General features: G+C 42.2%; 2 protein-coding genes across 3 annotated transcripts in view; both read right to left on the bottom strand.

Annotated features, from left to right (window-relative positions):
- The window catches only part of SLC39A14 (solute carrier family 39 member 14), a 47,078-nt gene extending 4,819 nt beyond the window's left edge, over positions 1-42,259 (bottom strand). The window contains exons 1-8 of one of the 2 annotated variants that reach the window (XM_080796793.1): positions 42,091-42,259; positions 10,669-10,946; positions 8,278-8,464; positions 7,407-7,576; positions 3,152-3,274; positions 2,361-2,549; positions 2,034-2,241; positions 436-620 (exon numbers count right to left, since the gene is read on the bottom strand). In XM_080796793.1, coding sequence (XP_080652919.1) covers positions 436-620; positions 2,034-2,241; positions 2,361-2,549; positions 3,152-3,274; positions 7,407-7,576; positions 8,278-8,464; positions 10,669-10,932 — 1,326 coding nt within the window. In that variant the 5' untranslated portion in view covers positions 10,933-10,946; positions 42,091-42,259. Of the gene's footprint in view, positions 1-435; positions 621-2,033; positions 2,242-2,360; positions 2,550-3,151; positions 3,275-5,247; positions 5,418-7,406; positions 7,577-8,277; positions 8,465-10,668; positions 10,947-42,090 lie in introns of both variants that reach the window. The other variant, XM_080796794.1, reaches the window with a different exon arrangement.
- Positions 42,260-53,835: 11,576 nt separating this feature from the next.
- PIWIL2 (piwi like RNA-mediated gene silencing 2) lies at positions 53,836-126,487 on the bottom strand (the record flags this gene model as incomplete). The annotated part of the gene is made up of 22 exons (XM_080796513.1): positions 53,836-53,992; positions 54,943-55,050; positions 55,655-55,908; positions 94,765-94,870; positions 95,749-95,837; positions 96,421-96,537; positions 97,103-97,204; positions 100,003-100,191; positions 101,174-101,287; positions 104,604-104,744; positions 106,877-106,966; positions 107,658-107,742; positions 108,559-108,747; positions 117,494-117,607; positions 117,910-117,990; positions 118,832-118,956; positions 119,831-119,948; positions 122,840-122,950; positions 123,557-123,763; positions 124,264-124,398; positions 124,553-124,644; positions 126,299-126,487. The coding sequence occupies 22 exons, from the start codon at positions 126,485-126,487 to the stop codon at positions 53,836-53,838; spliced, it is 2,913 nt and encodes a 970-aa protein (XP_080652639.1).
- Between the last annotated feature and the right edge of the window lie 17,692 nt (positions 126,488-144,179).

Below are 144,179 nucleotides of genomic sequence, written 5' to 3'. Positions count from 1 at the left end.
CTCAAGTCGGGGGCGGGGGGTAGGAATCTTAAAAAAAAAAAAAAAAGCACTGAACTGTACACCTTAAACAGGTGAAGCATGTGGTATGTGAGTGATTCCTCAATAAAGCTGTTATTAAAAACAAACTAACTTGAGTGCCTGGGTGGCTCAGTCATTAAGCGTCTGCCTTCGGCTCAGGTCATGATCCCAGGGTCCTGGGATCGAGCCCTGCATCAGGCTCCCTGCTCGGCGGGAAGCCTACTTCTCCCTCTCCCACTCCCTCTTGCTTGTGTTCCTTCTCTCACTGTGTCTGTCTCCATCAAATACATAAATAAAATCTTAAGAAAATAAAAAACAAAATAAAACAAAAACCTCTCATGTCCTCTCAGCTGCCACCCGTCCAGTGAATGACCCAGTCCCATTTTGCCTACACGGCATGAACTATGGAAGACTTACCATATCAGCCAGAGCAATATACAAGAACATCCCTCCAGCCAGTGCAAAGATCCAGTTGGCAGAGAAGTGGCTGCCAGCCAGGATGCCAAAGGCCAGACCCACGTAACAGCAGCAGGCAGAAAGGAAGTTGAAGAAGAGAGCCTGCTGGATACTCATCCCGGCATTGAGCAGGATGACAAAGTCTCCTAAGGCGGGACGACAAGAGGGAAGGGGTACAAGAGTTAGGCACGTTCATGGACGGAGAACACAACACATTGCTTCCACTATGCATAATGTCTGGGTGAACAAGCAGGACGGCCTCAAACCTGAGGTCACAAGACAAGTCTAAGGCACCCTTCCTCTTCACGTCTGGGAGCTGTCTCCATTTACAAAACTAACCAGGTATTTCTAGCCTAGAGGCTGAAAATGACGCACAAGATTTTCAACAGAGATAAGCCACCAGCAATAGCCTCGCTGTTCTTTTGATGGATGATGAAACAGGAGCTTCTTTCCTCACAACTACACTGAATGGTATTTTCAGGAAACAGAAGTGAGACTGAGAAAAGTTAAATAATTTGCCCAAAGTCACAAGCCAGTGAACTGGCGAAGCCAGTACTTGACCTTGAGTCTCTGAGCCTCCGAAGTCTGGGCCTTTCACACTCTTGCTCTGATAAAACTAGGTACCTTCTAATTCCTGGCTCATCTACTTCTTCCACCCACCTGACCTTTAACAGACATCTCAACCTTTGAAAGATTAATAGGATTGAGACATAATCTTAAAAAAAAAAAAAAAGAGGGAGAGAGATTGATAATCTATAGTGAATAGTTAGAATAGTGTATGGCACAAAGCAAGTCCTTTTCAATGTTTTTCCTCCCCCTCTTTTTTTTAAAAGATTTTATTTATTTATTTGACAGACCAAGATCATAAATAGGCAGAGAGGCAGGCAGAGAGAGAGAGAGGAGGAAGCAGGCTCCCTGCTGAGCAGAGAGCCCGATGCGGGGCTCGATCCCAGGACCCTGGGATCATGACCTGAGCCAAAGGCAGAGGCTTTAACCCACTAAGCCACACAGGCGCCCCTGTTTTTGCTCCTTTAATCCCATGAAAAATCTATGAAGCAGTATTATTAACCCCATTTTAGAGGTAAGGAAACTGAGACTCAGGATATGGGGCTACAGGGAAACAAACACCCCTATAAAAACTCTCCATCATTTTCATCATGCCTGGGTGGCTCAGTTTGTTAAGTGTCCAACTCTTGATTTTGACTCAGATCATGATCTTGGGGTCCTGGGATGCAGCCCTGGGTTGGGCTCTGAACTCAGCAGGGAGTCTGCTTAAGATTCTTTCTTCCTCCCCCTCTGCCCTGCCCTCCCCGCTTACACTCTCTCTTTCTAAAATAAATAAAATTTCAAAATCTCCATCATTGTCAATGATCAATTTCAATTATTAATTCGACTGTTAAGAATCAGTGGTTAGATTTCACAGAGCACACAGAATGTATTAATGACAATAAGCATCCTGAAGTCTGGGATGGGGAGGGGGTCGGACACAGGAAGGGTCCTGTGCCGACAACCAAGGCAGCTCAGGTGGACCGGGAATGGCGCAGTGCTAGCACACTTACCTAGCTCATGTGGGAACTCCTCACAGAGGATGGCCACTGAGGTACTGATACCTTGGAAAACAGACACAGTGAAGGAGGCGCCAATAGCCAGGCCATCAATGAAATTGTGGAGGCCGTCGCTCAGGGTGATCATCCAGGCCAGAGTGCCGATATCAGAGTAGCGGACGCCTTTCAGCCAGTAACAGGCACTCTGGGAAGCCTGCAGGTCCTACAAGAGAGCCCATCCCCATGGCCTCCAGGTCAAAGGATGGACCTTCAAGGTAAGGCTCAGGCATCAAGGCCATTACTAGTTAAAGGCTCCCACCCAACAGCAAATGGCCCACTGACCTGGACAGAGAGTGAGCCCACAATGACCTTCTCATCCATCCCAGGGGCCTTCCCATCCAGCTCACTGCTACAGTGCTGAGGAATCATGTGGTCCAGATCCCCATTCTGCAGCTTCTCAGTCACCCCCTCCTCCTGGTCCTTCTTGGAAGGAAGCGTCTCCGAGGCATAATGGCTATGTCCGTGATGATGCTGGAGGGACCACCGGAAGGGATCAGCATGACACTCACCCAAACCACAAAGCTTCCTGAGCACTCACTCAGGGTAGGTGCTCCCAGCACTGGGAAGACCTCCTCATTCCCAGTATCACAGAAAACATAAGCAGGCAATACACACAGAAACCTAGGGAAAGTTGTTATAGAAAGCTGAACCAAGGACTTGGTATAGGACAAAAATCAAAGCAATGACCTCAGGGCCAACACTCGTTCCAGCGGGGCGGTCCTGCTCCTAAGGCTTGGAGCTCCTCCTTCACAACGGCTACTCTGATTCCATTCACCAACTACATGGAGGATAACTGCATGCCAGGCACCAAAGATACCTTTCCGGAGCTGTACTGCAGTAAGCATTCAGTTTCCTTGTGGCGGCACTTCCGACCCAATGACTGTATGTATCAAGGCCCTCTGTCACTTCTTAAAGGTATAAAAGGTATACCTCCTCGTGAGGTGAGATGGGAGATCTACTGAAGTCTGTCCACAGCATCAGTACTCACATAACCCCACTACCAAAACACACAAACGATTCTAGGATGGAGGCTTTCCCTAGAAGCACTGCCTTTCCCAACAATTAAGCCTCACCTCATTTTTCTGCTTAAGAAGCATCTTCAAGATCTTCTCTGTGAAAAAGAAAAGATAAAAGCCCCCAAACACCACTGCAGACTTGGAGACATAATAATCTTCCAGAGGGTTGAAGCCAAAAGCCTGTGGACCCAGGAAAACAAAATGAGTTTAATTTAAAAAGATCTTCACGGGTCCCTGATTGTTTCTTAACCACTTCCTTGATTCTAGGAAAGGAAAGAGACGTACTCACTGGGATAGCTCTGCCACCTACCACTTCCTTCCCTTTCCAGCAAAATTGAACCCCTGACTTGCCTTCATGCCACATCACCAGGCCCGTTAGGTTCTCTCTAGCTTACTTTCTGATGCAAAAGATAGAGTCTCTTTAGAATTTTACTCTCAGGAAGAACAGCCTTGGATATGATTTTCCACTTTATTAAAGACTCTGCCTTTATTTTTCCTGGTGCTTTGCTGCAAGGGCAAAATCTGTCCTCAAATTCCATACTTAGGAAGACGCTTGTGTTTATTTTGTTATCTAATGTCCCTGGCTGATTTGCCTATAAACACAAAGAGAGATGGTCTAATTACACCTTCTAAAATGGGAAATCCATTCCCCAGTTAAATAATAAGAATTGCGGCATCTTCCTGACCACAGACCTCCCAGTGACCACAAAGCCAAGAAAGCAGACTATGTTACTGCACATGTCAATTTGGGGGTGGGGGTTTGTTTTGGGCTATTTCTGGAAACCTCACTGATCATGGGGAGAAAATCATCTACTGGGAGGAGGACTGGAGCAGGAATCAGGAGAATTCCATACTCCGTGATGCTCCTAACTTATGGTGAGGCCTTGGGAAACTGGCGAGTGACCTGCTCCCTCCATCCTCTGACAGGAAACAAGCCTCTTGAATAAACCAGCCTTCTTGTGAAAAGGTCAGAGATGAAAGTGATCCTAGTACCAGGAACTCTGGCCTGCTTAAAAGGTAAGTGTTTTTTCCCTTTCTGTTTTAAAGGGGCAAACTGTTATCTCTACTTGCTTGTATAGTTTCCTCAGACACAAAGGTCCAGCTCTAGGGTAGAAATGACACATATAGGCCGGTTTTCCAGGAGAGACAAATCATCTTAAGAAGAGTGGAGTGAAAACCATCAACTAACAGTTCTCCACAAGAAGCCACGAAGGATGGCAGAGTACAAAAGCATGGCTTTCATGAAACCCAGACTCTAGGATATGTGGTCTTGTTCTGTATCTGTTAAACGGGTCAAACATGTTCTCTAGACATCAGTGGATTTAAGAATCAACTAAGAAGACACAAAACCACAACTCAGAAAACCTAAGGTGCTCTGAGAAGAAGCATGTGGCATCATCTCGTGCTTCAACTCTGGGTATGCTCAGGCCTGTCAGACCACCTACAAGGAGATGCCACCTGCTTCCTGTCATTAGGGGGACTACCACAGAAATTACACCAAATCAGATGAAGCTTCTCCAAGGCTGCTTGCCAGACTTGACAAACACTAAGCTACTCCTGTTCTGTGGAGATTTTCTCATTAACCCAGGGGCAAAGGTGTGGTCCATGTATGTGAAAATAGGCTCTTTAAATTATTTAGATTACCTTTGCCCCAAGACAGCCTACCGTAGAGAACAGATCTTTTTATTGAGACCAATGGATTCTGCTGGTTTTTCTGTGTGGGCCACAAGCTCCCAATCAGGAGCCATCAAGTGCTACCACTACACTAGGTCTTTTCACCCAGCAGTCAGAGAGCACGTACAAGGCCCCCGGTGCTTTACAAGTACTAACATGTAGCCCACACAACACCGTCATGAGGTCAGTGCTATCATCTCCCCTGTTTTGCATGAGGAAACAGAAGCACAAGAGAGGTTCAGTGATCTGCCCAAGGTCATTGAACTGGTTGATGGTGGAGCTGGGATTCTAACCCAGCTCCCAAACCTATGCTATGCAGCCTCGCCTAACTCGTGACTCAATCTCAGCTTCATTTTCCAAAAGGAAAAGGACCTCCCTCCTCTGCCTCGCATTGAAGTGGAGGGTCCTCCCGCTGTGCCCCGCAGGCCCCCCCCAGAGACTGGCATGCTCCTGTGTGAGAAAGCCCTGGCTTGCCATACCTCGGGGATGAGCTGGAAGAGGGCGTTGGAGTAGAGGGTTCCAATCGCCAGAGCTATGAAGTAGAGCAGCAGCCTCTTGTAAAAAGTCTTCTTCATGAAGGGCACCACGCTGGCCCCCATGAGGGAGCAGAGGGAGATGACGGTCACACAGAGGAGACCATATCCCCACACTGCCGTTGGGGGAGAGCCAGCCCCACCCAGGACAGGGAGTAGGGCAAATGCCCCATTTCACAGCAACCACCAATTAGGGGAAACATGGGGTGGAAAGGATGGGGAGGCAGTGAAGGAGGTTTGGGTGGAAATTAACAAGGAAACAAAAAAGAAAAATCAGAGAGACAAGTAGGGAGGGAGAGAGAAACAGAAAATTTGTTAGTGATTCAAGTCTGATGAAATTTCCTTTAATCCGTTCAGAAGAAATGAGGAGGAATTCAAGGTGGCCTTGGAACCCCATGGCTCCTGCCCCAGCTGTTGCCTTTGGTGGCCAAACCGACACCTGGAGGCGCACCTGCCAGCTGGCGTGGCCACAGGGCAGGGCACTGCCTCGTCACACAGCGGAGGTGTGCTCAGGCCTATCCCCAGGCAGCCCGTGGCAGACTTTGGACTCGAGGACTTACCCTTTAACAGGACCTCCCTTTAACAAGATTAAGGGACAAAGGGAGCTCATTGTGCTGCCGTGTTTGCTTTTCACATCCGGGCCACACTGTCTAGGCACATCAGTACCACCTGGACTCAGTCTGGTTGGTGTAAGATACAACAAAGTCAGATGTTCAGGGCAGCGGGATGGAGAATAGGCGAAACTGAGGCCCATACAATTCAGTTTCTTAACTTCTCAAGGTTTTGTTTTCTCCCGAGTCTGTTTCAATGTGCTCTGAGAGCGCTCCAGCATGGAGGACAGAGTCCAAGATCACCTTGTCACAAAAAATATTTCCTCTGTCATTTCCCAGTGTCCCACACTCCAGGTAGAATGAAATGGAGCGGGGACGAGGTGTGCCCCTATGAGGCACAGGGGCGGAGCATGTACAATTATATTTCCATTCAACAGGCAATACGGCATTTTATTTCAAATCTTTAAAGAATTAATAAATTCAATTTCTGGAGCTAAAGAAAAAAAAAAGCCCAAGATGAGGCCTCCTGTGAGAGGTGCTCGTTAGACTCAGGTGGGATTTTGAGATAACACTGAGATGGTTCCTCTTAAACCAGATTTCTTCTCTCATTTAGAAGGAACAGGCAAGGCCTGGGCATCCCATAGATATCTCTTCTGGGTAAGTCTTTTGATTGGGAAAGGCTGGGCAGTCACCGACAGTCTCTTCTTATGAAAGGCAGCTGCCTCTGTTGCCAAAGGAGGTCCACACAGTCACCTGTACTGCATGGCCACAGCCCTGCCTGAGCTGACAAAGTGGGCAGGCCATCAACTTGGGTCCTTTTTCTTTTTTTTTAGCTCCTCGGTGGTCACAATTAAAAAGCAAAATTAACAAATATTTCCAAACAGTCAAGTAAAGGCACCAGGAAGTCAGTCCTATCCCAGGAAAAAGTCAAGATGCAAGGTATGGAGGACTGAGTGCTCTTTCCTTTGTCTTGGAATTTTCATTTCATTTGTTTCTGTTAAAAAGGTTTTGTTCTGTTTGGCTCTCTATGGTATGAATTATGGCCTACTTGGAAAAAGAAGGATCCCTTGCTTTTGAGCCAAATTCTATCAATCAGCTGGTAGCCTCTTTTCCTTCTACCTCCTTCCAGGTGGGTGATCTCGTGGTGGCCACACCTGGGTAGGGCCTCTGCTTAGAACAGAGCAGGTATGGAGTACCAGGACTTGGACAGCGACCGCCAACCACAGCGTTCCTTCTGAGCCCCGTGACCCGGGCTTCAGAGAGGCAGGGACTAGGGAAGGGAGGCTGAGAGATCTCTGACAGAGAGGGCAAAGGGGGAGAGCCTTGCATCTGACATCACCTGAAGAGGCCACAGGCCAACCTGGGTGCCCCAGGAGCAAGAGAAGGCCCTAGAGATCCGGAGTTAGAAGTCATATTTGTGTCCCCTGATATGAGGGAGAAGTGAATTTTCCAGGTGGCAGCAGTCAGGTGCCTCGGGACACAGGGTGGGGGCGGGGCCGGCACAGCGGCCGGCCAGCAGGGGAAAGAGGACGCATGAGTTCTGTTCTACTGCACCTCTGGGATGAGCTGGAAGAGCGCGTTAGAGAGCAGCGTTCCAATGGACAGGGCGATGAAGTATGTGAGCACACGGCTGAAAAATGCTTTCTCCGTGCACGGCAGGACGAGGACTCCCAGCAGAGAGGCCAGGTTAATCAGTGAAACACTGAGGAAGCCAAAGCCCCACACTGTGGAGGAACAAGAACAGACGAGGGCCTCCATTACTGAGGGCGGAGGTGTTCTTGCTGCCCGGGGCGGCCCGGTCGGAATTCAGCTATGCTGAACACCAACATGTCAGTACAGACTGGAGTCCATCTCTGGCTGGGTGCTGTGGGGCAGCCTACAGACAACATAGCAAAGTCACTCTCAAAAGAAGCTACCTTTCCGATGGAGAGGCAGGTGAAAATGACAGGAGAGTTTAAAAACCAGGAGTGAAATGATGACAGCAGGGAACAATGAGCATAACGCAGGCGGCACGTGCTAGGTACCAAGGGCACTGCAGGCCCTCGGGAGGCACAGACACTCAGCCGTGGGGAGTCTGCGGTGGCTGGAGCACAGGTACCGGGCAGGGCGGGGGACGAGGGAAAGGTGCCAAACTGAAACACTGAGGCTTTAGTCCCTTGTAGTTTAATAAGAACAAAAATGAAAAAGTAGCAAAAAAGAAAAAGAGAAAAAAAAAAAAAAAAGAAATCCACAGGCAGGTCCAAAAGCCCCGCACTGAGCTCACCAGCCATGCCACCGGGTCAGACAATATGCCGAAGCAGTCATGTGAGTCAGAAGACACCAGTTATCATCGTCCCTCTAATCTACTCCCCTGGTGTTGATGAGCTGCTCACCGGTCAGATCTCCCGTGAGCAGCCCCAGCCCCAGCTTCCCTGTCCCCACTCACCTTCGATGGAGCTTGGCTTCCCCTCTTCTGTCTGCTCATCCTCCTCGTTCTCCTGGTTCTCAGAGGCACAGGCCCGGGAATCCAGCTGCTGGAGGATGGTAGGGCAGAACTCCTGGAACTCAATCCTTCCAATCCGGGACTGGTTGTTCAAGTTGTGGGCAGCAAAAAGGTCTCCAGAACTAAAGCACTGAGACGAAGGGGGAGAGGCAGGAAGCTTCTCAGAACCCAGAATCACATCTCAGCCCTGGCAGCAACCGACTCAGCCTTCCACGAGGAGAACCTGTCCAGATTCCAGGGATCTGGACATCTGACATCACCTGAAGAGGCTGAAGATCACCTGAAGATGATCTAGAGGCTCATCTCTAGGGATGAGAGCAAGGTGGTCCCTAAACTTGAAAAACTGAGACACAATCTCAGAGACCAGTCACCTGTGCACACACCTGACACACACCCACGAATTCCTGGCTGCCCACAAGGTCTGGGAACAACTGGATCCCAGTCTTTGTGACCGCGGTGTACTTTCTGGAAAAGATTGTATTTGCATACCTGAAGCTACAGCTTCATCCAGATACCAAACCTACCCGCACATCACAACAGCCTGAAGAGTTATTCTATTAAAATGCATGTTCCAGATACTTGTCCAGAGCTATTGAGCTCTGGCACCTAAAGAGGAACATCAGTCCCCAGGACCCTATACGTAGTGCTGACCCCCCCCCCCTCGAAGAATGTGTTGATAGAGATCAGGGGAGGAAGAAGGAAAATCTAAAGGTTCGGTCTACCGTGGAGCACGTAAGGGCTGGCAGAGGTCACGAACGCTCAGTCCCCTCGGGAAGCATTAGGTAGGTGGTTCTCACATACCGTTCCTATGAAACACTGCAGGTTTACTTCTAATTATACTTTATACACTTACACATCAGGCTTTATCTGGCTTGATTTAACACGGGTCAGTCTCTAACAGCCCTTCGGGTGTGCTGACAAGTGAGAGCTTCTGGGCCTACAAAGTAGAGAGCTGGACTCTGGTGACCCCAAGATAATTGCCGCTGTGCCAGGAGGCCCTCCGGGGTTAGTGAGCATGAGCCCGTGAAGGCAGCCTTCTCCCCAGCTCCCACATTAACCGCACGCCTGCGGTTCTGCATCCAGGCTGCCTGGTCCCTTGGCCACGTGACCTCTCCAGGAAGTTCTCCTTCAAGATGAAGGCCCTGGACACCTAACCCACAAACCTTCCTTGATCACTCTAGCATACACTCCCTTCCCCCTCTGGTCTCTGAACCCTATGAAGACTGTCCAACTCAGAGCATTTAACACTTCATTTTTTTAAAAAAAGATTTTATTTATTTATTTGACAGATAGATAGATAGACACAGCGAGAAAGGGAACACGGTCAGGGGAAGAGGGAGAGGGAGAAGCAGGTTTCCCGCTGAGCAGAGAGCCTGATGCAGGGCTTGATCCCCGGACCATGACCTGAGACGAAGGCAGACACCTAACTGAGCCACCCAGGTGCCCCAACACTTCATTTTAACAAAGGTTAATTTATTCATTTTAGGGAGAGAGAACGAGAGAGTGAGTGAGCAGGGGGGAGGGGCAGAGAGGGGGAGAATCTTGAGTAGACAGCCTGAGAGCATGAAGCCCAAAGCAGGGCTCAATCCCATGACCTCAAGATCATGACCTAAGCAGAAATCAAGCATTGGAAGCTCAACTGACTGGGCCACCAGGCATCCCTAACATTTCGTTTTATGATCAGATAACTCAGTCCTCCATTGGGTAAGCTCTCCATCTTGAGAGGAGACTCTGTAACATGACTCATTTTTCTCTGTTTCTCCCAGCACTCAGCACAGGGAACAAAGCAGATATATAAAGACATTGCTGGCTGACTTACATTTGGCTGCCACAAATAGCCTCGGACTATGATTAGCCAAGATGACATGGAAGAACAAAGAACCTGAAGCCAAAGGACTTGGGTCTCAGACCTGCACTGTCCAGGAACTCAGTGCAGGACCCTTGGCATTCCCTTCTAAATAATGAAGACTTTCCACCTGCACCCGGAGGGAGTGTGAGGCTCCCCTGCGACTTCAAGCAAAGGGCCTTGTAACCTGTAAACCTCATGGGACATGCCGGCTGTCCTGGGCACCCTGGCTTGCCTGCAGGTGATCCCAGTGCAGCTGTGAGGAACACGGAGGGCTGAGAACTCCTGCTGACCGCTCCCTCCAGCCAGAGCTTCAGAACAGCCACATGGGAGGACAGGAGGCGCTGCTGGGGACCCAAACAACGGGCGAAGAGCCCCTCTGCTCTGCCATCACGGCTTGCCTGCTCCAAGTGTCTTGGGCTCCCCATGCCCAACTAGACTGTGACCCCCTCGAGGCAGACAGTGCTCAGCAGAGCTGAGAGCCTTACCGTCGAGAGGTTCCTCTGTCCGTGCACCAGCTGGGTGACATTGTCCCGGCCCACGCCCACATCCAGGTGGTTGAGCAGGGCCTTGAGCTGCTGCAGGGTGAGGGTGTCACCCTCTCCATAGCGATGCAGGAGGTCCTGCAGGAAAAAGGCCGCACTGATGCCTGGCGTCCCCGTGGACACAGCGTGAGCTTTAGGAACAGAACTCCATAAGCTGACCCAGGTCAGCAGGAAGCAGCTGAGGAAGGCTGGGTGGAGCAGCTTCATGGTGACAAACAAGCCTGCAAGAAGGAAAGGCAGGTGAGCGAGAGGCTCCAGAAACCCACTCTCTCCTCCCACTTCCCTGCCAGGTACACGGGACCCAGCGGCCTCGCTCTGGACAGCCTCCTCTCCCCTCTGGCTCTTCACCCTTCTCTAATGCTTCCGCCAAGTGTTTGAGAAAAATCTTTCTCTTCAAGCATTGAATAAAAAAATAATGAAAGGACAAATTCAACAGATTTGACTAAATTTAAAAATTACAAAGTAAAACAACTGTGATGTGGTTCAAAAGTGTCTATCTTTTAGAGACACTGAAATAATCACACATTAAACAATATCTCATCTGGAATTTGCTTCAAAATAAGAAAGGAGGGGGTATTTGCATGGGGAGCATAGAGGAGACAAGACCAGGCATGAGTTAATAACTCATGAAACTGCTTGATGAGTGAATGGGAATTTATTATACTATTCTATTTTTTTTTTTTTTAAGTAAGCTCTACACCCAGCACTGACTGACCAGCCAAGTGCCCCTATACTATTACACTTTAATATGTTGGAAATACTCCAAAATAAAAAGTTGCCTTAAAAACAAACAAACAAAAAACAACAGGGGCGCCTGGGTGGCTCAGTGGGTTAAGCATCTGCCTTTGGCTCAGGTCAGGATCCTGGGATCCTGGTGGAGCCCAGCATCCAGCTCCCTGCTCAGCCAGGCGTCTGCTTCTCCCTCTGCCCCTCCCACCGCTCATGCTTGTGCTTGCTAAAATGCTCTCTTTTTGAAATAAATAAAATCTTTAAAAACAAAACAAAACACACACACACAAAAAGGCAAAAAAAAAAAAAAAAAAAAACCTACAATTAGGGGCTCCTGGGTGGCTCAGTGGGTTAAGCCTCTACCTTTGGCTCAGGTCATGATCTCGGGATCCTGAGATGGAGCCCCGCATCGAGCCCCACATTGGGCTCTCTGCTCAGCACAGAGCCTGCTTCCCCCCCTCTGCCTGCCTCTCTGCCTACTTGTGATCTCTCTGTGTCAAATAAATAAATAAAATCTTAAAAAAAAAAAAAACTACAACTAAAAGAGAGGGAAAAATAGAGTGGGAAAAAGTCCACCATCAAACATGACAAAGGTTGAGGCGCCTGGGTGGCTCAGTGGGTTAAAGCCTCTGCCTTCGGCTCGGGTCATGATCCCGGGGTCCTGGGATCAAGCCCCACATCTGGCTCTCTGCTCAGCGGGGAGCCTGCTTCCTCCTCTCCCTGCCTGCTTCTCTGCCTACTTGTGATCTCTGTCTATCAAATAAATAAATAAAATCTTTAAAAAAAAAAACAAAACAAAACATGACAAAGGTTTATTTCTATATACCTTTTTTTTTTAAGATTTTTTTAAAATTTATTTATTTAACACAGAGAGATCACAAGTAGGCAGAGAGGCAGGCAGAGAGAGAGAGGAGAAAGCAGGCTCCCCGCCGAGCAGAGAGCCCGATGCGGGGCTCGATCCCAGGACCCTGGGATCACGACCTGAGCCGAAGGCAGAGGCTTTAACCCACTGAGCCACCCAGGCGCCCCTATTTCTATATACCTTGGTTAGAGAACAAAAATGAATACACTTAAGGGGGTCAGGTGGATGGGCGAAATGGGTCAAGGGGACTGAGAGGTACAGACCTCCAGCTATAAAATAAGTAAGACACAGGGATGAAAAGTGCAGCACGGGAAACATGGTGAACACCACTGTTAATAAGCTGGCATGGCAACAGGTGGTGAGTACGCTTATAGTGGCAAGGGTGTAACGTATATATACGTAAGGTCGAATCACTATGTTCTACACCCGAAACTACTATATTGTTTGCCAACTATACTTCAGTAAAAAAAGAATATAAACTTAAAAGATGGATGGTGCTATACTGCTGCTTATTAAAAGAGCAAAACAGATTTTTTTTTCAAAGATTTTATTTATTTATTTGACAGACAGAGATCACAAGTAGGCAGACAGGCAGGCAGAGAGAGAGAGAGGAGGTAGCAGGCTCCCCGCAGAGCAGAGAGACCGATGCGGGGCTTGATCCAAGGACCCTGGGACCATGACCTGAGCTGAAGGCAGAGGCTTTAAACCACTGAGCCACCCAGGCGCCCCAGCAAAACAGATTTTTAAAAAATACAAAACCAGATTTAGTGAGGTTTAACACCAGAGTAAGATGGTGCTATAGAAGATATTACATTATCTTTAAATAATGCAGATAAAATTACGTATTTATGTAATGGCATTAAATAACCACATTCTTGAAAAGTTATGATAATAAGTGTCTCAATCTTTTCAATTGTTACATCTACAATCTGCACTAACAGAAGCAACCCCAAAATAAAAAAGTCTATATAGGCAGAAAGTTATGGTCAGGCGAATTATAGCAATTTCATCAACTACTATGCAGCTATAAAAATGGAGTTTAATGTTCAGCAAAAAAGCAGAAAGATTCTGTAACAAAGTTATGAGGTGAGAAGGAACAGGGAAAAATAGGTCTCAGAGAAAGCAGGGCTTTTGTTAATTATTTCCCTCTGTATAGTTATAATTTAATTAGGGAAATAAGCAAACACCAGGCAGGGAGAGGGGGGATGAGCCTATTTAATCTAGACCTAGAAACCCAATCACTGCAGGTGTTTCCATGCCTCCCAGGCTCCCAGGGCTCCCGCTCGCCCCACAGTGGGTCACTCCACCTCTGGGCCTTTGCTTATGACAGAGGAGTTAGAGCAGAGTGCTTAAAAGCAGGCCGGTTTGCATCCTGGTTCTGCCACTTACAAGTGGTGCAATCTTGGGCAAGATATTTAACCAGAGTCAACATTCTAGAGTCAGAGTAGTGATGCAGGGGCACCCAGCTGACTCAGTCAGTGGAGCCTACAACTCTGGATCTTGGGGTTGTGAGCTCAACCCCCACGATGGGTAGAGAGATTACTTAAAAAAAAAAAAAAATCTTAAAAAAAAAAGAATAGTGATGCAGCTCACCCTGGCCTTTAGTGTCAGAAAGACCAGACTTGAATTTCTGTGCCACTGCCGGACAGATAGGAATAAACTTGGGGAAGTTACCTGGGCTCTCTACCTCAGTTTTCTCATCTACAAAATGGGTATTCACCCCACTGGATTACTGTGCAAATTCAAATGACATGAACTATGTCAAGTCTCCCAGTGCCTGACCTATAGAAAGCACTCAACCAGATGTTATAATTTGATTATAATCAGCAGGGTTCCTCCACTTTGACTCGCTCCCAGCCCAGATACTGAACTGCTACTGGCACTATGAGGAATACCCCTGTGGCTAACTTTGCTCCAGGCCAATAGCACACACATCACACAAGTCCCTCACCACAAACATACCAGCGGACATTTCAGGCTTTAGCCTCCACACACAGAATGCACAGAATCTGGAGACAGAAAATCTCAGTCTTCAGCAGAATGCACTCTGAGTCACACAAAGGGTAGATTAGCCATCAGCACAAACAGTGGTCTGTAAAGTGTTACTCTGAGACGACCAACTCTCAAATCTATACTGAGAACTAGAAGTTAATACAGTGGGCAGGTGGGTCCCAGGGTCCTTGGATCAAGCCCCGCATCGCATCGGTCTCTCTGCTCTGCGGGGAGCCATTTAGACCCAAATGGCTAAAATCCATTGTACAAAAAGAACAGTCCTCTCTACCTGACCACCCCATCATCTGTCTGGGGCATGTGTTTGTGTTGTACTGTCAGAGCAAAGGAGAGGAGGGCTGTGTGGATTTAGCAAAGGAGGGCAAAGAGATGAGGACAGCCACCGGCAATTCCCAGTGCCAAGCCTGCGAAGCACCTGGCAGTCATGGATTCCTGGAGAAGTTGGGATGCTTATCCTCACTGAAGAGAGAAGGAAATTTTCAGAGATTAGGAAACATGATCCACAGCCAACAAGCTGAGTAGTGAAGCTAGAAATTAAATTTTCCATGAACTGAAGCCAAGTCTGAATGAAAGTCAGCGCACTCTGAACCACTTCCCCGCTGTGTGGAGACACAGGCTCCACACAGAGGTCTGTAAAACCCTGCAGGTCTCTAGGCAGGTCTTCCCAATTTGATTTAAAGATTTTTTTTTTAAAGTAATCTCGGGGCAGCTGGATGGCTCAGTGGGTTAAGCCTCTGCCTTTGGCTCAGGTCATGATCCCAGGGTCCTAGGATCGAGCCTGGCATAGGGCTCTCTGCTCAGCAGGGAGCCTGCTTCCCCCACTCTCTCTGCCTGCCTCTTTGCCTACTTGTGATCTCTCTCTGGGTCAAATAAATAAAAATCTTATAAAAAAATAAATAAGTAATCTCTACATCCAATGTGGGGTTCAACTGTACAACCCAAGATCAAGAGTCACACGTGCTACCACCTGGTCCAACTAAGTGCCCCAGTTCCTCCCAATTTCTATCAGCCCCAAGAAGCACCCCAAATCCAGGTATGGAAGACCTCTGCAGGGGACCACCCTGGGTACACGTTAGAGGGCAGGCTGCATTACAGTGTGCCTTCTTAATAAAAAAAAAAACAGTGGTTCCCACTTCAGCCATATTTCTCAGATTTATCTGCAGCAACCTCAAAACATTCAGAAGAAACACAGAATCACTCCACGTGTGAGACACCCCACAGAACTTTAGTGGCTTTACCTGGATGGGCATTCAGGTCAAAGTTAGCATTTACAAAACATCTGCTCTTTGTTGACCCAGTGGCCCCTCGGCCCCTCCGAGTGGCTGGTCCAGCCTCCTGGAGTGCGTGAGTACACTCAGCTGAGCGGAACCTTCTCCCTGTCCCACCACTTATGACATGAGCCACCCCCCCAGAGTACCTAAAAACAACTGCAGGGCAGGAAGAAGTCCTGGTCCAGGGATCTTAGAGCTGCTAAAAGACACTTCAAATCCAAGTGACCCTAGCCTTCAGGCAGACACAAAAGGGGAGCTTTCTGCTCCAATGGAGATTTTTTTCTTTAGCTACCAGTTAATTCTTAGGGGGAAAAAAAAAGTTTACAATAGAGTCTTTGGATGAAAGAAAGGAGAGAGGAAGAGAACACATACAGCTCTTGATGAAGCTGGATGGTGAAGCTGAGTGGGGGTCCTCCCGGTGTGGGCTCGGCTACAGGATGAAGCCCCATCTATTAGAATTCTGTGGAAATGGGTGGGGCCTGGGCAGGCCCCTCCAGGCCTTCCAGGGAGCCAAGCCAGCTGCCCTCAAGGACACCTTCCAGAAGTAGTAAGAGAAGCACACAGGGCAGGACATGAAAACAAGCTGGAAAGAGACAAAGGTCCGAATGTGCTCTTGGCTCAGAGGACCAGTCTCTCCCACTCAAGAGAAGTTGGAGTCTCTCCACTCCTTTGTTCACTTGGCCTGGGTTCAAAGAAGTAAATTATTTTAGTGCCTTTAGGTCTGCCTCCAAGGCGCCAGACCCAGTCCTCCTAGGGGAAGTAAAAAACCCAAGAGAAAGTCAGTGAGAGATGCTTGCTTTCAGACCCTGAGACTTTAGGTCTCCTTACCATTTCGGGGGGCTCCTAAATCAATCTCACCTGCCTGCCATGCCTTCACTTGGTTCGGAAGTATCTTATCCTACAAACGGCACTTCTGTGCTGGGGACATAGTCCCACTGTTGTATCTACCACACTGCCTGTTTTCTAGGCCCACCTCCCCTGTCAGAGAGGAGCGAAAATGGACTTCTCCCCAGGGTAACGAAGCGGCAACTCTTCATGATGCTTACTAATCCAGAAGCTGGAGCTCAGGACCCGATCAATGAGCCTGGGAGCTACCAGGTCTCCAAACATCCACTCCCTTCCCTGACCACCAGCTGTCTGGGTCACCCACCCCACTCACTCACAGGTCTTCTGAGCTGAGGAATGAAACAGTCCAAGTGCTCCAGAGACAACTCTTTCCAAGGCCACTGGTAAGCCACAGGAAATGGGTGAAAGATGTCTGTAAGCACACCTCCCTGGGCCTGTTCTGTGCCCCTTCAAAGGATGGGTTTTGTGGGAGCACAATGAATTTATATAAAGCTAAAACTCAAGCTGAGGCCTTCGCTGCAGGTTGAAGGGTAGCCATCAAGGCAAGGGCAGTCTCAACTGGGTTTTTACAAAGCACTTTACTTAAAATTGAGAAAAGGTTGATTGTTCCTACCAAAGCAAGCAAGCAAGCAACAATGACCAGGGGGGCTGGAGGGGTGGAAGAGGAGGTGTGGGAAGGGGAAGCCACAGTGATCCACAGGATGGCTCCCTAGAGCCTTTGGCCCCTCTACTGGTGGGCCCCAGTGAATTACCTTAAGCTTTCCTTTCTTTTCTTTTTTTTTTTTTTTTAAGATTTTATTTATTTATTTGACAGAGATCACAAGCAGGCAGAGAGGCAGGCAGAGAGAGAGGAGGAAGCAGGCTCTCTGCTGAGCAGAGAGCCTGATGCGGCTGGATCCCAGAACCCTGGGATCATGACCTGAGCTGAAGGCAGAAGTTTTAAACCATTGAGCCACCCAGGCACCCTTAAGCTTTCCTTTCAACTGCCTGCTTCCCCACCTAAAATCCAAAGGATGTCAAAAGAGGTGTGTAGTTCCATTATGTTCCTCTTGGGGACAGATAGCAAGGGCTCTCTGAGGCACCTTGACAGCCAGGGCTCCAGGGCTGTGAGCACCAACACCCCCAACTAACCACAAGTCAATTCCCCACCCCTCCGGGGATTCTTTCCTGGTCAAGAGTTCACTTCTGTATAATACCTTCCAATAGACTGGTCCTGCTCCAGTCTCCATCCCTGTCCCATTCTACCACTTGGGGCCAGACCCAGTAGGCCCAATAGGACTGTCTCCCCAGGGAACACTCCCCACTAAGGGTTCACTACAAAGGGTAAACAAATGCAGATGGCTCCAGGGGAGTCAAGGGGGCAACATTCCTGGCCTCTATTACAAAACCCTGAAACTTACAAGACAAAGCCAGGGGGAGGCAGGGTGGGTAGGTCTTTGAGAAATCAAGAACCCTGGGCCCAAGTACCAAAGGAAGTGCTGGCTTTGGCAGCAGAAGGACCACTGGATCTGGTGTGAGCAGGCCAACTCACAGCAACTCCATGCAATGCCCTGATCTCATTATGTCTGTCTCCTTAGTTCCCGAAAGAGGAAAAGAAACCTGCAGTTTTCTGAGTATTAAGAAAGAAAAAGTATGTTGAAACATTATATGAAAATAAGGACTTCTGAGTTTAAATGGAGAACTGAAATGGTATTCACAATTCCCTTTCCCTTAATCATTAACATCTGAGTAAAACATTAGCCAAAAAAAAAAGTCACTAGCAGCAAGCAAACAAGGAGAGAGGCATACTGTAATACAGTAACTTTAAAACCAGAGGCAAGTTAAGAGGAACAGGAGGCACCACCCATGGCTCACCTCCTAGGCCTGGCCCAGCCCTCACAGCCAGAGTTCTCACCGACCTCCCCCAAATCTGCAGAGGTCAACAGCTGCCAATTCTTTTTCCTCTTCAATTAAGGAGTAGTGGGAAAAGCTGCTGGGAAAACAGGTGACACTGGAATCAGAACAATAAGCGACTCTCCTGTGAAGGAAATCGGGGCTCCAAGGCCACAGACTGAATAGGGGAAATGATCCACTTGCAGTGGGCATTCTTCCCCAGCAGAAGTGAAGCACACCTCCTAGATCTGTGGGCTGCGCCACACCACAGGGCTGCCACCCAAACCCAGAATCCGGGACAGCTGCCTCTCCCCCACCTCAGCCCCGCACTCACACGGTACAGGCTACAGAAAACAGGTCTTACTTTAGAGCCCACAAGCCCAACAGCACTAGCGTGAACACGATGAGAATGGCAGGCAAACCATGCAAAAAAAAAAAAAAAAAAACCAAAGATGTCAATCCAAAGTAAAACCTAACTCCAGAGAAGCAATCTTCCCGACCGCTTCACCTAACTGCAGAATATTCATGCAATAAAACCAGAGCTCAAAGATGAAATTACAAAACAAAATGAGATCAAAGGGGATGCAGACTTCCAAAAAAAAAAGAAGAAGAAGAAGAAGAAGAACAAAACATCACTAAAGAACCAATAAATAAATTATAATGAACAGAGAACAAATTTTTGCCAGTAATTTAAAACAGAAATACTGACAAAGGAGGGTCTGAGATAACCACAGTGAACGTAGATGGAAAAGACAGATTAAAACATGTAATGAGGGGCGCCTGGGTGGCTCAGTCGGCTAAGCATCTGCCTTCAGCTCAGGTCATGATCTCAGGGTCCTGGGATGGAGGCCCCATCCCCCATCAGCCCACATCGGGTTGCCTGCTCCGTGGCGAACCTGCTTCTCCCTCCCCCTTTACTCCTCCCCCTGCTTGTGCTGTCTCTCAAAATAAATAAAATCTTAAAAAAAAAAAAAAAACAACCAGGGGCGCCTGGGTGGCTCGGCTGGAGCTCCGGGGCCTGCTTCCTCTCTCTGCCTGCCTCTCTGCCTACTTGTGATCTCTGTCAAATAAATAAATAAAATCTTAAAAAAAAAAAAAAAAAAACAACCAAACCAACAAATACTTAATCTGGCTGGCTCAGTGGGCGCAGCCTGCAAGACTCTTGATCTCGGGGTTGGGAGTTTAAGCCCCGGGCTGGATGTAGAGATCACTAAAAAACATGTAATGAGAGACAAAGATACCAAACATAGGATAACTGGTGTTCCTAGAGAACGAGACTGGACTATGAGGTCTGTTCAAAAATAAAGAACACACGATTTCCCTGAATTGAAAGGAGCAACAGAACCTGAAGACTGAATGCTGAACCTGAAAGACATTTTCAGGCATTGCAAAGGAAATCCCCCCCCGAAATATTTTATTACAAAAATTGTGAAACATATTAAAACTTCTCTTAAGTGGCCGAAAATTCAGGCTGCCCTCCTCCTCCCCAGAGTAACATTCAGTATCAGAAGCAACTGCAACAGTGTTTACATCATTGAGAGAGAGAAAAGAACCGGAGATATTGTTCCCGGCTGAGATGTCACACAAATCTAGAAAGGACAACCGGCGGAAATTCTCAAGCATGAAAGAAGTCAGAGGCTACATTCTCCTTCCTAGAGTGAAAAAACAGGAGAACGAAATGCAGCTAATTAATAGAGAAATAAAAATAAAGGTCTCAGGAATGCAGAAACCATGGGAAAATGACTGATGGTCATCATTAAAACCCTTCGAAAAAGAAATAATAAAAAAACTGTGGAGATTACGGTTACAGGACAGAATCTAAGGGTTATAAAACGGACTATTTACTACTAATAATTAGTGCAAGCAAAAGATGAGGAGACAAAAAGGCGGAAATGCTAATGTCCTCATCTCTCATAGCAGAGTCAGTAAATACTATATAAAATGGGTAAGTAATTATAGATATGACTCACAAAGATTTTTTTAAGCCTCTTTTACAAAATAATCTCTTGGAGAAAAATACATTTCTTTAAAGCTTAATAATTCCTTTAATTTTACTAGTTTCTTTTCTTCGGTTATATTCAGGGAAATTTTAAATACTTCTGTGTAAGATTATTCTTTTTCTCCATATGCATTTATCTGTGAGTAAGCTGGAAGATTACAGAGTAGTATTCACCTAAAGTAGTAAGGACTATTTCAGTAATGGGATTTTGAGTATTTGTTTCTATTTTTTTTTTTACTTTGGCTCATTTATGTGTCCCAATGGGAGGTGGGGGTAGGGCAATAAACGACAACATGGATGGTTATTTTTATAGTCAAGGAGTTAGGGAGAACTTTCTAAGTATGGCACAAAACCTACAACCCGTAAAAGCAATGATCAGGACGTCTGACTACAAAAACTGCCCAGTGTTCTTCTATAAATTAGTATACTTCCAGTATTCATGCTCAAACTAATAATGATACAGTCATCTTGTGTAAGTACCAACAGATCCAATGAGAAAACCAGTAGCCTCACAGCCTGGTCCTCAGGTAAATACCGCTCACTGGCTTTCTGGAGTTCCAAAGAATTCTGAGAACAACTACCAAGTCTGAGGCCCTCTCCACCCACCAAATGAACCAAGTCCAAGAAACCACTCTCCTCTGGGGCAAGCTGAAACCCCCTCCGAAGTACAGTGCAAACACTGAAGCTTGCAAGCCAGCCCTCCCCCTCACCCAAGAGGCCCAGGTCTCAATGGGCCCATTCTTCTGCCCCGCTCTGGGCTTTTGCTCTCTTACACACCCTAAAAGGACATCTTCTCTTCTCCCAGCTCCCACTCCCAGAACGTTTGCCTCAAGCTTTGGCTCAACCAAAGGCCACCCAGGGTGGGAGACTTCTGCAAACACTGCAGGAGGTCTGGGGTGGGGGGGATGCTGGCAGGAGGGAGGAGGGTGGTGTTACCTAGAGGTGGTGGCCCATTTACTTTCCCCAGAAAATCCCCTGTTGCTGGGAGGGGCAGGATGGAAAGCTTATTAAAAAAAAAAAAATCAGTGGGGACTCAGAAGCAGGGAACAAAATTAGAACCAGCAGCCTGCTACTCATTGAGTAATATTTACTGAGCCCCCACTGTGTGTGTCAGTGCCTATGGGAGGGAGATTGAGAAAGGCAGAGCCTGGTGTCAGGGCCCAGCACAGACAGCTGGGGTTGGTAAGGGGGGAGGCTGGTGGCTTGACTTAGCCACCTGCTGAGCCCTGAGTGAGGGAAATGACAGCCAGGCCCAGGGGCTGGACCAGGGGAGAGAGGGAGTACATTTGCCAGGCTCCAGCATTCAGGCGGAGGCTGGACTTGACAAAGCAGAGGAGTCTTCCAAAACTAACTGAGTGAGTCAGACGGCCTGGTGAGCAGCAGCCAGTCGGGGGTTCCCCACCAGAGGCCAGGGCAAGAGTCACTGCTGTTCTCATCATTCATCCATCACCACTTCCCAGACACTCGGTTGCAAAATTCTGACCTGTTGTCCCTTATGTCCACTCCTGTTTGTCAGACCATGGGGCCTGACATGTGGCTTAGGAAACATGGTGCTCCCATCTACCACTTACGTCACCTGCTTGAAGTAAAACCCCAGACTTGTTATTCAAGGTCCAATAAATAAGAAAAATGTATGATCTACTGGCTAAATCAACAGACAACATGACAAGTTGGGCAGACCTGGGTTCAAATTTGGGGCCTATCACTAACTTACCATGTGCCCCACTACAATGAAGCAACAAAATGTCCAACCTCACAAGGGCACCTTGATAAATGAGACCTTAAGCGTCATAGCCGTGTGCTATATTCCTTCTGTTCCCTCCCTGAAGCTCTCAGGCCAATCCCTTCCTCTAGAGCTGACTCCTGCGTGTTCTCAGAAGGCAGCTGAATGGGGGTGCCTGGGTGGCTCAAGCTGCTTAAGCATCTGACTTCAGCTCAGGTCATGATCTCAGGGTCCTGGGATCAAGCCCCATGTTGGGCTCTCCGTTCAGTGCAGAGTCTGCTTGTCTCTCTGGCCACTGCTCTAAAGTAAATAAATAAAATCTTAAAAAAACAAAAAATGTAAAGAAAGAAAGCAGCTCAATGATCCCTTTTTCCAGGAAGCCTTCTTGGACCACTATTTAGGTGCTCTTCAACTACTTTTTATCTGGTCTTCCAGGGATCCTTCCCAACAGATTTTTGCTCCTTAAAGGCCAGGAGGGCCCCCCCTTTACCTCTCCCCAGAACACAGTGCCTGGACCAGTACTGAGATACAAGGAAGCAGAAGCAGCAAATTTCTGCTGGAAGATGTGAAGTCCAATGTCTAATGATGTTTCATCCTAATGATGTTTCTTCTAAATGATGTTTGCCTGCATCGTCCCTACAGCTTGATGAGGAACAGGGAGCTCAGAGGCCCCCTCCAGAGACATTCTGTTCTCCTGACCCGGGGCCTTCAGACATTATCTGAGGTCAGTGGCCAACACCACTTACTACTTTCTTCTTCTTTAGCCTAACACATCCCCATTCCTTCGATTTCATTTTTATTTGCTAAAAGCTAGCTACACCTACCAGACTTTGAAAAACTGAGCCCAAGAGTTCATTTATTCAACAAATATTCATTGCATACTGGCTTCACACCGGGAATAATGCTAGGTACTGAGGATGCCTAGCAGCTGTCCTCACTGAGTGGGGAGTGCAAACAACTCAACAACTTCTAAGAACAACAGTGACAAGGGTCATCATGTTGTTCAGGGTTCAGTTAGGCAATTTAACGGCTTGGAGAATCATGGGAAGAGCTGAGGAAACCCACAGCATGCTGCAGACTGAGGAGCTACTCCCAAAAAACACAGTGCAGACACGGACCGCCAAGGAGCAGCGGCCCCTGCTGCATGAGGTAGTATGGCATCAAGAAGCTGCCCACTCCAGAACCATGTCACCCCTGCCATGATCTACACCAGCAAAATGGATGTTCTGGGGTCTATCTTGAGGAAGAGGATATCCAACCACTTAAGACCAGATCGCGTCCCGCTAATCGGCAAATTTTTACTTTTACTGGGACTTTCACTGCAAGGATGCCTGGCAAGTTTTTGATTCTCTTTTAATAGGCTGGACCATAATTATCCAAAGCAGTGTGCTTGACGGTGAAAGGAGGCACCGTGAACAAACACATGGGGAGAACAGGAGTAAACCACAGAGTGGCCTTGGCATGGATGCCTGGTGACTAAGTCCATGCACACCACACACCATAGATCATGACAAGGGGAAGTACAGGAAGCCATGGGGAACACAATGGGGCAATCAAATCTAGCGTCAGAGGAGACCTCTAAAAAGAAAACATTATTTTAGCAGACACATGAAGGGCTGTAAAAGTGGGCCAGGTAAAGGTCAAGGGGGTGTGGGTGGGGTGGAATGTTCTAGAAGGTAGCTGCAAAGATGGCACATGTAAGAACTTCCATGTCCAGTGGGGCCAAGGCAGTGGTCCAGTAGGCCACGTTAAGGTGACTGGACCTCATTTTCACGAACGATGTGATCCGACTGGTAGTTTTAGCATACCCGTCTGGCTACAGTCTGGAGAATGGATTGGAGGTGGTCAATCCCTGAGGCTGGGAGGCCAGGAGGCTGTCTCTTGTCTGGGTGGGAGAGCACAGCACTCAGCTTGTTCTAAAGAGCAAGGCTTCTTTCTCCTTGCTTCAAACGCCAGCCTGGGGCGCTTCCCCTGCCCCTGAAGCTGCTGGTCACATAGTTTTCCATTAAAAAACTGAATAGGGTCCTCTCTAGCAGCCACCAGGAAGGAACAAGCCACATCACTGTCCTCATCTCCCAAAGTACCAGAGTTCAAAAAGACCAACCTACCTCCTGCCATCATTTCCTAAATCAGGCTGAAACAAGTCTGCTCCGCTGTCCTGCTGTCACAGGAGGGCCATTTATAAACACTAGCTCCCGCTCCCTGGCAGCAACACTGTGGGCAGAATTTGCCACCCTGACTAGAAGTCTCTTATGCTGCCTTCTTCCCAAAATGGGTACGAATTACTCTCTGAGCCTCAGGCTCCCTCTGGGAGGAGAGGTGAGCCCTTCCCAAGCAGTGACCCTTTGTAAGACCCTGAGCTACAGCTGGCAGAGGTGTGCTTGGTTTCCCTGGTGCAGTGAACCTCTCTCTACTAGAAGCCAAGCCCTGGGCAGCTCCAGGGCTCCGGGGAGGAGGACGATCTTGGCCCTGAGGCCTGCTGCTCTAACTGCCCTTCCCCTTCAATGGCTTCTACACCCTAGTTCCCCCTTTACAGCCCTCATCCTTAAGCGCATTCAAGTCCCCGACTCCTCCCCCAAAGACTGTGACCATGCCATGCCGATCTCTATAGCAGAGATGCGGACTGTGTGGTAGTTTTTCTAGAAAAGTTGTTCCCAAAGTGTGGTCCCTGAACCAGCAGCAGCAGTATCACCTGGGCACTTGGAAGTGCAAATTCTCAGTGGCACCCTAACCTGAGGACTCAAAAGATCTGGGGTGGCCCAGAGATCCGTTTTAGGACACCCTTTAAGTGATTGCAATGCATCCTAAAGTCTGAGGACCACTGTTCTCAGGGGAAAATCCAGAGCTTTTGTCAGATTTCCAGATTTCTTCACCAAAGAGGGCAACCCCTTCTTGCCCAGCCGCTGCTCCTGCATGTGAGCGACTTTCCGCCCCAGCGGAAAGGCAAAGGCTCCATCTGGGGTCTTAGATTTCTCAGCAGCCAGCACCATGACTGATTTTCAGCAGAGCCATAAATGAGCCCAATTCTCATGACAAAGAAGATTCTAGGGGAAAAGAAAGAAAAAGCCCATATTTCCAAATTGGGGAAAGTAACAGGAAAGGGAGGGACACTAAGTAATTACACTACTGAATCATAATTCCTCCCATTTTCCCTCCCACTGTCCAAACTGCCCACGTGGCTCACCACTGACCCAAGGTTACTGGCAGTCACCATCTGATTACTGAGGCAAAAGGCTTTCCCCACATCCTGCTTCCTCACTGTGGGCCTCGCCATGTGACCAGAGCAACCCTCTTCCTACAAATCCCGAAGAGAATGCAGTGTCACCCACAGTTTCATGCTGTATCTGCTTACATACTCCTTTCCCTCCCCCCCACTCCCCTGAACCACACCATCCTACCTCCTGATAAAATGCTACCTTTCCAGCACTCTCTTCCACCCAACAGCAAGTCAGTCCTGCTTGTAGTTAAGAGTTCGGGCAACTAGACCCCATCGCTTCTACCATCCCCCGCCTTTACTCTCTGGCCTGGGCCCTGGATTCTACCCAGAATGCTCCGCCCACACCCCACTTCACCCCTGCACCTCCTGTCTCTGCAACCCACAGGCTAGAAGTCTGATTAACATCTGTTAGAAATGCCTGCCAGAAAGTCTGGATGTGTTTCAAGCACTCTCTCCGCAAGGTATGAAGGGCCTGGATGTGAAGGGGGGAAGAAGGGGGGGAAAAAAGGGAGAAAAGCGGGGGGCAGGCAAAGCCCCATCTCTGACCCACCCCAAATCCTGCCTAGCACCGGTCCCACCACACAGGGAAGCACCTTCCTCGGGCTCCCACCCCTCCCGTCTCAACTATACACTGTATTAGAAGGCCAGGCCAGTTCTAGTACTTTCAACTGTCTTCCCAGGTTGCTTCGTAACAGTCCTAGGCCGGTAGAACCTAGTAAGTACTTGCTGCATGAACACATATATACATACGGACTCAGATATACCCCCGCCTTTTCTAGAGATCACAGAATGACTGGGACAGACCTCGCTGAAGATGCCCCACTTTCAGCTGCAGGATCAAGGGCAGGAGCAAATGAGTGTCTTCCCGAAGGCCCCTCTATAAAGGGGTGAAGGGAGAGCATGAGGACCTGACCCCTTGCCCTCCAAATTGTCCTTTCTTTGCCAGAGCTCTAGAGAGGCTGTCAAGAGCACACAGATGGATTCCAGAGCAAAGACAACCAGGTTTCTGGGTCCTCTCACACTCAAGATACAGACCAGGACCAACGAAAAAACCACACAGGCAAAGTTTCCATTTCCAGGTTAAAACACCCTCAAGGCTGTGGGTCCGCAGCAGTCCGGACTTCAGCTGCAGAAGTGACTTCCCTAACAACAAAACTACTTATGCGTGTATTTCCACTTCCCTAGCTCCTATAAACTGCTTGCCTATTAAAAAGGGATCAACATTCTGACCAGACTTAAAGGCTTACCCCCTCTCTGGCCAACCCTAACCCCAACCATGAGGGGCAACTGGATTACCACCTGGAAAGGGTTTCTGATTTTAGCTTGCTACTCAGACGTGCTGTAGTTTGGGTGACTTTCCACTCCAAACAGAGAGAGCAAAAGAATAATTCTGGGGGAGCACTACTCACCATAATAAAAATCATGGAGGCAACCCCAAAAACCCATTAGCAGGAGTGGATGAATAAACGAACCAATTCTCACAACGGAATAGTATACAAGAGTGAATCAACCATAGTGACATTAACACTAAGTGTATACATTCTAAGATGTTACAAACAACTGCCTTGTGAATGCCACTCATTCTTCCAGACCTCTTCTCCAGGAAGGTTGGGAAGGATGGTCTAAATCTGAAGATACTGCACTGTAAACTCCCTGAGGACAAGAACCTGTCCGGTTTTCTCATAAAGCTGATGAGGCATAGGGAATGTGAGTGGAGGAGATGCTGAAATGAAATGAAACCTCTTAACCAGCCTTCCAGATTCCACTGGGCACCTACCCCCATATTGTCAGTCCTTTCTCTCTTTTTAAAGTATAACATACACGCATGTAAAGTGCCAAATCTTAAGTGTACAGCTCAATGAAAGAAGTCATCCTTTGGAAGTACAAATCTGATCACAGCACGATCTTTGTTTTAAATCCTCTGATGGTTTTCCAGTACAAGTGGAATAAAAACTAGACTCCCTTCCCTGGCCTAAAACTCACTGTCATCTGGCCCTTGCCAACTGCACTGACATTTTTGAGCCCTCTCACTCACTAGGATCCAACCACTCTGGCCTTCTTTCTGTCCCTTTAACATATCATGTGCATTCTGACCTCAGGGCCTTTGCACCTGCTGTTCCCTCTGTTTATAGTGCCTTCCCCCTAGATCTTCATAGGTCTCAGTTCAAATGTCACCTCTACAAAGGTATGGATGCCTACGTGGTTCATGCGGGTGGTAAGCTCACTTCCAGGCATTCAGAATCCCAACACACTGTTTTATTTTCTTCTCAGTGTATGTCACTACAAGTGTCTGTCTTTGGCTCAGGTTGTGATCCTAGAGTCCTGGGATGGAGCCCCACATGGGGCTTCCTGCTCAATGCGAAGTCCGCTTCTCCCTCTGCCCCTCCCCCTTTCTCTCTCAAATAAATAAATAAATTTTTTTTTAAAAATAAATAAAATAAAATAGTTCTCGGAGGGTGCCTGGGTGGCTTAGTGGGTTAAGTGCCTGCCTTTGGCTTAGGTCATGATCTCAGGGTCCTAAGATCAAGCCCCACGTGGTTAGGCTCCCTGCTCAGCAGGGAGTATGCCTCTCCCTCTCCCTCTGCATATAAGTGCTCTCAATTTTAAAAAAAAAAAAAAATCTTTAAAAAATGAATGGAAGTGTTAATTTCCCACCACCCATTGTCACAGTGCCAGGCAGTTCAGAATTGTGTTGTTCTTTGGTCCCTATGCACAGCTGAACCGCTGGCAACCTTAGGGGCTAGATCTCCTCTCCTGTAGCTCCTCTCCCCGCGGAGCCAGAAGGTTGTCTGGAGCTGGAATACAGAACACCAGTCAGAGAAACTAATGAGAAACCTAAACCACAGCAGGGGGTCCAAGAGCAAGGTGGTGGGAGGGAAGCAGGCGCAGGCAGGCAGCCTCCCTTCCCAGCAATCCCGAAGAAGACAAATGTGCTGAGGATGGGCAACCACCTGATAATCCCGCTGAAAATACCATGTGAACTTTCCCCCCATGGCAGGGGAGAAAAGGAAAGCAAAGCCCACAAGTACAGGCTGTTTCTACAATTTCTCAGCTGCTCATGGAAACTCTGAGTCTCGGCCTAGTTGCATATAACCTCTCAACGTGCCAACTGCACACATCCTGAAATGCAGGGGGAGGGGCTTTGTGAGTGGCTGCCAAGTGGGAGTGGTGAGAGAATAGTCAAGGTCACAGGCATAATCTGGCCAGCAGAACTGTGCACACACCTCTGTTCGCCCATTGTCAAGGCCTCTTGCTGTGGGAGGCATCCCCACACAGTGTCTGCTGGATGCGGGGGGCGGTGGCTGAGGAGGGAAGAGCAGGAAATGGGACACAATCTCTGTTCCTAGGGCTGGTCAGGTTGCACCAGAGGCCACTTTGGCTAGTGGCCCGAGTCTGGGGGCGTGGGTGACTTTGTACTTTTTGCACCTTTCTGGGAAAGGTGATGAGAACTGTCGTGGCTTGCAGCTCCTGGAAACTAACTGGGGACCTGGTATCCTGAGAATCTGCCTGGCCTCTCAAATGGAACATCTCCAACATCAGAGAAAAAAATGGTCAGCACTGAAATATACACACGCCAATCAATGTCACCTGGGCTGGGATGGCTGAGTACAGGACATGCCATCTGTGGGCATGGGAGAGAAAGAAAGAGGCAGGAAGGGATTTCAGGGCCTTACAGCTCTGGCTCATCTCCCAGAGGAAAAAGAGGGCCAGCTTTCCCAGGCCAACATGGCTCCACCTTGCCCCAAGCCTCACGTACTCTGTGCTCTAAGAAAATGAGAGTCTGTGGGGCTGGCTGGGAGCCCTCCAGTTTCCAGGAAAGGACGACAGTAGTCCAACAGTTCAGCTTGCTCCCCATGATTTACAGGGCTTTCTTGACTAGCAGGACACACACATATCCCACTCCTTTCCCCTACAAACCAAACTTTTAGGCTTCCAGTAAAAAAGTAAGGAAAAAAAAAAAAAAACAGCTGTTGGGTCTGCCCTCCTCATTTTCCCTTTGGGAGGGCAGCTCAGCAATCCTGGGGCCAGGGAGATGGTAGTGGGAAAGGCCTTTCAAGAGAGTGGGCTGCCTCCTCCCTCAATCTCCACCCGGCAGCAGGACACTCAAGAGAGGCCCTAAAGGATCAGGGGGATCTCTGCAGAAGGAAAGGACCAGTGAGATAGAGAGGAGCAAGTTGCCTGGGGGTCAGTCCTGTCCCCATAGTGGCAGTCAACAAACAGTTACTAAGAACTTACTCCAGGGGCACCTGGGTGGCTCAGTGGGTTAAAGGTCTGACTGTCTGTCTTGGCTGAGGCTCAGGTCATGATCTCAGGGTTGTGAGATCAAGCCCCATGTGGTCGGGCTCCGAGCTCATCGGGGAGTCTGCTTGAGATTCTCTCCCTCTCCCTCTGCAGCCCTCTCTCAAAAATAAATAATAAATCTTAAAAAAAACAAAACAAAACTGGGGCACCTGGGTGGCTCAGTCGGTCAAGCATCTGCCTTCAGGATCCCTGTGTCCTGAAATCGAGCCCTGCATCCAGCTCCCTGCTCAGTGGGGAGCCAGTTTCTCCCTCTCCCTCTGCCACTCCCCCCGGACCCTGCTCCTGCTCTCTCTCAAATAAATAAATAAAATCTTAAAAAAAAAATCCATTAGAAATAAAACCTGAGTTTACTCCACAATTTGCTAAATCACCCTTTTGAAGGTTTAACTAATTTAATACTCGGACTATCTGTGTATAAGAATGCCTGCTTCAGGGGTGCCTGGGTGGCTCAGTGCGTTAAGCCCCAGCCTTTGGTTCAGGTCATCATCTTGAGGTCCTGGGATCAGGCCCCGCATCAGGCTCTCTGCTCAGCAGGGAGCCTGCTTCCCCCTTTCTCTCTGCCTACTTGTGATCTCTCTGTCAAATAAATAAAATCTTAAAAAAAAAAAAAAAAAAAAAAGAATGCCTGCTTCAGGAAGCCTGGGTGACTCGGTTGACTGTGTGTCCAACTCTTGATTTCAGTTCAGGTAGTGATCTCAGCGCTGTGAGATGGAATGAGGCTCCTGTCAGTTCTGAGCCGAGCTGGGTGTGGAGCCTGCCTGACAGTCTCCCTCTCTGCCCCTCCCCCACTCACGTGTGCATGCTCTTAAAAAAATAAAGAAGGCCTGTTTCAGGATTCTCACCAACGTTGACTATTAAAATAGTATTTCATCTTCACCAAATAGGTTAAAAATCATTCTTTCAATTCTTTTAATTTGCATTTCTCAGATTCTCAGTGTGGCTAAACATATTTTCAGGTTTACTGACATTTATATTTCTTCCTTCATAAACTATTACTCTCCTTTGCCCATTTTTGCTGAGATTCATTCATCTTTGTTCTTATTGGTATATGTAGGAGCTCATTGTATGGTAAAAATATTAACCTCTTGTCATATGTTACAAATACCTTCCTAATTAATCATTTGCCTCCTAATCTTGTTAATAGGTATAACTGACAAATTTTTTAAAGAACGCAAAGTAAATATATCACACATTTCCTTTAAGATTACTGCTTTAAGTAGCACGCTTGGAAAATCCTTTCCCACTCATAAATTATAGAAATATATAATCTTTATTTTCTTGCATTTAAAAATTTTAAATCTCTCATCTAGAATTTTTTTTTTAAAGATTTTATCTATTTATTTGACAGAGCGAGCAAGAGAGCACAAGCAGGAGTGGCAGAGGGAGAAGGAGAAGCAGGCTCCCAGCAAAGCAAGGAGTCTGACTCAGGGCTTGATCCCAGGACTCTGGGATCAGGACCTGAGCCGAAGGCAGACTCTTAAGGGACTGAGCCACCCAGGAGCCCTCTCATCTAGAATTTGATCTGACACAGTGTAAGAAAGAGAATCTAACTTTTAAAAAGATACTCAATTATCCCAATATTGTTAATAATGTCTATTTTCTTTATAAACTTCAAGTGCAGAGTCTATAAAAGGTAAGGAACGGAGGTAAATTCAAATATATCCTCTGCACAGGTGGCTACTCTAGCTAATAAGATGTGGGTGCCATCTACTTCCTCTCCTTCCTGCTCAGAGGTATAAGCTGGCAAGTAACAACTACAAGACAAAAGTCCTACCTGCAAAGGATGGCAGAGCAGAGAGACACACTAAGGAGAGCCTGGGACCCTACAAGCATCACCGAGCAGGAGTATGGGCCTCACACAGCTAACTGCCACATGCTTTACAAGTCATTTCCCAAAGCAGCATTGGTCGGACTCTGTCATTTGCACTAAACACCCCTGTAACTCATCCACGATCCTTTCTTCCTTAATTTTACAGTAAGAATTGCTCAGATTTATTGTTGTCTGCTAGGCACCACAGTTAAGCAACTTATTTTCATCCTTGTTTGATCTTCTCAACAACCTCCATTTTGATTAAGTCTACAGGACTTCGCTATAATTGTAAAAGTATCAATGACACCTTTTTGGAGAAGGAAAAGATTCCATGAAAAGCACACATCAATAAGACAACTCCCTATTTTGGAAACATTAAAATAAAAGCACCACAAAATTACATCATCTTCATTTTATAGATGAGGATACTGAGGCTAAGAATACTTGATCAAAATCAGACCACAACTAGTCAGAAATACCATTATTTGCTAAATTCCTACACATACTGAGGTCTGGTTTTGGATGTTTCTATTTTGTTCTATTCACCTATCCTGTACCAATGTCACCATTTCCCCCCCCCTGGTAAATCAAGTCTAACTTCACTACTTTCTTCTTTAAATTGTTTTTGGTGATTTTTGTACATTTATTCTTTCAGAAAAAACTTAAGTCCTCTTGTCAAATCCCAATACTTCCCTTTTGGAATTCATCCTATGGAAATCATGTTGATTTCAATCTATTGAGTACTGACTGTTTTGGGCATAGGGAATACAGCAATAAACAAAATGAACAAAAATCCTTACCCTCAAAGCGTAATGGTAAAAAGTCTCAAGCCATCTAAATGCACCATGCGGTGCTTGGCCATCTCAGTGGGAAGAGCAAGCAACTCTCGATCTCAGGGTTCTGTAAGTCTGAGCCCCACACTGGGTGTAAAGATTGCTTAAAAACAAAATCTTAGGGGTGCCTGGATGGCTCAGTGGATTAAGCCTCTGCCTTTGGCTCAGGTCATGATCTTGGGGTCCTGAGATCAAGCCCTGCATTGGGCTCTCTGCTCAGCAGGGAGCCTGCTTCCCCCTCTCTCTCTGCCTGCCTCTTTGCCTACTGGTGATCTCTGTCTGTCAAATAAATAAAATCTTGAAAAAATAAAAAAGTAAAAGAAATAAAATCTCAGGGGTGCCTCGGTGGCTCAGTCAGCTGAACATCTGATTCTCGGTTTCAGCTCAGGTCATGACCTCAGGGTCATGGGACTGAGCCCCGCTTTGGGCTCCATGCTCAGCGCAGAGTCTGCTCAAGATTCTCTCTCCCTCCTCTTTGGCCCTCCCTCCATTCATGCTCACACGTGCTCATACGCTCTCTCAAATAAACATAAAAAATCTTTAAAAAAAAAATCCCTAAAATAAATAAATAAATAAATAAATAAATAAATGTACAATACACTGGAACTGCTAGAGTAAGGCAATCCATGTAACAAGACATATTTGAGCACAGAGATTAGGCGCTTTGGCTCTTGGTGAGAGAGACCTCAGTGCAAATCCTAGTCTGCTTTTACTAGCTTAAAGGCTTGGGTCAAGGAGACTCGCAGTCCTTGTACAGAAAAACAAAGCCTACTAACGGTCCCTACTTAAGAGCAGGTAAATGAGATACTGAATATAAATACAGTGCCAACACACAGTAACTGTTCAATAAATATTAGTTATTTGGGGGAAGATTAACATGGAAAAATGTTCATGATATGGGAAGTGGAAAAAAATAAAAAGAGCCTATAAAACTGTAGACACAGCAGACCATCTTTCCTTAAGCTGTATTCATTCAAAGACTAAAAACGCATAATTGTTATCTTCTGATGATGGATTTAATGCTTACATCTGTTACCTTTTTATTCATCTGCATTTTTTACAATGAACATGTATTACTTTAAGAAGAAAGTTAATTTTAGACTCCAGTTGAGAAAGGGGAAAGGCTTAATGATGACCAAGTGAGAAGGCTTTTTCCTCCCCTTCAAGAATCTGGAGGTGGACTGCAGTCCTCATCTACCCTGGGCTGCACTACATTTGTGCCTGGTTCCTAAATAAATAAAATCTTAAGTTTTATTTTAAAATCTTAAAGTGAGCAGGGCCTCACCTCAGTTCTCCTGGATCAGGGCTTCTTCGATGAGATCCAGGTATCTAACTGTACATCTAGGTCTGAGAGATCAACTGGACTGTAGTCTGGGGCACTGGTCTGACATTTCAGGACCTCTGTACTAGACAGGACTAGCTATTAACATTCTGTGATTTATCTAAACTCTCTGAAGTCAGATCACCCCTCTCCCTACCAAATGGTTCCCACCAACTCTGCCCTGCCCATCCTACAGGGAAACTAGTGCTCAGTGAGAGCTCCATGAACACTCGCACGTTGTTGTTACGGCAAAGTTGCTGGTCTGGATCCCAAGCATGAAGGACCTCAGAGGCCAGCTTTCAAATTTCTGCTTGGTTCTCAGATCTGGGTCAAATGAGGGGAGCAGGCAGGCTGAGACTGGGCCCTGGCCTCGACAGCAAAGCCTGAATTCTGTCTTAGGTCTAAAAAGAAGCCTCCCTTTTCTTTTGCAGCTCTGTGAATTACAGTCCATACAGGACATTTCCCCCCATCCTGAGTGTAGTGGGTTGAAAAACATCCCCCCAAATCCATGTCTACCCAAAACTTCAGAATGTGACTTTATTTGGAAATAGGATCTTTGCAGATATAATTAGTTAAGGATCTTGAGATGAAATCATCCTGTATTTAGGGTGGATCCTAATGACTGGTATCTCTACAAGATAAAGGAGAAGGAGATTTGGACAAAGGGGCACAGAGAAGGATATTTGAAGATGGAGGTAGAGATTGGAATGAGCCAAAGAACACCTGGAGCCAAGAGAAGCTGTTAGAGGCAAGGAAGGATTCTCCCCTAGAGCCTTTGGAGGGAGCAGAGTACTGCTGACACCTTGATTTCAAAATTCAGCCTCCAGAACTGTGAGAGGACACATTGCTGCTGTTTCAAGCTACCTGATTTGTGATAAATTTGCTAAAGCAGCCATGGGAAGCAAATGCTTCAGTGCTGGAATTAATGCCTAATTGTTTTTATCTGGGGTTCTCTTGCTATGGCTGGCAGAATTCTAAGATGACCCCCCCATGACCTTTGCCCTTGCTTGTGGGTAGGACCTGTAAATATGAGGTATCACTCCTGCTACTATGTTACATTATCTGGCAGAAGGGATTTTGCTGGTGTTAGCTGACCAAATTCGTTGACCTTAAGATAGAGAAATTACTTTACGTGACCAGAACTAATCAGGTCAGCACTGGAAAGAGACAGGCTCTTCCTGGCCAAAGTGATTTGAGGCATAAAAGGATTCACCATGGGAGAAACAGTAATTTTTCCAGTGTTTGAAGTTTAGCAGACACCAGCTGGACCAAGTGAAAGAACACATCACCAGTAGTAGTAAGACATACTGACATCCTGAGTGCCTTGATAGGATGCTCTGAAAGGATGCAATATCATTTTTGTGATATTCTCACCCAAAATGCATGACCCCATTCTAAGAAGGAAAGACAAGGAACTGTCAGATACTAGAGGAGACTGAGAAGACGTAACGACTAAACGCAACATGGGATCCTGGAACAGAAAAAAGGCATTAGCGAAACACTGGCCACATTTCAAGAAGGCCTGCAGTTTGGTTAAATAATATTTGCCAATGCTGATTTCCTCTTCTTGATAATTGTACTACAGGGTGAGGGATATGAAGGAACTCTGCTGTATTTTTTTGCAACTTTTCCTTAAGTCTAAAATTAGCTCAAAATAAAAAGTTTAAAAGGAAATGGCTGCCTGAGATATTTTTCGAGCCAAAAGGCAGACTAAATGCTTCAGGAGAAATTTTGATGCCAACGTACAGTGGGGGATACAAGGGAACAGGTATTTTGTGAACGGAGGCTGCCTCAGGGCCACAGGATTACAGTCTTTCTCTCCAATACTTCTTTATTCTCTTCTTTACAATAAGTATGTGTTACTTTTGACAATCAGAAAAAAAACAAAATTTTCAGGGGCACCTGGGTGGCTCAGTTGGTTGAAGAGCTAGCTGCCCCCAGCTCAGGTTGTGATCTCCAGGTGCTAGGATCGAGCCCCATGTCGGGTTCCCTGCTCAGCTGGGGAGTCTGCTTCTCCCTCTCCCCCTGCTTGTGCTGTGTGTGTCTCAAATGAATAAACAAAATCTTTAAAATGAAAAATAAAATAATAAAAATTTTTCAAAAATACCAAACAGTTGTTTGGGGATGCTGTGGAGTATGATTAATCAAAGTTTCTGGAAGAGGCTTTTAAGGTAGAGAGGTCCGTGTTAAGATGGGATAGAAAGGTGTTCCCTGCCTCTGAGGGCTAAGAGGAGGCAGGAGGTGGCAGTTTAAGTGGACTGGTGCGGAAGATCTAGATTTGGGGCCACAGAGTTGTTATTCTAGATAAGAGCAGGCTGGACCCCAAGACAGAGGGCTGCTGAAAGAGAGCTGTTAAGTATTTGACATGGAAACAGTTAAGGGTTCCCAAAGTGAGTATCAGTACCTCAGACCCCAGAGCCCTTCAAAAGCCCTGGGTCCAACCTAAATTTCCAGGCATGCCTGTCACCAGCCCTTCCCTCTATCACTACCAACCTATGGCCTATGTTGATCACCCCTGCCCCAGGATCATCCATCTTTGTGCCTCCTCGCCAGGACCCCTCTTCCAGCTTTTCTTTCTTCATAGCTTTCAAAATTTGGCTTAATTTCACCTCCAGGAAGCCTTCCCCGACCACTCCTGCCCTAAGCACTTCACCTTCTTCCAGTCTGCTTAAGTATCTCACCTGCTTCACTCAACTGTAGCTTAAACCCACAAGACAGCACATAACCTTCCACATGTCGTCAGTGCATCTCTGCAAGGACTTTGCAAGCATCTTCAGACCAGAGACAAGGTTTACCTGTCTTCACAGGGCGGACGCTCTCAGCTAAGCTCCACGGGTTTGCCCTGCCCCAGTACATCCTCCAGCAAATTACCTTTCTGCTCTCACCAGCGAAGGTCACATTTGGCAAGTCTGCTGTGCGTATGCCCAAACCTTTTTACACTAGTTCTGTTTGGTTTTGTGGTTATAATTTAATTAAACAGTAACTGAAATGTAGGTGCAGAAAGAAAAAGGTTTGGTTTCTATGAAAATTCAGTGCTCCAGAACAGTAATTCTGAAATTCTGGTCTTAGAGGATACGTGGGGTCATTGAGACCATTTTGGGGGGTCTATCAGTTAAAAACGACTTTCATTATAATATTAAGATGTTAAAAGCCTTTCACTCTTATTTTTCAGAGGCTACATGAAGTGTGGTGAATACAGAAGTCTTAGTTTTGAAAGATTTCTATGGCAGAAGTTTAGGGTATATGTGTGTTCAGAGATTAACTCAGTTTGTTCTCAAGACTTCAATTGAGTCTTTACCAGCAAACTTACATTATACCTATTACAATCTCTGCTATCTCATCATCTAATAAATCATTATTTTGAAATTCTGTAGATCTGCAAAGATGTAAAAACAATGCCATCCTGTTCTCCATTTTTTTACTCTTGGAAAACAGGTAATTACATAAAAATATGCTTTTTATGTTAACTGTAATGATCTTGTATTTATTATTTTTAAATGTTTTAATCTGGGGGGAAGTAAGGGGAGAGGGAGAGAGAGAATCCCAAACAGGCTCCACACCAAGCTCAGAGCACAACACGGAGCTCAATCTTACAACGCTGAGATCAAGACCCTAGCTGAAAATAAGAACTGGACGCTTAACTGACTGAGCCACCCAGGTGACCCAAATCTGTTTTAATTTTTAACACAGCAAATATCAAAAGACTTGGCACATAAACAAAAGACAATATTAAAGAATCCTAGGATCAAAAAGTCTGAGAACTGCTCATCTAGAAAGACATGTTACAAATGAGGGGAAAAAAAGGGGCACCTGGGTGGCTCAGTCACTTAAGCATCTGATTTCAGCTCAGGTTATGGTATCAAGGTCCTGAGATCCAGCCCCGTACTGGGCTCCCTACTCAGCGGGGAGCCTGCTTCTCCCTCTCCCTCAAAAACATAAAATCTCAAAAAAAAAAAAAAAAGTAGGTTTCTACATGTGGGCTGATAGGCAAACGTCTTTTAAATTCTTTAAGAAAAACTAATGAACAGATGTGTATGGCCTTTTACCCAGAATCCCCCTTCTGAGAATTTCTTCTAGTCGTAATTACACATGTAGGAAAAGCCATTTGTACAAGGTTATTCATTGCAGCGTTGCAGGTAATAACAGAATAGACAAAATAATGGAAACAACATAGTTCAGGGGACAGAGAGAGATGACTTACGTACATTGGTTAAAGTATCACCGTACTTCCATATCCTGAATATTGTGTGGCTACAATAAAGAATGACCCAGGTGTTGTACGTGCTCATATGGAAAGATCCAACACAGTTGCCAGGTGAAAACATCCAGGGGCTAAACAACACGTCTAAAGTGCTAACCTGAACCATCTGTAAAAAAGATGGGGGGGGCGGGGTACGGTGTTGCACTGAATACCAAGTGTGTGTGTGAATGTATACATTGTTTTTAACCTTTTGATTTTTCAACTATGTGAATAAAGCCTAGCGGGGGAAAAAATTAATAAAATAAAAGGAAATGTCAGGGCACCTAGGTGGCTCAGTTGGTTAAGCGTGTGTCTTCCGCTCGGGTCATGATCGCCCCTGCTCAGCAGGGAGCCTGCTTCTCCCTCTCTCCTTCTGCCCCTCCCCCCTGCTCCTGCAACCACTTGCTCGGTCTCTCAAATAAATAAATACAATCTTTAAAAGTAATAAAACGAGGGGCACCTGGGTGGCTCAGTGGGTTAAGCCACTGCCTTCAGCTCGTGTCATGATCTCAGGGTCCTGGGATTGAGCCCCGAATTGGGCTCTCTGCTCAGCAGGGAGCCTGTTTCCACCCCCCGCGCCCCCCCCCCCGCCTGACTCTCTGCTTGTGATTTCTCTCTCTGTCAAATAAATAAATAAAATCTTCTTAAGAAAAAAAAAGGAATAAAACGAAATGTGAGAAAACTGCAGGTGGTATGTATAGGTATGATTTTTATATAGAATTTGCAAGCTTAATCAGAGCACCCAGAAACTCAAAGAAAAGGCCTCAGCCCTAAATCAATTTTGGTGAGTAAAAAAATACGTGCATATGTTTTTAAAGTAAAATGAATTGTTTAGAACATGGATTGTTTTAAAACTCTCTACTTTAAACTGACTTTTTATTAACTACTAACACCAAGTGCCTTGCCTAAGAGCTCCTAGGGATCCAATGGTAACAAATTCGGGACTGTCACCTTCTCATTCCATCAAACTCCCAACATTCTCCTGGGCCAGATACTGGTGTAAGGTGGTTAGGCCTGAGAACGCAGTCAGATCTTGAAGTTTCCACGGCAGGGAATACTGTTTCCCACTGCTGGGCATGCCAGGCTCTCTCCAGGCTGATTCTATGGCCACTCTCCCTCCCGCTTTGTGGGCCTCCCAGAGTGTATTCTGCCTCTGAAAGGCTCAATGACCATAGCAAGGGTGGGGACAAGGCAGCTGGGTCTCAGAGACCTTGTAGCAAGGCTGTCCTGCTGGCTCCCGGGAGGGCATGAGGCCCCTGGCTGGCAGCAGACTCTGAACTCCTTATCTGCTGGCATTCTGCCAAACCACCAGCCTCCAGGTCAGACAAGTCCCACTGTAGACATCTAGCCAGTCCTGGCTGGGGCCCCAGCAGTATGACCCTTCCACATCCAGTCCCTACTCCCACATGTCTCAAAGTATTCTGGAAAGAGAAGTAGAAGACTCCTGCAATGGGGCGCCTGGGTGACTCAATCATTAGGTGTCTGCCTTCAGCTCAGGTCATGATGCCAGGGTCCTGGGATGAAGTCCCACATCGGGCTCCCTGCTGGGCAAGGAAGCCTGCCTCTCCCTCTCCCACATCCCCCTGCTTGTGTTCCCCCTCCCACTGTGTCTCTGTCAAATAAATAAATAAAACCTTACCAAAAAAAAAAAAAAAAAAAAAAAAAAGGACTCCTGCAGAAGAAACTTTTATCCCCACAAGTAAAGGGACTTTCTTCCCCCTAAGTAGGCATAGGGGATAACTGGCTCCTTCCTCTTCACATTTTCAAGGAGAATTACCAATTTCATCACATTTACAAATAAAAACAGAACCCTGGATGGTCTTCGCCATCAAGCCTCATGGTCACTAGCAAGCAAAGTGACTTGGTTAATGTGACACATTAACCTCTCCAGATCTAGTTTCTTCAGTTGTAAAACAAAGAGCCTAGACTGAAAGATTCTCAAAATCCCTGCAGTTCAACATCCTGCTGTCTTTAGTTCTGCAAGATGCCTAAGCATTACTTCTTTCACACAAACGGGCTGAATTATTTTAACACAGTGGAGAGAAGGGGTCCCAATTCTCAGACATGTACACTCTATTCACAGCATTACTACTTAGATCCCAAGATCCTGTGAATACTGGACATGATTTCAGGTTCCTCCCGGAACTGAGTGGGATATAAGCAGGTAAGGAAAAAGGAAGACTGTGGGAGAGGTTTGAAAATAGAACCAGTCCAGTGACTGATATATACCTGCAAGCCCCTACACACAATGTTAGTCCTTCCAGCCTATTATCAGCCCAGTAAAGGGGTACTTCTGCTACCTAAAGAAATCACAACAGCTCCCAAAACTAAAGGTGGGGGGGAACCCCTCTTTTCCCTATGTCCAGTGATTCTGTGGAGCGATCCCTGGAAGGGCACAGAAAAGCAGCCTGCCCAGAGGCAGGGAAATTGCATCCATGTTCCCAAGGAGGAGATGAATCAGGCCCAAGTCTGCACTCATACCACTCCCACAACCCAACCTACCTAGTTTCTAGAACCCCTAAATAATACACCCCATCCCACAGAGATGCTGCTGCTGCTGAGACCTCTGCCATGTTCCAGGAACAATCACAACGTGCTTCACAGTAGGGAGAACAGGCCCACAGAGGTTACGAAACCACCCTGCTGGAGAGTAATGGGGCCAGGATTTGGGCAGATTGATCTGGCTCAAAAGCCCAGAATCTCCTACCACCTCGCACCATCTCTAGTAGAGTGCTGTCTTCTCCTAACTTAACTGAACACAACAGCGTGGCCTCTCTTGTGTGGCTACTTTATTCCTGTCTGGATGTTCTCTCCTCATCAGGAGTCTGCAGGAGCCAGGCCTCATCCCCTCCTTGCACCTGGCAGTGGCCACTGCAGAGCTGAGCACAGGCTAGGCCCTGTGTATTGACGTACTAGAGCGACGAGGACTACTCAGAGAGTGATAGAGCCTACAGTTCTTATTCTTCTTGCCTAAATGACAAGGCCATTAATTCTGTTTGATGCCCTTTAGTCACACCTGCAAACCAAAGGCAGAAAGAGTATCACTAGTCTATCTCCGGGCTACCACACAACTTAGGAAAAGCCCACCTCTAGGCCTCCAACAAGAAATGGAATATGCAGTTTTTAATTACAGCTTCTAAAAGTCACAATTTTGGACATCCTCTCTCTTGCTTCACAAGTTCCTCTCACTTTTTATGGCTCTTGTTTCAAGAGTTAAGGATTAATCACAGATGCTGTAGATAAGAGATCTATTCTGACCCTAGCACTGACCCCTTCCCAAGGTCACAGGGCAAGTTAAGAGCAGAGCTGGGACAGGGACCAGATAACCAGGCCAGTACACAGTACACGTTACCACCACCACTTCCCAGTAGCCTACCACGTGCCTGTGGTTCCTAGGGAAGAGTGATTCTGAAGTCAAAACCAAATCCAGGGTGGCTCCAGGAAGAAAAGGATTCAAAGGTTCAAAGTAGCTCCTGCCCCCACCATTCCTTAAGCCCCAGGTGAGCGTTCTGCCCTCATCAAATTATGCCCACACCGTCCTATTGGACCCCCAGACACTAGATCTCACAACTGAAGCCACAACTCCGAGTCGAGAAAATTTTCTTGGCTTTAACTGAATCTCAGAATCACATGGTGAAAGCGCTTGGACGGCTATTTTGTCCCATTGCCCTAACCCACCAAGAGAGGGCAGTCTGAGCCAGATCGCCCAACTTGGTCGGCAGGACCAAAAATAGCTAAAAAAAAAAAAATGCCCACGGGGTAAGCCAGGTCAGGGTTTCACACAGTCCCTCCAGCTCTCGGTACTAGTCATCCGGAAGATTTGGGTCATTTTCCTTCTGCTGGTTGGCGATGCGGCCGGGGTGGGATGGGCTGGGGGACACAGTTCCCAGAAAGCAAGGTCCAGAGACGAGTGTCCCATCGGAGCTGCCCACCAGATTTGCCCATCTGCTTTTTCTCCTATCTGTGGGCTCCAGGAAGCCCTTTGGGCTTTTAGTGCGGCTACCCACGTTACGAACACCCTTCTCTGGCTCCCACATCCCTCGATCTCCTGCCGAAAGGAGAGCAGCTGCCACCAAGGAACCCCCATCGTGACACCGCGGCCAGGTGTCCCCTCCATCCAGCGTCCGGGAGCATGTGCGGGTGCCCCGGGGCGCCTCCCTGGTCTAGCCCGAGGCTTCGGAATCCGGAGCCGAGCTCGCAGTCCTCCGCGCCGCCGGGCCCCCGCCCCCACCCGGTGACCCCGAGACTTGGAGGCGCGCCGCTTCTCCGCGCGATGCCCCACTCCTCAGCACTGCGCGGTCCCGCACGCACGCACGCCCTCCGCCCTCACCTGAAGCTCCGGCGGACGCCACCTGTGCTCCGCGCAACCTCACAAGCCAGGCCCTCAGGCGGCCCGCAGCGCCAGCGGTACCTCAGTCGGTGCGTCCGCGGAGGGAGCCCGCGTGCCCAAGCCCCGCTGCCTGCGTCCGTCCCCGCCACCGTTGCGCATGCCCCGCTATAAGCCTGCGCGTCAGCGGCCGGGCCCACCCCCGGGCCTTGGCCCCGCCCCCGGCCTCAACCTCGCCCTCGCCCCACCCTGCTCTCCCCAGGGCCTGCCACGTGGGACCCCCGCGGGCCGTAGGGCGACGTGCGCGAGCTGTCAGCCGGCTGGCCGCCCGCTAGGCCCGGCCCAGCGCTGGCGCCCTGCCGCCCCAGGCTGAGACCCAGCTCGCCGGGATCCTAGCCGCAGCAGCTTCGTCTTCTAGCCCTTACGCGAATCCCATTCTTCATTCACTGAGGCCCCGTAGACTCCTCCTTCCCCTGGAAACTCCCATTAAGACCTTTCCCTCTTAACGTGGGAAGCTCTTACAACCTGGCCTCCATCCCTTAGCAGTAAGACTGCTACTCACCCGATATGTATGTATATATTTTAACTTTTGATTGATGTAAAAACCTTCTCACCCCCAGCTCAGTTCTGGAATGTACCCTAGAAGGGGACGCACTCATACACAATGTTTCTTCTGCATATTTTAAGCAGCCAAAAGAACAAAAATAAAAACAAAAATTTCCAGCTCGAGTTGCAAATAAACCATGCATGTCGCATCGCACCCCCCAAATAATCAGGCTCTCTAAAGGCGCTACATTTCTTAATCCCAAACTGGGAGAAATGTTAATTTGGGGTGCGGCGTGTGCTAGGAGTCTCTTCCGGTGTGGGATAGTCCTATTGAGATGGATATCAGGCCTCGGAAATGCTAATTTCTTGAGAAAATAAGCCACCCATTAAACTCCCATTGTTCTGTTCTGCTGGACATCATGATTATTTCCTCTACAGCTAAACCAGCTGCCACCTGGGTCTAGGGGACCCAAAAGAAAGGTCTTGAAGCAGAACTGCAGCCAGTTAGTACCCATGTCCCAGTTTTACCTCAATGACTGATGCCTCACTGGCACTTAGGGTGTCTGTGAATTTGCTCAGGGAAGGGGGACCATATCCCACTCTGCAGAGTTTGGGAGAGAGGAAGCCTCCTGCTGGCAGTCGGTGCTAACGATAAAAGGAAAGCAATCTCTGGAGCACGCTGCGGGAAGAATCCGGGGCTCAATGACAGCTTGTTCCAAAGTACTGGGTAGTGACGGGAAAGGAAAGAATTGAAACAAAGCCAGAGCAAGCCAGAGTGTTTATGCCACTCTGGAAGAGACTAGCTGGGCCCTGGGTTTTTCTAAAGTTCAATTATCCTCATACTGCAATTACAGTGCTCCAGCTGGGTAAGGGGTGGGATGATATTCCTCTCATTTTCCCAGTGATTTCAAAGTAATGGTATCTTGCAGAATTTCCCTGAGAGCCCCCTCATCTTTGTAATAACCCTTTATATTTGTCTTTCTTGGTTAAACTCGTACTATTTTTCAGACATTATGTCATCCACTGGGACTCAATCCCATCTCCAATGGGCTGTCAGAAATGATCCAACCTATACCACTCCTTCCTTTCCTTAAAGTACTGGGAAAGGAATGAGAAACTCACCCAGAGATTAAACAAAATAAGCATACTTCTAACACATACAGCTCTGAAAAGTATTAAGCCCTTAAATGCATATTGCACAGGGGTGTTAATCTCTTCTTAAACCTGAGGTCCAAAAACAATACCATGACTTTTCCAGCAAGATGTCAGTACTGCACCCAGGGGAACAGGCTCCTTTCAGAGAGACAGGAGGGCAGGCAGGGCAAGACACCCCACCACAGGGCCTATGGCAGCACTTCACTTGTTTGCAACCAGACGAAAGGTAGAGTTGCCAAAGTCCAGTAAAGCTGATAAGCTATCAGTAATCCATTAGGGGAATACAATTAATTATTAACACAGCTTAAAATCAAAAGGTTTTAACTCTCCTTATCCACCCCCACAGAAAATTCTGTAGATGAACCCTAAGTCTCTCCTTGTTGCCTATTAGTACTCAATTTTTTATGTGTAGTGCCATGTTTGGGTCCCCAATTCTATATCTCTTTTTACATAATATGCCCTTCTTCTTATTAGCCCTTATTAGCCCTCTTCTTATTTCCACTTGTTAAAATCCTAACTCTTCAAAGCCACTTCAGAAAGCTTCTTGAGTCTTTTTTTTTTTTTTTAAAGATTTTATTTATTTGACAGAGATCACAATTAGGCAGAGAGGCAGGCAGAGAGGGAGGAAGGGAAGCAGGCTCCCTGCTGAACAGCGAGCCCGATGTGGGACTCCATCCCAAGACCCTGGGATCCTGACCTGAGCCAAAGGCAGAAGCTTTAACCCACTGAGCCACCCAGGCGCCCCAAGCTTCTTGATTCGTCTGTAGCACATTTGATCTACCCTTTCAAACTTTCTTGATTGTAACCCACATTAAAAAATATTTTACAGGGGTGCCTGGGTGGCTCAGTCCTTAAGCATCTGCCTTTGGCTGTGGGCATGATGCCAGGGTCCTAGGATAAGCCCCACATTGGGCTCCTTGCTCAGCAGGGAGCCTGCTTCTCCCTTTCCCTCTGCCCCTCCCCCTGCTTGTGTTCCCTCTCCCACTGTCAAATAAATAAATAAAATCGTAAAAAAATATATATTTTACACTCCACTATAAATAACAACTCGAGTATAAATAATACAGCAAACAAGTTTTTAAAAATTTCATTAGTACAGACAATGTATTGATATTTTATATTCTCTTTCAATCTTTTAAAAAGTGGTAAGAAGCCCACTAAATTTATTTCAGGACCCATTATTGGGTCCTGAATTAAAACACTTTCATACGGTTTATAGTACTTGCATTTTCCCCTTAAAAATTATTTCATTTTGGGGTACCCAAGTGGCTCAGTTGGTTAAGCATCTGTCTTCAGCTCAGGTCATGATCCCAGGGTCCTGGGATCCAGACCCACATGGCCTCATACTCAGAGGGAAGCCTGCTTCTCCTTCTCCCTCTGCCTGCCACTCACCCTGCTTGTGCTCTCTGTCAAATAAATTTTTAAAATCTTTTAAAAAAATTACTTTCTCACCTCCTTATTAGACCTTAAACTATCTTGATTACCAAAGATTTCTGTATATACCTGCATCCCCTAACATTACATCTTGCATGTAAAAGATTCTCAGTATTTGTTGGATGAATGAATAGGCCAGCTCACTAGAAGTTCCATGTTGGATGATATTTAAGGGTACTAAGCACAAAACCCAGACATTTTCATGACTATTTCTTTCTGACAAGTTACCACAACTACCAGCCAAAAGATATGCAGATTGCCCATAGCTGAAGTGAATGGAACAGCCTTGGGAAAAAAAGGCAGAGAAATGAGACCCCAGGCCTGAGTATGTATAGGGTGGGACTGGGGACTCAGAAAACCAAACACCCCTCTATGGTTTGTGTTGACAAGGTAGGCAACTTGATCAGCAGGTGGGGCAAAGATCCTCTTTTGGATCCCCAGCCCTCAGGTCAGTTGAAAGACACTGAAGAGAGAAATCAATGACCAGGTTTCTAAGATACTTCCAAGGGGAAAATGAGTTTTCCATGTTTGGCATGGTTTAATGAATTTAAGAGGATCAGAGGAAACATGAATCATGTCAGAGGACCAGCACCTCACGCTCTGTTAGCCAAAAGAGTTAGAATGCCTTCAGCTTCAGTCACTTCTGTTATCATATAATGTTTTTTTAAAAGATTTTATTTATCTGATACATACACAAACACACACACACAGAACACAAGCAGGGGGAGCAGCAGGCAGAGAGTGCGGGATGGGATCCCAGGACCCTGGGATCATCACCTGAACTGAAGGTAGGCGCTTAACGACTGAGCCACCCAGGCGCCTCATCTAATGGTTTGGGCAGACAAAAAAGACAATTGGTAAAAAATAACACCTGATTGAGTAGCAAATATAGGAATTTGCCCATTTCATCTAAGATAACTTAGTTTCTTAGCATATAGAGCATTGATATTTGTCTCTAATTCTGTTTATAGTATTCCCTTTATAATCCTTTTATTTCTGTCAGGTCAGTAATCCTTTCTTTCATTCCTGATTTTTGTAATTTGAGTCTTTTTTTCCCCCTTGGCTAAAGGGTTGCCCATTTTGTTAACCTTTTTAAATAACCAACTCTTATTTTTCTATTTTCTTTATTTTCATTATTCATATTATTTTTTCATTATTTCATTATTCATATCATTTTCATTATTTATATATTATTCATCTATTTTCACTTCATTTCTTTCATTAATTTCTGCTCTGATCTTTATTAGAAAATACCATTATTTTTGTCCTTGCCTTTGAATGAATGTTTACCTGGAGACAGAATTCCAAGTTGACGGTGCATTTTTAAGTTACTATTCCTTTGTATTAAGCAGTTGTTGTGACTGATGACAAGTGACCTATTAGTTTGACCTTTCTTTGTCAGCTTTCACCTCTAATCGTTGCTAAGATTCTGTCTTTGGGGGTTCTACAGTTTTACATTACACTTAGAAGTGAATGTGCTTTTCTTTAGCTTCAGGTTCTTCAGGAAGAGGGTTGATATTTGTCTCTAATTCTGGAAAATTCCACCTTTATATCTTTCATATTTTCCCATTCTTTCCCCTTTAACCTGCAGGAGCTCCTATTAGACAAATACTGGAGCTTCTCATTCTCTCCTGTCTCATTTCTTACATAGTTCCCATTTGTACCTCTCCGTGCTGCCCTCCCATTGACTGCACTTGTTTCTCTCACCAGTCTGAGCCAATCTTCATGGTGATGTTTCAGCTTACGGTTCTTCCACATGCCAGTAATATAAATTCAGACTACGTTTACTTGCATGTGGCCCAGGCTTTGGGCTTTCTCATGAATGCCTTTTTACCCCCAAAGTTCCTTGTTGCCACCCCAGGATGGTTGGCAGGGTCTCCTTCAGGATCCAGCTCTCTTTGTCGGGGGGGGGGGGCACTCTACTTTTGTAATCCAGCACCTCACAGGCATCTTCCATCCTTAACTAGAATGAAATCCTCAGTGCTCTTGCCCCTGCACTTTTGTCCCTAACCCTGGGAGCTGTGTTTGTCATCATCAACTATTACCTCTCTGGTTTCCCTTTCTTTCTTGTACCTCTGTATTTTCTTTCCTTCTTCCTTCCCTCCCTTGTTTTTTCCTATTTTGACCAGCATTTGTCAGTATGGTCAATTCAGTCTGACACGTTGCCAGACATGTCCCTAGTTTACTCACTTAAAAACATATATTTCAGAGCAGTTTTGCTCAGACTGGTGAGTAAAACTGAGTGGAAAGTAGAGATTTCCCATGACACACAGTTTCCCCTACCACCACCATCTCCCACCAGAAATGGCTCCCGTGTCACAATTGTCGAACCCACATTGACACATCATAGTCACCCGAAGTCCATAGTTTACATCAGGATTGATGCTTAGTGTTTTTCATTCTATAGTTTAGACGAATACAGGACATGTATCCACCATTACAGTATCATACAGAACAGTTTCCTTACCCTAGAAATCCTCTGTGCTCCGCCTATTCATCCCTCCTTCTCCCCAACCCAATTTTTTCAGTTTCCTTAAGTTTTGCCTTTTCCAGAATGTCATATAGTTGGAATCATACAGCATGTAGCCTTTTCAGATCGGCTTTTCACTTGGTAATAAGCATTTAAGGGGTGCCTTGGTGGCTCAGTTCTTAAGCATTTGCCTTCAGCTCAGGCCATGATCCCAGGGTCCTGGGATTGAGCCCCACATTGGGAGAAGGGAAGCCTGCTTCTCCCTCTCCCACTCCCCCTGCTTGTGTTCCCTCTCTGTGTCAAATAAACAAAATCTTTAAAAAAAAATTTTTTTTTGAGTTTTCTCCGTGTCTTTTTGCGGCTTGATAGGTTTTTTTTTTTTTAAATAATATTCCATTATCTGGATGCACCACATTTTATTTATGCATTCACCTACTGAAGGACATGTTGGTTGCTTCCAAGGTTTAGCAATTATGAATAAAGCTGCTATAAACATCTGCAAACATCTGCATGCAGGGTTTTGTGTGGACGGAAGTCTTCAACACATTTGAGCAAATACCAAGGAATGTGATTGCCAGATGATATGGTAGGTTTAGATTTTGATGAGTCTGGCTAAAGGTTTATCAATTTTGTTGGTATTTTCAAAGAAAGATTCTGGTTTCACTGATCTTTTTCTTTTCCTTTTTAGTTTCTATTTATTTCTGCTCTAATCTTTCTTATTTCCTTCCTTTTATGGGTTTTTTTTTCCTAGTTATTTAGGTATAAAGTTATGTTGTTTGAATTTTTCTTGTTTCTTAGGAAAGGCCTGTATTGTTATAATCTTCCATCTTAGAATAGCTTTCACTGTATCCTAAAGATTTTAGATTACTGTGTTATCATTTTCATCATCTCTCCAAGCATTTTTTAATCTCCTCTTTGATTTCTTGGTTGACCCATTCATTGTGTAGTAGTGTGTTATTTAACTTCCACATATTTGTGTTTTTGTTTTTGGGGTTTTTCTTTTTAAGATTTTATGTATTTAGGGGCGCCTGAGTAGATCAATCAATTAAGCATCTGCCTTCAGGTCAGGTCATGATCCCAGGGTCCTGGGATGGAGCCCTGCATTGGGGTCCCTGCTCATTGAGGAGTCTGCTTCTCCCTCTCCCTCTACTCCTCCACTACTCAAGCTTCTTCACTCTCTCACATAAATAAGTAAAATCTTAAAAAAAAAAAAAAGATTTGGGGCACCTGGGTGGCTCAGTGGGTTAAAGCCTCTGCCTTCGGCTCAGGTCATGATCTCAGGGTCCTGGGATCAAGCCCCACATCGGGCTCTCTGCTCGGTGGGGAGCCTGCTTCCCTTTCTGTCTCTGCCTGCCTCTCTGCTTGTGATCTCTCTCTCTCTGCCAAATAAATAAATAAAATCTTAAAAAAAAAAAAAAAAAGACTTTAAATTTATTTCCAAGAGAGTGAGTGTGTGTGTGAGAGCGGAGAAGGGGCAGAAGGAGAGGGAGAGATAGACAATCCCCCCTGCCAGCAGACTCCCCACTGAGTGGGAACCCACTGTGGGGCTTGATCTCATGACTCTGAGATCAGGACCTGAGTGGAAACCAAGAGTAGAAGGCTTAACTGGCTGAGCCACTCAGGCATCACCATGTATTTGCATTCTTTCCAGATTTTTTCTTTTCTAGTAATGTTGCATGTTCAGAAAAGATGCATGGTAGGACTTTATAATCTTTTTGAATTTGTTGAGACTTGTTTTGTGGCCTAACATGCGATCTATTTTGGAGAATGTTCTCTGTGCACTTGAAAAGAATGTGTTATCCCACTGGAATGTTTTGAATATAGCTGTTAGGTCCATCTGGTCCAATGTGTCATTCAAAGCCACTGTTTCCTTGATTTTCTGCTTGGATGATCTATCCATCGATTTAAGTGGGGTGTTAAAGTCCCCTGCTGCCATTATATAATTATCAATTACTTCCTTTATGTTTATTATTAGCTGCTTTATGTATTTCATTGCTTCCATGTTGGGTGCATAAATATTTACAATTGTTGTATCTTCACAACGGAGGATTGTTCCCTTTATGATTATATAGTGTCCTTTTTTTGTTTAAAAAAAGTTTTTAGTAGGCTCCAATGGAACCAATACGGGGCTTCAACTCACAACCCCAAGATAAGACCCAAGCTGACACCAACAGTCAGATGCTCAACCAACTGAGCCACCCAGGTGTCCTTAAAAAAACTTTTTTCAGGCGCACCTGGATGGCTCAGTGAGTTAAAGCCTCTGCCGCTGGCTCGGGTCATAATCCCAGAGTCATGGGATCAAACCCCACATCGGGCTCTCTACTAAGCAGGGGACCTGCTTCCCCCCCTCTCTCTGCCTGCCTCTCTGCCTACTTATGATCTCTGTCAATTAATAAATAAAATCTTAAACAATTGGAGTAAAGTTGACATAACCTTTGCCACTTTAACCATTTTATTATTTTAAGTAATCTCTACTCCCAACATGGGGCTTGAACACATGACCCTGAGACCAAGATTCCCATGCTCTACCAACTGAGCTAGCCAGGCACCCCCTCTTTTATCTTTTGTTAGTCTTTCTTTTAAAGTCTATTTTGTCTGATAGAAGTACTGCTATCCCAGTTTTCTTTTTACCTCCATTTGCATGGTAAATGCTTCTCCATCCTTTCATTTTCAGTCTGTAAGTGTCTTTAGGTCTGAAGTTAGTCTCTTGTAGGCAACATATAGATGGGTCTTGCTTTTTTATCCTGTCACCTTACGTCTTGTGGAATGTTTGTAAAAAAAACTGCCAAACTGTCTTCCAAAGTGGCTGTACCATTTTTGCATTCCTACCAGCAAGCAATAGAAGTTTCTTTTGCTCCACATCCTTGACAGCATTTAATCTTGTCAGTGCTCTGGATTTTGGCCAATCTAATAGGTGTGTAGTGGTATCTCTTTTTAATTTGTAATTCTGTAATGACCTGCGATGTTGAATACCTTTTCAATATGCTTATTTGCCAACTATATATCTTTGGTGAGATGTCTCCTCAGGTCTTTTGCCCAATTTTCTTTCTTTTTTTTTTTTTTTAATAGATTTTATTTATTTATTTGACAGACAGAAATCACAAGTAGGCAGAAAGGCAGGCAGAGAGAGACGGAGAAGCAGGCTCCCCACTGAGCAGAGAGCCTGATGCGGAACTCGATCCCAGGACCCTGGGATCCTGACCTGAGCCGAAGGCAGAGGCTTTAACCCACTGAGCCACCCAGGCACCCTCTTTTGCCCAATTTTCAATCAAGTTGTTTGTTTTCTTATTATTAGGAGTTGTTTTATTTAGGGTAAGTCTTTTATCAAATATGTTTTTGGCAAGTATTTTTTCCCAGTCTATGGCTTATATTCTCATTTTCTTGATTTTTCTCATTTTTTTAAAGAAAGAAAATGAAAACGTACTAAGAAACTCATATAAAGCTAGGCATGGAGCCACAAAGTGAAAGTAGGGTCTTCTCCAGTAATCTCAAAGCACTGAGAAGTTTCAGGCACAAATTTTGTTTTTAATATAGAAAGTCTATTTATAAATCTGCTTCCTTTTATATACCATTCAACAAAATGTTGCCCAAGTAAAGGGCCCTGTAACACTGTATAGAAATTAGGTTCTGTCTAGGGGTGCCTAGATGGTTCAGTTGGCAGAGCATGAGACTCTTCATCTTGGGATCATGAGTTCAAGCCCCACATGGGACATAGAGCCTACTTTATTTATTTATTTGAACCTACTTAAAAATAATTTAGTTTCTATCTAGAATGAGTTCAGGGGCACCTGTGTGGCTCAGCTGGTTGAGCATCTGTCTTCAGCTCAGGTTATGATCCCAGAGTTCCAGAATCAAGTTCCACATCTGCTCTTTGCTCAGTGGGTAGTCTGCTTTTCCCCCTGTCCCTCCCTGTTCTTGTGCTCTCTAATAAATAGATAAAGTCTAAATAAAATAAAATAAAATAGAATGAGTTCAAGAAACACTATACCATCTCAGAATGGAGTTTCTAAATAAATACAAGGAGATGTAGTGGTGAAGCAAGCAGCCAGCATGCTTTGGGAAGGTATTTTTAAGGGTTACAGAAAGAAGGGCAAGCATTATTAGAAAAAGGGGAAGGGAGAGGCCACTCTTTAGGCTCCCACATAGGTAATAGAAACTGACGGGAAAAGAGATTTGAACAAGACAACACAGACACACACAGGCACACAGACACAACCCTCTATCACTCCAGAAGACTGCTAGTGACTTTTTCGAGAAATCTTACTACCAAGTCCCAGTGAAATTACCTTGCTACTAATACTGGAGCTGCGCCTTACATACTGAATAATAAACTAATAATTCTAACAAGTGTTGCAGTTCTAGAAAGGAAAGGAACTATATCAATATATCAACAGCACTATCTCAAACACAAATTTACATTTATACAAATTTGTTTTTATTTATTTCTCACACCATAGCCCAATCATTTCACATTGAGACTGAAAAACAAGGCAAGAAAACAGGAATAAAAAGTGAAGAAATTTTTGTATTATATTCAAGCATTTGTCTTTTCTGATTATATAAGAGAAAATGAGTATTAGGAAATCTAACTTCAAAAGAGAAATTCAAAATTCAAAATGCTTCTGAAGAGATTCAGAAAACTGATCAGTTAAGCCAGAGACCAGTGATCCAATTTGTTTGATTCAGTGGTTTTAAATTCCAGGCCTTAGCCTTACTCTGTGTCCTACCCTCCAAATGACACCAGAATTGTACTTAAGGACTATCAACACTCAAAGTTCTTCAACACAACTTTACAGCAGAGGCTGGGCACCACAACAAACTGAAAACTTGCTTGGTTTTCTTCTTCTAAGGAGTTTTTTAAGCTAAACTTTGTCTTCTCACACACTGTCATATAAAATGGGAATTTCTGCTTTGTCCCCTCCTTGCCATCACACCAAAATATAAATAAAAGCAAATTCAAAAAGGTTAAATAAAACTGGCTTTTAAAACCAGTTAAAGCAAGTTAAAACGGAATTAACCCCAAAGGGGTTAGGAGATTTTAAAACAGGGAAAAATAAACACAAAAAAACCTACAGGCAGAGTGACAACTTTCTAAGCTGAAATAGCTGGACTTTGGCAGGAGTGTCATGTTTTCCAAAGCTGACTTCTGGAAATCTTAAGCTGAATTCAGAAAAATTCCTAACAAAATGAGCCAAGAGCCAGGAATAGGTTATTGAGCAAGGGAAATGAGTGATTTCATTTACAAACACATCCACGAAAAGAAGGCCACGCATCTGGGAGAGAGGTTTAAGAAAGGCTCACTCTGTCATGAACCTTCCTACCTGTTGAATTTCACCATGTTCTGATTCTTAATTTAAAAGCTGAAACTTATTAAAGATCAGTAACAGAGCAAATGTGTGTCGGGGGCGAGGGGTGTAAGAAGAAATCAACATGGGACACTGTAAAGCAACTAAAATATACAGAAAAAAACTATCTGGCCTCTCTCAGGAGGCTAAGGAATGGTTCAAGGCCCCTTTCGAAAGCTTCAAAGCCAACTCCTGTCACAGGTGTCATAAACTCTGTCCCAGACAAGATTAGGTCAGAAGGGCCTGACTGCGCCACCAGCTGGTTTTACTACGTGCCTTTCACACTTGCAAGCAATAGCAGTATCTTGAAAAACTTTGCCTCACAGGCCTTTTTATTACCTTTCTCAGTTGCCCAAATAAAGTAACTCTCTACTGTAAGAAACCTGAAATAACTTCATTCATTATCACCTCTGGCGCCAGAAATGGGAACTGCATAGTCAGCAGAACTTCCGAGGTGTAAGTGCTGCTCCTACAGGTCTGCACAGGGCACGCTGGCTGCGGAGGCTCCTCGAGGCTCCCCCGCATCCACCTCTCCATCTACACAGGAGCAGTGCTGCCTGCACTTGCTCTACAAAGAGCACAAGGCAATTTCCAGCTGATATTTAGAATGGAACTTATTTCTTGGTGCTATCAGGTATAAAAGAGAAAAAAAAGAAAAGAAAAAATATCTTATTCTACTGGGTCGATGAAAAAAACCCACCAACACAAAAACCCCTTCAGTCTCTGTTGCTCCTGCAGGAGTCGCCACCGAGTTCAGAACTCTGACCTCCCTAACCAGCCCTCAGCCTGGTGGTCCAGTCACAGGAAGAACAGGTTCTCGCATAGCTGGATGGCTGGTTCGTGATGCAAGATTTGTCCTGACAGGAAAGCGAGCTTGTGGGCATACTTGCAAGGAGCTGGAACTCTGATGGTGCCTGGCCAATTCCAGTACATGTGACACAGTTTGAAAGTCAACCTGTAGGCCAAGAAGAAAATATGATCTGTAGGACTCTCCACCTTCAATCTGGGACATGATTATGAAATGGGTGTATGACACACAGCATACTTTTCAAAAAACCAGGCGACTGAGAAATACATGATGCAACTTTGGGGAATCAATATTTTTAAGTGGAATTATTTCCTTTCCACTATTTGTAAGTTAAGAGGACATGGGTAACACGGGTAAATTCCCTCACTTTAGGTGCCCCGTTTTTAGATCAAAACAAGGTGGGGTGCCTGGGTGGCTCCATCAGTTAAGTGTCTGCCTTCGGCTCAGGTCATGATCCCACGGTCTAAGTCCTGCATCAGGCTCCTTGCTCAGTGGGGAGCCTGTTTCTCCCTCTGCCTGCTGTTGGTCCTGTTCATGCTCTCTCCCCTCCAATCCTCTCTGACAAATAAATAAATAAATATTTAAAAAAAAAAAAAAGGTAAACAACAGAAATTTTTTTCCTCTCAGTAAGAGGCTGCAGAAGGTAAGTACCACCCCAGCAAACTACTGATACAATCTGAGCCCAAAGACATTGGGTCTCAAAACTTGCTTTATGGGGGAGCCTGGGTGGCTCAGTCATTGGACTTCTGCCTTCGCTCTCGGGTCATGGTCCTAGGGTCCTGGGATCCAGCCCTGCATCAGGCTCTCTGCTCAGTGGGAGGCCTGCTTCTCCCACTCCCCCTGCTTGTGTTCCCTCTCTCTAATGTGTGTGTCTCTCTCTCAAATAAGTAAATAAAATCTTTAAAAAAAAAAGCAGCTCTTCAAATAATTTTAATGTGCACAAGACAGACCAATCCACCTTCAAAAAGATACCATTATCATGAAAGATAAGAAGAAACTCAAAGGGTAAATATTTGGGGGGGAGGGGATTAACCCCATCTTAGCTAGCTGGCCAGAATTAATTACAAGAGAAAAGAGTAAATGACAGGTCAGCTCACCTCTGCATGTGATCAGGGCTCAGGTTTGCAGTGTTGAGAACACAGATGTAGTGGGTAGGAATGCCACAACCCTGCCGTACGTGATGAGCAAGAAGGTAGAAGTCTACCCTAGGAAGGAAAAAGTACAAAGGAATGATATGGTCAGATCTGGCTACAGAAAGCTGGAAAAGATCTTGGTGATCATTTTGGCTCCTTCACCTAAGGCTCAGAAAGGTCGAATGACTGGATCAAGGACACACACAAGACCACCATGATTACAGCTCAGGTTTCCGGATTCAATAGGCTATTTAAGAGTGGTAGTAGGAACTACCAAAACTGTGTGCAGAAGATTAAAAAAGCATGTACGACCTTAGGAAAAGAATGTGCATTCAGTATTTTATACTGAATATTTATAAATACTTGTATTTATTTATATTTATTATATGCATTCATATATTTACATAAATATATTTATATTCTATATACATATATTTTATATATAAAAACATACATTTATAAATAACTATTTTATAAATACTAAATTATTTATATTTAAGAGGTAAAAGCTTTATTATTGTTTTCTTTTTAATCCTTTTGAAAATATTTTATAATAGCAAAATCTCTGAGGATTTCATTCCATATCTCTCTCGGCAACCTCCCCATTTCAATACGCAGGGAACGGATAACTTGTCACATCTACTCTTATTGAAATATAATGTTCTCCCCCACTTACCATTCACAGCTTGTTATGGTATGATCTACCACAGTCCCAGGGGAGGGAGTCACAAAGTGCTCAGTAGCAGCCAGGTACAGATTAGTGCTGATTTTCTTCTGAACTACAAATACTACCATCTTGGGCTGATAATTCTCAAAAGCTTCAAAACACTTCTGTAGCTGAGGAATCTCGTAGTTGGCAACCGTCTTTAGTTGGCCATCAGACACTCCATCACGGTACACCACGATCTTCTCCGGGAGACAGTGATTCACCTGCAACGGACACCACGCTGAGGTGAACTGTGGGGTCTGCGGTTAATGACTGCAGGCAGGAAGAGGCTCACTCAGTACACAGCCTGGAGATCTGGCAGCAGATCCCTCTGATGGAGGAACCAAACCCACCATGTCAGAAGGGAAAGGAGGAAAGATTCTAGTCACTTCTGGACTTCCTCAGGGTAGTAAAACAGACCTGGTACAGAGAAGGTGTTATAAAATATGAAAGCAAAAATAAGCCAGTGATGAGTCACATACGATGGCACGTACTCAAAGTTAAAAGGAATGGTAGGAAAATTATGGGGTGAATCAATCTTCCTATGATTTGGATTTAACATGAATTACTGTCTAGGCAAAGAACAAGGTAAACTGGTAGAGAAAGTCTAACATATGACTGCACATCCTACAAATCTACTATTTTCACATTTTTTGTATGTAAGTAACATCTGAAGTTGCTAATTAATTAGTGCAAAGGTCCTTTACTAAATATTATCCTAAAAGATAACATTAAACATAAAGGTATAACATTAAACATTTTTACTTTAAGTAATTAGTTAGCAAAAAGTCATGGTAAATTGTTTATGGATCCAAATCAAATTTGGATGCTGGCTTGAATCAGTTTGAAGAATAATGTGCTTCCCATTTAGAGAATATAATTATGTTCTAGCTGGATTTGATTTCAATGGTTCAAGAGAATAAGCTGTTCTATTTTAAACTAGAAGTTCCCTGAAAAGTGCTTTAGTTTGACTCACAGTAAGTGGCAGTTTGATTCTAATCGCATGGTATAGGTTATTCACAATTCCCCTCAAAAACCCAAATTACTGAATTAAATATACACACAGACTATACATTCTTTTTTTTTTTACACTATTCATTCTTTATACATTACTCTTTTTAAGTTCAATTCAAAGAATACTTTTTAAACATAATCATTTAGAATATTTCTGGAGTTTAAGTTCAGAACTTCAAATGTTTTATAAATGTCCCTTTCTTTCTAACACACCCTAAGTATTTCATTTACAAGTGTGTACTCATCTTCACAGTCCAAAACTGACATTAGTGCTCCAGTTTGTACTACTTTTTTTGTGTGTTATCTTTGGCTGTCCAGCATCTATTCTACCTTTTTTGGTAAGAACATTCAGTTTTCTCTTACCCCCAAAAGGATAAGTCTGGGAGGACTATGAATCCAGGTGCATTTCCTTCATCCAAGGTTTTTCAGCACTCCTGATCTGACAGGGCTAGATAATTTTGTTTTGCAAGGGCTGACTCTATAGGATATTTAGCATTCCTGGCCTCTACGCACTAGATGTCAATAGCAATTGCCCCCAGTTTTAACTAAAAATGCCTCTAGACACTGCCACTGCCCCCAGCTGAGAACCACTAACCAAAGGATATAAAGATGACTCAAGTCACATCAACATTATGTTCCTCCTTGCTCTGAATCTTGAGCAGAGAATGAAAATCACTTGGGGGACTCCCGGGTGGCTCAATCGATTAAGCGTCTGCCTTCAGCTCAGGTCACAATCCCAAGCTCTTGGGATCAAGTCCCACATGGGGCTCCCTGCTCAGTGGGGAGTCTGCTTCTCCCTTTGCCTGCTGCTCCACTCCCTCTGCTTGTGCTCATGTTCGCTCTCTCTGACAAATAAATAAATAAAACTTTAAAAAGGAAAAAAAAAAAAAAAAGAAAACTGCTTGGATTTTGGACCCTCTGTGGTAGTATCTCTTTAGGTCCTTGCTTCTGGAACTTTAGGAGCTACCCTGGCTCCTGTCCATTTCCCAGCTTGATGCTAAACCTTCTCAGCCTTCCTGAGACTCTCTGTAATTTTATCAACTAATTCCCATTTTGCTAAAGTTAACACATTTCTGTAACTTCTCAAAGACCTCTTACTGATACACTGTGTTAAAAGGTGGATACCACAGGTATCAGGAAAAAACTCTCAATTCACAGGTAAGGAAACACAGAGGAAGGACACTGGATCTGGGGTCAGGAGATGTGGGACTGAGTCTGATTCTGCTGTCCCTTGGCTATGATCTTGAACACTGTTTCCTCAGTTGAAAAATGGACATAAACAACCACTTTATCTTATCAGGGTTGTTAAGAGAGATAAAGTAAAAAGTATATATAGTTGACTCTTGAGCAACTCAAGTTTGAACTGTGTGGGTCCACTTATACATTAATTTTTTCCAATAAAGTGCAGTATTGTAAGTGCATTTTCTCTTATGATTTTAAAATTTTCTTCTCTCTAGCTTACTTTGTTATAAGATTACAGCATGTGATACATTTAACATACAAAACATGTGTTAAATCTACTGTTTATGTTATTGGTAAGGCTTCTGGTCAATGGCAGGCTATTAGTAGTTAAGTTTCTGAGAAGTCAAAAGTTATACACAGATTTTTGACTGCATGGTGGAGGGGTTGATGCCCCTAACCCTTGTGTTATTCAATAGCCAACTACATTTATTTTTAAAAGCTGTTGAGAACGAGCTAGATCAAGGAAATACAGGTATTCTGAAGCACAAAGAAGGGACATAATGAGATCAATGGAGTGAAAAATAGAAACAAATTCATCTGAAGTATCCACTGATATCACCTCTTTCTTTAAAATTTGCTAACCAACCACTGAGTGTGAGATACTATACTTGGCCCTATATAAGCTGCCAGTAGAAGTGAAAAGACATGATTCCTGTTATCAAGGAGCTTAAAAACCTAATAATAGTTAACAACGGTAACTTTTCTAGGTCATCTAATCCAGTGTCCTCATTCTATAAATGATGATTATGGTCTAGACAAGGGTCAGGACATAAGACAAATCACATTTTTAAAAAAATATTTAACTTATTTATTTGATAGAGAGAGAGCACAAGCAGGATGAGCAGCAGGCAGAGGCAGAGGGAGAAGCAGGCTTCCTGCTGAGAGGGGAGCCCAATGCAGGGCTTGATCCCAGGACCCCGGGATCATGACCTGAGCCAAAGGCAGATGCTTAACTGATGGAGCCACTCAGGTACACCGACAAATCACAATATTGAAACATAAATGTCTATTATTAAACCACTCTAGTATGAGAGTAAACACATTAAATAAATTAATGGGTACCTGAAAGCAGGACTATGTTTCTTTGACTTGGTACTGCTAGCGCTGAGTATAATGACAAAGATCAAGAAGAAATCATTATCTGCTGAGAGTTCGAGATGTTCTTTAAGGTATGTCTCCATTCATTCATAGAACACTCAAAGCCACTAAATACAAGCAATTGTGCTAGTCTCAGAAAATTAAAAAATTACTTTGATACAACCCAAATATTCATGGAACCCAAAGTAAAACTGGGGAGACAGACATATAAAGCAAATGCTAGTGATAAATTATAAATAACAATATAAAGGTGTAAGCAAAACACTGTAAGAATAGAAAAGCATAAAACATTTGTCATCTGGAGAGAGAAAAATGAACATTATGCCTCAGTAAAAGGTGTCATGAAAGATCAGGAGACAATTCAGACAGCAGAGAAGGATAAAAGGATTCCAGGTAAAACATAAGCAAAAGCCTAGATTACAGCTGGAGAAAGGGTTAGAAAACAACTAGAGACCACTATATATGATCAGTTACACATTTGAAAAACTACTCAGGCAACCATCTAAAAAAACAGATCGGGGGGCCTGGGTGGCTCAGTTGGTTAAGCATCTACCTTTGGCTCAGGTCATGATCCCAGAGTCCTGGGATCAAGCCCTGCATCAGGCTCCATGCTCAGCAGGGAGCCTGCTTCTCCTCCTCCCCCTGCTCATGTTATCTCTCAATAGTTCTCTCTTTCTCTCTCAAATAAATAAATAAAATCTTTTAAAAAATTAAAAAGTAAAAAAGATCAAAGATGATTAAGAATGGGTATTAGGACTAGAACACTTCCAGTTTAGAATGTCAAAAGACACCAAAAACCTTCATTCTTATGGTACCACACAAAGAAATCAAAATATAAAAATCACACTCCCAGGGATGCCTGGGTGGCTCAGTCAGTTAAGTGTTTGACGCTCGGTTTCGGCTGGGGTTGTGATCTTGCAGCTGTAGGATTGAGACCCACACTGGGCTCCATACTCAGCTTGGAGTCCTTTGGGTTCTTTCTCCCTCGGCCTCTCCCCACCCCCCCCACTCCCCCCCCCACCCCGCTTGCACAGGTGTGCACACAGTCTCTCCCTCTAAAATAAACAAACAAATAAATAAAATCCTAAAAAAAAAAAAATCACACTTCCATATGGGACTATCAAAGACCAGCAGATGCAAGAAAGCCTTGATAAACTGACTTGAACAAAGAGGAGCCTTCACAGATGAGCAGTGAATCTCTGAAAGATCCAAGAGACAAATGCCAAGAGTGAGTGTGGGTAGCAGGAAGAGGAGGCCTGAGGCTGGAGAAATTGTTATCCAAAACAGACCAGACTGACAGGATTCTTGGGAGCTGGTGGAAAGGATAGGATAAGGAATTCGTCTTCCCCCACCCCTCCTTAACAAATGCACTAGCAGAATCCACCTGACATAAACGGTTTTGGAACTCTAGATACTAGAGTTCATTGAAGGCTTGCAACTTCTCAGGAAGACTTGGGACAGTGAAGTGCAGGTTATTTCTACTCTCAGTACAAAAGCAGCCCTATCCCCATGCTCACCCACACTTCAGGGCACTGTCCTTTAAATCCCAGGATCTGGGGGCGCCTGGGTGGCTCAGTGGGTTAAGCCTCTGCCTTCGGCTCAGGTCATGATCCCGAGGTTCTGGGATCGAGCCCCGCGTCGGGTCTCTGCTCAGCGGGGAGCCTGCTTCCCTTCCTCTCTCTCTGCCTGCCTCTCTGCCTACCTGTGATCTCTGTCTGTCAAATAAATAAATAAACTCTTTAAAAAAATAAATAAATAAATAAATAAATAAATAAATAAATCAATCCCAGGATCTGTGCTCTGATTGCTGCTTCTGATCGCGTGCATGCGAAGACACAGGCAGCCATTCTTGCTACATCTATCTCTCCAGCAAAAGTGACTTCTAGAGGCTTTAATGGGTAAGTGCCATTCATTTTGCTCTTTCTCCTCTTTTGGGGGTCAAACACTAAAACTAGACATTCAAAAACAACTACATATATGTAAATAATCAGGAAGTGACAATGCATGTCCAGACACAGAAATGTGCAAAAAAGAACCTAAAAGACCTTAAGTCCCAGCATAGTCATAACCTATAACAATAAAAAAAAAGAAAAAGAAAACTAACAAAAACCAGCAAAGCCCTGAAGAAGGGGAAGACTCTGATTTCCAAAGTTACAACATTATTAGATTTAAATGTCCAGTTTCAACAAAACTCACAAGGCAAAAAAAGAAAGAGGAAAGTACGCCTAAAGGAAAGCATTAAATCAACAGAAACTGTTGCTGACAAAGACCTCATAGCAGTTATGCTGACCAAAGACCTTAAAACAATGGTTTTAAAGATCCTCAAAGAACGAAAGGGAGATGTGAACAAAGTAAACAAAAGTGGAAATATTAGTGAAGAGAACACCTAAAAAGTAACCAAAAATAACTTCTAGAGTTGGAAAGTACAATAAATGAAATGAAAATTCCCTAGACAGATTCAAATGCAGATCTGAATAGGCAGACAAAAACAGCAAACTTGAAGACATGCCACGCAAGAAATGCTCAAAGAGTCCTAGAGGATGAAATAGAAGAATACCTGATAGTAATGTGTAGCTGTGTGAAGAAATAAAGATTTCAATAAAGATTAAGTATTATTGTAATGATGATTGGTACTACATTTAAAATTTTTCTACATGATTCATAAGACTAGTAACTAAAAAAAAAAGTATTAGTCTAAAACCTAGTGCCATTTACCTTTGGTTAATAACTCTAACTCTTGTTTTTTACAAAATTTAAAGACAAGTGTATTTAAAAGGGTTATCAGTCTATGTTTGGGGGCATATTTATTTATTTATAAATAAAGATACCTATATTTTTTGGCATCAAATGTCAAAATATATAATAAATTTTAGATATATTTTATATCTATCTATACTTATATATAAAGAGCTAGAGACAAACCTGCAAGGAGCAGAGCTTTTAATATGTTATTGAAGTTAAACTACTATACATTCAAATTAGAGTGTTAGAACTTTAGGATGTTAAATGTAATCCCCATGCTAACCACATAGAAAATAGCTACTAAACATACATAAAAGGAAATGAGAGCACCCCCAACAAAATCAGCCCAAGGAGGTCCATATCCTGGTGTGGATATGTAAACCCCATCAGCTGATTTTTCAGCAAAAACGTTGTAGACCAGAAGAGAGCGACGTGAGATATTCAAATTACTGAAAGGAAAAGACCTCCATACAAGAATACTCTACCCAGCAAGGTTATCGTTCAAAATAGAAGGAGAGATAAAGAGTTTCACAGACAAAAAGAAACTTAAAGAAGTTCATCACCATTAGACAAGCCTTATAAGAAACATTAAATGAAATTCTTTGAGTGAACAGAAAAGGTCATAAGAGCATTAAGAGTATTATGAAAGGCGGATGCCTGGGTGGCTCAATTGGTTAAGCCACTGCCTTCAGCTCAGGTCATGATCCTGGAGTTCTGGGATCGAGTCCCACATCAGGCTCCCAGCTCCTTGGGGAGTCTGCTTCTCCCTTCTCATGCTCTCTCTCTCTCTTTCAAATAAATAAATAAAATCTTAAAAAAAAAAAGAGTATTATGAAAGGAAAAAAATTCAAAGATAAATGCAAACATATAACACAAATAGATTAATCACTTATAAAACCTGTATGGAAGTTAAAGCACAAAAGCGATGAAATTATAAAAATTATACCTATAAATATCAGCCAAAGGAGTCACGAAATAAAAGAATGTAAAGTAAGATATCCTATACATACACTGTGGTTGGTGGAGGGGGGATAAAAATGTAGTGCTTTTGGAATGAGTTCAAACCTAAGCAACCCATAAGATGTTATATATGAACCTAACAGCAACGACAAATAGATACACAAAAAGTAAAGAAAATGGAATCCAGGGGGCACCTGGGTGGCTCAGTGGTTAAAGCCTCTGCCTTCGGCTCGGGTCATGCTCTCAGGGTCCTGGGATCGAGCCCCGCATCGGGCTCTCTGCTCAGAAGGGAGCCTGCTTCCTCCCCCCTCTCTCTCTGCCTACTTGTGATCTCTGTCTGTCAAATAAATAAAATCTTTAAAAAAAAAAAAAGAAAATGGAATCCAGGCATATCACTGAAGAAGGCCATCAAACCATAAGGCAAAAGAGCAAGAAAAGGAAGGAACAGAGAAGAACTATTAAAACAACCATAAAACAAGTAGGGGCACCTAGGTGGCTCAGTTGGTTTCAGTTAAGGTCATGATCTCAGGGTAGTGAGATCGGGCCCACCAGACTCAGCACTGAGTCCACTTGAGATTCTCTCCCTCTCCCTCTCTTTTCTCCCCTCTGCTCCTACCCCCACTTGCACACACGTGTGTGGCACACTCTCTCTCTCAAATAAATAAATAAATAAATAAAATCTTTAAAACACAACCATAAAACAAGTAACAAATGTTAGGAGTACATACCTATCAATAATTACTTCAAATTTTTTTTTTAAAAGATTTACTTATTTATTTATTTGTCAGAGAGAGAGAGAGGAGCGAGAGTGAGCACAAGCAGACAGAGTGGCAGGCAGAGGGAGAAGCAGGCTCCCTGCCGAGCAAGGAGCCCGATGTGGGACTTGATCCCAGGACGCTGGGATCATGACCTGAGCCGAAGGCAGCTGCTCAACCAACTGAGCCACCCAGGCATCCCAATAATTACTTTAAATTTAAATGGACTAAATGCTCTAATAAAAAGAGACAGGGTTACTGAATGGATAAAAAAAAAAGACCCATCTATATGCTGCCTATAAGAGAATCACTTCAGACCCAAATACACATGTAGACTGAAAACAGAGAAGAAGCATTTATTAGACAAATGGAATTTAAAAAAGAAGAGGAGTAGCAATACATATTAGACAAAACAGACTTTAAAATAAAGACTGTAGCGGGGCACCTGGGTGGCTCAGTGGGTTAAAGCCTCTGCCTTCGGCTCAGGTCATGATCCCAGGGTTCTGGGATCGAGCCCCACATCGGGCTCTCTGCTCAGCTAGGAGCCTGCTTCCCTTCCTCTCTCTCTGCCTGCCTCTCTGCCTGCTTGTGATCTCTGTCAAATAAATAAATAAAATCTTTAAAAAAATAAAATAAATAAAATAAAATAAAGACTGTAGCAAGAGACAAAGGACACTACATAATGATAAAGCGAACAATCCGAGGAGAGGATATAACAATTGTAAATAGTTGTGCACCCAACATGGGAGCACCTAAATGCATAAAGCAACTATTAACAGACATAAAGGAAAAAGCTGACAATAATACAACAATAGTAGGGCAATGGAAAGACATTCCATGTTCACGGGTTTGAAGAACAAATATTGTTATAAAAGGTCTATACTAGCCAAAGAAATCTATACATTTAGCACAGTCCCTATCAAAATACCAATAGCATTATTCACAGAGCCAGAACAATCCTGAAAAATTGTATGGAACCACAATAGAACCTGGATAGCCAAAGAAACCTTGAAAAAGCAAAGCAAAGCTGGAGGCATCATGATTCCAGACTACTGTAGTAATCAGAGCAGTATGGTATAGAAACAAAAATAGACATATAGATCAATAGAACAGAAAACAAAACCCAGAAATAAACCTACAGCTATATAGCCATTAACCCTTGACAAAGCAGGAAAGAATATCCAATAGGAAAAGGACAGTCTCTTCAACAAATGGTGTTGGGGAAACTGGAGAGCAACATGCAAAAGAAAGACACTAGACCACTTTCTTACACATACACAAATAAACTTGAAATGGATTAAATACCTAAATGTGAGACCTAAAACCATAAAAATCCTAGAAAAGAGCACACGCAGTAATATCTCTGACATCAACTGTAGCAATATTTTTCTAGATTATGTCTCCTGACACAAAGGAAACAAAAGCAAAAATAAACTATCGGGACTGTATCAAAATAAAAGGCTTCTGCACGGTGAAGGAAACAATCAGCAAAACTAAACAGGAAACTATGAAATGGGAGGGGATATTTGCAAATGACATATTCAATAAAGAGTTGGTATCCAAATATATAAAGAACTTGTAAAACTCAACACCCCAAAATAATCCAATTAAAAATGGGCAGAATATATGAACAGACATTTTTCCAAAGAAGGCATACAGATCGCTGGGGAGCCTGGGTGGCTCAGCGGGTTAAGCGTCTGCCTTTGGCTTGGATCATGATCCTAGAGTTGTGGGACTGAGCCCCAAGTCTGGCTCCCTGCACAGTGGGGAGCCTGCTTCTCCCTCTCTGTCTGCCTGCCACTCCCCCGTTTGTGCTCTCCTCTCTCTCTCTCAAATAAATAAAAATAAATAAAATCCTAAAAAAAAAAAAAAAGACATACAAATGGCTAACAAATCCATGAAAAGCTGCTCAACATTACTTATCATCAGGGAAATGCAAATCAAAACTGTAATGAGATATCACCTCACGCCTGGCAGACTGACTAAAATCAACAACAGAAGAAACAGATGGTAGAGAGGTGGAGAAAAAGGAACCTTTGTGCACTGTCTGATGGGAATGCAAACTGGTGCAACCACTGTGGAAAACAGTATGGAGCCTCCTCAAAAAAGTTAAAAATAGAACTACCCTACAATCCAGCAATTGCACTACTGGGTACTTACTCAAAAAATACAAAAGCACTAATTCAAAGGGATACATGTATCCCTATGTTTACAGCAGCATTATCTACAATGGCCAAGATATAGTAAGCAGCCCATCAACTGATGAATGGATAAAGAAGATGTGAGATAAAGAAATTTGTATTAAGTTCTTTAACATCACCCATATTTTTTCTAGATAGGTCTCTTCAGGCATGGGAAAACAAAAGGAAAATTAAACTACTGGAACTAGAGCAAAATAAAAAGCCTTTGCACAGTGAGGGAAACCATCAACAAAACAAAAAGGCAACCTGCTGAATGGGAGAAAGTATTGGCAAATGATATATCCAATAAGGGATTAAAATCCAAAATATATAAAGAACTTATAAAACAACACTAAAAAACAAATCGTCCAGTTAAAAAAAATGGGCAGATGGGGGTGCCTGGCTGGCTCAGCTAGTACAGCATATGACTCTTGATCGCAAGGTCATGAGTTCACTCCCCACACTGGGCATGGAGCCAACTTAAAATTTGGAGAAAAAAAAATGGGCAGAGGATCTGAATAGACATTTTTCTGAAAAAGACATATAGATGGCCAATGGACACATGAAATGATGCTCGACATCACTATTCATCAAGGAAATGCAAATCAAAAACACAATGAGATATCACCTTACACCAGTCAGAATAGATAAAAACAAAAACACAAAAAATAACAAGTGTTGGTAAAGATGTGGAGAAAAAGGAACTCTCATGCACTACTGGTGAGAATGCAAAGTGGTGCAGCCACTGTGGAAAACAATATGGAGGTTCCTCAAAAAATTGAAAATAAAATTACAATATGATCCAGTAATTGCACTACTGGGTATTTATACAAAGAAAGCATAAACACTAATTTGAAAAGATATAAGGACGCTTATGTTTATGGAAGCAAAATAGTCAAGATACAGAGCAATCCAAGTGTCCACTGACAGATGAATGGATAAAGAAAATGTGGTATACACACACAGAACCCAACATACTGGATTATTACTCAGCCACAAAAACAGATCTTGCCGTCTGCAACAGCATGGATAGACTTAGATGGTATTATGTTAAGTGAAATAAGTCAGTCAGAGAAAGACAAATACCTTATAATTTCATTCACAAGTGGAATTTAAGAAACCAAGCAAATGGACAAAGAAAAAAGGAGACAAACAAAAAAACAGACACTTAAATACATAGAGCAAATTGGCAGCTGCCAAAGGGTGGGTGGTTGGGGAAGATCACTGAAACAGTAAAAAGGGATTAACAGCACACTTAATCTGATGCACACAGCATGATGTACAGGATTGTTGAATCATTATACTGTATGTTAATTATAAAACTAAAAAATGAAATGAGAAAGGAATGCAACCATTTTACAACAAAAAAATGAACTAAACACAAAAGAAGATACTAATACAGTAAATGGAGGACAAAAAAAGCTAGAAGGCATACGTAGAAAACAAACAGCAAAAGGACAAAATTTCTCCCTAATTAATAATTACTTTAAATGTAAATGAATTAAACTCTCCAATCAAAAAAAACCAAGACTGGCAGAATAGATTAAAAACACATGATCCAAAAAAACCCCAAAAAACAAACAAACAAAAAAACCCCACATGATCCATCTACACACTATCTACAAGAGACTCACTTTAGATCCAAAAATACATGTAGACTGAATGTGAAAGAATGGAAAATGATATTCTGTGCAAGTAATAAAAAGAAACTGCGGGGGGGTGGGGTGGGGGGGAACCTAGGTGGCTCAGTCAGTGAAGGATCCGACTCTTGATTTTGGTTCAGGTCATGATCTCAGGGTTGTAAGATCAAGTCCTGTGTCAGGCTCAGTGTTAAGTGTGGAGCCTACTTAATATTTATTCTTTCCTTCTCTCTCTGTCCCTCACTACCCCACCTCCCCAAAAAAGAAAGAAAGAAACTAGGGATGTTTATACTAATATCAGATGAAATAGACCTGAAATCAGAAACAGTTACAAGAGGCAAAGGACATTATACATTAAAAAAAGTTCCAGGGGCACCTGGGTGGCTCAGTGGGTTAAAGCCTCTGCCTTCAGCTCAGGTCATGATCCTGGGGTCCTGGGATCAAGCCCTGCATCGCATCGGGCTCTCTGCTCCGCAGGGAGCCTGCTTCCCTTCCTCTCTCTCTGCCTACTTGTGATCTCTGTCAAATAAATAAATAAAATTAAAAAAATAAAAAAAAATAAAAAAGGTTCCAAAATTGCAAGATGATGTAACAATTCTAAGCATTTATACAGCTGATAACAGAGCATCGAAATATGTGATGAGGACAGAATTGAAGGGAGAGTTAGGGAAATGCAAAATCAAAAGTATGGTAATATATCACCTCACATCCACTAGGATGGCCAATATAAATATATATGCACACACACACACACACACAAAGGACAAGTGTTGCCAGTATGTGGAGACATTGGAACCCTTGTGCACAGTGGGATTATTAAATGGCATAGCCGCTGTGGAATACAGTACAGCAGTTCTTCAAAAAATTAAAAATAAGACTCACGGGGTGCCTGGGTGGCTCAGTGGGTTAAAGCCTCTGCCTTCAGCTCGGGTCATGATCCCGGGGTCCTGGGATCGAGCCCCACATCGGGCTCTCTTCTTGCCAGGTAGCCTGCTTCCCCCTTTCTCTCTGCCTGCCTCTCTGACTACTAGTGGTCTCTCTGTCAAATAAATAAATAAAATCTTAAAAAAAAAAAAAAGACTCACCATATGATCAAGTAATTCCATTTCTGGATACACAGGGTGCTGAAGAGATTTTTGTACACTCGTGTTCACTGCAGAATTATTCACAATAGCTAAAATGCAGAAGCAACCCAATTGTCTAAGACAGATGTATGCATAATCATAATGTAGTATATACATACAACAAAATATTATCCAGTCTTAAAAAGGGAGAAAATTCTGCAACATAATACAACATGGATGAACTTTTGAGGACATTATGCTAAGTGAAAAAAGTCAGTCACAAAAAGACAAATACTGTGTGATTCCACTTATGTGAGGTATTTAGTCAAAATCAATAGAGAATAGAACGATGGTTTCTCAGGAGCTGGGGAAGGTGGAGAATGGAGATTTACTGTTAAATGTGTACAGGGTTTTGGGCGCCTGGGTGGCTCAGTGGGTTAAGCCGCTGCCTTCGGCTCAGGTCATGGTCTCAGGGTCCTGGGATCGAGTCCCGCATCGGGCTCTCTACTCAGCAGGGAGCCCACTTCCTTCTCTCTCTCTCTGCCTGCCTCTCTGTCTACTGTGATCTCTCTCTGTCAAATAAATAATAAAATCTTAAAAAAAAAAATCTTAAAAAAAAATGTGTACAGGGTTTCAGTTTTACAAGATAAAAAGAACTATGGAGATTGTGGTAGTGATAACTGTACAACATTATAAATGCATTTAAAACCATCAACTGTATTAATCAAGAATAGTTAAGACAGTAAATTCTATGTTATATGTATTTTACTCAATAAAAAAAATTGGGGGGGGAAAAAAAAAGAAGAGGCCAGGCAAACTATGGGCAATTGTGGTTACAGGAAGGGCAAGCTGATGTCTGGAAGATTCCTCCAAATAATAATCACTTGCTGGAGTAAGCACTCCACCCCAATCTTGTCCCAATTCAGCTGAAAAAAGAGAAGTGAAGATGGAACTGAAAAGCGGAAAGAACCCACATTCACATATTCTACAGCTGCCTGCAACTTTTCATTCTAAAGGAAATTCCTTGGCCGTCCCCACTCTGAAGTCAAATACTAGCAAAACTGGTCTAGCCCTATGTAGTCACAGCCACAGTCAGAACCACATCAGCAGCAACAAGGTTGATTAGAGCAGAGTTCCAGCTTCTTAAGCTTAGGCTAACTAACTGATGAACTTATCATGTGGTGATTACTCATCATGAAAGATAAAGCTGAGTCAAGTGTCAAGAATGTAGTTGGGTTTTGATTTTCACACTTGAGTAGAAGGAAACACTGGCACCCATACTCAAACACTAGGTTTCAGTGGCCCCTGAGACACCAAAGTAGAGAGGCCAAGCAGAGAGTTGGAGATAAGTCTAGGAGCTCAGATGAACAGTACTAACTACAGAGTGTGTCCTCTTGGATCCCATCTTTCTCTACCGGCAGTCCTTGGAACATTCTAGGAAGTCCATAAAGTCAAAAATATTTTTATACTACAATACTACTACTACATTACCTGTCATTTATCACTGTAATTCTCTCATAAATTTTATACTAGAATTTTCCAGAAGTAAATAACGCATGACATCACAAAAGACTAAATATAGAATATTTACTTGCATTTTGCTAACCCAAACATTAAAGCCATTTGCAAAAATGTAAAACAATGGCTCTCTTCTCACTAAACATTTTGGTAGTAGTTATTTTTAATTAAAAACGTTGTTATTGGGGGCGCCTGGGTGGCTCAGTGGGTTAAGGCCTCTGTCTTCAGCTCGGGTCATGATCCCAGGGTCCTGGGATTGAGCCCCGCATCAGGCTCTCTGCTGAGCGGGGAGCCTGCTTCCCTTCCTCTCTCCCTGCCTGCCTCTCTGCCTACTTGTGATCGCTGTCTGTCAAATAAATAAATAAAATCTTTTTTTAAAAAATGTTGTTGGGACACCTGGGTGGCTCAGTTGGTTGAGCGGCTGCCATCGGCTCGGGTCATGATCCCAGCGACCTGGGATCGAGTCCCGCATCAGGCTCCTTGCTCGGCAGGGAGCCTGCTTCGCCCTCTGCCTCTGCCTGCCACTCTGTCTGCCTGTGCTCGCTCTCTCCCTCTAATAAATAAATAAAATCTTTTAAAAAAAAATGTTGTTATTGGGGTATCTGGCCGGTGCAGTCAGTAGAGCACGCAATTCTTGATCTCAGGGTCAGAAATTCAAGCCCCATGCTGGGTGTAGAGGTTACTTAAAAATAAGTAAAGTAAAAACAAAAATGTCATGTCATTAACATATACTCAGTTTATACTTATCCTATTTTTTACTAGAGCATAGTTGACATAGGAGATTAGTTTCAGGTGTACAATATAATTATTTCATATTTATACATATTGTAAAATCATAGCAAAATCCATCTTGTTAATATCCATCACCTCATATAATTATAGTATTTTCTTCTTGTGATGAGAACTTTTAAGATCTACTGTTAGTAACTTTCAAATATACAACATACGGTATCAACTACAGTTGCCAACATTACATCCCCATGACTCATATAATTTTATAATTGGAAGTTTGTACTTTTTGACCCATTTCAACCATTTTGTCCACTCTCCTCACTCCCCAACTCTGACAACTCCAATCTGTTCTCTATGAACTTTTTTTTCTTTTTTTTAAGATGACACGTATGGGGTGCCTGGATGTCTCATGGTTGGTTAAGCTGGTTAAGCTTCATGTCGCATGCAGGCTCCACGTTCAGCAGGGAGGCTGCTTGAAGATTCTCCCCCTCTACCCCCTCCCCCACTTGTGTGCATGCACTGTCTCTTAAATAAATATATCTTTAAAAAAAGACAACACATATGAATAAACTCATATGGTATTTTTCTTCCCCCGACTTATTTCACTTAGCACAATACCCTCAAGGTCCATCCATGTTGCTGCAAATGGCAAGATTTCATTCTTTTTTAATGGCTGAGTAATATTCCATTATAATATATATACCACAATTTCTGTATTCATCCATTGATGGACAATTAGGTTGTCCTATCATATCTTGGCTACTGCAAATAATGCTGCAGATACCATTTTAAGTTAGTGTTTTCATTTTTCTTCAGATAAATAGCCAGAAGGAGAATTGCTGAATCATATGGTAGTTCTGTTTTTAATTTTTTGAGGAACCTCCATAATGTCTTCCATAGTGGCTGCACCAACTTACATTTCCATCAACAGTACACAACGGTTCCTTTCTCTCCACATCCTTACCAGCACTTCTTTTCTTATTTTAAAGTAAACTCAAAAACATTAAACATTTCCTCAATTTTAACTTTGAATATGGTAAATATTGATATAAATATACTACTTAAATAAAAACTCATTAATATTTAAGAATGTAAAGGGTTCCTTAGACCAAAAGTTCAAGAATGGCTGGACTAAAGATATAAATCTAAATACAGACATTAAATCAAAACATGAATGAGCTTAAAGCTTGCCCACGAGACGTGACACTTGAGACCAGGAATTTTGAAAAATCTTACAACTGAAAAGCTGGACAAAGTACATACACATTAGGTGAAGGCCTTAAATCCAGGCAATATCAATGAAAGAATGGAGGCACAGACAAATGAACCAGGCTTTTGTATGTTTTTCCCATGGCATCAGTTGCTGGTTTTGCTGATACCACAAGGGTACCTAAAAGGCTAGGTTTGGAAGTGCTTTTTTTTTTTTCTTTTTTGAACAGTTTTATTTGCTTTTAATTTGCTATGCCATAAGGTCACTCTTTTAAGGTATAGAACTCAAAGGTTTTATATTCATAGAATTTTGCAACTGTCACGAGTAATCTATTTTTTTTTAAGATTTTAAAGAACCCTGCTTAAACTATTTAAAGAACCCTGCGTTCAATCCTTAAAGATTTTATTTGAGAGAGAAAAAGAGTGTGTATGCCCAAGTGCACAAGTAGGGGAGGGGCAGAGGAAGAGGGAGAGGCACAAGCAGACTCTCTCCACTGAGCAGGGTGCCTGGTGCGGGGCTTCTTTCCATGACTCTAGGATCATGACCTTGTACATGGATCATGATGTACTCCCTCTGCCCCTCCCCCATACTCATGTTCTCTCTTCTCTCAAATAAAATCTTTTTTTTTTTAATTTTTGATTTTTTTTTTTTAATTTAAGACACAGAGAGAAAGAGAGCACAAGTGGGGAGGACAGTCAGAGAGAGAAGCAGACTCTTCAATGAACAGGGAGCCTGATGCGGAGCTCCATCCCAGGACCAAGATCATGGCCTGAGCCAAAGGCAGATGCTTAACAAACTGAGCCACCCAGGCGGTCCTCAATGAAATAAAATCTTTATTTGTTTTTTAAAAGATTTTATTTATTTGACAGAGAGAGACAGAGCAAGAGAGGAAACACAAGTAGGGGGAGGAGAGGGAGAAACAGGCCTTCTGCTAAGCAGGGAGCCTAATGAGGGGTCCCATCCCAGGACCCTGGGATCATAACCTGAGCAGACACTTAACAACTTAACGACTGAGCTACCCAGGTGCCCCAGAAATGAAATCTTTAAAAAAAAAAAAAAAACTTTTTAGACCATTTATAAGTTCACACACAAAAAAACAAAACCTGAGATGGCAATACAGAGTTCCCACATAACCCATCCAGGTAGTACATTTGTTACAATTAATGAGCAAATACTAACACATTGTTATTAACTAAAGACTATATTTATTTTAGGGCTCACATGGTGGTGTGCATTCTTTAGGCTTTGAAAAATGCGTGACATCGTGTATCCATCATTACAGTATCACATATAATAGTTTCACAGCCCTAAAAATCCCTTGCGCTCACCATTTGTCCTTCCCTTCCTCACACTCCCAAACCTTTGGCAACCACTGATCTCTCTACTGGCTCCACGGTTTTACCTTTTTGAGAGTGTACTATAGTTGGAGTCATGCAGTATGTAGTCTCCCAGATGGGCTTTTTTCATTTTGTAATATGCATTTAAATTCATTGCCTGGATACACTGCAGTTTACCTTTCATTTCACCTACTAAAGGAGATCTTTGTTGCTTCAAAGTTTTGGCAATTGTGGATTAAGCTTCAATGAACAACTCTGTGGAAGTTTTTGTACTGACATAAGTTTTCAACTCATTTGGGTAAATACTAAGTGCTACTGCCGGATCTTATGGTGAAAGGGTTTTGTTTTTGTTTTTGTTTTTGTTTTGTTGTTGTTGTTAAGTAGGCTCCATGCCCAGTGTGGGGCCTGAACTCACCACTCAGAGATCAAGAGTCACATGCTCTACTGACTGAACTAGTCAAGCACCTCAAGAGTCTTTTTGGGGGTGGGGGGCACCTGGGTGGCTCAGTGGTATAGGCATCTGTCTTTGGATCAGGTCATGATCCCAAGGTCCTTGGATGGAGTCCCATGTCAGGCTCCTTGCTCACCGGGGAGTCTGCTTCTCCCTCTCCCTGCTACTCTCCCTGCTTGTGCTGTCTCAAATAAGTAAAATATATTTATAATAAATAATCTTATAATAAATAAGATATATTTATTTGAGACAGAAAGAGAGAGAGCACACATGCACTGGGGGAAGGGTAAAGGAGAGTGAGAGAAAATCTCAAGCAGACTCCATGCTGAGTGCTGGGCCCAGTGCGGGGCTTGATTCCACAACCTAGAGATCATGAGCTGAGCTGAAACCAAGAGTCAGGCATTTAACCACATTGGGCTCTACGCTGGAAGTGGAGCCTGCTTAAGATTCTCTCTCTCAATCTTCCTCTGCCCCCACCCCACCCTCTCTCTTAAAAATAGTTTTGAAAGAATCTGCCAAATTGTCTTCCGAAGTATCTGCACCATTTTGCATTCCTACCAGCAAAGATGAATGAGAGTTCTTTCTTCACATCTTCACTGGCATTTGGTATCATCTGTGTGATACCAAATTTTGGCCATTCTAATAGGAGTATAATGGTATCTCATCATTTTATTAATTTATAACTCCCTAATATTATATTTTCATATACTTATCTGCCATTTAAAAATCTTTTTTGGTGAGATGCCTCTCAAGTCTTTTGCCTTTCTTTTAATGAGATAGTCTTCTTGAGTTTTAGGAGTTCTTTGTATATTATGGATAACAATGCTTTTATCAAATAGGCGCTTTGCAAATATTTTCTCCCATTCTGAAACTTTCCATTCTCTTAGTATCTTTTTCACAGAGAAGTCTTTAATTTTTTAAAAAGTCCTGTTTATTTCAATAATCTCTACACCCAAACCTTGAGTTTGGGGGCTCAAACTCATCACCCCAAGATCAAGAGTTGCATGCTCTTCCAAATGAGCCAGCTGGGTGCCCTGAGGTTTTAACTTTTAATTAAGTACAACTTACCCTTTCTATTATGGATTGTGCTCTTGTATCTAAATGTTATCATTGAAACTCAAGGTCACCTAGATTTTTTTTTTCTGTTACCTTCCAGAAGCTTTACCATTTTGTATTTATTTATTTAAAGATTTTGTTTATTTATTTGACAGACAGAGATCACAAGTAGGCAGAGAGGCAGTCAGTGAGAGAAGAGGAAGCAGGCTCCCTGCTGAGCAGAGAGCCGAGGACAGGAGCCCAATGCGGGGCTCAATCCCAGGACCCTGGGATCATGACCTGAGACGAAGGCAGAGGCTTTAACCCACTGAGCCACCCAGGCACCCCTACCATCTTGTATTTAAATATAAATTTGCGGTACCTTCTAAGTTAATTTTAGTAAAAGCTATGTGATTTTTTTTTTCATGCAGGTGAACGGTTGTTCCAGCACCCTTTGTTAAGACTATCCTTTTTTCATTGACGTGTATGTGCTCTTTTATCAAAGATCACTGGACTCTATTTGTATAATTCTATTTCTGGACTTTTTCGGTTTCATTGACATCTATTCTTTTGCTAAGTAAGACCACACCACCTTGATTACTGTTGCTTTAAATAAGCAACCGTTTAAGTTGAGAAATGGCAGTCCTCTGACTTTGTTCTTCAGTATCGCGCTGGCTATCCTGTGTCTTCTTTGTGTGTAAACTTTATAGCTTGTAGATCTCCCCAAAATAATTTGCTGGGATTTTGATTGGAGTTGAATTGGCTCTATAGAACAGGTTGCAAAGAACTGACGATACTGATTCTTCGTATCAACGAACATGGAACATCTCTCCATTTATTCTTTTTTATCAGAGTTTTACAGTTTTTCTCATGTAGTATACCAACTTTGTTAGATTTATACTTTAATATTTCACTTTTTTGGTGCCAATACAAATGGTATTTTTAAAATTCAAATTGTTCATTGCTGGTATATAGGAAAGAAACTGACTTTTATATATTTTATAGATAGATAGATTATATTTTATATAGTAACTTTGTATTCTGCAACCTTGTAATTCTTGCTTATCCCAGGTTTTTTAGTTGTTGATTCTATGAGATTTTCTACATAGACAATCATTCTATCTGCAAACACTTTTCTTTCCTCCTTTCCAATATTTCTATATTTTAGTTCCTTTTGTCTTTTTGCATTAGTCAGGACTTCAGTATGATGCTGAATAGGAATGGTGAGAGGGGAAGTAAATTTGCCCAATCTTAGGGGAAAGCAAATTGTGTCTCATAATTAAGGATAATGTTAGCTGCAGGGTTTTTGTAGATGTTCTGTATTAAGTTTATGAAGTTCTCCCTCTGTTGCTAATTTTCTGGGAGTTTTTGTTGTTTTTTTAACCATGATTGGGAACTGAATTTTGTGAAATGCTTTTTCTGCATCTATTGATGTGATAGATTTTTATTCTTTAGCTTGTTGATGAGATGGATTACATTAATAGATCTTTAACTGTTGAACGGTCCTTGTGTAACTGGAATACACATGGTTCTTGTATTCTTTTGCAAGGGTTGCTGTAACAACCAACCACACACTGGATGGCTTGGAACAGAAATTTATTCTCCCACAGTTCTGGATGTGGAAGTCCAAAATTAAGGTACCAACAGGATCATGCTTCCTCCAAAGTCTCTAGTAAAGAGTCCTTCCTTGCCTCTTGTAGCTTCTGGTGGTTGCAGGCAATCCTTGGTGTTTCTTCGCCTGTATGTACATCACTCCAATCTCTACCTACACCTTTACAACACCTCTTCTGTCCTGTGTCGTCTTTTCTTCCTCACATGGCTTTCACCCTATGAGTCTGTGACAAATTTCCTGCTTATAAGGGTATCAGTTATTGGATTTACAACCCATCCTGATTAATTCACTGCATCTTAACTTGGCTGCATCTGCAAAGACCCTATTTTCTTTTTCTTTTTTTAAAAGATTTTATTGATTTAATTGACAGACAGAAATCACAAGTAGGCAGAGAGGCAGGCAGAGAGAGAGAGAGGAGGAAGCAGGCTCACTGCTGAGCAGAGAGCCCAATGTGGGGCTCGATCCCAGGACCCTGGGATCATGACCTGAACTGAACTGAAGGCAGAGGCTTTAACCCACTGAGCCATCCAGGCGCCTCGAGACCCTATTTTCAAATAAGGTCACATTCACAAGTTCCAGGTGGACATGAATTTGGAAGGGTAATACTGAACTCAGTACAGTTAAGGTATTTAATTTTAAATACAGTTAGATTTGCTTTGCTAATATTTTGTTGAGGATTTCTTTTTTTTTTAAAGATTTTATTTATTTACTTGACAGACACATCAAAGTAGGCAGAGAAGCAGGCAGAGAGAGGAGGAAGCAGGCTCCCTGCTGAGCAGAGAACCCGATGCGGGGCTCGATCCCAGGACCCTGGGATCACGACCTGAGCTGAAGGCAGAGGCTTTAACCCACTGAGCCACCCAGGTGCCCCGAGAAAGAGAATCTTAAGCAGGCTCATTGCCCAGCATGTAACCCAGTGTGGGGCTCAATCTCACAATCCTGAAATCATGACCTGAGCTGAAGAGTCAGATGCAATTTAAGCAAATGTGCCACCCAGGCACCCCTCATGTGTTTCTTGTCTATTTGTAAATGCTCTTTGGAAAAACGTCTATTCAAATGTTTCCTGGTTTTAAATTGGGTAATTGGTCTCTCTGTTGTTGAGGGGTAAAAGTTCTTTACAATGTTCTGGAAAGTAGACCTTTACCAGGTATATCAGAAGAATGAATCTGTCCCATTCTATGGGTTGTCTTTTTTACTTTGATGGTGTCCTTTGAGGTATAAAAGATTTAATTTTGATGAAGTCCAATTTATCTTTTTCTTTACTTGCTTTTGCTTTCAGTGTCATATCTAACTGTTGTCTAATATACAGTCATAAAGATTAACACCTATGTTATTATCCAGAATTTTAAAGTTTTAGTTCCTACACTTGAGTGCTTGATCCTTTGGAGTTAATTTTTGTACCTTGTGTGGGGCAAGGATCCAGCTTCATTCTTTCGCATGTGGATATCCAGGAGTCCCAGCATCAGTTCTTCAAAAGACCATTCTTTCCACCCCTGAATGGCATCCTTGTGAAATATCAGAATACAATAGGGACGGGGTCTTCCAATCCATGAGCAAGTGATGTATTTCCTTTTATTTACATTTTCTTCAATTTCTTTCAAGACATTCTGTAGTTTTCAGCATGCGTCTTGCCCTTTTGTTAAAATTTTTGTTTCATTTCATTTTTGATCACTGCTAGTGTATAAAAGTACAAGTGATTAATACATATTAATCCTATATCCTCAATCTGGCTGAACTAATTTATTAGCTATAATAGTTTGTGTGTGTGATCTTTAAGGTTTCCTATATGTAAGTTAACAACATCTAGAAAGGCATAGTTTTTCTTCATTTCCCAACTAGATGCCTGCTGCAGCTCTCTGGTGATAGTTTTGTTCAGCTTTAGTATCATGGTAATATTAGCCTCATAGTCTGAATTGGGAAGTGTTTTCTCCTTTCCAATTCGATGGAAGAATTAATGAAAGATTGGTGTTAATTCCTTTTTAAATGTTTGGTATAGTCAAAAAGATTCAGTGGTCTATGTCTTTCTCAGGGTCTGTCCGTTTCATTTATTTTCTTGGGACACAGTTGTTTACAGTATGTTTTTATAATCCTTTTTTTCCCATTTGGTCAGTAGTGAGGTCTTTTTTTCATTCCTGATTTTAGAAATCTTATTCTTCTATATTTCATAGGTGCTTAGCTAAAGGTTTGTCAATTTTATTGATCTTTTCAAATAAACTTTTGGTTTCATTGATTTTCACTATTGTTTTTCAAATTTTCCATTTATTCATGTTCTAATCTCTTTTATTTCCTTGCTTCAAGTTTGCTCTTTTCCTTATTTCTCAAGGTGGAAATTGGGTTGTTTTGAGATCTTCATTTTTAAAATAGGTGTTTACAACTGTAAATTTCCCTCCAAGCACTGTTTGCCTACATCCACAAGTTTTGGTATGTTGTATCTTTGTTTTTATTTATTTCAAAGCATTTTCTAACTTTCCTTTTAATCTCTTCTTTGATGCCTTGGTTATTCAGGAGTATTAATTTTCATGTGTTTATTAATTTCCTGAATTTTTCCTTTTTAAAATATCTAATTTCTTTCCACTGTGGTTTGAGAACATATTTTATGTGATTTTAATCCTTCTAAATTTAATTGGTCTTGTTTTATATCCCAACATAGTTGACATTCTCTTGAGAGAATGTGCCATATACATTTGAGAAGAATCTGTATTCTGTTGGTGGAGTGTTCTATAGATACCCGTTATGTTTAGTTGGATCACAGTGTTCAAATATTCTGTTTCCTTGTTAATCTTATTTCTAATTGTTTTATCCATTATTGAAAGTGTGGAGTTTTGAAGTCTCCAAGTAATTACTGTGAATTTTCTTTTTTTTTAAAGATTTTATTTATTTATTTGACAGAGAAAGACACAGTGAGAGAGGGAACACAAGCAGGGGGAGTGGGAGAGGGAGAACAGATTTCCCGCTGAGCAGGGAGCCCAATGTGAGACTCGATCCCAGGACCCTGGGATCATGACCTGAGCCAAAGGCAGACGCTTAACGACTGAGCCACCCAGGGGCCATTGCTGAATTTTCTATTTCTGTCTTTAATTATGTTAATTTTAGTTTCATATATTTTGAGGGGTCTATTTTGGGTTAGGTTCATATGTATTTGTATTTTAGGTCTTCCTCATGGATTGACATTTTGCCATTATAAAATGTCCTCCCTATCTCTAGTAACAATTGTTATCTTAAAGTCTGTTCTATCTGATAGTACAGCCACTCCATCTCTGTTTTGGTTACTATTTGACTCATATATAATCTTGTTCTATCCTTTTATTTTCAACCCACTGTGTCTTTGACACTAAAATGTGTCTCTTGCAGAAATTATAACCATGTATTTTTCACTTAATCCATTCTCTAATCTCTATCTTTTGAGTGGGACGTTTAGTCCATTTACAAGTAAGGTAATTACTAATAGGGTAAGATTACCGTTTTCCACCTGGTTTATATCTATTTTGTCCCTCTATTCTTCCACAACTGCCTTATTTTCTATTAAACAGATATTGTCTAGTTACCATTTTAATTTCCTTGTTCACTTTGTTGTATTTTTCAGAGTTTTTTTTGTTTTTTTTTTTTGTTTGTTTTTTTAAGATTTTACTTATTAGAGAGAGAGAATGAGCACAAGCAAGGGGAGGGGCAGAGGGAGAGGGAGAAGCAGACTCCCCACCCAGCAGGGAGCCTGATGCAGGACTCGATCCCAGGACCCTGTAATCATGACCTGAGCCGAAGGCAGACACTTAACCAACTGAGCCACCCAGGTGCCCCTCAGAGTTCTTTTCTTAGTGTTTTCCTTGGAGATTAAACCTAACATATTAACTTGGAACAATATCATTTGGCTAATTAATATAAATTTCAGCAATATTAAAAAACTTTATATATGACTCCATTCTCTTGTCTCTCCTTTGTGCCTTAATTGCCACACAAATTCAATCTTTACACTTTGTATACACTTCTACTCAAATTTACATCTATTGTTTTTTTTTTAATATTTTTATTTATTTATTTGACAGAGATCACAAGTAGGCAGAGAAGGGGAAGCAGGCTCCCTGCTGAGCAGAGACCCTGATGCTGGGCTTGATCCCAGGACCCTGAGATCATGACCTGAGCCGAAGGCAGGCGCTGAGCCACCCAGGCGCCCCTACATCTATTGTTTTAAACAGTTGTTTCTTAAATCATGGAGTATAAAACTGACAAAAATTCATTTTGCTCTCTTTTATATTTATCTGTATGGTTACCTTTTCTGGTGCTACTTATTTCTTCATGTGGACACAAATTACAATCTAGCGTTATTTCATTTCTACATGAAGGACTCCCTTTAGTATTTCTTGTAGGACAGGTGTGCCAGTGATAAATTTTTCCAGTTTTTATCTGAAAATGTCTTAATTTCTCCTTTATTTTTTTATTGGAATACTTAAATTTTATTTTACTTTTGTTTATTTTATTCCCCTTTCCTTATTTTTTAAATTTAAGTTCAATTAACATATAATGTATTATTAGTTTCAGAGGTAGAGTTCAGTGATTCATTCTCCTTCATTTAAAAAAAAAATTGACATAGAGGTGCCTGGGTGTGGCTCAGTCATTAAGAGTCTGCCTTTGGCTCAGGTCAAGATCCCAGGGTCCTGGGATCAAGCCCCGCATCCGGCTCCCTGCTCAGCCGAAGCATACTTCTCCCTTTTCCACTTGCCCTGCTTGTGTTTTCTCCCTTGCTGTCTCTTAGTCAAATAAATAAATAAAATCTTTTTAAAAATTGACATAAAACACATACTATAAAATGCTCCATTTTGCAGTCAAATGCTCTACCACTGAGCTATACCCCCTAAAATGCTCCATTTTGAAGAGTATAATTCAGTGGTTTTCAATAATATTCACCAAGCTACATACTAATTCTGTAATATTTTCATCACCAAAAAGAACTCTGCACTCATTAGCACTTTCTCTCCATTCATGCCCACATTCTCACTCTCCGGAAACCAGTAATCTCTTTTCTGTCTTTATGATTTGCCTATTCTGGATAGTTCAATGAATCGCTATATAAAATAATAGCATTTTTATATCTAGCTGCTTTCACTGAGCTTACTATTGTCAAGATTTCTCTCATTTTTAGTTTTTCTGGATCTGAATTCTTATTCAAACTTTTTCTTTCATTATTTTGAATATGTCCTCCCACTGCCTTCTAGCCTCCATGATTTCTTTCTTTTTTTAAAAATTATCCTGTTATTTTCATTCATAGTATCCAAGTCTGGCAAGTCATTTTCTTTCTTTCCTTTTTTTTTTTTTTTTAAGATTTTATTTATTTATTTGACAGACAGAGAGATCACAAGTAGACAGAGGCAGGCAGAGAGAGAGGGAAGCAGGCTCCCTGTTGAGCAGAGAGCCCAACATGAGGCTCAATCCCAGGACCCTGAGATCATGACCTGAGCTGAAGGCAGAGGCTTAACACACTGAGCCACCCAGGTGCCCCAGCCTCCATGACTTCTGATGAGAGAAAAGGTCTTAAACTTCCTGAGGATGCCTTGAACACATTAAGTTGCTTTCTCTCAGTGCTTTTAATATGCTTTGTCTTTCAGTAGTTTTACCATGATGTGTCTAGGTGTGGATATCTTTGATTTTTACTACTTGGTATTCACTGGGCTTCCTGGATAAGTTTGCTACTGATTTTCATGAAATTTGAGAATTTCAGGCTATTGTCCCTTCCAATGTTCTTTCTTTTCTATTCTCTTTATTCCCCTTCTGAGAATCATGCTATATTTATGTTGGTATGATTAAATGGTATCCCACAGATCTCTGAGTCTCTATTTATTTTCTTCATTCCTTTTTCTTCCTTTTCCTCACACTGGATAATCTCAATTGACCTATCTTTAAGACTGCTGGTTATTTCTTCCACCTAGTCAAACCTGATACTAATCTCCTCCAGTGAAATTTTCATTTATTTTATGTATATATTTTAAAGATTTTATTTATTTATTTGACAGAGATCACAAGTAGGCAGAGAGGCAGGCAGAGGGAGAGGGAGAAGCAGGCTCCCCACTGAGTGGAGAGCCCAATGCAGGGCTTGATCCCAGGACCCTGGGATCATGACCTGAGATGAAGGCAGAGGCTTTAACCCACTGAGCCACCCAGGTGCCCCCATTTATTATATTTTACAACTCCAGAATTTCTGTATGGTTCTTAAAATTTTTAAAAACATCTTATTATTGAGATATAATTCATATACCATATAATTCACCAACTTAAAGTATAAAATTCAATTATTTTTAGTATATTTATAAATATGTACAACACCACATTTAGTATATTCACAGATAAGTACAACATCACCACCCTATCCACCTTTCTGTCCTCTCAGCCCTAAGCAAACACTGGTCTACCTTCTATCTCTTTAGATTTCCCTCTCCTGTACATTTTTTATAAATGGGCTCCGTGGTCTTCTGTGACTGGCTTCTTTCACAAGGTATAACATTTTCAAAATTCAAGGATTGCATGCTATTTTTGTCTCAGCTGTTTCACATTCTTTTTTTCTTTCCTTTTTTTTTTTTTAAAGATTTTATTTATTTATTTGACAGGCAGAGATCACAAGTAGGCAGAGAGGCAGGCAGAGAGAGAGAGGAGGAAGCAGGCTCCCTGTGGAGCAGAGTCACATGTGGGGCTCTTTCTCAGGACCCTGGGATCATGACCTGAGCCAAAGGCAGAGGCTTTAACCCACTGAGCCACCCAGGCACCCCTTTCTTTCTTCTTTTAAAAAAAATTTTTTTATTGTTTTATTTTCTCTCATCTTGATAGTTATACACTTTTTATTATTTAAGGCCTGATCTAGAAATTACCAGCAACATAGATCTTTAGCAAATCTAAGTGTAATATAAATTATTACTTTCATCTTTTACTCAACAATTCAAGGAACAGCATTAGAATTAGAATTGCATTTACTTCTTCTTAATATATGTACTATTGTCATTAATTTGAAATTTATACACATACACAAATACATATCCATTCAGGTATATTATTTTAGATAGTATGTATTCATTCAAATTTATCCCATATTTGCCACTTTTATTCCTGTAACCACGTCTATGTTTCTCTCTAGGATAATTTGCCTTCTAGATGCAGAATGCCATTTATTATCTTCCTTCACTATGAGTTTGCCAGTGACAAAGTCTGTCAATTTTTTGTTTGCCATGAAATATCTTTATTTCACCTTATTAGAAGTTATTTTTCTTTGATACTAGATTCTACATTGTCAGCTCTTTTCTTTTCTCTCTTAAAGAATCTTTTTTAATCTCTGCACCCAGTATGGGTTTCAAACTCACAACCCTGAGATTAAGAGTTGCCAAAGCTATTATTTTATTACCTGTGGCTTACACTTTTTCTTTTGACAAGTTAGCTGTTGGTCCATTTGTTGCTCTTTTAAGGTAACCTTTTATTTTCCTGACTAGTCTTAAGGGGTGTGTGTGTGTGTGTGTGTGTCTGTTTCCAACAGTTTTATTTATTATAATGTACCTCTTTTTAGATACTTCTTCTGTTCTATACCTCAGTTTTTTTTTTTTTATCTTTCAGTTGACTTTTTACTTCCTCGATTAAGTCTAAACTACAGTTACCCATTTTTATGCATAGAGCTGTGTTTCCCCAAAATTTGTATGTTAAAGTCCAAACCCCTAGTATCCCAGAATGGGACTGTATTTGGAAATAGTGCCTTTAAAAAGAGGTTATTAGGTTGAAATGAGGTCACCAGGGTAGGGTGACCTACCTACCTAAATATGACTTGTGTCGTTGTAAGAAGAGGATATTAGGACACAGATACACACAGGATGAAGACCATATGACAGAGAGAAGACAGTCATCTACAAGACAAGAAGAGAGGCCTCAGAAGAATCCAGCCCTGCCAACACCATGATCTTGGACTTCTTGTCCTCCAGAACTGTGAAGAAATAAATCTTTTTGCTGTTTAAGCCACCAGGTCTATGGTACGTTATGGCAGTCCTAGCGACCTAATACAACCATCCATTGAGTATTTAATTTTGGTTGGCATAAATTTCAGTTCTAGAAATTCCAACTTTTTCTTCATAGTTCCCAATTCTTTGCTAAAATTCGTAATGTCTTTTATCTCTTTAAACACATTAAGTGTAGCTATTTTTTTTTTTTTAGAAAGGGGTAGAGAGACAGGTGGGAAGAGAGAGGGAGAAAGAGAATCTTAAGCAGGCTCCATGCCCAGCACAGAGCCTGATGCAGGGTTTGATCTCAGAACCCTGAGATCATCACCTGGGCTGAAATCAAGAGTCCCATGTTTAATCAACTGAGCCACCTAGGTGCCCCAAGTGTAGCAGTTTTAAAACACATCTGATTACTCAATTATCTGAATCCTATGTGGACCAGAATCAATTATCTGGGTTTTTTGGTTGTTTGTTTTTAGTTCCTTCATTTTCTCTCCTTATGTTATTAGTTATTATTTACTGACTGGTAGGCAATGTGGAAACATTTGGATGCCTAACATAATGTTATCCTTCTTCAAAGAATTTATATTTGCTCTGACAAGTTGGCCATGAAACTAGCAGTAGAGTTCACATAAATTCATACTCAGGGACTGACATGATTCAGAGTCAGTCTACGTATGGTTCTTCTTTACTCCTAATCTGTAGCCTTTTAATTTCACAACCCAAAGAATGGGAAGTATACTCAGGACCACAGATTTGGGGACCCTGGTCTCCTGTTTTTGATCCTTAGAGGCTTTCAAAGGTGCTAAAGCTTTTCAACATTTTAGCTGCCGCTTTCAGAATTAGCATATGGCCCTAGGCTCTAGGCCCTAGCCAACCATATCTTGGCTTTCTTACTCCTTTTTCTTCATTAAGTCTTCAATTAAACACAATTAGATTTTATACACACTCACGTATGCATTTGCATATATGTATGTTGATTTATATATGTATGAATACATATATGTGTATGTATATAACTATACCTACCCATACATGCACATGTGTGTAAACATGCACATGTGTATATATAATATATAATATATTCCTTTCTCAGAATAGTATGCTAAACATAGCATTTATAAATAGTGTTAATAGAAATTAGGTGAAGCCTGGAATGATGTTTCAATACAGAGAAGACTTAAGTTTGTTTCTTCCAGGAGTCTGTAGTATTAGCGCTCTGAGAAACTAGGGAACACTAGTATTCTGGGTCATTGTATCTGATTTCGGAAATAGTAATAATTCAAAGATGAGTTGTAGTTTGCTCTAAGGGTTTATATACTACTCCCTTACCCTTATTCCTACGATGTAGCTTTTTAGGTCACCAAACCAAAATGTTGGAGGTTTCCTAGTGTCATCTACATTTAGTGAGTTCTAGACTCTAATCACCATCCACCTGGCAACTGCAAGACTGTCAAAAGTACTCCTCAGGAAATTGAAAGGGAAAGAAAGGACCTTGAAAAACCTGCTCCTCATAAAAGTAACAAGTACACTGCAAAAATGGTCAAAATCAAACTTCCTGGAATTGTGGATACTAACCGGAGGTTTGCAACAATCTGAGGAGCATTTACCCAATAAAACCAGCTGACTCTCACAAGCTTTATGGTGTTTTAACTTGCTCTAACTCACATCCTCCTTTCTCTGCAGTAGCTGAAACAAACATCTGTAGCCTCACTACTATGATAATTATGAAAATAATGTAGCAGTCACTGAAAGGGGCAGAACAAGGCATTTAAAGAAATATCTGTCCAGTCAGTAACTGATCACTAAACTAACCAAGGGGAAAAATTTTCAATGCTACTCATAATCTAGATTACGGAGATTATAGAATCAGGCCAGGAAAACCATCAAACAAAGAATAATAATTCCTGGGAGTGGAGATTTAATTTGAAGAGCTGTCACATTATATTAAAAATGTCTAGTTTTCAATAAAAGCTTATGAGACACACCAAGAAATAGTAAAATACGGCTCATTCACATAAAAAAGTAGTCAACAGAAACTACCTGAGATAACCCAGTTGATAACTTTACTGAACAAGAATTTTAAACCAGTATTTTAAATACTGTTCAAAGAACTAAAGAAAACCACATCGAAAGACCTTAAGAATTGGAAATGTCTCACCAAATAGACCATCAATAAAGAGACAAGTTATAACCAAGAACCAAATAGAAATTTTGGAGTTAGAAAGTATAATAACTAGAATGACAAATCACACCAGAGGGGCTTAACTGCAGATTCGATCAGGCAGAAGAAATAATCCATGAACTAGGAGATAGGTCCCCTGAGATTATCCAGCACGATGCCATTACACATACCAAATATAAATAACTGGAGTCTCAGTAGGACAGATGAGAGAGAAAGGGTCAAAAAGAAAGCTGAGGGGAACCTGGGTGGCTCAGTGGGTTAAAGCCTCTGCTTTCGGCTCAGGTCATGATCCCAGGGTCCTGGGATCGAGTCCCGCATCGGGCTCTCTGCTCAGCAGGGAGCCTGCTTCCTCTGCTCTCTCTGCCTGCCTCTCTGCCTACTTGTGATCTCTGTCTGTCAAATAAATAAATAAAATCTTTAAAAAAAAAAAAAAAGAAAAAAGAAAGCTGAGGAAATAGTGGACCCCAAATTACTAAAGTTGGTGAGAATTTTAACTTATCCAAGAAACCTAAGGAATACAAAGTAGGAAAAACTCAAATTTGATCTGCAACATCAGTTATTCCCTGGGACTTCAGCCTGCTGGCCCCTCTGGAGATTTTGAACTTGCCAGCTTCCATAAATTATGTGAGTCAATTCCTTAAAATAAATAAATCTCTGCATGCACGAATGCACATGCACACACACACACACACACACACACACACACACACACACTCCTGACTCTGTTTCTTTTTTTTTTTAAGATTTTATTTATTTATTTGACAGACAGAAATCACAAGTAGGCAGAGGGGCAGGCAGAGAGAGAGGAGGAAGCAGTCTCCCCGCTGAGCGGAGAGCCTGATGCGCGGCTCAATCCCAGAACTCCGGGATCATGACCTGAGCTGAAGGCAGAGGCTTTAACCCACTGAGGCACCCAGGCATCCCCTGACTCTGTTTCTTTAGAGAACCCTAATACAGAATTAGCACACAAAAAGAGGAAGAGAATAAAACTGTGTAAGAACAAAGTTTTTATACATTACTGAAATTAATTTGGTATTACTATGAATAAGATTTTTATAAATTAATATGCAGAAAAAGCATTTGATAAAATCCAACACACTTTCAACATAAAAATGCTCATCACCTGTCAAAAAAAAAAAAAAGAGAGAGAGAGAGAGAGAGAAATGCTCATCAAATTAGGAATAGAAGGAAACTTCCTTAACATAAGAAAGCATCTGCCTTCAGCTCGGGTCATGATCCAACGGTCCTGGGTTCGAGCCCCACATGGGGCTCCCTGCTCAGTGGAAGGCTGCTTCTCCCTCTCTCCCATTCCCCCTGCTTGTATTCCCTCTCTCACTGTCTCTCTCTGTCAAATAAATAAATAAAAAATCTTTTTAAAAAAAAGATTTTATTTATTTATTTGACAGAGAGAGATCACAAGTAGGCAGAGGTAGGCAGAGAGAGAGAGAAGGGGAAGCAGGCTCCCTGCTGAGCAGAGAGCCCGATGCGGGACTCTATCTCAGGACCCTGAGATCATGACCTGAGCCGAAGGCAGCGACTTAACCCAGGGAGCCACCCAGGTGCCCCATAAGTAAATAAAATCTTAAAAAAAAAAACTGAGAAAGCAAATTTATGGAAAACTCACAGCTAACATATACTTAATAGTGAAAGACTTAAAATTATTCTCCTACAAACATCAGGAATAAAATAGGATGCCTGTTGGGACGCCTGGGTGGCTCAGTGGGTTAAAGCCTCTGCCTTCGGCTCAGGTCATGATCCCAGGGTCCTGGGATCGAGCCCCGCATCGGGCTCCCTGCTTCATGGAAAGCCTGCTTTCTCCTCTCTCTCTGCCTGCCTTTCTGCCTACTGGTAATCTCTGTCTGTCAAGTAAATATATAAAATCTTTAAAAAAAAATAGGATGCCTGTTTTCATCGTTGCTATCAGTGTTGTACTGGAAATTCCAACCAGAGTAACTGTGCAAGAAAAAGAAATGACAGACATCCAAACTGGAGGGGTACCTGAGTGGCTGACTCAGTTAGTTAAGCATCTGACTCTTGGTTTGGGCTCAGGTCATGATCTCAGGATCACGGGACAAAGCCTTGCATTGAGCTTCATGCTCAGCTCAAAGGCTGCTTGGGATTCTCTCGCTTTACCTCTCCTCCTCCCCTCTGCCTCTCCCCCTGGCTCATGTGAGCATTTTTTCTCTCTGAAACAAACAAACAAACAAACAAATTAATAAAATCTTATAAAAAAAAAAGAAAAGTATCCAAGTTGAAAAGGAAGAAGTATAATTTGTCTATTTGGAGATTCCTTGATTCCATAAATAGAAAATTCCAAGAATTTTTGAAAAAAGAAAAAGCCCTAAACCTAACAAACTCAAAAAGTGGTAAGGTTAAAGATTAATACATACAAACCAGTTATTTTCTGTATACCAGCAATGGACAATTCAAAAATAAAATTAAGGGAACGATTACATTTATAATTGCATCTAAAACAATAAAATTCCTAGGAAAAAAATTAATCAAGGAGGTAAAATATTTATATATGAAAACTATAAAATGCTGCTGAAAGCAATTAAAGATGACCTAAAAAAATAGAAAAAATATTCTCCGTCTATATATTATAGGTCTAAATATTATTAAGATGGCAACACCTGCAAAGCAATCTACAAATCCAATGCAATCCTTATCAAAATTCCAATGGCTTTTTTTTTCCAGAAATGGAAATTTCATATGAAATTCTAAGGGGCCCTGAACAGCTAAAACAATATTCGAAAAAGAAAACAAATCTGGAAGACTCACACTTCCAGATTTCAAAACTAACTATAAAAAGAAGCAGTAAGGGGGCGCCTGGGTGGTTCAGTGGGTTAAAGTCTCTGCCTTCGAGGGCGCCTGGGTGGCTCAGTGGGTTAAAGCCTCTGCCTTCACCTCAGGTCATGGTCCAGGGTCCTGGGATCGAGCCCCACATCGGGCTCTCTGCTCCGCGGGGAGCTCCGTGGGGAGCCTGCTTCCTCCTCTCTCTCTCTGACTGCATCTCTGCCTACTTGTGATCTCCGTGTGTCAAATAAATAAATAATTAATTAATTAAAAAAAAAAAAAGCCTCCGCCTTCTGCTCAGGTCATGGTCCCAGGGTCCTGGGATTGAGCCCCGCATCGCATCGGGCTCTCTGCTCAGCAGGGAGCCTGCTTCCCCCTCTCTCTGCCTGCATCTCTGCCTACTTGTGATCTCTGTCAAATAAATAAATAAAATCTTAAAAAAAAAAGAAACAGTAATCAAAACAGTCTTGTGCTGACATTAAGAATGACAGACATACATGGACAAAAGAAAAACAGATAAATTGGACTTCATAAAAAAATTTAAAATTTTTATGCATCAAATTAACATTATCAAGAAAGTGAAAACATTCCACAAAATGGGACAAAATATTTGCAAATCATTTATCAGACAAGCATCTTGTATCCAAAATATGTAAAAAACTTTACAATTCAACAACAAAAGGACAAATAACTCAATTAAGAAATGGGGAAAAGGGGCACCTGGGTGGCTCAGTCAGTTAAGCTTCTCTCAGGTCATCATCCCAGGGTCCTGGGATTGAGCCCAGAATTGGGCTCCCTGCTCAGCAGGGAGTCTGCTTCTCCCTCTCCCTCTGTCCCTTACCCCACTCAGGCTCTCTGTCTCTCTCTCAAATAAATAAATTCTTTAAAAAATGGGGAAAAGATCTGAAAGGACTTCTTCAAAGAAGATATACAAATAGACAATAAGCACATGAAAAGATGTTCGACATCGTTCGTTATTAAGGAAATGCAAGTTAAAATCACAATGAGATACCACTTCACAGGGGCTACAATTAAAAATGGAAAACAAAGTCTTGGCAAGGATTGGGGAAATTGGAAACTCTGTACATTGCTGGCAGGAATGAAAATCGTGTGGCCACTGTGGAAAACAATTTGCTGGTTCCTCAAAAAGTTAAACACAGAATTACCTTATGGTCCATCAATTTCACTCCTAGGTATATACCCAAAAGAAATGCAGAGGTACTCAAAAGAATACATATATAAGCATATTTACAGAAGTATTCACAATAGTCAAAAGGTAGAACAAGTCTGAATGTCCATCAATAATGGATGGATTAACCAACTGCAGAATACACACACAATGGAATATCATTCATCCATAAAAAAGAACAAAGTAGTGATATATACTACAACTTGCATGAGCCCTAAAAACATGCTCAACAAAAAAAGCCACACATAAAAGGTCACATATTTTATGATTATTTCTATATAATGTATCAAAAATCAGTAAATCCATAGGGACAGAAAAGCAGAGTAAACATTACCAATAAATAGAGTAAATGGGGAATAATTACCTCCCTCCCAAATCAAAAAGACACTGCACCTGGCAAGTAGATATTTTGCTGTGCTTGCTTGATGTGAAACCTGGGTCCATGAAATGAATGGACACTGGAAGACTGCAGCAATGCAGAAATGGATTGAATCTAGACATTTCTCTTGCACACTCTGAAGTGCAAAATGCCACCAAGAATTGTTCTGCCTGACAAGAGGAGATAACAGAGAATGCAGATGGCTCTGGGATAGATACCCTGAAGGGAAGGCCCTGCACATAGGTGGCAAGTTAGACTATCCTGGTAGCTCCATGAGGCAAGAAATACTTCCTGACATCTATTGTGGACTGGGCTATGCATACCTCCTGGTAGATATAAATGCTCAAAATACTAAAAAAAGGATCTACAACAGAAGATACTGTATCAATTTGGACTGACAACTCACATTTCCTCAGATGGAAGAACACATTTTCATCCTCAGAGTAACAGTTTGATAGAGAATAGAATGGACAACTGAAACTTTTTTTTTTTTTTGGTCTATAATGCAGGGAATAAAGGCATGAGGGTTGACTTGCAAGATTTCACGAGTGTGTACAGACACTCAACATGAACAGGGCCCAGAGGATGTCTCTCCCTTTCTCTGGGGGATCCAGAGAAGAGAGGGTGGAGAAAGATGCTGGTATAACAGTATTTTTTTGTTTTCCTCACATGACCTCAACACTTTTTTTCCTACTGGTTCTCAGACCAGAACTGCAATTGCAGATGCCCAAACTGGGATAAACGGTATATCCGTTCTCTAGGGCTGCATAACAAAGTACACTGAGTGGCTTCAACAACAGATAGGTATTGTTTCACAGGGGTGGAGGCTAGAAGTCTGAGATCAGGGTGTTGGCAGGGTTGGTTCCTTCTGAGGGGTATGAGGGACAATCTGTTCCATGACTCCTTCCTAGCCTCTGGTGGCCTCAGGTGTTCCTTGGCTTCTAGACGGCGATCTCCCTGTGTCCTCACATCATCTTTCCTCTACGTGTACCTGCCCCTGCGTTCAAATCAACTCTTTTCATAAGGACACAGTCATATTAGATTAGGGCACACTCTAATGACCTCATTTTAACTCCATCATCCACAAAGGCCCTATTTCCAAATACAGTCACATTCACCAGTACTATGTGTTAGAATGTCAGTAACTTTTGTGTATGTCGGGGGAGGGTATAATTCAATCTATAACAATCTCTAAGCAAAAAACTGTAACTATACTTTTAAACCTTTATGGTGAAATTCCTAAGGGCCTGATGGGGTAGATCATGCTTTCACCCCTCTAACAAAACTGAGGTTCATAGGAAATGCAGCTAAACTGCCTAGTGGTCAAGAGAGCTCACTAATTCTGTACCTGTGTAGCCCTCCCTATATGAATGAGAGTGGACTAAGGGGGAAAGCACCTACCAAGCTAGAATTGCTATCAGCAACCTATACCAGCACAGGGGCCAAACCTAACATTCCTCCCAAAGGAAGAAAAGTTAAGGTATAAATGGAAAGAAGGAAGAATGGTAGCTGAGGATAAAGGAATGAATCAACAGTTATGCAATGAGGGAAATCCAGTATTACATTCATTGGTATCTCAAAACAGGCCTAGAACAAGAAATAATAATATTGTCTGTAGCTTAAGTGTACCACATGCCTGAAAAAGTAGAGCCACGTTGCTGAGACTGTTCTTGCTTTTAGAACCTGACAATGTCAAATGAAAGCCTGCAAACTTGAGTGGCATAGTTCTGGGAGGTATTTTGGTCATGTAATATGACAATGAACCGGAATAATTACTCATGCCTGAGTGGAGCTGTAGTAATGCCTCAGTATCTTCTGATTCATATTTCAGGTTGTATTTACTACCATACTGCAATGTGATGGGACACTAACCTTGTTGGTTAAGAATCAGTTCTATTACTTAAACAAGTATTATAATACTGATGTTGACAGTTAAGTATATTTGGAAACTGGGTTAATGCTTCTTCAGGATGTAACACTGATTCAAGAATGAATGGCCTGAGAAAGAACTGGATTAGTTAACCGCCAGCTAAATTGTATGCTCAAGAGTTCTGCACAAATTTAGTGGAAGGAATAAACAGTGGCAAATCGAGGGGGAAAATGTAACTAAATTAGTATAAACAAATGAAAATGTATGTAACAGTTTTATAGGCAGATCCATTATTTAAATCTATCCCATCCCCACACTGGCTCCTCCAAATATTAAACATATTCATACTGAGACCACTGGACAAATGGAATGCAGTGAAAGTGAGACTGCATGACTTTCAAGGGTATGGTATAAAGGCAATGTGATTTCCACCTGGCTCTAGTTTCTTGGAATACTCACACCTTGAAATGAGTCCCACCATGCTGTGAGGAAGCCCAAACTAACTCATGTGGAAAGACCACATGGATGGCTCAGTCATTAAGCGTCTGCCTTCGGCTCAGGTCATGATCTCAGGGTCCCGGAACTGAGCCCCACATTGGGCTCCCTGCTCAGAGAGAGACCTGCTTCTCCCTCTCCCACTCCCCCTGCTTGTGTTCCCTCTCTCACTGTGTCTCTCTCTGTCAAATAAATAAAACCACAAAAAAAAAAAAAGAAAAGAAAAAAGAAAGACCATATGAAGAGTCACCAGAGCCCACTGCACCCTGCGCAACTTCTTGACTTCAGAGTCATAAATGCTCACTGCATGTCACTAAATTTTAGGGTAAATCTGTTACATGGCCATCAATAACCAAGAAGTGCTCAAGTAATTCACAGCCCAGAGAAAGATAAATACGGATACAATGAACTAATATAAGGCAAAATGTAATAGCCACTACACAGAAGGTAAACAAGGGGACTTGGAAAAAATAAACAAAGAAAAAAGGGGCCTTGGAAGAGGAAGGAACATAAAGAAATAAGTCTAAGGGATGGAGCACTGGGGGTGGGGGGGAACGGAAAAGGCTTCAAAGAAGGGATCTTTGAAAATCTAGCACCTAACAGAAGAGCTTGAAGGTAAATAGTGCCAACAACAAGAAAAAGTAAGGTGTGGTAGGACTTGGTGACAAGGTAGTATATATATAGGTCTCCTTAGAGACAAAATTCAACTTTTTTTTTTTTTACATGATCACAAATACTGAAAGAATATTAAACTATTTGAAGGACAGTGTAGGAAACAGTCTAAAAAGAAACAAGTTGGGGTTCTACTGACTGACTGTGATCATATGAAATAATTAAATTTCTTGCTGTTACTCTCCATGCAAAGGGCTAACTCTGACCCTAAGACATGAAAACCACTTATCAGCACTTCCTTTGATGTACTTGCCAAGGTAAAACCCAGTACTTTGCTTGCTCATTGTGCCAGACCCAATATCAGTTTAATGACAGCAATTCTCCACGGTTAGCATTCTTGGGAGTTCTAGGGGTGATTTACAGGGAGGCATTTGTCTTGAACCGAAATGAAAAGTACCTAGTAATAGCCATAAAAAGATGAGTAAATTCATAAGCTGCTTTAATTGCTGAAATTTACCCCCACTTTCCTGATAAGGGCATGAAGATTAGGTCTACAGACATCAAGCTGACAAACTGGGAATAATCATTACCTACCAAACAAAATCAAAGTATTTATCTCTTGTACAAGTAGAAGCCTGAAAGCAGTTCCTTTGAGCTGCCTTTGCTAACTGCCAAAGTTGCCAATGACTAACTTTTCAGTCTGTTTAAGAGATACCTTCAATTTGGGGCCCCTCCCACTAAGTCAGACTTCCTCTTAAAGTGGTCAGATAGGCAGTCCTTAAAAACCCCAAACTTTATAAAATTTCTGTTCTGGGACACCTGAGTGGCTCAGTCAGTAAGCATCTACCTTCAGCTCAGGTCATGATCCCAGGGTCCTACTCAGCGGGGAGGCCTGCTTCTCTCACTCCCTACCACTCCCTCTGCTTATGCTCACTCTCCCTCTCTGTCAAATAAATAAAATCGTCAAAAAAATAAAGAAATAAAATAAAATTTCTGCTCTCCTCACCTCATAAAACTTTTTTAAGGAGCCCACCAGGCACAGCTTCAGGCTATCCACAATCTCCTGATGAGGCATCTGGAATACCACTCGTGAATACCATTTTGTGAGAGTGCTGGGGAAGAGGCAGTAAGAGAGAGACAGATGAACACACACTCACAGAGGAAGGTCCACAATCTGAATGTCAGTACACACAGGCTCCTCTATGCACCAATACAAATACCTAGTAAATGCATTTGTGTTACAGGTAAAAACACGTGGCAATACAGGGAAAAATATATGCCACATATAGAATGTAAAAATATAGACATAATTGTGATATTTGCTACAAAACCACCTCCAGCTGAAAAAATTTAACCACCTAGATAACCACCAGCAGAAGACTAAATAGTGCTCTAGCATACAATAAATTCCATGCAGCAGTTAAGAAGAATTGGTTGAGATTTATTTGTATGGACATGACGAAATGTCAGCAATATACAATTTAAGTATGTAAAACAAGCTAAGGAATAGTATACACAATAATATGCCATTTTGTATACATATATACACCACCTATATATGTTACTATGCACATAAATGAGAATCTAGAAGTATATATACATCAAAATTTTGGTGATAGTTACTAAAAGATGGCCCATAAGGTACTTTCACTTTCTAAATTTCTGTAGTTATCTGCATGAGCATGCCTTGTTTTTACAATCAGAACAAACAAAAAAAATTCCTCATTCCTGGGGGAAAAATCCACTAAGACACAGCCCCCACTTTGAAGAAGATTACAGCACAGCCAGGGGAATTAACTTACAGATCTGACAAGTCTGGTAAATAGACTAGATAAACTAATAGGAAGATAAAGGAGGAAAAAGCTAAGTATACTTTCGTAAAGTATACTTTTACTATAATACAAAATATTAGAAGCATTCCCTGGATTTATAGTAAGACTGGCATCAAAATGAGGTAACCGAACAAAATGGCACTATAAGTAGTACTTACAGATTGATGCTCGCAACGAAGCCAACCACAGATCGCATGCCTCGGCTAGGATCATGGTAAACATCCATCCCAATCACCATTAATTGTTTCTGGGTTAGAAAACAAAAAACAGACCCCAAACAACAAGCAATCCATCACCCCATCTTTTTGTTATCTGTACCCCAAAAGCAACATATGAAAATAAGTTCTGGGAAAGGAAGAGAAAGACTGACATCAACTTGACATTTTTTTAAACACTATGAACGAGTCAGAGATCTAGAACAGGATCAGCACACTTCTTCTGTAAAGGACTAAACAATAAATACCATTGGGCTCTGTGAGCCACACAGTCTCTGCAGGAACTCTTCAGTTCCATCTGTCGTTACAGTACGAGAGCAGTTGTAGCTAGTCTATAAAGAAGTATGGTTGTATTCCAATAAAACTGCACTTAAAGATACTGAAAATGGATTTTCAAATAATTTTCATGTGTCAAGAAATATTAGTCTTATTTTTATTGGTTTCAACTGTTTAGATTTATAAAAACCATTCTCAGCCTGTGGGCTATACCAAATCAGGCTATGAACCGTTTAGACCACTAAGCATGGAGAATAAAGATAACTCTATGAGGAAAACAACTAGGTAGGAGTCTCTGGAGAGCTAAATTGAATGAAGACACATCTCAGCATCACTCACCAGAGGAATATCCACTCCCCAGAGCTCACCACCCAATTTACAATTAATCTGAAGTAAAATTTTCTGGGCCACACTCCGAAGCCTGGATGGCTGACCAATGGTTCGGACATTGATGACCTATAACAAAGGGGTGTGGGGAAAGAGGACACTATCAGCTTGTCAGACGATGTAAACAGGCCTAAAGTAAACACTACATTTGTTTAGGAAACCCCAGTTAGCAGATAATACACTTTGACTAGTTCTAATTCTAGGATTTCTAGGCAGGCATTGCATTCACATGTACACACTGCCCACAAACACAAAACAAAACAATAAACAACCAAAAACCAAAAACTTTCAAAAGAATCTCATACAGGATAATTTTTTTTAAACCTACAAAGGAAAAACAGCTTTCCCCTTTCAGAGTGAAGCCTATACTCTCAAAACCCAATCATGTGAAACCACCCAGCAGCTCACCCACTGAACCGGCAAGAGTAACTCATTTGGGAACATGAAGGCAGCATTTACAAAGAGCATCTGCTTTTAACCAGGTTACTCTAATAAGGGGAATGTTCCACCAGACAGCATACACACATGGCTTCTAATAGTTACTTCAGTCTTTTTGAACACCTGTATCCCTCTTTTCAAAGCCTCAAGGGAGGCTAGAGTTTCCATCTGTGCCTCCTGCCCAGCTCCCACTCACCTGTGAGGGCACAGGAGCCTGCACACAGCACAGCTTTTTAATGGCCCCATAGAGATCGTCACGTGTGCCCATGATGATGCAAACAACCATCTGTATCTTCCCCTTGAGGAGATAAAGTACATAAGTCAGGCTTTGAAACTCTCAGGGCACCTTGATGGGGCTCCAGCTGGGGGCAGTCTAAGAGCCTGCAAAGTCGTGGGACCTTTAAGGCAGAAGAGGACTGAAACAAAGACGGTAGACATTCCAACCCCAAACAGGTCTTTGAACCTTTGCTGGGTTCAGGGCTTCTTTGCACAGATATGGAATATAATCCCATAAATTATCTAGAGCTCGTCCTGACCAACTGACGTCTTCCTTAGGACACTTAAGATGCCTGGAAAAGGCAGGCTTGAAAATTTGCAAGGGTTACTTAATTGCTGCTTTCAATTCCCTATAATGCTTTCTACCACTCTCTTCAGTAAACTAACCACCTTATTACATTCATACCACAAAACTGAGGAAACATGGAGTACAATACCACAAGAAACTATTAGGAGCCAAACACAAACAAATGAAGCTACAGCCAAATCCGTAAGTGGCTCTTCCTTACTCTCTGGTTACAAGACAGAATAGTATCGCCAGCAGAGTATCTCATACAAGCATCCTTGACCCCTTACTGTTTAATAAGAGTTCCAACACTGGAGGGGCGCCTGGGTGGCTCAGTCGTTAAGTGTCTGCCTTTGGCTCAGGTCAGGTTCCCAGGGTCCTGGGTTCGAGCCCTGCATCGGGCTCCCTGTTCATCGGGAAGTCTCCCACTCCCCCTCCTTATATTCCTTCTCTTGCTGTCTCTCTCTGTCAAATAAATGAATAAAATCTTAAAAAAAAAAAAAAAGAGTTCCAACATTGGAAACACAGGACCTTTCAAAGTCTGAATAAAGAAAAGCGAAATGAAGGTGAAAGTGAAATGAAGGTGCTAATCCTTTATGCCAGAAAGAGCTACTATGGCAAATCAATAGTATATTATTCCAAATCAAGATTAGTGTTAGATTAAGACCTCTCTGAGGAACGCCTGGGTGGCTCAGTCCGTTAAGTGCCTGCCTTTGGCTCGAGTTATGATCCCAGGGTCCTGGGATCAAGTTCCACATCCAGTTCCTTGCTCAGCAGGGAGCCTGCTTCTCCCTCTGCATGCCTCTCCCCTTGCTTGTGCTTGCACGCACGTGCTCTATGACAAATAAATAAGCAAAATCTTAAAAAAAAAAAAAAAAGACCTCTCTAAGAACACATTCTAGTAATCACATCAAAGAACTTCCAAAGTCACGGAGAACACAGGCTACACACTGGGAGCTAAAAGCTATCAAACATGTAGCTTTTTAGTCCCTACAGTGACTTACATGTGTTGTTTTTTATTAACATTTTTTACATTTTATTATTATTATTATTTTTTTAAGATTTTATTTATTCGTTTGACAGAAAGACAGCGAGAGAGGGAACACAAGCAGGGGGAGTGGGAAAGGGAGAAGCAGGCTTCCCGCTGAGCAGAAAGCCTGATGTGGGGCTCAATCCCAGGACTCTGGGATCACAATCTGAGCTGAAGGCAGACGGTCAAAGACTGAGTCACCCATGTGCCCCTATCATTTTTTTTTTTAAGTAGGCTCCATGCCCAGTGTGGGGCCTGAACTCATGACCCTGAGATCAAGAGTCAAATGCTCTACCGACTGAGCCAGCCAGGTGCATCCCTCCCTTTTTAAACTAACATTTAAACATAAGGAGGGGCACATACACACAAATCCAGATTTTCTTGCTTCTACTGAAAAAGTAGTAAATTAAAAATTAATTTGATAATGCTGTGCTTTTATAAGCAGTCATAGGGTTTACTCTCTTTAGTTCACTACAATCCCCTCCCAGCTCACTTCACTTGCATTATTCACCTGGCTCCCGCAGACAGATATCTGAGTTTGAGGCCCCTAACAAGTAATACAACAGCATGCCCTGAAGACAACAAAGACAAGACCAATTATGAGTTAAGTTTGGTAAATGTGATAAATGAACATCATATCCATGCTGCATGAAAACTGATAGCAGTATACTCTCCTAAAGAGAATGTGGCAAGTGGTGTGATGGGGGAGCTGAGGTAGTACACTGGGTTTTTCTTTTGAAAGCAGAGCAGAATTATCAATGATCAGGCATAGGGGGAGGCCACACCAGACTACAAGCCTGGGAAACTAGGAAGAAATTACAAAGAGAGACAGAACGCAAGGGTGCTGCTGTGAGTGATAACCCAGAGCGGGGAGGGGGCAGGGGATAAGAGAGATCCCAAGACAATCTCATTCCAGTACTGATCTCCCAAGAATGGACTCTTCCAGTCTAAGATTAATTACTTTTGTTGAGGGCCCTCCTTAAGCTTCTTCCTCTGTTTTAGGTATAAACAGGTAAGAACTGCAGGCCTGAACTACTGAGTTACGAGTGCTGTGACCTGCTCAGCTCCAGTGGTCCTGATTAGCTGTCAGGACTGAGCTGATGGGCCAGGTGCCAAGTTCATTGCCAGAGCAATTCAAATCTTAAGCCAGACCAGACTGTGACAGCTAAGTACTGAATCGTGCAAAATGGCACTGGGCCCAAAAAGTTGCTTTCTGAGCACAACATGTTCTATATAGATAATGAACTAAAGTTAAGTCAGCTATTCGGTCTATTATGTGAAAAAAGAACACAAGAGTGAGGCTGCCAACATAGAATGAGAGCAGCAGAATTAACCAAAGGGCATAAAGACTACTTAGTTCATTATTTCATGTGTACGTGAGTAACAAACTGGTTTCTGGGCATCAAAAACAGTAGACTGACAACCAACATCATTTAAAATCAAGTGTTCAAGTATTTTAAAACAGGCATTCTATAAATACACTCAAATTAAATTAATTTATTACCTCAACTCCTAGCATGGATTGAATGGTTCTGACATAGGTTTCTATTCGATCATCCTTTAGTTCAACCCAGGCCGGTGGGCTCATGCGCATACCAATGGGGCCAGCTATCTTCTCCAACATGTTAACCAGTTCTCGGGCCTGATCCATTGCTCTCTTTGGGTAAAACAGTGCCCAGAAATGCATGGGGACCTAGGAATAACCACAAGCTATTTTTAGTACTTCTCATAACTTAGACACTCCAGAGTCACACCCAGGATGTATTATTCTAGAGAATAAATCACTTTTAACTCTCTCTGCTTGAATCTTTTCTGATCTAATTCCTATAACTAACACAGATGTATACAATTAAGTAAACTGGGGACTACTTTCACAGTGGAATAGTATGCAGCAATGAGAATGAAAGACCTACAACTCTATCTAACAATATGGATGAAACCCACCAATCAAGGCTGAAGAAATTAAGCCAGACATAAAAGAATATATACTGTATGGTTTCACATATACATCAAGTACAAAAAGCAACTGAAATGAATCTATGCTGTTGGATAGTGACTCCTCATATCGTTTTTAAGGGTGACAGGTAGGTAGTAACGAGGAGCAGGAGGGATGGCTTCTGGGTCACTGGTAAAGTTCTCCTTCTTAACCCTTGCTGTGGATTCCACAGATTTATGAACCTTTGAAAATTCCTCAAACTTACACTTGTAAATATACTTTTTCTTTAAACATATTTCAATAAAAAGTTTTAGAAACAGATGTGTGTACTTTACGCATGGCCCCAAAACATTTAAAAATAATTATATACCATTTTGTTCTTTAGTACCCTTGGTGGGGGCTGTTTTAATTACACTTCTTTCATGGATAAAAACATCCTTCCCCAGGGAAAAGCGGGGGAAGATAAAGGAAGATAAAAAGGAGAATGGGTAATAGGCTGGCACTGTATGAGTTACCATAGCAATCTATTTCCTTTTCCTAAGTCTATAGCCAACCAAAGTGCTTACCTCTAACAATTCATCAATTTGCTCTATTTGAAGGACCCGTTTAGTAGATAATGCAGGATAGGAATTCAGGTGGTACTCTCCCTCCAAAAGAAGACACTGAATCCTTCCTGCTTCCTAATTTCTATACTTACAGGAATACTGGTCCTTTCTTCACCACCTCAAAAGTCACTTACAGTCAAGATGGAAAGGTCCCTGGTTACTTCCTTAATCCAGTTTAGTTCCTGAGATGTGATAAATGAAGTATTTCTTAAGTTAATTCTTTCCATTGGGAGAACACGTCCTTCGATCTAAATACAAAACAAAGTACCCATGACATGAGCCATCTGCAAACACTATTGAAGGAAAGAACAATGATACTGTTCTCTCTTGGGCCTGGTCAACTCCACTATGTAAACCTGTCCAGGTTATAACCTCTGAGAATGGCACAAAAATGAAACTGTAGCAGTGAGTCTAGGCTAATAAAACCCTGGACAAATACAGGTAAAATTTTTAAAGGCATGGCTCTTTAATTATTGAAGCTTCCAACATGGTCTCCCAAGAAAGGAATTAGAAACCACTGCCTCTTTAGAAGTAGAGAATGCATGTAAAATAACTACATTTCAAGATAAATAGTAAAATAATTTTTAAAAATATTTTAAGGGACAAAGTAGAAAATTAAAAGCAAAATTTCTTAATAAGGCTGAACATAAACTCTTACACTTTAAAATGAAAAAACAGGGAGGAAAATGCATAAATATAATGAAAGAACAAATTACCATTAGGAATAAGTCAATCAAATCTAAATATCCAAAAATAGGAAAATAATTAAGTTGATATAACATGATGGACTATTTTGAAATCATTAAAACCACCTTCCATCTAATATGATACTGTTTTTACAAAAAATAAATATCAGTTTATATTTATATAAAATATAAGAAATATATATCTTATAATCTTATAATTTCTTATGATCTTATAAGAAATAATATCTTATATTTTATTGACATCAATAAAAACTGAATGAGTCTATATTTAGTGGTGATTATCTCTGTGGATATGTAATTATAGAAGATTTTTACTTTCTATGATCTCTACCATTTGTTTATTAAAATTAACAAATACTGGGGCTCCTGTGTGGCTCAGTTGGTTAAACACCTAACTTTTGATTTTGGTTCAGGTCATGATCTCGGGGTTATGAGATGGAGTCCCATGTCAGGTTCCATGCTCAGTGAGCAGTCTACTTGAAATTCTTTCCTTCTCCCTTCTGCCTCCCACCACCACCAACTCCCCCCGCCTCCTCTTGCACATGTGCTCTCTTTCTCTCTCACTCTTGCTCTCTCAAATAAATCAATCTTTAAAAAAATACTTATTTTATCTATAAACAAAAGAATGTAATGAGTTTATTAACATAAGTAACAGTTTCCATATTAGCAAGAAAAAGGAATCAAACTCATGATATGAAAGTAAATTTTTAATCCTTTTTAGAAGGCAACTGGCAATATACAACAAAAGTACTAAAAACATAAATGCCCTCTGACATTTCCACGTCCATAAATCTATGAAAATAAACAACATTACAAAGACTTAGTTACAAGGTTGTTAGCTGAGTAACTACTTCTTTTTTTTTTTTTTTTAAAGATTTTATTTATTTATTTGTCAGAGAGAGTGAGCACAGGCAGACAGAGAGGCAGGCAGAGGCAGAGGGAGAAGCAGGCTCCCTGCCGAGCAAGGAGCCCAACGCGGGACTCGATCCCAGGACTCCGGGATCATGACCCGAGCCGAAGGCAGCTGCTTAACCAACTGAGCCACCCAGGCGTCCCTGAGTAACTACTTCTAATTAAAAAATACTAAATTCTGGGGCGCCTGGGTGGCTCAGTAGGTTAAGCCTCTGCCTTCGGCTCAGGTCATCTCAGGGTCCTGGGATTGAGCCCTGTATCGGGCTCTCTGCTCAGCAGGGAGCCTGCTTCCCCCTCCCCCACCTGCCTACTTACGATCTCTCTGTCAAATAAATAAATAAAATCTTAAAAAAAAAAAAAGATGAACTTTTTTCTTTCTTGGTTTAGATTTTCTACATTCTCAAATTAATATTTAATAACACAAAAACATGTTTAAGATATAATATTAAGTGAAAAAGAAGATGCAAAACCATACACAATACAATCACAGCTCTGTAACAAAAAGATTTATACTCACAGAACAATGTGTAGATGAAGGATATATATTGAAGTATCTTTCATATGTATCTAAAATAAATCACTGAGATATCATCTTTGGATGATGAAATTACTGATGTTTTTATTTCTTTCTTTACTTTTTGTAAGGTTTCAACATTTTCCTTATTGACTATCCATTATTTTTATTTTAAAAAAAGAAATTTTTAACAAGGAGTCAATTAAGAGTGTAAGAGAACTAGAGAAAAGACAGAATTAATTATTTTGGTATAACCTCAAAAGAAAGGTGAAAAGTAGTAATAACTAACGTTTACTGAGCACTTGCTATGTGTTACATATGATGCTGAAAATGTTACCATTTAAATTCTTACAAATCAATTATCATCCTCATTTTACAGATAAAAAAACTAAGAGATACTAAGCAATTTGCTCAAAGTAACTACGATGGCAAGTGGTAAAACTGAGATTCAAAGCCAAATAAGCAGACACTGAAGGCCAAGGACTCTGCCACCATCTCACACTGCCTCTGCCCTATGGATCATGCCACACAAAATACAACACAGGAGCCTCAGGCAAAATGCAGGCAGGAAGAGCCATAAGAAAATCAGAATGATGTAAGTCCAAAACTCTCTATGCCTATAGAAAGAATGTCAATAGCATATTGAAAGAATCACAACTATTGGAAAAGCAAAAAAAAAACTTGGAGGAAAAAAAAGGACATATAGAACCTTAAGAATTATTTGGACTGGAAAGCTGAAAATGAGGTAATTTTTTTAATAAAGATTCATTTTTTTTATTTTACGGGGTGGGAGAGTGCATGTGAACACGGGGATGGAGAGAGAGAATGCCAAGCAGAATTCCTGCTGAGAGTGGAGCCCAGCGTGGGGCTCGATCTCACAACCTTGAGATCATGACCTGAGCCAAAATCAAGAGTCAAGGGTGCCTAGGCGGCTCAATCGTTGGGCGTCTGCCTTCAGCTCGGGTTGTGATCCCAGGGTCTTGGGCTGGAGCCCCACATCAGGCTCCCTGCTCAGCGGGAGGCCTGCTTCTCCCTCTCCTACTCTACCTGCTTGTATTCCCTCCCTCGTTGTGTCTCTGTCAAATAAATAAATAAAATCTTTAAAAAACAAAACAAAACAAGAGCCAGAAGATGCTTAACCAACTGTCACCCAGGCACCCCAAAAATGAGGTAAATTTTAAGTCAATATTCCTTTTACTATCTGACTGAAAATTAACAGCTCAGATCTCTGCAAAATATGGAAGAAAAATCTCTAATAGATACTAACAAATTAAGAGAAGAAAACTCAAATATTGTGCCTAGGACCCCCCAACAAAATATAATAGAGCAAAACCCCAAAACAGAGACCAGACAGAAAGTTATCACCCACTTTCACTATGCTCTTAAAATCAGTGATGAACACTGTTTCCTATTTGACTACATCCAGTTTACCTTATGTACATCCTTCTGAAGACAGAGTCCCCAGCGTGTCAATTCATTGCTGGCTGTTTCATTTTTTGAAATTCTCTGCAGCAAGCATTCCAGAGCATTATGGTGTTGTTTGGGGCTCAAGTTGATCTGCTGGGTCAAATCCTAAATAGATTTAAAATGCAGATAATAACTTCTAAGTATTAGTCTCTCCAATATGAAATTAAACCCCAGTATGTCTAAAACATTTCCAAAAGAAAACATCATTTCCACTGAAATGGGAGACTTTTTTTTTTAAGATTTTATTTATTTGACAGACAGAGATCACAAGTAGGCAGAGAGGCAGGCAGAGAGAGAGAGAGGGGAAAGCAGGCTCCACGCTGAGCAGAGAGCCCAAGTCGGGGCTCGATCCCAGGACCCCGGGATCATGACCAGAGCCGAAGGCAGAGGCTTTAACCCACTGAGCCACCCAGGTACCCCTGAAATGGAAGACATTTTTAAATACTCCAAAGATTTTAATAAATATCTCTCAGGAATGTGAAGGAAGTACAGGGTTAAAATTTTAATCATAGGGTGGCTCAGTCGGTTAAGCATCTGCCTTCAGCTGGGGTCATGATCCCAGAATCCTGGGACTGAGTTCCACACCGGGCTCCCTGCTCAGCAGCGGGTCTGCTTCTCTGCCCCTCCCCAGCCTGGTGATTTCTTTCTCTCTCTCTCCCTCTCTCTTGCTTGTGCGCACTCACTCTCCCTCTCAAATAAATAAATAAATCATAAAAAAATTAATCATAAAATAATTTAAAATGTTATTGTTTCTTTCTCCCATGAGACAGCTAAATCTTACCTCTTTCTCAAAGCCATGTTCTGAATTTAAAATTCCTAAAATAATTCAGGGGCACCTGGGTGGCTCAGTGAGTTAAACATCTGCCTTCGGCTCAGCTCAGGTCATGATCCCAGGATCTGGGATCCAGCCCTGCATGGAGGCTCCCCGCTCAGTGGGGAGTCTGCTTTTCCTTCTCCCTCTTCCTTTGCCCCTTCCCCGCTCCTGCTCTTCCTCTCTCTCTGCCCCAAATGAATAAAATCTTTAAAAAAATTTCTTAAGAAATTCTATGAAACAGGAGCAAAGGGGGCTTGATTACATCTATTTAATATTTGGGGAAAATAGGGGGAAAAATGTCCTGTGCCAGGCAGAGCCAAACAAAACAGAATGGAAAACCAGATCCAGTCTTAAACTTCATGTGATACCACTACTGTATTTAATGTTATCATAAGACACTTTTTTGTCTAGTGTTTGGCCCATAATTTGTGCTTTCTAAATGTTACTGTTTAAATGAAGACCCAAAGGTGTATATGAAGATTCTGAAGCACATATGTGAGTTCTTTATTCTTCTGGGACCAAAGAACAGTTGTTGTTCCCTGTGAGGCAGTCATTACCACCTGTCTGCAGGGCGGTACAGATAGCTCTGTGATCATGAAGTCATTAGGTGACTGAGTGTTGTAAAGAAGGAGCCTTGAACTACATGCTGAATGCAGAAGGATCAAAGGTAATCATGAAAGACATCTCTTACAGGAATGCTAAGCTTCACTTCGGGCTCTTCATGATGTTACTGAAAACAGTCTGTGGCATCGGAGATCGGCAGGGTCCGAGGGTAACAGACATGCACTGGGAGAGTGAGACAGCACAGGAGCTCAGGTGTGGAAAGCCCCACGCACTGCAGACAGACTGGAGGTGAAGTGCTTGAGCGCCAGACTCATGCTGCTGCCCATGTCTGAGCTGCTCAGCTATTTCCTACAGGGACTCAGCCCAACACCTCCTGGACACTCCACACCCCACACAATAACCTTCTTCCTTTTACCTCAGTCTCTGACTTGTTGATTATTCTTTGCTATGTTATCTCCCCCGCCCTTTTAAATAGACTGAAGGCTTTTAAGAATGCTAGAAAAATTCAGTGCTATCAAAGAACCTCACTTATGATCATATGACCAGTTTACAGTCATCTATCTGATTGGTGGGGGTGAAGACAGAATTACTTGTTTCCTTTTACCTCATGATCCAGGCACTTCACTGTTTTTTGTTTGTTTGTTTTTGAATAATTTTCAGAAGGTAGCTCCGATCAGCTATTTCACAGTGTGTGGGAAGGGACATGGAACATGTTTGGCAGAGAGAACTGGAGTCTGGAAAAACAGACCTGCCCAGGTGGTGACATAAGCCTGCCCAGGTCTAGCTCCATTCAGGACATAAGCCTAGACATAAGCCTAGCCCAGGTCTAGGCCTTCCATTCAACATGGGCATTTCTCACCTTCATGGCTCTGAAGTCCTTCTTCATCTTCTCAGGGATTCCAGTCATGAATGAAAGCTCAGGCAGCAGCAGGATTTCACCTTTTAGCAGCTTTGAGGAGAGAATGGAGAGGAAAAATAAGGCAGTAAAGATGGTCTTGTTCCTCTGACCTCACAAGACATGCCATGCCCAGAGCTGGGCCAGCAAGGACTTAACTGGCATAATAAGGAACATAAAACCTCAGAGAAGAGGGCAGCGAAACACTACAAGTATTTTACCCTTTTCCACTCAGTCACAATACTCACAGATTGTTCACAATACAGCCTGCTCTATTAGGTAAAGGGGAAAGTGTTGAAATGGTCCAAAAAAGGGGAAAAACTAGGGGGGAAAAAAAAACCCAACCTCCCTCTTGGGCCTCCAGGCATCCCATCCAGCTGGGGTCTCCAGATCTTATCTTAGCTGGCTGATCTTCAGCCTTCTCACTTAAGACAGAAGAGTCAGTGTCAAGGCACTTCCCCGTCTCTGGTCCCTGTTACCTGTCTAAAACTTCCCTAATAGATCCAGTGTTTTAATCTTTAGCAGAAAGTTCTTCTTATTCCTTAACCTACCTTGCTCATATGGATAATTAGCTTCTCCTAATGCGGACGTCAAAAGCAAATCCTACCACATGAAGTGACACTACTGGCTAGATGAGACAGCCCTGCAGTCTTCCCCAATCACACCGTAACACTGCTCCCCGGCTCCCAGCACCATGGATGAAGAGCTTAAGCTAGAAGTGCCAATCTGACACCCCTCCACTCACCATCCCTTGGTTATTCTGTCTCTCACTGGGCCTGTGGATCAGCAGTGGCTGGTCCTCTTCCTTAATTGTGATCCCATAGTTTTTGCTAGAGCAGGGCAGAGGCAGGAAAACATTTCAGAAGCAGCATCCCTGCTCTATGGCAACACAGTCTGGGTCTCTTAACCAGCACTGGGGTACACAATTTGTATAATACCCTTGTCAAGGATCCACCAGAAACTCCTTATAGCATATTTATAACTTGAAAAGACAGACTCAAGTTAACACTGCAATGAAATGGAGGAGAAATCATCTTAAAGGTATAGGGAAAAATATGCTTGAAACTGCATCAGGTTGGAGTGCCTCACTGGTTCAGCCGGTTAAGCATCCAACTCTTGTTTTGGCTCAGGTCATGATCTCGGGGTTGTGGGATGGAGCCCCAAAAGGCTCCATGCAGAGTCTGCTTGGGATTCTCTCTCTCTACTCCTCTCCCCCTGCTCATGTGCACTTCCCCCCACCCTCAAATAAATAAATCTTAAAAAAAAAAAAACACAAAAAACAAAAAACTGCATCACGTTGAAAGGCTTGGACAACTGGAAAGGCAAAATGACAGTCCAATGATTAAAACGTGAATTTAATCTTTCCAACCAGACTTCTACCTAAACCAACAAAAGAAAGATAATTCAAAACCCTGGTATTAATTTATAAAGTAACTTCCAAAATTACTAAAACAAATGAAACTGTAAGGGTAGCATATCCAAGTGAAATCCCACAAATAAGCTCATTTAATCTTAGGTGCATTACCAATCCAATTATTTTGAAAGTGTCCCGGTGTAAGCTACGATGGAACTCAATATCCTGCTCTAGAATGGTAGACTACATTCCACAGCCACCCAAAGGCCCAAGCCCAGTCTCTTCTTTCCACCTGTAGTATTCCAAGAATGTTATCTCCTTCCCATCAGACATTGTGAAGCTATCTTTTGGTGTCTTATTCCAATCCACGTCATCAATACGATAGGTACGATTGTTGTATCGGGTTATAACAATATTGCCAACCAGAAGCTTAGTGCACTCATTCTGGAAGTTTTCTTTGTTCTGCTGATACATGGCATGCCTTTGGAAAGAGAAAAAAGACTTTTGAATCATATCTGTATACAGAGAGCACAATGAAAAGGACAGAGGATGCAAAAAAGTGCTTCAGGGATATGATCACAGCTACACTGCATTAGAAGGCTCCAGTTGTCTTTTATAAGAGATAAGACTCTCATCTCTTTTCAACACTACCAAAAAAACTCAAAATCAATAAAAAATAGTGAAAAGAGGGGTGCCTAAGTGGCTCAGTCGGTTAAACATCTGCCTTCAGCTCAGGTCACAATCCCAGATCCTGGGAATGACCCCCGTGTCCGAGTCCCCGCTCAACAGAGAGTCTGCTTCTCCCCCTCCTGCTCTCTCTGCCCCTCCCCTGCTCTCTCTCTCTCTCTTTCAAATAAATAATCTTTCAAAAAATAGTGAAAAAATAAAAGTAAAATTAAAAACAATAACTAGAAGTTAATAACATTCACAGTTTGCCTTCAAATAAGGTACTTTAATCATCAAAATAATTATTTAGTATTACCATTAGGGTAGTCTATGGAAGGACAACAAAACATTCTCTAAACTATATTTGCCCTTTTGAGCTAATGGAAGGGATTACCAATACCTATCATTAGACAGCACTGCTGAAAATGCTAAAGATGTAGATGAACAGACTCACCATAGATAAATGTACCCTCACGGTAAGCTCTAAACAGTGCTGTGAACAAGCCAACATAGGAAACATTCAGACATGCAGAAAGCATGTCTGAATATGCCCAGGGATTCAAGGAACGTTTACAGAAGTAGCTGATGCTTGAAGGAGCAATCTGCCAAGCAGAAACGCCAGGGCAGAGGAATGAGTGACACTCCAGGCAGAGGCAGCAGTATGCAGGGCATAAGCAGGGATCTGGGGAGATGGGAAGGGCAAGGAGGCTGAAGAGGGACAGAAGATGGTAAGCACGGGCTGAAGACAGGCAGGGACCAGATGTAAATGTTCTTTAAGTCAAGGATCAGAGCTTGGACTTTTTTCTGTGAGTCAGTGTCACCCAGGGCAGATTCTTCAGGAACACTGGTCCCTTGAGAGGTTGTGAGGAAGTGTGAAAAAGGTTCCACAATCAAAAAAATGGAGTCCATTGTGCAAGTTATAAGCCGTTCAGAGACTCACAACATACATAAGCACCTCAGACTGCTAAAGAAACATATTTACCTTTATTTACCTCCAATGTATTTAGCCATGGATTCTTCCCACCGTTTTCCTTTTAACCTCACTAAATGAACATTTATTGCCATCCTGGGCAATTAGTATCCTGCAGAACTTGACTTGAAAAAAGACTGTAGTAATTGATGAAAAACCATCTCAGAGTTTAAGCAGTTCAACCCTGACAACAGACTCTGGAGGCGAATGCCTGGGTTCAAATCTTTTGTCTTTCACTTACTAGCCTCAACTCATAGAGTTGAGGGAATGCAATGATTTCATAAACATGAAGCACCAAGAACTGTGCCTAGCACAAAGAACAGAACTGTGGGTTTGCAAATATCATCTCCATCATTGTCATCAATGCCTGATACGTGCCAGATGCAGTGTGTGTGTGTGCACACGCACGCGCACACATATGCATGCATGCGCATGTGGGGGGGCACCCTACTCTCTCTGCAGGTCAAATACAGAGGAGAGACAGCTATAAAGATAGTTCACTACAGGGGAGCCTCAGTGGCTCAAGTTGGTTAAGACTCTGACTCTTCATTTTGGCTCAGGTCATGATCTCAGGGTCGAGAAATCAAGCCTGGTGTCAGACTCTGTGCTGGGCATGGACCCTGCTTAAGTCTCTCTCTCTCTCTCCCTCTCCCTCTGCCCCCCACCACTTGTGTGCTCTCTGTCTCAAAAAAATGTAGGTTAGCTGTATATATGTAGTTATGGAAGTCAAAAGCAACCACTAGTATAGAATCCATATTCAAACACTTTTTATTTATTTATTTTTTAAAGATTTATTTATTTATTTATTTATTTGACAGACAGAGATCACTAGTAGGCAGAGAAGCAGGCAGAGAGAGAGGAGGAAGCAGGCTCCCCACTGGGCAGAGAGCCCAATGCGGGGCTCGATCCCAGGACCCTGGGATCATGACCCGAGCCGAAGGCAGAGGCTTTAACCCACTGAGCCACCCAGGTGTCCCTCAAACACTTTTTAACTTGTAATTTATTTTCAGAACTCTTAATGAGTGTTTATGTTTTGCTTTGTTTTTAAGATTTTATTTATTTGACAGAGAGAGACAGCACAAGTAGGCAGAAAGGCAGGCAGAGGGGGAGGGGGAAGCAGGCTCCCCGCCGAGCAGAGAGCCCTATGTGGGGCACCATCCCAGGACCCTGAGATCATGACCTGAGCCGAAGGCAGAGGCTTAACCCACTGAGCCACCCAGGTGCCCCTTAATGACAGTTTTTAATATTCTCTCACCAAATCCCTTTCCCCTAATCACTGTCTTTTGCATCAGTAAAGGCAGGAGGCTGACATGGAGGAAGAAAGCACAATGAAGGAAAAAACTAAAAAGGGACTGAGGAACACAGCAGATAACAATATAGGCCTATGTCTTGTTACTACAATATTCAACATTGAAAAGTAGATAAAAATCGATGTTTCTTAACTGCAACTATTTCACTTTGACTTCTATACTGGGATTGAAATAAAAAATTAAAATAAAAAAAATCATGCTGAAAAGAAGGCAAACCAAACAACAAACAACAAAAAATGAGTATATACCATATGATTCTACATATACAGAATTCTAGAAGATGGACACTAATTTCTAGTGGCAGAAAGCAGAACAGGGTTTGCTGCCTGTGGTGGACAGAGAAAAACAAAGGTAGAAGGAGGTCTGAAAGAGACATGAGTAAATTTTATAGTGGGCAATGGATATGCTCATTATCTTCATTGTGAGATTACATTGGTATATAAGTAAGTTAAAACTCATCAAATTGTGGGGTGCCTGGGTGGCTCAGTGGGTTAAAGCCTCTGCCTTCAGCTCAGGTCATGATCTCAGGGTCCTGGGATCAAGCCCTGCATCAGGCTCTCTGCTCAGCAGGGAGCCTGCTTCCCACTCTCTCTCTGCCTGCCTGTCTCCCTACTTGTGATCTCTCTTTCTCTGTCAAATAAATAAATAAAATATTTTTTAAAAAAACTCATCAAATTGTATACTTTGAATGTATGAGGTTTATTTTGTCAGCTGTGCCTTACTAAATCTGAAAAAAGAAAAGAAATTAACAGAATAAAAGATCTCAATGAGACTGAAATACAGATTAGGATTGAGTGTCCACTAATTACTAGTGGCATTTCAAGTTAGTGGAGGGAAAAGGACCATTAAAAAAAAAGGGTAAGAGGGGAGCCTGAGAGGCTCAGTTATTTAAGTGTCTGCCTGTGGCTCAGATCATATCAGGGTCCTGGGATCGAGTCCTGCATCAGGCTCCCAGCTCACCTGGGAGTCTACTTCTCTCTCTCCTTCTGCAATTCACTCCCACTTGTGCTCTCTGGCTCTGTCAAACAAATAAATAAAATCTTTTTTTAAAAAAAGTTTTATTTATTTATTTGGGAGAAAGAGAGAGATAGCAGGAGGGGGAACATAAGCAGGAGGAAAAGGAGAGGGAGAAGCAGGCCTGCCGACAAGCAGGGAGCCTGATGCAATGCAGGGCTCGATCCTAGGCCCCTGATAACATGACCTGAGCTGAAGGCAGACGCTTAACAACTGATCCACGCAGGTGCCCCCCAAAAAATACATGTTTAAAAAAGTGGATGAAAACTTGCTATCCATTTAAAAAATAAATTCTTCATCAATTTAACATTAATGTGTAAGAAATTAAACAATAAAATCAGGTGAAAATGTAAACATTCATGTGTTCCTGGGAATTAAAAAATCATAAACTTTGTAAAAGATATATTGTTTTGTAGCCACGGTAACAAGGAGCCATAAAATCCAGGTTTGTTTGTTTTCTTAAGATTTTATTAAATTCATCTGAGAAAGAAAGAATAAGCAGGGGGTGGTCCAGAGAGAGAGGGAGAGGCAACCTCCCTCCTGAGCAGGGAGCCCAACGTGGGGCTCAATCCCAGGAGCCCGGGACCACAACCTAGGCCAAAGGCAGATGCTTATTCAACTAAGTCACCCAGGTGCCCCCATAAAATCCAGTTTTAAACCTACTTAATACATCTATATCAACTCACCTCAGCAACCTACTTTTCCAAGCTATCCAACCAGAGTCATCCCCTTGTTTCTGTATATTGGCCAATCCGGGAACAACTTAATCCAATAAGCATCACAAGGAGTACTACTCAATCAACAACAGACTACCTTAGCAACCATGCTTCTGCTGCTTGCCCCTCTGCAAGACTGCTGTCCTGAACTCCATACCTCTCCCGTACTCTCTGTAAGATCAGCAGTCTCTTCTCACTGCAATAAGCAATCAGCCTTCTCTTTATGTCAGACAGAACAGAGGTCTCATCATCCTTTGACATTTCTGGAGGTCTCACCACAGTAACTATGGAAGCTCTTCCTTGGCAAAACTCCTAGGAGTTTCATACCCACAGATGCACTCACTGGGCCCCTTGTGCTTAATTCTATCTGTCCTTCAGATCTGCTGCCAGGGAAGTCAATCCCAACAACTAGCTGAGCTCAGACTAGTTTCATTAGGCTTTAGCTGCTTATCTAATGCGCTTCCAGGTTGGAAGTCATTGTTTGGACCCAGGTCTTTGTATGAGGTCTTCAGACTTTTTGTTTTGAAGAAATTTAATTTGAAAATTATTTTTGCCATTAACTTGATTACTCTTTATCTGCTTACTTTGCTTTTGCTGTTATTTGTCTATATGCATAAAATCTTCTTTCACGTGTTTTTGTTTTGCTCTGCATTTCCTTCTTTCTGTTAAATGTACGAGAGAGTGTTCTATGGGGAATAAATGGAGGCATAAGCCAGATAATTCTCTAAACCAAGCCAGTCTATTCCAAAGACATCACAGTTGGAGGTCCTATTTGACCAGAGACCAATTTGTAAAAAAGCAAGTGGTCAAACATTAGGAAGGCACTTCTTGTCTTGGCAATTTGTGAAACAAGATCACTGTGTTTATTTAGTTCAAATTCCAGGGTCAATGATAGTTGGGTCACTGATCTCATGGCCCTTCCTATCTGTGTTTGGAACCTAAAATATGGTTCACAAACAACACATCCTTAGACAACTTTAGTGCTTCTCCTTCTTGTTGTCACAGGTTTGCCTCTGCCAAGGTCTCAAACACCCTGGGAGAATTTCTGTTTCCAATATAAAGGCGTACCATAGTCCTAATTCTGGCACTCTCCTTAGCAAAAGGTAAAAATAAAATTACAATGTCCAAAGTGTACACAGTACATTCTCCAGTATAATTCATATGCTGGATCATAAAACCTCAGTGAATATAAAGGATAGAAATAATACAAAGTGAGTTCTCTGATCACAACAGAAGAAATTCAGGAAACTCACATACATGTGGAAAGTGAACACACTCCCTTAAATCATCAAGGGGTCAAATAAGAAATCACAAGGTAAATTAGAAAATACTCCAAGTTAGATGTAAATGAAAACACAACATACCAGAACATACAGCTACAACATTACTTGAAGGAAAATTTATAGCTGTAAAAGCCTATATTAGAAAGAAAAAATATCCCAAATAAACAAACCTTCCACCTTAAGACACTGGAAAGAGAAAAGCAAACTAAATCTTAAGTATGCAAAAGGAAGGAAATAATGAGTATTAAGAGTGGGAATTAATGAAATAGATAACAGAAAATACAGTCAACAAAACTAAAACACTGGCTTTTTGAAAAGGTCAACAACACTGACAAACCTTTAGCTAGACCACCTATGAAAAAAGGAGACTCAGATTTCTAAAATCTGGGATGAAGGAGGTGACATTACAACTGGGCTCACAGCAATAAGAACTTTAAGGGAACACTGATGGCAGTATGCCAACAAACTAGATAAACTAAATGAACTGGACAAACTCTTAGAAAAACACAAATTACCAAAACTGACCCAAAAATAAATAGAAAATCTAAATAAATATCTAACAATACAGACACTAATTTAGTAATTTAAAAACTGCACACAAAGAAAAACCAAAACCCAGATGGCTTCTGTCAAATTTCTACCAAGCATTCAAAGGAAAATGAATTCCAATCCTTCATAAACACTCTCAAAAAACAGAAGAGGAAGGAAATACTTTCCAACTCTTTCTATAAGACCACCAGACAAAGGTAACACAAGAAAAATACAGATACTGCTTAGGAATATGGAAAAATATCCTCAACAAAATATAAGCAAACTAAACCAGCAACATAAAGAAAAAATTATACATCACGAACAAGTGGGATTTATCCCAGGAATGCAAGGTTGATTTAATATTGAAAAATCAATTTAAAAAGCAGGATGTTTTGGGTTTTTTTAAATGATCAAAACCCAATTCCCTTTCATGATAAGAACACTCAATAAACTAGGAATAAAATGGAATTTCCTCAATCTGATAAAGGGCATCTACAAAAAACTTACAGCTAATATACTTACTGGTGAAAGACTGGATGGATATTTTCTTCCTAATATCAGGAAAAGAGGACAAGGATGTCCACTCTCACCACTTTTTTTTTTTTTTCCTGGTTAAATTGTCTTTATTAACAAAGGGAATATCCAAAAACACTACACTGAGGAGGGGCGGGGCCAGGGCTTTTTTTCCCCCCTCACTTTCTCTACTCCTATTCAACATTGTACTAGAGGTCCTAGCAGGATAACTCAGCAAGAAAAAGAAATAAAAGAGATCCAGATTGGAAAGGAAGAAATAAAAATATCTTTATTTGCAGATGACATGATCTCCTATATAGAAATCCCAAAGAATCCATGAACAAACTGGTTTTGTTTTTTTTTTAAAGATTTTTTTATTTATTTGACAGAGAGAAATCAGAGCTAGGCAGAGAGGCAGACAGAGAGAGGAGGAAGCAGGCTCCCGCTGAGCAGAGAGCCCGATGCGGGGTTCAATCCCAGGACCCTGAGATCATGACCCGAGCCGAAGGCAGAGGCCCAAACCACTGAGCCACCCAGGCGCCCCCATGAACAAACTGTTTTAAGGAGTACTTGGTTCTGTGTGGATCATTAGAAGGATGCTATTGAAGGATCACAGAATTTAGGACAGAAAATCTTTTTTTTTTTTTCTAAGATTTTTTATTTATTTATGAGACAGAGAGAGAGAGAGGGAGCACAAGCAGAGGGAGAAGCAGGCTTCCTACTGAGCACAATAAATTGTTTTAACTAATAAATGACTTCACAGGGGTTGTAGGATACAAAATTGGTATTAAAAAAAAGTCAGTTGTTTTTCTACACACTTGCAAGGAACAAACCAAAAATGAAATTTTAAAAAATCCATTTACAAATGCATCAAAGAGAATAAAATACTTAGGAATAATTACAAAACCTATACTCTGAAATCCATAAAACACTGTTGAATTAGTGGTAAGTACATATAAAATTATGTACTTAGAAAATGAAGATAATTTTTTTTAAAGATTTTATTTATTTGTTTGGCAGAGAGAGATCACAAGTAGGCAGAGAGGAAGGCAGAGAGAGGGGAAGGGAAGTAGGCTTCCTGCTGAGGAGAGAGCCTGATGTAGGGCTCGATCCCAGGACCCTGGGATCATGACCCCAGCTGAAGGCAGAGGCTTTAACCCACCAAGCCACCCAGGCACCCCAAAAATAATTTTTATATCCAAAATAAGCCATTGTGCAGGTAACAAAACCAATCCTACACATACTATGTAATTCACTTATAAACAGCTTTTGTGTAGTAATAAAATATGACAACTTTAATGAAAGTAAATGAAACTTTAATGAAAGTAAAACTTTAATAAAAATAAATTTCAGGGGGCGCCTGGGTGGCTCAGTGGGTTAAAGCCGCTGCCTTCGGCTCGGGTCATGATCCCAGCATCCTGGGATCGAGCCCCGCATGGGGCTCTCTGCTCAGCAGGGAGCCTGCTTCCTCCCTTCTCTCTCTGCCTGCCTCTCTGCCTACTTGTGATCTGTCTGTCAAATAAATAAATAAAATCTTAAATAAATAAATAAATAAATAAATAAATAAATAAATTTCAGTAAATGGAAAAATATGCCATACTTGTGAATAGGAAGATTCACTGAACATTCTCCCCAGTTGATGCCAAAGAAAATGCCAACTGACTTTTTTTCTTACTTTCATTAAATTAGTCAAAGGATCACATGCAAGAACAAACAGTGGCATTTACTATGAAAATTCTGAAAACGGACTCCTTGACAAATATTAAAAGCTAATAAAATTACAATAACTAAAACACTGTTTTAACAGTATCACACTGATTTTAACCATGGATCAAAATAGAATATTCAGAAATAAATCCAAGTATTTTTATTTTTATTTATTTATTTTTAGATCCCATTTATTTATTTGACAGAGAGAGCAACAGAGCACAAGCAGGGAGAGCAGCAGAGGAAGAGGGAGAAGCAGGCTCCCGGATGAGCAGGGCACCAGATAGGGGATTTAATCCCAGGACCCTGGAATCACAAGCGAGCGAGTGAGTTGAAGGCAGACGTTCAACAACTGAGCCAAGCAGGTGCTCCTACATTTAGTGTAGGTGCTCCTACATTCTTAATCTGTTCTACAATTTAAAATCTAAACAGAACAATGGCCAATCTGTATTCAGCTATTACTGAACTTTCCGGAAAATTGTTAGCTTGTTAAAACTAAATCCCACCATTCACTCACATGACATCCAGTACTGAATCATTCCGAATGACCTTATGGGAGACATCAGCTAGGAGAAAAAGACCTCCATCTGTCCTTCGGATGCTAGCTGCATAGCCTGGCCAGATCTGCAACCTGAAAAGACAAGAGAGCTTTACCTCAGGGTTCTAAAAAAACCACAGATACTTCCACGTCCCCATTTGAAATGGTTGAGCAAATACCGCCTCCGTCCCCATGAATAGTGAGAAAGCACCACGAAACAAAGTAAATCAACATCTTTGTGAACTTACTAAAAAACTAAACTATGGAACAGATTTAACTGATAGATCATACTTACAATCATAAAATACTGTTGAGATTTCTGTACTACATATGGTAATCACAATGAAAAAATTGTTTCCAGAACATTCAAAAGTGAGGAAAAGAACACTACTGACCTGTGTTGCTGTAGTACCATAGCACTTGTAGGGTCATAAAAGTTTCTCCCCACAAGCTTCATATCTAAAAGTTTCATTACCCTGAAATGAAGAGCAAAAATGGGTCTTCTAGAGAAGAATAAAAAAAATTCAAGCCCAACTACTCTGAATTGTATTTTCCTTTTTTCTTTTTTGTATTTTCCTTTTGAAGCCTAAAGTGTCAGAATTGTTGGTGCCCTTTGCACAATATACCTTTTAGGCTGAGAATACTGTTGCCAAAAGAAAAAGAAAAATTATGAAAGCATTTATCTTGAGGTACATACAACTGACAATAGCTTGTCCTACGTACTGGGTGACCAAAAACGGTGTTGATTTCCCAGGTTCAACTTACATTATTTTTCACCATTAACTAAAAAGAATGCAAGAGTCAATTTCTGTTTGTAAAGAAGCTATGTTTGTTCCTGGCAGTTCACCTTACTAAGTAGAAATTGAGTTCTGTGTTTCATTTAAAAAAATGTGGTGTAGGAGTAAGTTTTATGAAAATCTAGATCTTATAAAAAGTAAAAACAATTACAAGCTGTCTGAATCCAAAAATCAAGAGACGTGGAAAAAAATTCTTCCAGCAAAAATTTTTGCATGCTACCACATTAAGTAGCCCCATCAGTAACAACATGAAATTATGCAATATAAACATCTGCTTTTAAAGTTCACGAATGATTCCAAAGGAACCCAACCAGCCACCTGAAACCTACCTTCATTTTACCCAAATCTTACTAATCATTTGACATAACTTTTCAATAAGTTAGCCTCAATACCATCCATTTATTTATTAAATGTTTCCAAACTCATCTTTATATGTGTGTGGTATAACACCATCCAAGCTTCTTGAAGAGCACTGTTACAAATATAAGACTGAGATTAAAAAAATAAGCTGTTTACTCACCGACGGAAAACAACATTGTAGAAGGGAATGCACAAGTCGGAACAGGGCTCCAGGATCTTTGTCAACTGAATCTTAATGTTGATATCTGCTCCATCAGTTTTCCTTTGACTTTTTAGCTCAAGAACCTAACAAATAAATATATGCAAGTAAAAAAAAAAAAAGACAAAAACTATCAAGCCCTACTCTAATTCAATCGTTTTCTAGAAAATACAAAAATGTCTGAAATACATTTTCTACTTGCCCCTTATTTTGCCTGTCCACACTGGCCCAAATCATAGCGTAACAACTACGATTTAAAAAAAGATTTTGATGGGGGACTTGGGTGGCTCAGTGGTTGAGCCTCTGCCTTTGGCTCAGGTCATGATCTCAGGGTCCTGGGATTGAGTTCCGCATCAGGCTCTCTGCTCAGCAGGGAGCCTGCTTCCCCCTCTCTGCCTGCTGCTCTGCCTACTTGTGTTCTCTCTCTCTGTCAAATAAATAAATAAAATCTTAAAAAAAAAAAAAAGATTTTGGTAAGAGGCAATAGATGCCTTCCCACCATCTCAAATCTTAAGCCACTCTCTGTCACTGAGGTCAAAGGCTTCCAACCACTCCTCTTATGAAACTTCTTGAAGAAGAAACTTCTTGAAGAATTCACATGAAAGTCTTTTAGTCTGACATTTCTTTTTTTTTTTTTTAAAGATTTTATTTATTTATTTGACAGAGAGATCATAAGTAGGCAGAGAGGCAGGCAGAGAGAGAGGGGGGAAGCCGGTTCCCCACTGAGCAGAAAGCCTGATGCAGGGCTTGATCCCAGGACCCCAAGTTCATGACCTGGAGGTTTAACCCACTGAGCCACCCAGGCGTCCCTTGTCTGATATTTCTTTGTTATGGAAAAGCCTGTCTTTACTCTAAGAATAGCTAAGTAAAACTCAAACATCAGGATGTCTATGATTTTCTACCAAAGTGCCAGAACTCTCTTAGGTTTCAATCCAAAATCTATTTCCTCTTTGGTCTTACTTGTTGAAGTTTAATAGGCAGATAGAGAATGGACCCATCAAAAGCAGTAACATTTCCGGTGACAGCTTGATGGTCCTTCAACATGCCAAACCTCATGCTTTTGCACTCCACGTTGGGGCTAGAAGACAATAGAGAGGATTTACTTCAATTTGTTTAAATGGCCAGCAATCTTTACTACTGCTCTGTAACAGGTTTGGTAGAGAACCAGTCAATTGTAACTACTGCTCCATCTAGTGGTCATATTAAAATTCAAATATATCAACTCTGAGAGGAATTTCAACCCAATACCTGCTCACAGGAAAAAAACCTGTAATTCCACCACCCAAAGACAACTGCCTTAACACGCCAGTGTACCTTCTTCCTGACTTTGGACAAGAGGTCAGAAAACTTTCTCAGACAAACCATAAAAGACTCAATCTCAAAAAACAGACTGATGGGGTGCCTGGGTGGCTCAGTGGGTTAAAGCCTCTGCCTTCGGCTCAGGTCATGATCCCAGGGTCCTGGGATCGAGCCCCGCATCGGGCTCTCTGCTCAGCAGGGAGCCTGCTTCCTCCTCTCTCTGCCTGCCTCTCTGCCTACTTGTGATCTCTGTCTGTCAAATAAATAAATAAAATCTTTAAAAAAAAAAAAAAAAAAACAGACTGAGGGTTGCGGGGGGAGGGGGGACGGGAGAGGGTGGTGGGGAAATGGACATTGGGGAGGGTATGGGCTATGATGAGTGCTGTGAAATGTGTAAACCTGACGATTCACAGACCTGTACCCCTGGGGATAAAAATACATTATATGTTTATTAAAATAAAAAAATTAAAAAAAAAAAGAATTGCAAAAAAAATAAAAATTTTAAAAAAATAAAAAAAGAAAACTTTCTCAGTAAAGGGCCCGATAGCAAATATTTTAGTCTTTACAGGCGATATAGTCTCTACTCAATTTGGCCAACATACATGAAAGCAACATGGACAATATGAAAACCAATGGGCCTGATTATGTTCCAGTAAAGTTTTATTACGAAACAGGCAGCGGGCCAGATTTGCCCTGCAGGCCAGCCATACTCTGCCAATCCCTGCTCTAGAGGCTGCAGAAATATACACTTTAAAAATAACTTTTTTTCCACTTGTGGCAATTTCTACTTTTTATTGATTCATTGTCACAAATCTTACAGCTTTGAAAAGCTCCAGCAGCTACTTAGCACAATGGCTGTCCCATTTCAGATCAATAACGTATACCTTTGTTGTACAACTATATAGTTTAAACAAATCTAAGGCTAAAAAGGGTTAAGTATGTTCAAGTACATGATGAAAGATTAAAAAATCAATCAGTAATCCAATACAGCTGTGCCCAAAAGTAAACATTCATATGCTAGTATCACATTTCAAAATGCTTCTCCAAAAATTCATCCACATGAATGGCGCTATGCCCTAAACACAGTATTTTAAATTGTCTCTCTGGACTTCCTTCACATAATACAAGGAAGCCAAAGGATAACCAGTCCACTACAATACATCTTCTCAGCATCCTCTCAATGGTCTGGCATGCTCTTTGTATCATGGCTTCAAAGGTCCAGACCTACGATCTTGAAATTTATAGAATTCATGTCTTCTCCACTGTCCAGTCAATGGAAAGACCTGTGAGGACTCATATTCCTTTCTGCTTCATTAACATTTGTCAATCCATTTCCAGAAAAAGGATTCTTCCCTCTCATTAATGCTCATCTGTTCATGTTCCAGAGCAGGCCCATTTCCACTACCCTTCCCTCTCAGGGGTTCCATTTCACCCTTTTTTTTTTAGCTCCTTCTCTTCACCTGCTACATGTGCTCAGCTTTAAAGCAATCTTGCTACTCTCTTTAATTATCAATCCATTTCTCATTTCTCTTACATACTTGTTACAGAAGTGCCCAATTCACTGGCTATTTCCCATTGCCTGTGCTCTCCTTGGTTCTTTTAATCTAGTTTTTTCTCCATAACTCTAACAAAGCTACTAGAAAATCAGCAAGGGTGTTCTTCAGAGTAATTTCAGTAACTTTTTTTCTGAGGCCAAAATCAACTGCCTCCTCTTCATTCAAAGGAGCAGTCTTTTGTCTTTATAATTTATCTTCAGGATATTTCCCATAACTGTTCCTTTCTTTTCTCCTTCACTCCATTTACTCCTCTTACACCAATTAGCACCTGTGCTTCAAAAATCAGTCTTCCATCTTCCTATTTTCTCTCCACAGATACTCCAAAAACACTCATTCATTTTCACAACTCCAGCTAATATTCTCTAGCTAATGACTCTCCTGAGATTTTAACACAGGACTTGAATTCACAACCATGAAATCAAGACCTGAGCTGAGATCAAGAACTGGATGCTTAACAACTGAGCCACTCAAGTGCTCCCTTCCTGAGTTTTGAAAAGAGAACACAAACTGACATGAATTCTTAATTTTTAAGAAGTATGAGAAACACTGAAGGTATTGCTATAAGATTAAAGTTATTCTCTCTGATTTTTTCACCCTCAAACTTCACCCTAGACTGTCACTGGAGAGCCAGTGGCATGGTATGAGACTTATGCAAGCAGGGTCCAGGTTTTGTGGGGTGTGGGTCTTATACCAGTGGGGTGGGGAGGAGTTTCCCTTCAAGAACAGGAATATTAAAAAAAAAAAAAAAAAAAGAACAGGAATATAAAATTGCACATATAAAATAAGTTAAAATATTATGGAAGGAGTCTATGCAAGTAAAAGGCCCTCACCTTAAGTTTCACCAACTTAAAAAAAAAAAAAAAAAAAAAAGTTTCACCAACTTCACAGCAAATCCGCCTTACAGGTGTATAAAGTGGCACCTACTAAGTTAAAATCTGAAATGGTAATAGAGCTAAACACGAATAATTTAACACTAAATTTATCACAAGGATCTGAGTTTGTGGAGGGACATTCATCAGGAATCACAGAGAAAAATACTCAGTTATCCCAGGGAAATTATTTCATTAACTTTCTCTAAAAAGTGAATAATACATAGAAAAAAAGTTGTGCATACCTGAAAGTCACATGATATTGATAAACTGCTTCATTATGACACTGTATTTTGATAAGGTTCAATCCCAAAGATTGTGGTGTTCCTTTTGAGCCTTGCTTCACAAAAAGCTCTCTGGAAAATAAAACCATGTGTATATATCAAAAACAAAAATGCAAAGAACTCATCCCACAAATTAAAAAAGAGAAAAAAAAACACTGACTCAAGTAATACCTTACACTTAGCTTACACAAGTCACACAAAAACAAGCTTTGAAGGCTAGAGACTAAGTTCGTAGCAATCTCTAACTAGAGAAGCAAGATCACCCTCTTTGCCTTGGTAATATCAATGGAATAATTGAGGTCAGCTAACCAAGAATACAAGAATTAGTTCCACCAAAAAAGATGAACTGTTGAAATATCTTTCCTAGATGATTTCCTAATCTTCGATGTGACAAAGAACTGGCTAAGTCTGAATTGAGAAGGAAACGAAAAATCATTTGAGCCTACTCTCTGGTACATACTACCTAAACCATCAACCCTATTTCACTTCATCAGGAATTCTCCCACCTCTTTGTTATTCTCCCCACTGGCAAAAACCCAAAAAAAACAAAATAAACAACCTTGCAGTACTTACCACCCACAAAGGCTTTTAGACACAACAGAAAGAGTGTTTACAATATTATGAGAAGGCCTCCTCCCACATCATTATCAAGCAGAGAAGGTGGTGCTCCAGACTTACTTTTCCTTGTGTTCTACAGTTCCAAGTAGAGAGTGAGCCAGAGGGTGCGGTGAGGATGGGGGCAGAGGTGGTGGTGATGACAGTGGGGTAGGATCCTGAGAAGTCAGGCCAAGAGCACCAGGAGCCTTGTATACTCCTCTGCCCAAACCACCAGCTGTTCTTCCCAAAGGTAAGAAAGATGTATCCGAATTCCCTCTTCCAAGCATTCTGAAATGTTGAAAAGAGAAGCAAATCAAGACTCTCTCAACCATGCTACTATCTATACCCCATCTAAATGATTCCTCCAAGTTTACATTCTTTTCCTGAAGGAGTCAGCAAAAGGGACCCAAACCTTGGGATTCTCTCCAGATCCAAATACACCTATTCAGCTCATTCACTAATTGCTATTAATACTGACTCTCAAAGTCAATTCCCATGGGCAGAATTGAGATGGAAGGGTGAATCAGTCAGGTTAAAGAACCACCAGAACCATGTTAACTTAATAGGGCAAATGGAGTTATAAACTGCCCAGCAAAGGACTGCTTTTTACCCTTTTCCTGTGACTGATTGGATCAGTGGCTACAGATTATTCTCGGAAAATATCCATTCTTTAATATAAAACCATGCATCATTTATAAGATAATACGACCCTTTTCAGAGTTTCTCTTTGGGCTTATAGAGATATTGCATCTGAATCTGCACTTACCCTTGAAAGCAACTTTACCCACCTATTCCAACCAACGCAGGCCTCTTCTACCTTGCTATCCCCAGTTGCCAACACAGAAGGATCCGGAAAAGTGGGATGGGGTTCTTCTTTGTCCTTGCGCACCATACTGGTAGACAAACCTCGACCTAAAATGCCTCTACCTGGATGGAAGGGCCAAAACCCAACTATCACTGTGAGATGAAGGTGTTAATAAAGTACAATTTTTTTTTTGAAGATAAATTGTATGTCTTTGAGAACAAAGCAATCATACATACACACTACCACACTTCTTTTTCAAGTTAGTTTTCCACATACCTAAAGGAAGTATTTCCCGTTTCAGAGGGGTCCGGGACACTGTCTCAAGGCCCAGTCCTCGGAACATAGAGACCAAACCTACAGATTCCTATGGAAAGTTAATAAGTAGAGTTACTCGAAAATATATTTCAACAGTTATTCTAAGATATGGAATGTGTTTCATTTCTAAGGTGAAATAAGTGTTATTTCAATGACTGCAAGTGACACACATTCTGTAACACATGAAGTGTTTAAGAAGACATAATAAAGATGTTTCTAACAACAACAAGACACCCAGAAACACTGATGGTTTTCTTAAAGTCTTGGTAAATAATAAAAATCATCTTTGAATGTTAGACACGTTATAATAAAGGATAAAAATACCTCATACAAATTATTTAAGTAGTTTTTTTAGAGGTCGGAGGGGCAAATAAAGAGAGACAGAGAATCTCAAGCAGATTCCATTCCCAGCATGGAGCCCAACACGGGGCTCGATCTCACAACCCTGAGATCATGACCTGAGCTGAAACCAAGAGTTGGAGCTTAAAAAACTGAGCCACCCAGGTGCCCCTTTAAGTAGTTTCAATAAACACTTTTAATACTAACTATGTCATCGTAGGTTTTTAAGCATGAATACAAGTATAGTCCATGAGTTGATGTACAGAGTAATTTTTTCTAGTTTGTTTCCTATATATCCAAGGGAACAGGGAACATGTGTACTAGCTAATAAATTTTCAGAAAAAAACCAGACCATTGGGGCGCCTGGGTGGCTCAGTGGGTTAAAGCCTCTGCCTTCGGCTCAGGTCATGATCTCAGGGTCCTGGGATTGAGGCCCACATCGGGTTCTCTGCTCAGCAGGGAGCCTGCTTCCCTTCCTCTCTCTGCTTGCCTCTCTGACTACTTGTGATCTCTGTCTGTCAAATAAATAAATAAAATCTTAAAAAAAAAACCCAAAAAACCAGACCATTTAAAAGAACCTAAGGTTTGGGGTTTTTAAAACAACCTGCAACAAAATTTGCTACTGTTTTCCTGTGGCAGTCTTGAAAGTTTACTGGTGTTATACCAACTAGAGCTGACACCAATAGACTCAAGCAAGTAATTAAAGAAAAAAATACAACATGTCATCTTTTCTTCTGCCTACATAACATTACATTTGACACTGTCTACTTAAAACTGTCATAACTGCGTTATCAGGTTCTCCCTATATTTGTTAACTCTTTATTCTTTGAGATTTCTTAATTATAGACAAACACCATTCTTAAAATTACTATAAATTAGAGGATTAAGAATGTACATACATGCAGTTGTACACACATTAGAAGCATAAGCTGAGGATCTTTTTCTTTAAGATTTGGGCAGAGCCCTCTAAGAGGAAACTCCTTAATAATTATTACCTCAGAAGCAGGAGTGGCTGCTAATACCATAGAACCAAACTCAAGGGAAAAATCTAAACACTTAAAAGCAGTATCTTTAAACCTGTCATTTACGTACATATATATATTTGTATCTATAGAAGCTAGAGGACTGAGGTCCATACCCAAGTCTTTCTAGCATTCTTTATGAGGCACTTTTTCTAAACTCACAACTCTAGGATTTGAAATATATGCCCAGAAAAAAACAAACGAACAACCCAACCAACGAATGAACCAAAAAAAAAAAACCCCAAATTTTTTTTCATATAGGGATGCACAGTTATTATAAACCTGTTATTTCCTCTGATGATAAGCTGTATGCTGCTACTGTGCATCCAGACAGGGTCTTACCCTTGGCGCTGGCCCACTCCGTGGGCTTGGTTCCCCTGGCTTTCCAAACACATGGCCTCTGCCTGCAGGTCCTGCCCAGCCCAGAGCTGAGTCCAAAGGTTTAGGAGCTTGCAGCCAAGAGCCTGGCATCCGTACACAGTGAGATGGGTGCACAGAAGTGCCCCTGAAGGGTGGTCGGACAGGATCCATTGAAAGGCTGCAGAGAATACCGATGTCAATCCCGTTCTGATCAATTACCTGCCGGCATTTTATAAAGATTAAAGATTTCCAACTGTTTTCCTCTTCCTTCAAGACAGACTCACAAAGCATTAAAAGGTTTCTTTAGGTCAGACCAGTAATACAACCAACGTCCTATATCATATTCACTTCAAAAGGTCTACTTAGCCTGGAATATTCTAAACACTCTCCATCAGCAAGCCCTTAAAAGCAAAGCTCTCGTCAGTTACATAAATTTTCTACCCAAACAGCCTCTCAGAGAACTCAGTCCTGTAAGTTAACCACCTGTTGTGCAAGGAAACACTTTTTATGTATGAACGTGATTTTGGTTTATGAGCCAGTTCACATTAAACTATTCCCATCTTCCCCTTGGATCTCTCTAGTTCAATCTCTGAATCTTTATCCAATTGCTCTCTATAAAACTCCTTTTTCAAACTCTGTCAGAACTGAGGTCTCTAGGATGTAGATCCACTAAGCCTCTTCAAAACCACTTTGTAACCTATAGAATTCAGGAGTCCTTCTTTAAAGAGCTTCCTTCACCGCCCTGACCCACTCGTGAGCCCCAAAGAATCCTTAACTGACAAATAAACCTCTTAACGTTTGCAAACCTGCCTTAAGCATTAGCTACAAAAAATCATGCCATCTTTGTAAAGACAAGACCGGCAGAATTCCCAAATCAATATTACAGGTGGAAGCAGTTCAGGATCTGGCAAAAAAAAAAAAAAAATTAAATTTTTAACTAGACTATTCTCTTTTACACAAAAATGGCAGGATATGCCTCGCTTCCCTAAAGGACACCATAGTTCTCTCCTTTAATTGCTTAAACTCCTTTTCGGTCAGCCTGGCCTCTTTGCTCACATCTTCCTAGCATCACCCAAAGAATCAGTTGCCCAACTGGTACACACTGAGGGGCGCTGTAACACCTGCCAATTACAAGATCTCTGGAATCCTCCCATCTCCACTCCTCCCTCACCTCCACATCACTTCTATGGATTCTGGCCCGTCCTCCAAAAGGCCCTCCCTAAATGTGGACTTTCTCCTTCGATTAGTTAGCTGAGTTGGCTGCCTAAAATGTGCAACAGGGAAAGGCCTGGGGCCAGGCCTGCCTTCCCCACCTCTCCAGGTGCCAGCTCTGGGCTGGGGCACTATGACTGGGGGCCTAACCAGAAGGGAAGCCCCTAAAGGCAAATCCTATCCCCCACCCCCACCTCAGAACAAAGTCCCAAACCAATAGCTTTGCTGGGGTTCCCACCCACTCTTCCATCCAAATAACTCTCCAGTTCACTCAGACCCAGCAGGAGTCCCCTCTCTCCTTGGGCCACAACCTTTATACCTTTTTCCAGGTCCTGCGTTCCTCCCACACACTGGGCGTCAAATAACGACTTCCTGCCTTTGGCCTGGCCCCACTTGGGGCCCAGTCTCTCGCGCCGGGGTGGGGGTGGGGTGGGGAAGGGGGTGGAAATGGAGTGGGGGTGGAGGGAGGGGTGGGGGTGGAGGGAGGCGTGGGGGTGGAGGGAGGGGTGGGGGTGGTGGAGGCCGGAAGGACCCCTGCTCGCTACCGCGGAATTGAGCGAAAGGCCACACAGCCTGCAGTGGGGCTACCTGGCCTTCCCTGGCCTTCCAAACCTCCGTTCGGTCCACACAGCGGGCTCGAGCCGTCACCAGGGTCCCCTTGCCCTCAGGAGAACACAGCGCTCAACGCACCAACACGCCGAAAGGCCCACATGCTCCAGGCCAATTTCCGGTCCTCTCGCGTGGCTTCAGGGGCTCACCCCATTGGCCCAACGACGTGCCACTCACAGGATTCATCCATCTCATTGGCTCCTCTGTGACAAGAACCTCTCCCTTTCTAGCAGCTTCGTTCTACAGAAGGTTCATCCCCAAAAGGGTGTTTGAGATGGGGATCTGGAAGTTAGGAGTAAGCCTAAGCATTGAAAGTATTATGTTTCCAACATATGAAGTCTTTTCTGTGGGCAACTCCCATAAATACATTTGCTCAGGGAGGTCAGGGTAGTTTAGCCGGTTAAGTGTTTGCCTTTGGCTCAGGACGTGATACCAGGAACCCCCGGACGTGGAGTCCTGCATCGGGCTTCTTGCTCACCAGGGAGTCTGCTTCTCCCTCTGCCTGCTGCTCCTCCTGCTTGAGTGTGTGCTCGCTCACTCGCTCGCTCTCTCTTACAAATAAACAAACTTAAAAAAAAAAAAAATTGCCCATAATGAAGTCGACTTGCCCCATCTTTCCCAGGCAGAGGATATAAGACTATAGGCAAGGGTGGGGGGCCTGGGTGGCTCAGTGAGTTAAAGCCTGTGCCTTCAGCTCAGGTCATGATCCCGGGTTCCTGGGATCAAGCCCCGCATGGGGCTGTCTGCTCAGCAGGGAGTCTGCTTCCTCCTCTCTCTCTGCCTGCCTCTCTACCTACTTATGATCGATGTCTGTCAAATAAATAAGTAAAATCTTAAAAAATTGTTAAAAAAAAAAAAGACTATAGGCAAGGGTAAGCTTGAGTTTACGTTCAAAAACCTAATTATCTCTGAGCCTCGCTTTCTTTATAAAATAGGAATAAAAGCATCCGTACATAGGGCGTATGGAAATGTACATACATTAATAAGATGATGTACATAAATTACCACAATGAGAAGATTGCCTGCAATAAATATTGCCTACTATTATTATTTATTGATGTCTGAATCTGTAAGCCAAGAAAAGCTTTCTCCAAACTATATAAAGGTATTAGTGGTTAATTTTGTAATTACAGAGTATTTTCACCCAAAGAAATAAGGACTTCTCACCCTTCTCCAAACATTTTGGCAAATAACTGTACACCCCGCCAACCCCAGGTTTTAGGAGGTGGTTGGGGTCAAGGTTCAAGAAACCTCGGCTGATGCTATAGAGACAGGCAAATGCTCGGCATGGACTAGGACTAGAGGCTTTTCCAAACCTCAGATTCCTCATACCTTGTTTTAATCCATACATTCAAGGACTCTCCTCTTGTCAAATCAGAATAGAGTTTGAAAAGTACTGGCACGCGGGGCGCCTGGGTGGCTCAGTGGGTTAAGCCTCTGCCTTCAGCTCAGGTCATGATCTCAGGGTCTTGGGATCGAGCCCCGCATCGGGCTCTCTGCTTAGCAGGGCAGCCTGCTTCGCCTTCCCTCTCTCTGCCTGCCTCTCTGTCTACTTGTGATCTGTCTCTGTGTCAAATAAATAAGTAAAATTAAAAAAAAAAAGAAAAAAGAAAAGTACTGGCACAGGAGGATTTACAAAACAGGGATCTAACTGGCAAGATACCCCTTTACTCTTTGAAGATATTTTTTGTTTAAAGTTAACATTTTAAGTTCTTCTACTCTACAACTTTCCTACCTTTCACTGTTACAATATTATCTTCTATTAACATACATAGTAGGTAGAATTTTGTTGCCCAGGTAACTATTAGTAGCAAGTATGCTCAAAAACAGCAATACAAATTGTTTTGTAATCTTAGTAAAGTCCCAGCTCCCTGTCCTTTTAGGTACTTTGACCAAACTTTGCATGAAAAAGTCATTCTGTGCCTAGAAAACAATATCTTAGGGGGAGGATTCAGAAGATCTTCACAACAGCAATTCTCAGAAAATGTTCTGAAGCTGACAGTTTTGGAACATAAACCAGGAGCACCATTACAGAGAGTAATGTAATATGCAGTACAAAGGGAGTATCTAGGGTCCCCTAGTTTTCTATATCTTGTCGTGCAAGAGTAGGTGGCTCTGTACAGTGTTTCTAGCCAATCCATACATTATAAAGAAAAATCCATATGGTATCGGTGTTGAGTGGAGATAAAGACGGTGGTAGCTGTGTAAGGTGTGGACATCTGTTTAGAATCTTTCAAAAGCTAGTCAACTTCTCCTAGAGTTTATATTCCCCATCGGGGTACTTCAATTGCTAATTAACCATTCCTAGGCTATTGATTAAAAACAGCACATATGGGTGCCTGGATGGCTCAGTGGGTTAAGCCTCTGCCTTCAGCTCAGGTCATGATCTCAGAGTTCTGGGATGTTGTCCTGCATCGGGCTCTCTGCTCGGCGGGGAGCCTGCTTCCTCCTCTCTCTCTCTCTGCCTGCCTCTCTGCCTACTTGTGATCTCTCTCTGTCAAAAAAAATAAATAAAATCTTAAAAAAAAAAAAAGCACATATACATCATACTGTTTTAAGTATTTAAAATTAAATTACCAATGATATTCTCATAATGTTCAATTCTGTCCACTTGGCACTGCCAGGCTCTAAAGGCCAGTGGGGAGGATGACCCTGTAACTATAAGCAATCTGGATTTTCCCAGGCAATCATTGTAAGGTAACAAAGCCCAAATACAAGGGTGGGTCAGGTCAGGTGGAGATAACCGCCCGAATGCAGGGATGAGTTGGGCCAGGTGGAGACATCCAATCAGTAAAGCTCATACTGTCTCCCTAGCTACCGAAAAGTGTGGCCCTGCCTTTTGGGCGCCAATTCTGACTAAGGTGATAGGCTAGTTCAAATAGCTACTATGGGGTGAATTGTAATTCAATTGGCCACCGTGTGTGACCTAGCATGACTGTGCAGCTTTCTCTGTGTGGCCCCACCACATGGCCTTTGCTCTATAAAAGTTAGTCTGTGAGGCAGGGAGGGGTCGCCCTCTCTGTAAGGGGCAGCCCCGACCAGTCTGTTCCACGGCCGGTTTGATTCTTGATGCTTGGCACGAAATAAAGCTTTGCTTGACCTTCGCTTTGTATCTGTCTCGATCCTTTGACCATGGACCCATTATTGGGGGACCCAACATATGACTTCAAATACTCTGGTCCTTTGTCCCCGTAACTACTTCCATTCTGACCACATTTCCAGATTATTTTTGTTCAGAAAATAAAGTCACCACAGCCACAGCAGGATCAAGTGCAGAAAATTACATTGCCTGTTTGGCCTAGAAACTATAGGGAGGATTTAAGTGGAAGTAGACCTATGTCTGCAGTACCTCTGGGTTCCAGGTAGAGATAAATACAGATCCTCCCAGGAGAAATACAGCTTCAACTGGGCCCCAAAGCTCCCATAAACAGTGTCAATAGATATGAGGTCACAAGAAAAATAAACAAATCACAAAACACATTAGAATCAATAAAATGGGTGAACTGTTCTTTTGTTTTTTGTAATTTAAAATTTAAAATATACGAGTGCGCATTTAAATACACACATTCACTAGGCTCAATTAGGAAACAAAACACCATTAAAAAGTGGAGGGTGGGGCTCATGGGTGGCTCAGTCAATTAAGTGTCTGCCTTTGGCTCAGGTCATGATCCCAGGCTCAGCAGGGAGTCTACTTCTCCCTATGCCCCTGGCCTCTTCCCAGCTCCTTCATGATCTCTCCTTCTCTCTCAAATAAATAAATAAAATCTTAAAAAAATAAAAATAAAAAAGTGGGAGGTAAGTGATTAAACTGATCTTTCACCAAAGAAGATATAAAAATAGCTAATAAGCACATGAAAATATGCTCAATATCATTAGTCACTAGGGATATACAAACTAAAACCAGGTATCATTTCATACCCACTAGAATGGCTATAATAAGTAAAACAGATAATACCTGTCATGGTTAATTTTATGAATCAATTTGACTGTGCCATCTCTGGAGTGCCTAAAGATTTGGTCAAACATTATTCTGTGTTTTGGAGGGGCTCAACATTTGAACTGATATCTGAATAAAGCAGACTACCCTCTGTAATATAAGTGAGCCTCAGCCAATCAGGTGAGGGCCTGATTAGGACAAGAAGGCTGATTCTCTCTGGAATAAAAGAATTCCTCTTTACCTGAGTGCTTTTGAACTGAGACAGCTTTTCCCCACCTTCAGACTCAAACTAAAACACTGACTTTTTCTGGGTCTTGAGCCCATTAGCCTTCCATTTGGAACAGCACCGTGTGTATCCAAATGGTTCTTTTTCTTTAGAGAACCCTGACTAATAACAGATTTTGGAACCATGAATGGGATGCTGATGTAACAAATACATAGAAACGTAACTTTGGAACTGGGTGGTTGATGTAGATTGGAAGAGTTTGGAGGTGCGTGCTAGAAAAAGCCTAGACTGCCCTGAAAAAAACTATTGGTAGAATTACGGATATTAAAGGTGCTTCTGGTAAGATCTCAGCCTGAAATGAAGACCACTTATTGGAAACTAGAGGAAAAGCTATTCTTGTTATAAAGTGGCAAGGAACCTGGTTGAATTGTGGTCTAGTGTTTTGTGGAAGGTTGAACTCATAAGCAATGAACTTGGATATTTCGTTGAGATTTCTAAGCAAAATGTTGAAAGTGAGACCTGACTTCTCCTTCCTGCTTCTAGTAAAATGTGAGAAGAGAGAGATAAATTGAAGGAAAATTTTAGTGAAAAGGAGTCAGAACTTGAAGATTTAGAAAGTTCTCAACCTATCCATATTGGAAAAAGGAGAAAACTGGTTCTGGAGAGGATACCAAGGGTGTGGCTAGACAATCCACCCCATTAGGAGATTATCCATGATTATCTGTGGAGATAATCAGCTATCTCAGCAGAAGCTAGGAGTAAAGATGGGATTATATCCGCAGAGACTCTGCCAGTTTGAATCAAAAGGAAAAGAGATGGGCTGAAAGAAAGAAGACTTTTGGACTTCTGGGACTCTAGAGGGCAGGACAATAGAGCTATTCAGCATGCCTTATCCTTTAAGAAGAGGGAAGAATTAAAAAAAAAAAAAAAAAGGGAAGAACCCCAAAGGTGACTCAGAAACCATCAGGGCTGGCACTCCCACCCCAAGCCTGGGAGGCAAAGCTGTTTCTTCTTTACAGGTTCGTGGCTGGAGAAGAATATTACCTCAGGATGAATGAAACCTCAATTGTCACCCATACCTGATTTAGATCCAGATGAGACTTCGGACTGGGGTTAATGCTGGAATGGGTTAAAACTTTGGGGGGCCATTGGGATGGGGTGAATATGTTTTGCATGTGAGAAGGACATGAATTTTGGGAATCCATAGAGCAGGAAGTTATGGACTTAATTTTGCTCTCCCTAAATTCTTAGGTTGAAACCTGCAGCCGAATGTCACTGCATGTGGAGATAGGAGAGAGGTAATTAGGGTTAAATGAAGTCATAAGGGTAGAGGCCGCATTCTGATAGGATTTTTTTTTAAAGGATTTTATTTATTTATTTCACAGACAGAGATCACAAGTCAGACACAGATCACAAGTAGGCAGAGAGGCAGGCAGAGAGAGAGGAGGAAGCAGGCTCCCTGCTGAGCAGAGATCCCGATGTGGGGCTCGATCCCAGGACCCTGGGACCATGACCTGAGCTGAAGGCAGAGGCTTTAACCCACTGAGCCACCCAGGCACCGCCGCATGCTGATAGGATTAAGAAGAGGAAGAAACGCCAGAGATGTCACTTTCTCTCCATGCGAGCTAAAAGGAAAGACCTTGTGAGGACACAGCAAGAAAGTGGCTGTCTCTACAGGCCAAGCAAGGCTTTCACCAGAAACGAGTTTGCCAGAACCCTGATCATCCACTTCTCCTCCTCCTCCTTCTTCTTCTTCTTCTTCTTCTTCTTCTTCTTCTTCTTCTTCTTCTTCTTCTTTTTTTAAAAATATTTATTTATTTGAGGGGCACCTGGGTGGCTCAATCGGTTAAGCATGGGCCTTTAGCTCAGGTTGTGAACTTGTAGTGCTGGGATCAAGCTCCATGGTGGGCTCCCTGCTCAGTGGGAGTCTGCTTCTCCTTCTCCCTCTCCCTCTCTGTGTTCTCTCTCTCTTTCTCTCTCTCGCTTTCACTCTCTCTCAAATAAATACATTTTAAAATCTTTAAAATTAAAAAAAAATTTTCATAAGATTTTATTTATTTGTCTGAGAGAAGGAACACAAGCAGGGGGAGTGGGAGAGGGAGCAGCAGTCTCTCCGCTGAGCAGGGATCCGTATGCGGGGCTCTATTCCAGGATCCTGAGATCATGTCCTGAGCCGAAGGCAGACACCTAATGACCGAGTTACCCAGGCATCCCTAAAAAAATTTTTTTTAATTAAAAAAAAAAGATTGAGAGAGAGTGTGTGTGCACAGCGCACAAGTTGGGGGAGGGGCAGAGGAAGGGGAAGACTCTCCAGCAGACTCCCTGCTGAGCGCAGAGCTGGCTTGGGGCTCAGTCCCAGGACCCTGAAACCATGACCTGAGCAGAAATCAAGAACCGGTGGGTTAACCGACTGAGCCACCCAGGCACCCCTTGAATATCTGCCGTTTAAGCACCGCCTTCACCACCCCTCACATCTGTGGTATTTTGTTGAGGGAGCTCTAGTTGCTTATGATAAATGTCAACAAGAATGCTGAAGTGCAAATACCTGACATTAAGCTTTTGATTGCTGAGGCATCCATTTCAAAGACATGCATCTCAAACTAATTTTATTGCCAGATAAACAACTAGATAAGGAGCCAGGCTGTCTGCATCCATGAAGTTCCCCTTTGGAAAGCCTTGTCCAACTCCGACTTCTTGAGTGCCCCTGCTTTTCCCTACCTACTCCCTATTTCATGCTCCTATGTTTTGTTTTTGTTGAAGATTTTTTTTTTTAAGATTTTATTTATTTATCTGGGAGAGTAAGAGAGAGCACAAAGGGGGGAGGAGGGGAGGCAGAGAGAGAGAGGGAGAAGCCGACCCCCAGCTGAGCGGGGTAGGGGGGGGCATGACTCTGGCTTGATCCCAGGACCCTGGGATCATGACCGGAGCCCAAGGCAGACATTTAACCACTGAGCAACCCAGACACCCCTAAGATTTTAATTTTAAGTAATCTCAACATCCAGTGTGAGGCTCAAACTCAAAACCCTGAGATCAAGGGTCCCATGCTCCACCAACTGAGCCAGTCAGCCACCCCATGCTCTTATGTTTTAAATTCACCAAATAAAGAGTAATCCCACACAAAACCCACCCTTGATCCTAATAAGGACAGAACCCCAGGTCCCCCACCCCCACCCCGCCACGCACACACACCTCATCTCTCTCCTTCCTCTCTGTCCCCTAGACCTTGCTGTGTAGCCCTCAGGCATACTATGTACCCTCCAGGACTTGTGGGTAATAAACTTTGGGTTTTTTTTTTTTTAAGTCCCTTAATGGTTGTTGCTGAGATTGGTCTTGCAATCCTAAGAACCACAAGGGTTGGTCCAGCCACAATACTGGCTCTAGTCAGGGAAATATCTGTGGGGGTTTGCCACAAGTAGTACAGTGAATGCCAGGTGCCCCCAGGCATTCCTAGCTGAAAGCATCACAGTCAATAGGTTAAGCCTGACGCAAAACAGATGCCACGAAACCAGAACCCTCATACAGTGCTGCTAGGAATGTAAAACCGTGCAGCCACTTTGGAAAACATTTGGCAGTTTCTCAAAAAGTTGAACAAAAAATTACTGGAGGAACCAAAAATTCCACTTCTTGGTAACTACCTAAGAGAAATGAAAACATATGTCCACACAAACCGTGCACGCGAATGTTCATAGCAGCATTACCGATTAGAGCCAGAGCTTAAAAACAGCCTGAATGTCCGACAACCGGTGAATGGATAAGCAAAATGTGGCATATCTAAACAATGGATAAATTCAGCAGGAAAAAGGAACAAACTATGCCACATGGCATGGATGAACTTCAAAAACATTATGTTAAGTGAATGAAGCCAGACACACACCACATATTACATGACTCCATTTCTAGGAAAAGTCTAGAAAAGACAAATGGGTAGAAACAGAGTGTAGAATAGCAGTTGCCTGGGGCTGGGAGTAAGAATGAAGATGAACTATTATTAATGAACCTAAGGGATTTTATTAATGTGATGAAAATGTTCTAAAATTGATTTATGGTGATGTCTGTACCACTCAATAAATTTACCAAAAATTCTTGAATTGTACACTCAAATAGGGTCAATTTTATGATATGTAATGTATACCATAATAAAGCTGTTTTAAATACACACATTAGGAAACAACCAGAAACTGCAATGAATAGAATCAGACCCACAAATATCTCAAAACAAGGATCACTGGACACAATATAAATAAATCTGTGTTTTAAGAAGTAAAAAATGACAATTAAAATCACGAGGAAAGAGCAAAGGCTATCAAAATTGACGAGGCAGACTTGAACCAAAATAGAGCTTCTAAAAATGAAGAATATAAAAATTGAAATGAAACACCTAGGGGAGAAAATGACACAAGAGAGCAGACATGGCTGAGGGGGGCCCATAATGAATCACTAGGGTAATCTGAAAGAATTACCCAGAATGTAGCACTGATGGACAATATAAGAGGTTGAGACACATGGAGAACAAAGTTCGAACAAAAGATCCAACAGACTTTGAGAAGGAGAAAATATAGAGAAAAGAGGAAAGATACATTTAAAAGAGTTAATGGCTGAGAATTCTTCAGAATTGATGAAGAATACAAATCTCTAGAATCAGAAGCCCAAGGAATCTCAAAAAGAAAAGTAAAAAGAAATCTACACTTAGCATCACAGTTGCACTGCACAATATCAAAGCCAAAGAAAAGATCTAAGAAAAAAACACATTCCCTACAAATGAAAGAAAATTGGCTCAATAGAAAAAGCCTGGAAGACAGTGGTATGATATATCCACAGGCCTGAAAGTTTAAGGAAAAAACAACAACACATTGCTGTCAACATAGAAATTGCATTATCTAGTGAAATTTTCTTTCCAGAACAAGAGTAAAATAAAAATTTTTGAGAGAAACACAAAAGAGAGATTGACCTCCAACAACCCCTGTCTAAAATAATTTCTAAACACTAAAATGAAGAAAAATGAAAAATCTGAGAAAAGGAGTCATAAAGTAGTTGGCCGAATAAAATAATAATAATAAGGGCACTTGGGTGGCTCAGTTGGTTAAGCGGCTGCTTTCAGCTCAGGTCATGATCCCAGGGTCCTAGGATCCAGCTCTGCTCCCTGCTCAGTGGGGAGTCTGCTTCTCCCTCTGCCTCTCATCCCATTCGTGCTCTCTCTCTCTCAAATAAATAAATAAAAACTTTTTTTAAAAAGTAGTAATAATAATGTCTAATAGGTGGGGAGCCTAGCAGGAACTCCTCTGAAGACAGAGCCTAAGATAAAAGTTTCAGTGCCACGATTTTATTGGTCTGTGTGTGATCCCAGAGAACAAGAGTGAGGGATGGAGGAATGATGGAAGGCAGGAGCGCTCAATCAAGGATACATGATTAATTTGGCCACTGCTACAAAGTTCTGGTTACTCCATCACTCAGGACCATTTGAGAAACCATACCACGTACATATCAAGAATACTCATCCTTGGGGCGCCTGGGTGGCTCAGTGGGTTAAAGCCGCTGCCTTCGGCTCAGGTCATGATCCCAGCGTCCTGGGATCGAGCCCCGCATCGGGCTCTCTGCTCAGCAGGGAGCCTGCTTCCTCCCTTCTCTCTCTGCCTGCCTCTCTGCCTACTTGTGATCTGTCTGTCAAATAAATAAATAAAATCTTTAAAAAAAAAAAAAAAAAAAAAAAAAAAAAAAAGAATACTCATCCTGGGGGATGTTCCCGCGGAGAGTACTTGGGATGTGTGTATCCATTGATTCCCTCCTCTCCCTTGGTCAAAGCCTCACCTCAAGGAGTGTACCCCTTATATTTTCTAGGTGCACCATGGTGTCCCAGTGCTCTTCTATGCCTTGCGTCAACATAGATGCCTCAGGATAGAAGGCAGGAGATGCACAGGGCAAGCCTGAGGCTAGGCATTTTCAGATTCTATCTGTGTAGACCTGGTGGGTGCCCACAGAGATGTTTACCACAGAGCCGGCTATATAAAGAGAGGTAAGGCTGAGAGGATCTGTAATGAGGCATAGATGTAGTCAATACAGTGAACTTAAAAAAAAAAAAAAAAAGCAGAGCCAGGTGAAGAAAAATAACATATAGGGATGCCTGGGTGACTCAGTTGCTTAAGCGTCTGCCTTCGCCTTTGGTCATGATCCCAGGGTCCTGGGATCAAGCCCTGCATTGGGCTCCTTGCTCAGTGGGGAGCCTGCTTCCTCCTCTGTCCACCCTCTGCTCTCTCTCTATTTTAAATAAATAAATAAATAAATAAATATCTTTTTTTTTTTAAGAAAAATTACATATAAGTAAAGAGGATGTTAATTAGAATTAAAGCATTATAAAGTTCTGGAGGAGGTTAAAAATAATTAACTCTAAACTCTGTAAGTATGCATATTAAAAATTAAAAAATAAAAATGGGGCGCCTGGGTGGCTCAGTGGGTTAAAGCCTCTGCCTTCAGCTCAGGTCATGATCCCAGGGTCCTGGGATCGAACCCAGCATCGGGCTCTCTGCTCAGCGGGGAGCCTGCTTCCTCCTCTCTCTCTGCCTGCCTCTCTGCCTACTTGTGATTTCTGTCTGTCAAATAAATAAATAAATAAATAAATTTTTTTAAAAAATAATTTTTATGGGGGGGGTGGCTGGGTGGCTTGGTCAGTTAAGTGCCTGACCCTTGATTTCGGCTCTGGGTCATGAGATCAAGCCCTGTGTGGGGCTCCATGCTCAGTGGGGAGTATGCTAAAGATTCGCTTCCTCTCCCTCTCCCTCTGTGCTCTCTCTCTCAAATAAGTAAATAAATCCTTGAAAAAATCATAATTTTTATTGGAGGTGCCTGGTTGGCTGAGTAAGTTAAGCATCTGTCTGTTGATTTTGGCTCAGGTCATGACGTCAGGGTCATGAGATTGAGCCCTGCATGGAGCCTACTTAAGATTCTCTCTTTCTCGGGGTGCCTGGGTGGCTCAGTGGGTTAGGCCTCTGCCTTCAACTCAGGTCATGATCTCAGGGTCCTGGGATCGAGCCCCGCATCGGGCTCTCTGCTTGGTGGGGAGCCTGCTTCCTCCTGTCTCTCTCTCTGCCTGCCTCTCTGCCTACTTGTGATTTCTGTCAAATAAATAAATAAAATACTAAAAAAAAAAAGATTCTCTCTCTCTCTCTCCCCCCCTCTGTGCCCCCCAGCTGAGCTCATGTTCTTTCCCCTTTAAAAAGATATAATAATAATTTTCATTGAAGTTTAATTAACATACAATTTAAAATTTTAATTAAAAACTAAGGTATAATTGAAATAAAACTTTATGTTAGTTTCGGGCATATAACATGATTTGATATTTGTATACACTGTGAAATGATCACACAATATGTCTATTTAACACTTCTCACCTTATATAATCACAAAAAATAATTTTTCTTGTGATGAGAACTTAAGATTTACTTTCTCAGCAACTTTCAAATAGACAATACAGTATTATTAACTGTAATCAGCATGCTGTACATTAAATCCCATGACTTATTTATTTGATAATTGGAAGTTTGTATATTTTGACACCCTTCATCCATTTCTCCCAACCACCACCCCCTTCCCCATCTCTGGCAATCACCAGTCTGTTCTCTATATCTAGCCCATATTTTTTAAAGATTTGACTTATTTATTTGAGAGAGAGAGAGTCTGCTCGGGCACAAGCAGAAGGAGCAACAGACAGAGGGAGAGGGAGAGGGAGAAACAGACTTGCCTCTGAGCAGGGAGCCTGATGTGGGATTTGATCCCAGGACCCTGGTATCATGACCTGAGCCAAAGGTAGACATGTAACCGACTGAGCCACACAGGCATCCCTTGCTTGTTTTTTAGATTACACATGTAAGTGAGATCATATGGTATTTGTCTTTCTCTGTCTGACTTAGTTCACTTAGCATAATACCCTCCAGTTCCATGCATGTTGTCACAAATGGCAGGACTTCCTTCTTTTTTATGGCTGAATACTATATATGCATGCATATGAAGTTGCAGATCATATGGATCATGTGGTAGTCCTATTTTAAGACTGCTTCTCTCCACCTGTTTTAAGAAGTGTTTAAGGAAAAGAAATGCATATATTTCCAATCAGTAAGAAAAAATGAGAAAAAACTCAATTGATCCAAACAAAAAGGCAAGAAAGAGGAGCAATAAATCACAGAAAAATCTGGACAAAGAGAAAGTACCAATTAAGTGGTAGAAATAAATTGAACAGTATTAGTAATAATGATAAATATAAATAGACTGAACTTTCCAAGTAAAAGGCAAGGCTTATCAGGCTATATTTAAAAAACAAAATCCAATAATATGACATTTAATTAAATAGAGATAGACATAAAACATAATAATAGAGAAAGGTTGGAAGTCAAATGTTAAAAAAAGAAAAGAAAAAGGAATCCCGTGCTGCTGTATCAATTTCAGCTAAAATAACTTTAAAGTGAAAGTATTATTAGGGAACAAGTGGGTCAATGAATAATAATGGAGGAGTCAAGGAGTTTTAACCATTCTGAAGTCATATACACCTAATAACACAGCATCGAAATACGTAAAACAAAAACTGATGAATACAAAGAAAAACCCACCAACAAATTGGAAGTTGACAACATACATCTCCCAGTAATTGATTGATCAAACAATCCAAAAAACCAGTAAGGTTAGGGAAGACTTGGATAACACAGATCACAGGCTTTATTGGTTTTGTTTATGTGTTTGCTGCTTAACAAATACCCATATAGAGTTTATTATGTAGCAGGTGCTATTCTAAAAGAACTTTTGTCAAGAACTAGAAAGAAAGGGTCCTTAGCTGAATATCTTCCAGAGGCAAGGTGGTGTCATTGATCACTTCAGCTAAATTCAGGGACAAATTTCACGGTACTTTTTCTAATAGGACAACTCCTATCATGAAGATAACTTCCCACAGCATGCACATGAATAACAAGCTGGTTATCGCCAAGTAATAAAGGACATCCTCATTTTGAAGAGATCTCTGCTGTTGTCTGAGAGCCACATGACTTACTGGTAGTGTTCTTACGGTCTCTTATTACTCACCATTAAGTGCAAGTCACCATGATTTGGGGAGGCAGGCAAGTTAATGCCTGGCTTCCATGAACCAAAGGTGTTTCACGGTGCTTCTGGAAAAAAAGAGCATGATTTACAACTGCTGGGTCCCCCAAGTAGGACCCTACATCAGTCAGGGGTTCAGGCTGACAACATCTCCAATGTAGCCTACCAGCAGGATTGTAATCCTTAGGGTTCTTAGTGTTGTTCCAAGAATCAAACCTAGCCCTTGTTTTTAGAGGGACTGCTAGGCGGCAGTCAGTTCACCCTCCTCTATCTGTCCACACCACCAGCCAAGTGGCATTCATCCATCCACCACACAAAACACCATCCATCCATCATGGGATAACTGATCAATGGCTAGAGGAATGATGGTGAGATCCAGAGGTGCTGTTGGGTGTTTTGTGTTGGGGCAGCACTAGGAGTGGCTTCTGCTTTTTCTGATAGACTCTAGATAAGATTAAAGGGAATGGTGATCGAATGGGAGGCCAACTCAGCAGTCAGTTCAGTGTCAAGGGCTTGCAACAGGTGGAGAGAAGCAGGATGCTTTTCTTTTGTGGGGAAGCTCTAGAGGCAGTTCTGGAAGACAAAGATCATTAATGTCCTGCCCTCTCCCACGCCTTCCACAGGACTGAAGTGGTTCCTCCCTGGTGCCTAATTCATTATTCTCCCCCCACTGTGTTCCACTCCAGTAACTATAAACTTACTATTTGCCATACCCAGACCATTTGTCCAGAAGGATCCGGTACAAGAGGGTGAAGGGTATTTTTTTTTTAAAGTTTTTATTTATTTATTTATTTGACAGACAGAGATCACAAGTAGGCAGAGAGGGAGGCAGAGAGGGAGAGGGGGAAACAGGCTCCCCGCTGAGCAAAGAGCCCGATGCAGGGCTCGATCCCAGGAGTCTGGGATCATGACCCGAGCTGAGCTGAAGGCAGAGGCTTTAACCCACTGAGCCACCCAGGCGCCCCGAGAAGGGTATTTTTATAAAATTTAATCAGTTGTGTTCCTGGTGTCTGAGTAATTTCTTTCACAGCAACTCAGGACAAAAGAAACACTTAAAAATCCCATTATTCATTTGTCAGGTCCAAATATCTTAATACATATTTATGCTGTCACCTCTTTATAGCTATTTGAAAAAATAATACACATAAATGGAAAGAAAAATAATACTTTTATTCTATTTTTAAGCAATCATAATTACTTGCTAATGGGACATGCTGGGTGCTGTACGTGTTCTTAAACCTTGGCATCAGATTGAATATCTCTCAGGCAGTTCGTGCCTTTTATCACAGCAACGGCAGGAAACCCAACTTTGCAAAGATACGACCCTACTAATAGTATAATAATTCAATGTTGGAACCAGGATCGACCTTATACCAGTGGTTTCTCACAGATGTTGAGGATCACAGTGCTTCCCTAGGACATTTAGAATATTCTCTGGTGGCCCATGGGCTTACTGCAGCACCCTGCCATGCATGATACAGTTTGGGAACTGTGGGTCTCACACGGAATTGTTTAGTTTGGGACATGAAGTCCTTGGCGGGGAAGATTCAAAATCAGATTGTCACACTCGATATTCCTTAATGGTGTGAATGTTAACAAACTGTATAATAACATTTTTAAAGATTTTTTTAATGTATTTGACAGACAGAGATCACAAGTAGGCAGAGAGGCAGGCAGAGAGAGAGAGAGAGAGGAGGAAGCAGGCTCCCCTCTGAGCAGAGAGCACGATGTGGGACTTGATCCCAGGACTCTGGGATCATGACCTGAGCTGAAAGCAGAGGCTTTAACCCACTGAGCCACCCAGGCGCCCCTATAACAACATTTTAAACACTTGATCATCAGCACTCAACTTGAATGCCCTAGGCCTCCTTTCAGCTGGGCAGCCACCAGAGGATGAAGCTGCCAGGTCCGCTGCGGTTGCCTTCAGGAGACAGAAACACCGCATGCAACAGGGAATCTCAAATTCTCAAAATACGTCTGTGTAACATCCCACCTTTCCCCTGGTTAAGTACCAGGGAGTGGCCACGAAGAAATGATTGCTTTCTAAAACAGTCAAATTCAGTGACCACACTGCCTTTCTAACATGCTCTGACCAGCAGGAGGTGATGGAGGCCGGGTCAGAAATGGTTTTGAGTTGATTTTTGAAGAATCAATTCCAATGCACCACAGTCCCGGATTCCTGTGGACGGTGGATAGTACCAAAGGTCCGTGAGATACCTCGAGTAGCTTGAGAGCCCACTGTGATCAAAGCTGCATCGCTTTGATGCAGACCGCAAATGTCTGAAAACCCAGAAATAGAACAAATACCAGTTTCAAGGCTCCAAGGAGCTGGCCAAGAGTCAGCCGATTGGACTGAACACTGCAGCAACATTGCAACCCGAGAAATGATCAGCGGGGGTGAGCCGCCACCAGCAGCCCTGGGAGGGGATCAAACGTTCGATGGACTCAACTGCCTCACCCTGTGCAATGGGTCTCCCTCTCCACGAGGTAAATAGTTCGACGTTTATTATGAGTCGCAGGCCTGGCATGCAGTCATGGCTGATGCATCTGAAATACAGAGTCTTTCCTCGGTGCCCAGTCTATGCTGGTGGGTGTACTGCGTGTCTTCCTTAATGATGGGTCCAGGCAGCGAACGGGGCTGTCTGGGCAGGGCAAGCTCTATCTGCAGCTTGATTCGGGTTGGTCTCAGAGGAAGGAGCCTCACCATAAGCACCTACCTGAGTGACCCAAACAGTTTCATCAGCAGCCATGATTTGTTCCCACGGTTCGTGATCCCAAAGAGGGAAGAACCTGCCAGTCTGTAG

The sequence above is a fragment of the Martes martes genome (genome assembly GCF_963455335.1).
Source record: "Martes martes genome assembly, chromosome: 2".
NCBI lineage: Eukaryota > Metazoa > Chordata > Mammalia > Carnivora > Mustelidae > Martes > Martes martes.
The sequence above is the reverse complement of the archived record's forward strand: the minus strand, read 5'-3'. Positions and strand labels throughout refer to the sequence as shown.